This window comes from Pongo pygmaeus, chromosome 10 (assembly GCF_028885625.2).
Source record: "Pongo pygmaeus isolate AG05252 chromosome 10, NHGRI_mPonPyg2-v2.0_pri, whole genome shotgun sequence".
NCBI classification, from domain to species: domain Eukaryota; kingdom Metazoa; phylum Chordata; class Mammalia; order Primates; family Hominidae; genus Pongo; species Pongo pygmaeus.
In genome coordinates, this window is record NC_072383.2 from 35,094,785 (window position 1) to 35,238,963 (window position 144,179).

The following is a 144,179-nucleotide window of genomic DNA, read 5'->3' on the forward strand; positions in this document are numbered from 1 at the left end:
TGTGCCTTTTCTGTTTATGTACACAAATGCTGACCACTGTGTTACTATTGCCTGCAGTACTCAGCATGGTAACATGCAGTACTGGTTTGTAGTTTAGGAGCAATAGGCTATACTATATAGTCTAGGTCTGTGATAGGCTATACCACCTAGGTTTGTGTAAGCACATCCTATGAAGTTCACACAATAATCATATTACACAATGGTGCATTTCTCAAAGATATATCCCCATTATTAAAAATGCATGATTGTTTAAAAAATATAATGGATGTTGAAAGAGTAAAATTGCTATCTACTTTTTCATACCATGTAACCCCAAAACTTTGTGGCATGAAATCACAATATTTATTACCTAATTGAGTTTCTGTAAATGACAAATTGAAGAACAATTTAACATGGTGGTTGTGCCTCAGGACATCTCATGTGGTTACAGTCAGATTTCAACTGGGGATGTCATCCAAGGCTTGACCGAAACTAGAAGATCCACTTTCAAGTTTGCAAATATTCACAGCCTGCAAGTTTGTGGGGTTTGTAATTGAAGGCCTCGGTTTTCTCCACACAGATATTTTTGTAGGGCTGCTTGACTGTTCTCACCAAATAGCAGCTGCTTTCTTCCAGAGTGAGTTGCTTAGGAAAAAGCAACACATTAGTGGCAAAATCTTTTATGATCTAGACTCAGAAGTCACACTTGGTCACTTCCATTACATTCTATTCACCAGAAAGGATTTTTAAGCTTGACATACCTTCAAGAAGAAAAGAATTAGGGTCTATGAAAGGGCTTCAGTAAGTTTGTGAAAAAATGAAAGTAAAACACAAAAATAAAATATATAAACTTTATTTCTCAACATAAGCTTCATCAAGTTCAAGACACTTTTATAAGCAATAATACCAGCCTTTAGTCTATCCCTACAAAAAGTAAGGTCCTGGGAATTTAACCATGTCAAGAAAGTCTTTTCTACATTATTAACTGAAGAAAAATGGGTGTCCTTTAAAGTTTTTTAAATCTGAAAAGAAAAAGAAGTTAGAGGGAGCCAAATCAGGGCTAAGAGGTGGATGCTTAGTAATTTTCCATGGAAACTCAGGCAAAATTGTCTTTTTTTAAGTGAAAGGAATGATGAGGAACATTGTTGTGGTGGAGAAGAATTCTCTGGTGAAATTTTCTGGAAATTTTTCTTCTAAAGCTTTGGCTAACTTTCTCAAAATACTCCATAATAGCATGTGTTATTGGGGTTTTTGTTGGTTTGTTTTGGCCCTCTAGAAAGCCAACAGGAAAAACACCTTGAGCATCCTAAGACACTGTTGCTATGAGCTTTATTCTAGACCAGTCACCTTTTGCTGAGACTGGACCACTTTTACTTCTTGGTAGCCATTGCTTTGTGTTTTGTCTTGAAAATTTCACTGAACAGCTGTGTTTGACTTCCTCACACAATTATTTAAAAAATGCTTCAGGATTCTGATTACACTTATGTACAATTTCCGTTGAAAGCTCTGCTCTTGTCTGCAGCTGATCTAGGAACAAGAGTTTTCAAATCTATTGAGTAGAAAATTATTCAAAATTATGTAAATTTAACAAATTGAGATGGCTGTTGTATTGACTATTGTTTATACTGTTGTCATTCCTAAAGCAGGGCATGAACAAGATTATTTTCGGGTGAATTAATGTGAATTGTCTGCCACTGCAGGCTTTATCTTCAACACCTTAACATCCCCTCTTAAAATGTGTTTTTCATTTGTACACTTGTGAATGTTGGGGGGCATTGTCCTCATAAGTTGTTATAAAGAATCAGTGATTTTACTATTCTTTCACCCCAAATTGCCAAAAATTTGATGTTTATTCTTGCTTTAATTTTAGCAGAATTCATGTTGCTCTAATAGGAACTCTTTTCAAAGTGGTGTCTTAGTTTCCTTATTATAATTCCTCAAATTAGATCCTGTTCAGACATGTTATAACAAAGTTAGTACAAATTTGTTTAATTGCAAAATATTTTTGAAATCTATGCATAGTTTCTTCATAATATGCATTTCCCATGAACTTTTTGAAGATCTTTCATACTTTTTGAAGAGTTTCAAGTAATTTTTGAACATATTTTTAAACTATTACAAGAAAATTATCTATAGAACTGAATTTCAGATTTATCAAGTTTGTGATAGGTATAATAACCAATGGAAATACCAGATGGGCAGCTTAGCTATTGAAATAGAATTAGAGTTAAATGATTATAGAGGTATTCAGTAAAGACTTGCAGGCATTGAAAAAAAATTTAAAAATTGAGGAATAACAGGATTTATATGTACCATTCAAGAGGAGAGATATCAGAAAAAAAAAGAACAGAGAGAAGGACCAATAATAGCACGTTATGTAAAATTTAAGGATAGTGAAGCCATTGCTGTTCTAGCACTGACATTTCTTTGTCAACAGTATCACTGAAACTTCTGCTCCCATTTCCAAAATCCTGTCTTTGTGAAGCAGGGTTTTTTTGTTTTTTTGTTTTTTTGTTTTTTTTTTGCGCAGTGACAGCAATCAGAGCAAGATTATGAAGTAGACTGGACATAAGCACCACATCTTGGGTGTCACTGTTTCCCATTACCCCCTGATGGAACTGTCTAGTTGCAGGAAAACAAGCTCAGGGCTCCCACTGATTCTACATTATGGTGAGTTGTATAATTATTTCATTATATATTGCAATGCAATATAATAAAGTATGAAATAAATGTAATATACTTGAATCATCCTGAAACCATTCCCCTGCCCAGTCCATGGAGAAGTTGTCTTCCATGAAACTAGTCCCTGGTGCTGAAAAGATTGGGGACTGTTGCAATACAGAAAGAAAAATATAAAGAGAAGAAAACACAAAATCTATAACACCTTTAATAATATATGCACTGATGCTATAAAGAATACACTAATTACATTCATTTAAGTATCAACAAATACCTACAAACCAATGCAAATGCCTGGGATTGTTTTAGGAGAACAGTGAATGAAAGAGCAAGAGAGAAAGATAGCAAATTAAAAATACACATGTATGATTATCAAAGCAAGACCCCATCTCTGTAAAAAAAACTACACATGCATGTCAAGTTGTAATGAGTACTAAGAACAAAAATGAAGAATGAAAGAAAAAGAGACAGATAAGTTAATTCATGTAGAATGATCAAGGAAGTTTTTCTGCAATTACAATGGTTACCATCGCAGGTTTTAGAGTCAGCCAGATGCTAGTTTTAATCCTGGCGCTGCGTCTTATAGCTGGGTGTCCCGTGGACAATTTATTCCACTTTTAAATCTCAGTTTTCTAATTTCTAATTTCTAAATGTTTATTATTTGAAATAAAAGCACATGAAGAAACAAACATGCATAAAGAATCGAGCACAGAAAAATGAGACTGTATAATGAATCAAGAATAATTGTTATAAAAATGGAGACAATAAAACTGACAAACTTATTAGATGATTCTGAAGATTAGGAGATAAATGTACATAAAGAATTTAGCATGTCATGTGGCATATAGTTAGCTCATGGTAACTACAATTATTATCCTCATATTACTAAGGGAAAATATGTATCATACTTGGGCATTGAAAAAGCTGTGAGACATACTTTTTCAAATTATGCAAACACATAATTAAAGATTCAATTTTATGTTAAATAGTTCTACCTTTAATATTTTTAAAAGAGATTCCTTGAAAACATATGTCAAAAATCTGTGTAATGCTTTCTGCTTCTTCACCAAAATTTAGAGAAAATTAACAATCAAACTCTTAAAATGTAGTTATACTAAATAAACTACTTAAAGCAAGTATAAGCACAACAGCTTTAACTTCTTAAAAACTGCTTGAGCATTTCAACTAAAAAATCATTTGTCTTTCAAATACACAGGAATTTGTTTAGAAAATTTTTAACTAGAACAAGTTGGAATTCTAAAATAAAAAGTGCCTAAGGCCATAAAATTTTTTTTACAACTTTTAACTTAGATGTCAACTGGGGGAAAAAATCATTCTCTGAAGTTTGCTTTTATACCATTAAAGACTTATTTTTTATTACCAGCAATACAGAGTGACTCATCCAGGTTGAATCTTGAAGGTAAACTTTAACTTAAAGTTTTACTAATTTTTAAGGATTTCTCAGTCACCTACCATAATTTCATCTCAGAAACCAAGACCTCAATTTCATATAGACATTTGCAATATTAAAACAGAAGGTTAAATGCTTCAAAAATAATATTCATGTAGAGGCTTGCATATGTGGACCAGGAATCTCCATGTATTACAGAGTTTATGAGAACATAACAAATGTTGATACACACATTTAATTCTGAAATAAAAATTTACAACAAATAAAATTGTAACAAATCAAGAGAATTCTGTAGGTTACACCTTTTATGTCTAAAAATACAGGTATTAAACACTCAGGGATGGATAAAAGAAGAAATCACAAGAGAAAACAGAAAATATCTAGGGACAAATTAAAAATATGAAATACCAAAAGTTAAGAGATACATCAAAAAAGTATCATAAGAGAAAAATTTATAGCTACAAATGATTATAAAAAGATATCAAATCAACAACTTAACTTTATACCTAATGAACTAAAAACAGAGGCAAAAATAGGGAACAACTAAAAGCTAGCAAAATAAATGTTAAAGATAGCAGTGGAAATAAGTGAAATAGAGAATAGAAAAACAAGATCAAAAAATCAACAAAACCAAGTTTCTTCTCTGAAAAATTTCAACAAAACTGCCAAAACTTTAACTAGATTGACTAAGAAAAAAAAAGAATACTCAAATTACAAAACTCAAAAATAAAATGGGTACATTACTACCAAATTTTTGGAGTAAAAAAAGAATGTAAGAGACTACCATAAGAAACTGTACACTTAAAAAATTGAATAATCTAAATAAAATGAACAAATTCCTAGAAACAAAAAACCTACTAAGACTGAATCAGAAAAGTTGAATAAACCTATTCAGCAAGGAGATTCAGCAAGAAGATTGCATCGGTAATCAAAAACCCAGCAACAAAGAAAAGCCTGGACCAGATGGTTTCACTGTTGAATTCCACTCAACATTTAAAGCACAATTAACATCAGTTTTTCTCAAACTTTTTCAAAACGTTGAAGAGGGGGTAACATTTTCTAACTTACTCTATGAGGCTACTATTACCCTGACACCAAGCCAGACAAAGACAGCATAAGAAAACTACAAACAAACATTCCTTACAAATGCTGATACAAAAATCCTCAACAAAATATCAGCAACTCAAATTTAGCAATACATTAAAAGGATTGAATGAGTACACTATGAATGAGTATAATTGACTCCTGAAATAAAAGTGTGTTCCAAAACATGAAAATCAGTGTAATATCACATTAACATAAAGAAGGAAAAAACCCTCATGTAATCATTTTAATCGAAGCATTTGTCAAAATTTAACCCACATTCGTAACATAGAATCCGGCAATAATTTCTTGGATGTGACAGTGAAGGCACAGATAACAACCACCACAAAAATACATAAAAAGAACTTCATCAAAGTGAAAAGCTTTTATGTATCTGAAGATACAATCAATACATTGAAAATACAATTCATAGCGGGGGAGAAAATATTCACGTTATATATTTGATAAGTAATTAATATCCAGGCTATATAAAGACATCAGCACAACAACAAAACACTCAAATTTAAACATGAGCAAAGGTTTTAAAATACACATTTCTTTAAAGAAGATATACAAATGACCAGTAAGCACAGTATAAGGTGCTCAGCATCACTATCATGAGAAAAATGTAAATCCAAATCACAATGCAATACCAACTGACACATGTAAGTATAGCTACCATCAAAAAAAAACCACCACCAGCAAACCAAAACAAACAACAAGACCCCAGAAAACAGCAAATACTGGATGTGGAGAAGTCAGGACTCCTGAACACTGCTGGTGGGAAAGTAAGATGGCACAGCCACTGTGGAAAACAGTAATCAACATATGATCCAGTAAGTCCACATCTGGGTATATACCCAAAAAACTGAAAGTGGGAATTTGCACACCCATGTTTATAGCAGCATTCACAATAGCCAAAGGGTAGAAGAAGCCCAAAGGCCCATCTACAGATGAACGGATAAGCAAATATGATCTATACACACAATGATATATTATTCAGCCTTAAAAACAAATTCTAATACATGCTACAACATAAACCTTGAAAAGATTTAAAACAAAAAATTCAAATACTCTATGCTTTCCACTTTTATAACGTACCTAGAGCAGTTAAATTCATAGACACAAAGTAGGATGTGGATCCAGGGGATGGCGGGAAGGGAAATGGGGAGCTATTGTTCTGTGGATACAGAGTTTCACTTTGGAATGATACAACAGGTTTGGAATTGGATAGTGGTGATAGTTGCACAACAATGTATTTGTACTTAATGTACTTAAATTTTTTGTTACACATATTTTACCACCATAAAAAAATTAGCAAATATTTAAAAATCTATGTGTTTCTTTGAACTATTTACATCCCTTGTCCATTTTTCAATTTGGCTGCTTATCTTAATAATTTAGGATATATATATAAAATTATTATATATTTATAATATAAATGAGATATATATATATATATATTACCCAAATTAGCTTTTTGTCTGTCATATATGTTGCAGATCTATTTCCCCAATCTTTTGACTTTTGACTTTGAGACATTTTTCTCTCATAGAAAGTTAATTTTTATGGAGTCAAATTATCAGTCTTCTATTCAAAGACTTATTTGTGGGTATAGTGTTTCACTTTAGAATGATAAAGAAGTTGTAGATATGGATAAAGGAGATGGTTTTACAACACTGAATATACTGGATGCCACTGACCTGTACATTTAAACAGGGTTAAAATGGTAAGTTTTATGTTATATATATTTTACCACCAAAAAAGGGCCAGGCTTAGATGTTTATAAGTTAGGGGTTTGGAGTACCTTTAAAATTTGTTCCCCTCCAGGCCTCTAATTTATAAAACACCCACACAAGAAAAATACTGACTTCACAATTCTCCTTACAAGTCCCACAGCAGAGGCTATCTGGGAAAGCGGAGGTGGAAAAAGTCACATAAACTTGAGGTCAGTGTGAGACCTCCCATTGCCTACTCTGAAATCAGATGGAGGAAGGCATGCATGCTGGCTGAGCTGGAGAGATGAACTGGGGTGGGCAGAACAGTGCTCCCATGAGCCTAGACTTTAAGTGCTCTCACATGCTCTCAGGAATGTATCAAATCAAGAAAGCAGCTAGGAGGGCAACACTTCTACCTGTATACAGGGAGCTATGAAATATCTGAGCTGAGTAAGTGATGCAGAAGGAGACAGAAGCAGTGTGTGGCCTTTACACAGTGACCTGGCTCAAATAATTTCAGGTTCTCATTAACCAGGAGAGCTCCTCTTTCTCTCTGAGGTAGGTAAACTTGAGGTGGTAAAGTGGGAGTTGGGGATAATGGAAAAGAAATCCTGGTAGTATTTCCTCTAACTCTGTTATAAATAAAAAGTAAAACATAAATGCCCTTTCTCAGGGCCCAAATGTTAGGTGAAAAAAATGTCATCTCAGTCATGTGATATGGACTTTAGCAGAGCAGTACACACATGGTCATTTATTCCTTTCCCTCTGCATGTTGTGTTTTTTCAGTTTTATAATGTACCTGACCCACTTGTCTCATCATACTAGCTGCAAACAAGGCCACTGAATGTCACACCAGGTGGCCAGCATGTCTGTGAAGGGCAGAAACTGGGGCAGTGAAACAGCTGGCAGAGGCCAGCTAGTAAGTACCCGATGCCCACTCCATAAAGGACTCTACACTTAAAAGACAAGATAAGCAAGTGTCAGGCTGCCTCACTAGTTATCTCCCCAAATAAAAAAAAGAAGTAACCCCTCCAGGTAACATGTGTGTGTACACACCAAAGTACATGCACGCAGCTACATGCAAAGGGGAAAGGCTGGGAAGGAACCAAACCCACCTCTGAACACCAGTTACTTGTGGTGAAGGGGCAGGTGAAACTGACTGTCAGCATTACTCACCTTTTCAACTGATGAGCTTGCGTCAATTTTGGCAATTTCTCATAAAAAAAGAGGCAATTTTCACCCGTGCGTGATCACCCGGGTCCTGCAAAACTGAGCTACCAACAACCACCTGCACCACTTCCCATGAGGCCAAATAATGGCTTCCCTCAAAGCTCAGCCCTTCCACCCACCTCCCAGTCCTGTCCCATGCAGGGGGGTACTAGCCTCCTGGGGTAAAGGGATCCAGGCCAAATCCACCACAGAGATTGTTGGTGAAACCAGCATGTATCCAAGGGCCTTTCCCCAACCTGGGCCATGTGCCCACTGCATCGATATACCTGTGCTTGCTCCCCTAGGACAGAGACTCCCTTTTCTTACAGTTGGAATGAGGGATGAGGAGATTTAATGGTATCCTGTTCAGGTTGGATGTTAACCTGATGTGGTGCTCTTGGAGAAGCTTGCCTGAGTTAGGCACTTTCTCAGCATGTGGTGTGTGTGCTGCCCCTTCAAGCTGCAGAAGTCCCAGAAGGTAAGTGCTTCTGCAACCCCCATTTACTGGTGAGCAGAGGTCAGGTGACCTGCACCTGGCCAAACAGCTGCTAAGTGGCCAAGAGGCTAGATCTGCATCTGACTTGCAGAGGCCCTGCCTGGCTGCTGGGGCTGCCCTGAGACTCGTTCTGCCTCCTCCTTTTCCCTCCACAGCTCTCCCGGCTTCTATCCACAGCTGTGCTCCAGGTGGGGAACACCTACGGATGCACCAGGGTACAACTACTCAGACTGCAGCATGCAGAAGGGCCCCTGCTCTATGCTGTTTCCATATCCAAGCCCAAGCTCATTTAGAGCTTCTACAAATCCAAGCCTCTGTGAATTCCCTGCAAGACCAAACTGAGCCCTACAACCCCCAACTACACTGGTTAGCTGCCAGTCCCAGCCCCTGCTCCCTCCTGGGCCCCTGTCTGTACAGTTCTGAAGTCCTGCAAGAATGTTGAGGTCCTAAGCCAACTCTCACCCAAAGAGGTAAACAACCAGGGGCCTCCAGGTGTAGAGAACTTATTCAGACAGGTTCTGCTGCCTGTAGGCTTGATGTCCTTCCCCCACAACATGCCATACTTGCCAGGCTGGAAGGGGGGCTCCAGAAACTTTGGAAACCTGGGCCTGTAGCTGGTATATGGAAAAGAGGCCTGGAAAAGCACCACTCCTGTGCCCCAGATGGAACCAGGTAATTGGGAAATACATGGGTACCAAGCCTGACCCCCAACTCAGACCCAGGTGGGAACTGCAGCCATAACTTGCCCCCTCTGCCACTCTGGCTGTATCACTACAGGAGGGAGGAACATCTGACCCCACACGTGAGTGGAGACACTAGGTGTGGGCAGGTTCCAGTGGTTGCTGCAGCTGAACCTTCCCAAACAGGTCCATGGGAAGCCATCCTCAGATGGGTGCACACCTGGATTGGGCAAGGACACCCCCTCAGAGGGTGAGAACCATTGAGGAGGGTTATCACAGAGGCCCCTTTGCCTGCTCTGAGAATAGGCTGGGGGAGTATGGTGGACCTCTCCCTCCTCCCAGCTGCTTCCAGGAGCCACTTCTTTCGAGATGAGGCACTCTCCTGCCAGCCTGTTCCCAGTTGGCTGCACTAGGCCATTGCCAACACTCAGAGAAAAGAAATTGGCCTCACCTCTTTTCTCTGACACATCTTAGGCAGGTGGGTATGCCTGGGGGTCCTGGGGTAGAACCTGTACATCTGCCCACCCCCAGGCTATGCTGGCTTCATCTTTTCTGTGTGATGGGGGTGGGGTGGGAATTACCAGGAGGTCATCACACAGGCCGTGAACAAGTTCTACAAGAGCCAGGTAGAACAGCACTGTCCTGGCATGCTGCCCAGCACCCAGCTCACACACACATCTCTTATTTGAAGCTTCCCCAAAGAAGGCTTTGAAGTCCAGGCTCCCTGAGAAGCCTGGGGAAGAGACTCTGCCAGGCTAAAGGGCCTATCCCCAAAGGTACCAGCCTCACCAGTCTCATCCTGACAATCTTATTTTTGCCCTTAAGTTTTGGAGTAGGTGATAGGGAGAGAGCAGACACTGCACATTAGCCACCTTTCCAGAGAGCATCGGCCATTCAGACTGGGGCAGGTCAGACCTCCACTCAGACGTTTTTCTCACTGGTTGCCAATTGGGGGAGGCAGCGCTTGTGAGCACCTGCCTGTCTCCTCAGATCCTGTTCAGAAACCCCATCTGTGCCTTTGGAGAGACTGCCCCGAGCACACAGGCCCAGCAACCGCAATCTATGGCCCCCAGGACCTAATCCCCTTCTACATAGGTTTCAGTGCATGTGAGTATACACTGGGCTCGATTCCTGCCCACTAGTCCCTGGCAGATATCCCATGCCCACCTCATTAAGAGAATGAGGCCACACAAGCACACCCAGGCCTTCATGGTGATGGAGTGGCTGGGGTCCTACTTGCCCACCCCTCACTGCTGGTTCAGAACCAGCTGTCTGACCACATTCCTACCCTGAGGTGGGACTTTGGGGACATTGTCCACCAGGGTCACTGACCACTTTTAAAGTTCCAGAAACAGAGGGCCTGCTGTTCCCCTGGAAGTTTGGTACATGGGATAAGCCAAGGCTTGCCTTCAGGAACAGGATTTCTACCACATAGCTGCCCAAGGCCCAGGGCATCCCCAAGTTCATGTGAAGCCTGCTTGCCATGTCTACAGCCCATGCTGACCCCTCCTGGAGCCACTGGAATGCTTGTTCCTGGGCATGTGATAAGCCCAGACAGCTTCAGCCTTGCAGGACAACTATGCACATCTGGCAGCAGTAGCCACAGGGCCTATAGAAAGAAGTTGGAGGTGAAACCAGATGCTATGAGAATACTTTATTAGGCAAAACCACATACTATAAAAGTGCTTCAAAATGCAGCAGGAGGAGATGTGAAGACAAAAATGAACAAGTGCATAGTGACATATGGCTGTCAGAACACAGTAAAGAATCCACACTGCTTCTCCCCTTTACCCAGGAAAGGAAAGTTCTAGGCCACCGCCTCCTCAGTATACTCCTCAAACTTCTCGTTAGCTGTGGCATCCTGATATTGCTGATATTCCGACACAAGGTCGTTCACATTGCTCTCGGCCTCTATGAAATCTGTCTCATACATGTCCTCGCCCGTGTACCAGTGGAGGAAGGCCTTGTGCCTGAACATTGCTGTAAACTGCTCTGAGACACGCTTAAAGGGTTCTTGGATGGCTGTGTTGTTTCCAATGAAAGTGGACAATGTTTTTAGCCCCTGGGGTGGGATGTCACAGATGGCTGTTTTTATGTTATCGGGGAGCCAGTCAACAAAGCAGCTGTTCTTATTTTGAATGTTGAACATTTGTTCATCCACCTCCCTCCCTCATGGACATGCGACCCTGAAAATGGCAGCTGCCATTAGGTAGTGGCCATGGTGGGGGTCACAGGTGGCCGTCATATCCTTAGCATCCAACATCTGCTGGGTAAGGTAAGCTCAGCCACGGGCAGGGCCCTGAACTGCTGGCTGCCCCGGCTGGTCAGTGGGGCAAAGCCAGCCATGAAGAAATTCAGCTGGGGAAACGGGACCAAGTTCACCGCCAGCTTCCACAGGTCAGCATTCAGCTGGCCTGGGAAGCGCAGGCATGTGGTGACCCCACTCATGGTAGCAGACACCAGGTGGCTCAGGTCACCATAGGTGGGTGTGGGCAGTTTTAGGGTAGTGGAACATATGTTGTATAGAGCTTCATTATCTATGCAAAAGGTCTCATCAGCATTTTCTATGCGCTGGTGGACTGAGAGCATTGTAGGGCTCTGCAACGATCTCTGACACCTTGGGCGAGGGCAGGACGCTGAATTTGTTTATGATCCTATCTGGATACTCCTCCTGGATCTTACTACTGAGAAGGGTACCCATCCCAGACCCAGTCCCCCCACCCAGGAAGTGGGTCAGCTGGAAACTCTGCAGGCAGTCACAGCTCTCAGACTCCCTTCTGACAATGTCCATCACTGACTCCATCAGTTCTGCGCCTTCTGTGTAGTGCCCCCTGGCCCAGTTGTTTCTGGCCCCACACTGACCTGTAAGACAGTACAGCCAGTCACTCAATGGCCAGGTATACGGTCATCAGTGGTCACCACAATGCAAAATGCTCCAAGTGTCACCTGTGAGGTGAGAGCACCATTCACCCTGCAGGTGGAGCAAATGAAACCCCCTACCCCAGAGTTACAGGACAGCAGCCTCCCCTGTTAGAAATTAAATCAGGAGCCAAACCTGAGACAGGCTAACAGACCTCACTGCAAGTGGCTCCTGCCCATTTCCAGGGAAGGCAGTAGCCACCGCCCCAGCTCAGCTGCCTGCAGGGAGTTTACATCAGTAGCTCCTCACCTTGAGGAGACACCTGGGCGTTCCTCCCAAAGCCTGTTTAGGAGATGCAGATTGAGCTACTGGGAGGATAGGAGGGTGTTCAGTGGCCTTAGCTCCACAGTTCCCACAGCGATGACCTTGGGGCACTCCTAGATTTTGGGCTACCCTGGCTAAGGAGCCGCACCCCAGTCCTCACCCGCAGCTCAACAAAGATGAAGTTTTCTGGCCTGAAGATCTGCCCCAAGGGCCCCGAGCGCACAGAGTCCATGGTGCCTGGCTCCAGATCCACGAACACTGCGCGGGGCACATACCTGCCACCTGAGTGGGACCGGAGGGCATTAGCGAGGGGGGGGGTCGCTGTTCCCAGGAGAGTGGTTGGGGAAGGACTGGGGTCTCACAGCTGGCCTCATTGTAGTACACTTTGATACGCTCCAGCTGCAGGTCACTGATCCCGTGGTAGGTGCCAGCGGAGTCCATGGCATGTTCATCAGAGATCACCTCCCAGAACTGCAAGAGATGGGAGGGGCCAGACAAGCCAAGGCTGAGTCAGGAGGCCAGGACGCCGGAGGCGCCCCAGTCCCTCTCCCACCCCCACCCGCACCCCCATCCCTAGGCCGCAGTGTCCCTGGGGTCCACACTGGCCGCCTCACCAGCCAGCCAGTTCCACCGCGTCCCCAGCAGGGAACCCAGGGGCCGCAAATGCAGGGGCGCCACCCCCGCCACTGCCACTACCAACATCTTCCCTGGCCACCCGGCAGGCCCGAGCTGGACCCTCAGAGCCCCGGCTGCCAACCTTGGCGCCGATCTGGTTCCCGCACTGCTCGGTCTGCGTGAACACTATCTCCCTCATGTCCAAGGCGGGATTAGGACGGCAGGAGAAACGTGAGAAGGAGGAGCAGATGCGCAGTGACTCAGCCCGCCCTCCCCCAATGCTGAAATAGCCCCGCGCCCACCTCCCTCAACCTCGGATTGGGCTCCCAGAATAAGCAACAGCTTTACTTCCTCACAGGTGTACCCACCTCTGAATCCCTTGGAGTTGAACGTCTGTTGGAGAGCTCAGGTGGCCTTGCTGTGGTCCTTTCCACGTTGGGGAAAGCTGGTCAGCTGGAGAACTTCCTCCCATGTCTTTAGTAAGACTAAATCCCTAGCTGAGCTGAAACAGAATTTTCCTCTCATGGGGGAGGGGAAGACTCTTGTTTCCATATTCACAGAGTGCCTTTGCACCTGTCCTAGATTGGTGACATATTTTTGTAATTGATGAGTCTTTTCATCTATTAGGAGATCTGTGGTTAGGAAAGGCCTTCCATATGTTAACTCAACAGGACTTAATTATAAGTTTTACTTTGGAGCAGTTCAAACCCTCAGTAAGCTATGGGGGTCAGAGATAGTCAGGCCTTTGATTTAGCTAGTCTTCTTTACAGTAGGATTAGCCCTTTCACTTTTCCAGAGGACTGCAGTCTCCAGGTAGTGAAGGTAATATTGGGTTCTTAAAGCTGAGGATAGGTATTGGGATATGCCTGCTGTGAAAGATGGGCCATTGCCACTTTGCAGGTTTTTAGATTACCCAAACTGAGAAATCATTTCATGTGGTAAACATTTTTCAGATGAGGTGGCGAATGCCTCGATCTAACCGTGAAGGTATCAGTAAACATTAGCAAATATTTGAATCTCCTGCAGAAAGGCATCTGAGTAAATTAGAGTTGCCAGTTCTCACCTGGATAGGTTCCTTAGTGTTGGACAGGTTTAACTGCAGAAGGAGAAAATTGCTGGCCATTTGGGTCATGTCAGGCACAGAGCTCACAGGGCTGAGTCACCTGTTTTAGTGTCTTGAAAAGATTTACCCCCATAAACAAATGAGACATTAACAGAAACAAAAAATCCCTTCTAGGGTGAAAAGAATCATGAAAGTGCTGAATTATTTTCCTATGATTGGTACTTGGCATTAGTAATTTATTACCATCATTCAGCCAGCTACAGGGGTCCTGGACTGAACTGCAAACCCTGGCCCATTTTCGTTCTTCTTCAGTGTATTCTGGCCCAGTTCTCTGTATGCTGACCAGCATGCTCATAAGCTTCTTTGGCCCTTTCATTCAGTGCAGGGGCCTTGGCTGTGGCGTCTACAAGGGCATTTCCTTTTACGTGGTCAGTCTATCTTTTGAGGTCCTCTGCAATTAATTACAGTCATTTTTGGCAGCAAACCAGCATTCTAACAAGCTCAAAATCTGAATGATGTTGTATGGAAAAGCCCTTGGAGGTCAGGAGTCCCTACCCATTCCAAATTGCAGCATAAACATGAAGCACTAAAAAATCATACTTGGAATCAGTGTAAATATTAAATTTTAAATCTTTTCCCAACTGCAGGGGCCTAGTAAGTTCAATTAACTCAGCTTTTTGAGCTGAGGCAGAGGCCAGCAATGCTTGTGCCTTGATTCTCTTGTGCTGACTAATAATAGTATATGTAGTCCTTCTGTTTTCCTAATGCATAAAACAACTTGCATCTGTTAACCACTCTTCCTTGGGATGGTCAAGGGGCTCATCTCTCTTAAGTCTGGCCTCCTATAATAAATTTGTTTTATAACCTGTGACATGCTTTGGCTGTGTCCCCAGTCAAATCTTATCTTGAATTGTAGCTCCCATAATTCCCATATATCCTGGGAGGGACCCAGTGGGAGGTAATTGAATTGGAGGATGGGTCTTTCCCATGCTGTTCTCATGACAGTGAATAAGCCTTATGAGATCTGATGGTATTTATTTATTTATTTATTTATTTATTTTTGAGACATAGTCTTTCTCTGTTGCCCAGGCTAGAGTGCAGTAGCATGATCTCGGCTCACTGCAACCTCTGACTCCTGGGTTCAAGCGATTCTCCTGTCTCAGCCTCCTGAGTAGCTGGGATTACAGGCACCCACCACCACACCTGGCTAATTTTTGTACTTTTAGTATAGACGGGGTTTCACCATGTTGGCCAGTCTGGTCTCAAACTCCTGACTCAGGTGATCCACCACCTTGGCCTCCCAAAGTGATGGGATTACAGCTGATGGTTTTATAAAGAGGAATTTCCCTACACAAGCTCTTTTGCCTGCTGTCATGTAAGAGATGTGACTTTGCTCCTCATTTGCCTTCTGCCATGAATGTGAGGCCTCCCCAATCATATGGAACTGTGAGTCAATTAAACCTCTTTTCTTTATAAATTACCCAGCCTCAGATATGTCTTTATTAGCAGCATGAGAATAGACTAATACAACCTGTATGCCAGAAAGGCTGGGAGCACCTGTGGACCCTGGCAGATAAGTAGCTGGGTTTATGGTTTGGCAGGCTTTAAAGGTCATGTCCGGAGTGTCTAGCAATAAGGCCTGATACTTTCATAAATATTCTCCTATTATCCACTGGTGCCCTTTATCTTCCAGGACCACCTTCCCTTGGTGTGAGGTCAAAAACCTGTAGGCGCTGTCCTAATGTTAGTTTATTAGCTTTGCCTACTAGAAAAGTTGTAGCAGCAATAGCTCTAAGACATCAAGGCCACCCTGAGGCCACCTGGTCTATCTGCTTAGAAAATTAGGCTACTGGCCTTGGAATGTTCCCATTTTGGGACAAGATTACCCAAGGCCTGTGTCTTGCTTTTTGGCTACATAAAGCAAAAATGGTTCATCCAACTTGGGGACTCCCACAGCTGCAGCAAAGCCCAATTTCTGCTTGAGAGTATTGAAGGTTTGCTTGCAGTTCTAATTACATTCTAGGAGCTGTAAATGATTCCCTTTAGTATAGCATATAAAGGGTTGGCTACATGTCCAAATCTGGGCACCCATAGGCAGCAGTACCCAGACATCTCCTAAAAAAGCCCACAGTCATTTGTTGGACTGGGACCCTTGGATGACTAAAATAACTTTTTTATTTTCTAGGGATGTTGATCAGTTCCAGAGGTTAAGACAGATTCCAAATATTTAAGTCTTTTAGTCAAAATCTGAGCCCTGTATGGTGATACCTTATATCTGTAAGTTCCCAGGAAAGTTACCAATTTAACAGTATTATTATTTGAGTCTTCTTTAGTTGGGCTAGCAATGAGCAAGTCACCTACATACTGAATAATTTTGTCCCTTTCCAATTGTAGATTTCTTAAGTCCTTAGCTAGAGCATTTTCTAATAAGTGGGTACTATCCCAGAAGCCTTCAGAGATGACTGTCTAGGTTAGTTTTGAGGCTGAATGCGTACCTGGATCAGTCCATTCAAAGGCAAACGTATTGTGAATCTGGATGCATAGAGATGCAGAAAAATGAGTCTTTCAGGTTTAAGAATGTAAACCAGCTTGCATCCCCTGGGACTTGGGTAAGTATTGGGGACAATGAGGTGTACGGAGACAACTGCATTTATTAATGCTCTAAGGTTTCTGACAAATCTATAATTGCCATTAGGCTTTTCATCTGGTAACATGCGAGTATTGTAAGGAGATTCTCATGGCCTTAATAACTCATATGGCAAGAATTTGGCAATAAGGGTTTGAGGCTGGGCATGGTCGCTCACGCCTGTAATCCCAGCACTTTGGGAGGCCGAGGCAGGCAGATCACGAGGTCAGGTGATCAAGACCAACCTGGCTAACACGGTGAAACCCCTCTCTACTAAAAATACAAAAAAAAAAAAAAATTAGCCAGGCATTGTGGTGGGTGCCTGTAGTCTCAGCTACTCGGGAGGCTGAGGCCCAAGAATGGTGTGAACCTGGGAGGTGGAGCTTGCAGTGAGCCGAGATCGTGCCACTGCACTCCACCCTGGGTGACAGAGTGAGACTCCATCTCAAAAAAAAAAAAAAAAAAAGGATTTGAATTTCCTGGCATGCTTCTTGCCTTAAAATGTATTGTCTCTTCTGAGGGCGAGGAGCACTAGGCTGAAGTTGGATTTGGATGAGGGAGGTGTTTAGTGCATTTCCCAGAGCCTATGTGGCCCAAACCTCAGGATTTACTTGAGACAACACCTCAGGTGGTAAACGTGACAGCTCATTCTTAATTTCTTTTTTCTCCTGAGGGGTCAGGAACAAAGGTAACACTTTCTCTGCTTTATGATCTGTGAAGGTGACCATGACTTGGTCTCCTGAGTCAATAAACCTCTCCCCAGTAAGAGGTCAGGCATTCAGAAAGTACTAAAAAGGCAGGTGATAAAACCAGGGGCCCTGGAGGACAACTTAGAAGATAAGAAAAGCAGTGTTTTTGGGCTTGTCCATCATGAGAAGACAGGAGCCCATTGTATTGAATCAGAACAGGGTCATCTGCTTCCACACCTAATAAGAAGTTAATACTCCTACCTGCCACTCCAAGAGTCACCTGAGGCTCCTCCATCTCTTGACAGCTAATAGTCCAATGGGAGCGGAGGCAAGAAGTATCAGGCCCTATCACTTTGGGATCTGCTGGGCTCTGATGGTGGCTCCCTTGGAAGCACAGTGCATTTCTTTCAGCAGTGGCTGACCTTCTTACAGAAGGCACATTGATTTATATCCAAGGCATAGTGGCCCAGAGGCACAGACTGTGACTTTTACCCTCTCACTTGCTCTGTGAAGGCCAGGGGTTAAGGGGCTGCCTCTGAAGTGGTGGAGAGCACAAGGCTGCAGCTAGAAGCTGGGCCTCTTGTGAGATTTGCTTTATTTTATGTTTTCTCTGCCCTATTCCTGTGATGGAAAACTGCAAAAGCCAAGTCTAAAAGCTGATCCGTGGGAGTCTGGAAGCCTAAGGCTGCTTTTGGCAGCTTCCTGCAGATATCAGAAGCAGCCTGGGCTATAAAATAAACTAGCAATGCTGCAATGCCTGTCCCTTCTTGGAGTCAGGGGAGTGTTAGTGTATTTCCTCAAGGTCTAAATTATCCACCCTTATAATAAGGCTAGGATTTCTTCTTTTCCCTGAGTAATTTTCCAGACTTTATAAAAATTAAAAACCTTTATCACACTTTTTTTATTCCTTCAAGGAGTCAAATAATCATATTTTTTTCTCTATATATCCCACTTTCTTCCTAATTCATTTCTTTTTTCTAGATCCTAGTTGTCTTTTGGATCCTTGTCAGGCACTGCTGTGCCTCCTACTTTATAGGTGCCATGTCCCTGGTTGCAGGCTGCCACCCTATTAGCTCTAGCCACTCCCATAATACACTGCTTTTCTACCATGCAGCAGGTAAACATAAATATATGCAAATCTTGCCTGCTTAAATTTGTCTATGAATTTTCCTGGAACCTCTGAAAACTATTTTAGTCTTTCCTCGCATATGGCTAATTCAGACATAGAAAAGGGTACATATACCTATAGAGTGTCCCTATTATCATCTGTCACTTCCCAGAGAGGGCAAAAATTCAACTTTGTCAGCTAATAAGAGGCCCCACTGCAAGTTGTTCTTGTGAAGCTCGGGTGTTTCGAGAGTGGGGTATGTATGTAAGACACGACTCGAAGGGCAGGGAGAAGATGATGACTGGACACTAGATAACCCTGGAATACTAGAAGGAATTAATAACATGTTGCACACCTCACCAGAACTGGAAGGAGTCTGACTGTGTTCTTATGGGGTGCTTGGACTGGCAGGGGAGAGTTCAGCCCCAGCTAAGAAAAGCCTAATATTAAGAGGCACTTGCATTAAAAGGGTAATCAATTATGAGCCATCCCTATTTTGTCTTTTCCTCCATCGAACATATAGAAGCCCATTTTAATTTTTTATCCTGACCAAGCATCAGAGAAGCCTGTATATAATGTATTTCCTCCCACTTAGTTTCTCTTCTATAAAGCTAATTAAGCTGCAAAAAAAAAAGGGAGTCAGACCAAACAGGGGAAATGGGAAGACTGTAACTTGTGTATTGTAATGTATGAGTCCATTTTCACACTGCCATGGCAAAACTGACAAAAATCTTTCAGGGAAAAAGTGACATGCTGGGTTTAGAAAGTAGGGTCCAGCTGCACTATACCAGCTCATCAAAGATGACCTTATGATTAAGAAATGAGAAAAAAACTGTTAAGAAAAAGTCTCATGTTCTCCATCTTGAGGCTAATCGTTTGCAGAGGATTGTCATAAAAGAGGCTGTCACTAAACAGGCATATATGAACTTATCACGTAGGGCTGTTAAATATCACATTCCAACTTCTAGTCATAATGATGGAGAGGTTATTGCTGATTTTTTCTGATAATTAAGGTACAAAAATACTAGGTTCCAAGACATCTCTTTTTTTCAGTGTCACTTGGAGCAGTGGCAAATTAAACAAGCAATCAGCTAAAAGTCAGAGGATCATTGAGGAAAGTAAAAGCTAAACTGTTTGGGGCCTCTTTCCTGGGGCAGCCTATAGGCTACCACAAAACAGAGGCAGTGAGCAGAAAGGTGACAAGATGCAGAGCACTCAGGTGAGGGACAGAGAGCACAAGGTGGACAGTCCAGAAAGAGAAAGTGGCAAACATCTTGTTTAGCCAAATCCATTCTTCTCAATATACCCCAGGGACTCTAACCTTGTAAGCTTGGCCTCTAATCTGAGTATGACACCCCCAACTCTATAACTTTTTCGGCTGAGTCTCTCACCTGAACATTATACCCTAGGGCCTCTCACTTACGTAATGGTGGATAATCATTCTAGCCCACCTGAATGGCTTCACGACTCTAAAAGACGGCCCACTTGCAGCTGATTGATTCTGTGTGGATTGTTTTCCTTGGAGTAGGGTCTTGTCTTGGTGTCCCTTCATGGTGTTGCTGAAAAATGTTGCTGGAAGAGGGTCCTGATACAGAGCACAAAGTAGGATTCTTAGATCTTGTGCAGGAAAAAATTTGAGGTGAGTCAGAGAGCACAGTGAAAGAAGCAAGTTTATTAGAAATGACTCCACTACAGAGTTGGACACCCTCAGAAAACAAGAGCAGAAATGTGTTGTCTTTTGTTAGTGTCTCTACTTATAAGTAACTATAAAGAGAAAGAATTCTAATTAAACTTGGAAGGTGCAGATATACTCCCTAAAGTCAGGGGCTATTGGTTTTAACAATGACCATTAACCCGTTGACCTAAGCTAGCTCATTTGTATTATCTTTAAGAAAAAATGCTGCACTCCTAGGACATTTACACATTTTTCAGGCTTGGTGGAAGATGTCTTATATGGCCATAAATGTTCTGCAATTTTAATTTATGGCCAGCTAAAAAATGTGGCTATTTTCAGACCATAAGTATTAACCTTCTAGATGCCTTGTGAGTACCTAGGTACTCATATTAAGATAGAATATTCTAGTCATGTTTATTAAACTAGAAGCTTGGTAACCATGAGTTCCTCTAACACAGCAAGTCTACTTCTCAAGGATAAAATGTATTTCTCAGGAATTTTGTGCATTTTGTTTGATGGAATTTGGTATGTTTACCAAAATGGCAGAAAAGGGTGAAATTAGTCCTCAAAGATTTCTCAGGATTGGATTTAAAGTAAACAATATGATTATAGTTAATATGCAAGTTGATATATGCAAGTTGATACAGTTGATATTCAAAAGAAATTTTGTTTGAAACACGAGTTTTATTAATTAATTAATTATTATTATTACTATTTTGTGACAGAGTGTTTATCTGTTGCCCTGGCTGTAGTGCAGTGCACCATCTTGGCTCACTGAAACCTCTGCCTCCCAGGTTCAAGTGATTCTCCTGCCTCAGCCTCCCAAGTAGCTGCGATTACAGGCATGCATCACCACACCCAGCTAATTTTTGTATCTTTAGTAGAGATGGGGTTTCACTCTGTTGGCCGGGTTGGTCTCAAACCCCTGACAAAAAGTGATCTGCCCACCTTGGCCTCCCAAATTGCTAGGATTACAGGCATGAGCCACCGCTCCCAGCCACAATGAAGTTTTTAAATAATTCTAATTGATTTCCTGCTGTTGAGCAGGGAGCTGAGCAAATTCAACAGATCATGGGCCTAAAGTAGAAGACTGAGGACAAACTCTGGAACACATGTGATTAAATTAATTACAATTGAAACCAAATCAAATTTAATAAGGCTGTACTTCTTAGTTTCAAGATGTTTCCCATCATTTTGAAATGTGGTGTCATTCAGTGGAAAAGAAAAATAGTGTTTATCTCCAGAGTAAAGAAAGGGGTTCCCTGCAGGGATTGACTGACTGAGAGCTATGGCTTAGGATTAAAAATTCTTCTTTTTTCTACTTATAAACTAAAAATTAACCTCTAAGCCCCTATTGACTAAATGGACTTCTCTTCTTGGATAAGGAAATTTTAAAGTTAACCTGAAAACTAGTTCAAGCCATGGGTCACACATGCCTCATTATACTCCCCTCCTCTCTTTGGTTTTAATTTTAATTTTTAATTTATTTTTGTGGGTACATAGCCAGTGTATATATATATATATAGGGGTACATGGCATACTTTGATACAAGCATGCAATGAGTAATACATAATAAAAAATGGGGTATCCATCCCCTCAAGAATTTATAGCTTGTGTTATAAACAATCCAATTATACTCTTTTAGTTTTTATAAAATGTATAAATTATTTTTGACTATAATCACCCCGTTGTGCTATCAAATACTGTCTTATTCATTCTTTCTAACAATTTTTTCACACATTTAGCATCTCCACTATTCCTCTCTACCCCCACTGCCCTTCCCAGCCTCTGGTAACCACCTTTATACTCTCTATCTCTATGACACCAATTGTTTTGAATTTTAGCACCCACAAATAAGTGAGAACATGTGACGTTTGTCTTTCTGTGCCTGACTTATTTAACTTAACATAAAGACTTTCAGTTCCATTTATGTTATTGCAAATGACAGACTCTCATTCTTTCTTATAGCTGAATAGTACTCCATTGTGTATATGTACCACATTTTCTCTATCCAGTCATCTGTTTATGGAAATTTAGGTTTCTTCCAAATCTTGGCTATTTCTAGCATTTGCTTTTGACTGATTTCTGGATAAAATCCACCTTAACTGGAGTGAAATGATATTTCATTTTGGGTTTGATTTGCATTTCTATGATGATCAGTAATGTGGAGCACCTTTTCATTTGCCTGTTTACCATTTGTCTGTCTTGTTTCCATAAATGTCTATTTAAATGTTTTGTTCACTCTTTAATTAGATTACTATATTTTTTTCTGTAGAATTTTTTGAACTCAATATATTGCAGTGTATTAGTCTGTTTCTACACTGCTATTAAAAAAACAGAGACTGGGTTATTTATTTATCTATTTATTTATTCAGATGAAGCCTTGCTCTGTCGCCTAGGCTAGAGTGCAGTGGTGCGATCTTGGCTCCCCACAACCTCCGCCTCCCGGGTTCAAGCAATTCTGTGCCTCAGCCTCCTGAATAGCTGGGATTACATTACAGGCACCCCCCACCATGCCCAGCTAATTTTTGTATTTTTAGTAGAGACAGGGTTTCACCATCTTGGCCAGGCTGGTCTTGAACTCCTGACCTTGTGATCCACCTGCCTCGGCCTCCCAAAGTGCTGGGATTACAGGTGTGAGCCACTGTGCCTGGTGAAAAATTTTTAAGGAAATAGGTTTAATTGACTCATAGTTCCACGTGGCTTGGGAAGCCTCAGGAAACTTACAATCATGGTAGAAGGGGAAGCAGGCACCTCTTACATGACAGCAGGTGAGACAGCATGTATGTGAAGCAAAGGGGTAAGAGCCCCTTATAAAACCATCAGATCTCATGAGAACTCACTAATTATCAGAAGAACAGCATGGGGGAAACTACCTCCATGATCCAATCATCTTCTACCAGGTCTCTCCCTCAACACCTGGGGATTACAATTCAATATGAGATTTGGGTGGGGACACAAAGCCTAACCATATCATGTAGCTATTAATTGCTTTTCAGATGAGTAATTTACAAATATTTTCTCCCTTTCTGTGGATTTTCTCTTCACTTTGTTTATTGTTTCCTTCACTTTGAAAAAGCTTTCTGACTTGTTGTAACTCCATCTGTCCATGTTTGCTTTGGTGGTCTGTGCTTATGGGGCATTATTTAATAATTTTTTGCCCAAACCAATGCCCTAGAGAGTTTCTCCAATGTTTTCTTGTAGAAGTTTGATAGTATGAGGTATTAGGTTTAAGGCTTTAATTCACTTTAATTTGATTTTTGTATATGGCAAGAAATAGGGTTCTAGTTTCATTCTTCTGCCTATGGCTTGCCAGTTTTCCCAGCCCTATTTATTACAGAAACTGTCTTATTTTTTGTTGTATGTTCTTGGCAGTTTTGTTGAAAATAAGTTTAGTTTAGCTGTATGAGTTTGTTTCTAAGTTTTCCATTTCATTCCATTTGTCTTTATGTCTGTTTTTATTCTAGTGTCATGCTGTTTTAATTACTATAGCTTGATAGTATAACTTAAAACCAGGTAATGGGATTCCTCCAGTTCTGTTTTACATACTCAGCATAGCTTTGACTATTATGGTGTTTTGTGGTTCCATATATATTTCAGAATTTTTTTTCTATTTCCGTGAGGAATGTCATTGTTATTTTGATAGAGATGGCATGAAATGTATAGGTTGCTATGGATTGTACAGACATTTTTAAAAATACTGATTCTTCCAATCTGTGAACAAAGAAATATCTTTCCATTTTTTTTGTGCCCTCTTTCATTTCTTTTATCAGTGTTTTACAGTTTTAATTGTTAAGAACTTTTATTTCTTTGGTAAATTCCCACACATTGTGTTTTATTTGTGGCTATTGCAAATAGGAATACTTTTTTAAATTCTATTTCAGCTTGTTGACTGTTGGCATATAGAAATCCCACTGATTTTTATATGTTGATTTTGTATTCTGCAAATTTACTCAACTTATTTCTTCTAATAGTTTTTTGGTGGATATATTAGACCATTCTCACATTGCTATAAAAATAACTGGTGATTGGTTAATTTATAAAGAAAATAGGTTTAATTAGCTCATGTTCTACAGGCTGTATGGAAAGCATAGCACTGGCTTCTGCTTCTGGGGAAGCCTCTGACAACTGACAATCAAGGTGAAAAATAAATCTGGTGCTTGCACATCACATGGTAAGTGCGAGGGCAGGGGAAAAGTGCTACACACACTTGTAGATGACCAGCTCTCCTGAAAACTTACTATTGTGGGAATGGCACCAAAGAAAATGATGCCAAACTATTCATGGAAATCCTGCCCTCATGATTCAATCACCTCCCCACTAGGCCCACTTCCAACATTGAGGATTACATTTCAATATAAGATTTTGGTGGGAACACATACCCAAACTATATCTTTTTGCCACAGGCCATTCCAAATCTCATATCCTTCTCATATTTCAAAATACAGTCATGACTTCTCAATAATCCCCAAAGTCTTAACTCATTTCAGCCTTAACTCAAAAGTCAAAAGTCTCATCTAAGACAAAGCTAGTTTCTTACTCCTATAAGCCTATAAAATAAAAAACAAGTTAGGTATTTCCAAGATAAAAATGGGACATAGGCATTGGGTAAATACTCCTATTCTAAAAGGAAGAAATCAGCTAAAAGGAAGGGTCCACAGCACCCATGCAAGTCTGAAACCCAGAATGGGAGTTATTGAATTGTAAGGCTCCAAAATAATTATTTTTGACTCTATGTCCCATTTCCAGGGCACACTAATGTCTTGGGAAGTTTTGACCTTGTGCCTTTGCATGGTTCAGCCTGCACAGGTGCTCTCATGGGCAGGTATTGTGTGCCTCTGGCTGGTTTTGTTTGCCTCTGGATTTTCCAGGTGCAAGGTGCAAGCTGTAGCTAGATCTACCATTCTGGGGTCTGGAGGACAGTGATCCTCTCCTCACAGATCCTCTCCTCACTAGGCCATGCCCCAGTGGGGGACCTACATGGGGACTGTAACATCACATTTCTTCTCTGCATTGTTTCAGTAGAGGTTCTCCATGAGGGCTCCAACCCCTGCAGCATGCTTCTGCCTGCACGCTCTGGCTTTTTCATATATCCTTTGAAATAAAGGTGGAGGCTTCCAAGTCTCAACTTTTGCATTTTGTACACCCTCAGGCCTAACATCACATGAAAGCTACCAAGGCTTATGGCTTGCACCCTCTGAGGCAGTGACTATAGTTGTAACTGGGCCAATTTGCACTATACCTGGAGCTGGAGCAGTGGCCAGGATGCAGGGAGCCATGTTCCAAGGCTACCCAAGGCAGCAGGTCCCGGGCCTGATCCCAGAAACTATTCTTCTTTTCTTTTAGGCCTCAGGGCCTGTGACGGGGGGCTGCCTCTTAGATAGATAAAATGCCTTCAATTCCTCTTTCCCATTGTCTTGGCCATCAACAGTTGCTTTCTTTCTTTTTTTTTTTTTAGGTTATACAAATACCTCTAACAAGTGGTTGCTCCACAGCCTGCTTGAGTTCCTCTCTTATAAAAGCTTTTTATTTTTCTGCCACTTGACTAGGCTGCAAAGTTTTCAAGATTTTACACTATGCTTCCCTTGTAAGTATTAGTTCCAACATTTTTTTTTTTTCTCCAACATCTGAGCATAGATTGTTAGAAACAGCCAGGCCACATCTTGAATGCTTTGCTGATTAGACATTTTTCCAACAGAAACCCTAAATCATCACTTTCAAATTCAAACTTTTATATATCCCTAGGGCATGACAGAAATTCAGCCAACCAGTTTGCTAAGATGACATGCATGACTTTTGCTTTGGTCCTAATAAGTTTCTAATTTTCATCTGAGACCTCCTCAGCCCAGCCTTCACTGTCCAGATCACTATCAGCATTTTGGTCACAGCCATACAACCAGTCTCTAAGAAAATCTCAACTTTCCATCATTTTTCTGTCTTCTTCTGGGTCCTACAAACTCTTCCAACCTCTGCCTGTTTACTCAATTACAAAGCTGATTCCACATTTTCAGGTATTCTTATAACAATTTTCCACTCCTTGGTGCGAATTTTCTGTATTAATCTATTTTTGCATCACTATAAATACCTGAGACAGTGTAATTTATCTTTTAAAAAGGAGGTTTAAGTGGCCCATGATTCTACAGGCTATAGAGAAGACATAGCACTGGTACACACTTATGGAGAGGCCTCTGGGAGTTTACAGTCATGGCAGAAGTTGAAGCAGAATCTTGCACATCAAAGGGCAAAAATCAGGAACAAAAAACAGAGGGGCACGTTGTTACACACTTTTAAATAACCAGATCTTATGGGAATGCACTCACTATCATTGAAGGGGGTGGCCTGCCCCTCCACACCTGTGGGTATTTCTAATCAGATGGGATGAGAGACTGAGAAAAGAAAAAAGACACAAAGTATAGAGAAACAACAGTGGGCCCAGGGGACCAGCACTCAGCACACCAAGGACCTGCACTGGCACCGGCCTCTGAGTTCCCTCAGTTTTTACTGATTATTGTTTTCATTATTTCAGCAAAAAGGAATGTAGTAGGAGAGCAGGGTGATAATAAGGAGAAGGTCAACAAAAAACATGTGAGCAAAAGAATTCATATCATAATTAAGTTCAAGGGAAGGTACTATGCCTGGACGTGCACGTAGGCCAGATTTATGCTTCTGTCCACCCAAACATCTCAGTGGAGTAAAGAATAACAAGGCAGCATTACTGCAAACATGTCTTGCCTCCCACCACAGGGCAGCTTTTCTCCTATCTCAGAGTTGAACAAATGTACAACCGGGTTTTACACCGAGACATTCAGTTCCCAGGGGCAAGCAGGAGACAGTGGCCTTCCTCCATCTCAACTGCAAGAGGCTTTCCTCTTTTACTAATCCACCTCAGCACAGACCCTTTATGGGTGTCAGGCTAGGGGACAGTCAGGTCTTTCTCATCCCATGAGGCCATATTTCAGACTATCATATGCGGAGAAACCTTGGAGAATATCCTGCTTCCAAGGGCAGAGGACCCTGTGGCTTTCCACAGTGCATTGTGCCCCTGGTTTATTGAGACTAGAGAATGGCAATGATTTTTACCAAGTATACTGCTTGTAAATATTTTGTTAACAAGGCACATCCTGCAAGTCCTAGATCTCTTAAACCTTGATTTTATACAACACATGTTTTTGTGAGCTCCAGATTGGGTTAAAGTGGCTGGGGCAAAGTGGCTGGGGTGAAGCTACAAATTAACAACATCTCAGCCAAGCAATTGTTTAAAGTACAGGTCTTTTTCAAAATGGAGTCTCTTATGTCTTCTCTTTCTACATAGACACAGTGACAGTCTGATCTCTCTTTCTTTTCCCTACAATCATGAGGATAGTACCAAATGGGATGGTGCTAAGCCATCTATGAGTATTCTACCCCATTGGTTATATCACCTTTCACAAGGCCCACCTCCAACATTGAGAATTACATTTAAATATGAAGTGTGGGAGGGGACACACATTCAAACCCTATCAGGGGAGTCTTTATGTTTTTTTTCAAATAGAAGATTGTATCATTGGCAAAAAAGATAATTTGGCTTCTTTTCCAACTGGGATGGTTTTATTGCTTTCTCTTGTCTGATTGCTCCAGATAGGACTTTCAGAATTAAATTGAATAACAGTGGTAAAAGTGGATATTCTTGTCATCTTCCAGATTTTAGAGAAAAGGATTTTAGTTTTTCCCCACTTAGTATGATACTAGCTGTGGGTTTGCCATATATGACTTTTATTATGTTGAGGTATGTTCATTCCATACCCAGTTTTCAAAGGTTTTTATTATTAAAGAGTATTAAATTTTATCAAATTTTTAGCATAATTGAAATGATTATATGGATTTTGTCCTTCATTCTGTTTTATTTATTTATTTATTTATTTGTTTATTTATTTTTTAAGATGAAGACTCCTTTTGTCATGCAGGCTGGAGTGCAATGGCATGATCTCAGCTCACTATAACCTCCATCTCCAGGGTTCAAGTGATTCTCCTGTCTCAGCCTCCCAAGAAGTTGGTATTACAGGTGCCCACAATGTCGCCTGTCTAATTTTTGTATTTTTAGTAGAGATGGGGTTTCACCATGTTGGCCAGGCTGGTTTTGAACTCCTGACCTCAGATGACCTGCCCACCTCAGCTTCCCAAAGTGCTGGGATTACAGGCATGAGCCACTGCACCCAGCCCCTTCATTCTGTTTATATGATATATCACATTGATTGATTTGCATGTTGAACCATCCTTGCATCTCTGGGATAAATCCCACTTGGTCATTATGAATTACCTATTTATGTGTTGTTTAATGCAGTTTGCTAGGTTTTTTGCAAATTTTTGCATCAATATTCTCAGATATGGGCCTGTAGTTTGCTTTTTTAATGTGCCTTTGTCTGGTTTTGATATCAGTGTATTACTAACCTCAAAGAATGAGTTTGGAAATTTTCTTTCCTTCTCTATTTTTCAGTCTGGTCCTACAGACTTTTTATTATGGGTTTAGTTTTGTTACTTGTTGTGGGTCTGTTTAGGTTTTGGATTTTTTCCTAGTTCAATCTTGGTAAGTTGTGTGTGTCTAAGAATTAATTTCCTCTAGGTTTTCTAATTTGTTGGCATGATTGCTCATAGTAGCCACCAATGATCCTATGATTTTCTGAAGCATTACTTGTATTGTCTCCATTTTCACCTCTGATTTTATTAGTTTGTATCTTCTCTGTCTAAATATTTGTCAATTGTTTTACTTTTCAAAAAAATCAACTTTTTGTTTCATTGATCGTTTGTATTGTTGTCTTCATTCTAACTTTATTTCTGCTCTAATCTTTATTATTTATTTTCTTCTAATTTTGAGTTTGGTTTGGCCTTTTTATTCTAGTTAATTAAGGTGTATTGTTAGGTTATTTATTTGAGGCTTTTCTGTTTTTTATGTAGACATTTACAGTTATAAATTTTCCTTTTATAATAGTAGCTCTTTTACTATATTCCATAGGTTTTACTATGCTATGTTTTCATTATTATTTGTTTCAAGAAATTTTTCTATTTTGTTTTTAACTTTTTTATTGACCTACTGATTATTTGGGAACATATTATTTAATGTCCAGGTGTTTATATAGTTTCTGAAATTCATTGTTTAATTTGTTTCTAGTTTTATTCCATTGTGTTCAGAGAAAATGCTTGATATTACTTCAATTTTTTTGAATGATTTTAGACTTGTTACTTAACATATGGTCTATCCTTAAGAATATCCCATGTGCTGAGGATAAGAATGTGTATTCTGCAACTGTCAGATGAAATTTTCTGTAAATATATATTAGGTTCATTTGTTCTATAGGGCAGATTAAGTCTGATGTTTCTTTGTTGATTTTCTGTCTGGAAGGTCCATAAAATGACTAAAGTTGGGTGTTGATGTGACCAGCCATTATTGTATTGAGGTCTCTTTCTTTAGCTCTTATAATATTTGCTTCATTTATCTAAGTGCTTTAATGTTGGGTGCATATATATTTCCAGTTATTATGTCCTCTTGATGAACTGATCTCTTTATTATTATATAATGACCTTCTTAATCTCTTCCTACAGTCTTTTGTTGAAATCTATTTTTGTCTGGTATAAGTATAGCTATTTCTGCTCTTTTTTGGTTTCTATTGGCATAGAATAACTTTTTCCAGCCTTTTATTTTCAGTCTAAATGTATCTTTACAGGTAAAGTATATTTTATTTTTTTTGGTCACAAATTGTTGTCTTGCTCCTCTATCCATTCATTCACTATTCGTCTTTTGATTGGAGTATTTAGTTCATTTACATTCAATGTTATTATTCATAAGCACTTACTCCTGCCATTTTATTATTTGTTTTCTGATTGATTTTTGTCCTCTTGTCCTTCTTTTCTTTCTTCCTGTCTTCCTTTTAGTGAAGGTTATTTCTCTTGTAATATAATCTAATTTCTTGCTTTTTACTTTATGTACATTTGTAAATTATGTAATAATTTACATAATTAAAAATTATGCTTTTTGATTTGAAATTACCATAAGGCTTGAAAAAACACATCATTTAAACTGTGGACAATTTAATACTGATTGCATAAAACAAAGAAACAAGAAAAGCAACTAATAAAAACTCTACACTTTAATTTCATTGTCATTCTTTTAAACTTTTTGTTGTTTCTCTTCATTCCCTATTTTGCTGTCTATGTCTTGGAAATATGTTGTAGTGTTTTTATTGGTTTATTGTTTACTCTTTCTATTTGAGATTTTTGCACACCATAATTACCATGTTATAATATTCTGTGTTTTTCTGTGTGCTATGACTAGTGAGTTTTGTACCTTCAGATGATTTCTTATTGCTCACTCACTTTTTTTCTTTGAGGTTAAGAAATCCCTTTAGCATTTCTTGTAGGACAGGTCTGGTGTTAATGAAATCCCTCAGTTTTTGTTTGTCGGGAAAAGTTCTTATTTCTCCATCAAGTTTAAAGGACGTTTTTGCCAGATACATTATTATAAAGTAAAAGTCTTTTTTTCCTTCAGTTTTCTTTAATATGTCATGCCACTCTCTCAGCCTGTAAATTTTCCCCTGAAAAGTCTGCTGTCAAAGGTATTGGGTTCCACTGAATGTTATTTGTTTCTCTTTTCTCACTGCTTTTAAAATCGTTTCTTTATCCTTAACCTTTGGGAGTTCAGTTAAGTACCTTGAGGTGGTCTTCTTTGGGTTAAATCTGTTTGATGTTCTGTAACTTTCTTGTACTCGAATGTTGACATTGAATGTTGGGGAATTGTTTAATATTATTTAACACTATTTCTTTAAAGAAATGTTTAACTCTTATCTCTTTGTCTACCTCCTCTTTAAGGCTAATAACTCTTAGATTTGCTATTTTGAGGCTATTTTTTAAATTTTCTAGGCATGCTTTATATTTTATTCTTTTTTGTCTCCTCTGACTTTGTATTTTCAAATAATCTGACTTCAAGTTTACTAAATCTATCTTCTCCTTGATCAATGCTTTTAAGTAATTCTGATGCATTCTTCGCTATGACAATTGCATTTTAACTTTAAAATTTCTGGTTTATTCTTTTTATTTCAATCTCATTGTTAAATTTATCTGATAGAATTTTGAATTTTTTCTCTGTATTATATTGCATTTCTTTGAATTACCTCAACCAGCTATTTTGGATTTCCTGTATGAAAAAAATCCTGTTTCTCCAGGGTTTGTCCCTGGTGCCTTATTTAGCTTGTTTGGTGAGGTCATGTTTTCCTGGATGGTCTTGATACTTGTAGATGTTCATCTATATCTGAGCATTGAAGAGTTCAGTCTTTATTGTAGTCTTCACAGAGTCTGGGCTTGTTTGTGCCCATTATTTTTGGGAACACTTTCCAGGTATTCAAAGAGACTTGGGTCCCAACCCAATAACACAGTAGTTTATGCAAACACGTAGAGGTACTGACTTGGTGGCCTTGGATTAACATGATGACAAATTCTCTTGATTTATCAAGTAGAGACTCTTGTTCTCTTCCCTTACTTTCTCTCAAACCAGCAGAGTCTCTTTTCCTGTGCTGAGGCATGTGGAGCTGGAGTTGGGGTAACATAAGCACCCCTGTGGCCACTACCACTGAGACTGTGCTGATTCACACCTGAAGTAGGCACAGAACTTGGTCTCACCCAAGGCCCACTGTAACCACTGCTTCGCTACTCTATAAGTTTACTCAAAGCCCTAGGACTCTATGATTAATAGATGGCAAAGCCAGCCAGGTTTTTGTCTCTGCCTATAGGGTGGCAATTCCCCTAGCCATGAGTGGGTCCATAGATGCTATCTGGGAGCCAGAGATTAAAGTATAGAATCTTCACAATTTACCTGCTTTTCTATTTTACTGTAGCTAACCTGGCACTTAAGGCATAAGACAAAACATTTTCTAATCTTCTTTCCCCTGTCTGCAGGCAGAGGAGCCTCTTCTATGACTGCCAACACCACCAGGCCATGGAGGAGTTCTGACAAATCATCAATTTCTCACTTAAAGCCCAAGGACACTTTAGTTATCTTATGATAAATTCTGCAATGCCTGGGACTCGACCTTTGCCCCAGGGCAAGTGCAGAAATGCTAACCAAGACCCTAGACCTGGACTCAGGGACTCTAAGAATCTGCTTGGTGATCTATCTTGTGGCTGAGCTGGTATATGAGGTACAAAACAGAGTTCCTTTTACTTCCCCCCCTTCTTTTCTCAAACACAATTCTTTCACCATAGCTACCACAGCTGGAAATGTGCTGGGTCACACCTGATGTTAGCACTTCTCAGAGCCCAGTACCCATGATATATTACCTGGGCATCACTGTTTTTTATTCTGGGTATAGGGGTTCTTTAGTCAGCAGATGATGAATTTTGCCAGGTCTTTACTGACATGGCAACACTGAGTTTATGTAAAGTTCTCCAGTAACTGTGCTCTCCCTCTCCCAAATTCACAGGTTTCTCTGTGTTGTGTGGCTGCAGCTGGGTGGGGGGTGAGGGAGTGGGGTTGTGAGCACTCCCTTAGCTGCTCTGGCTGGTGTCTCAGTAGGCCACATTCTCCCTACCCTCCACATTCTACTGGCTCGGAGCCCAACTTGGCAGTATGACTTGCCTAATAATTGAAGTCCTTGTGGCCTAGACTGCCCCTTAAGTTCTCTTAGGGTCCAATAGCACTTCAACTCAGGATGGCAAGGCTTGTAAAGACTCAAAGTCCCAACACTGAGATGAGAGATTTTCCTCTTGCTGGGGCCAATCCAAATGCTCCCTCTATTGGCAGATGTCAGCTGAGTATTATTTGGTTCTGCTTTTTACTGTGACAGGGTAGTACTGAGTTTATTGCAAAGCCTCACAAACTGTGCTCTCCCTCTCCCAAACATACAATCTCTGCACCATGTGGCCACTACTGGTGGTTGAAAAAGAGGTGGCATTGGTGTTTCTAGACTGTCATTTTTTGTCTTCTCCAATGTCTCTTTCAGTGATACGAAGTTAATACCAGGTACTGTAAGTGTTCACCTAATTGTTGGTTCCTTTGACAGCGCTTCTTGAATGTAGTGAGTTGTGAAAATTTTGTGTTTTTGTATGGGGAGGAGTGGTGTAGGATTCTATTCCACCTTGTTATTCAGTCTCTGCCTTAAAATTTCAGATTCAAGGAGTACATTTGCAGGTTTTTTATGTGGATATATTGTGTGATGCTGAGCTATGTGGGATATTATTGATCCCATCACCACAGTAGTGAGCATATATTGTGGGATATAATTGATCCCATCACCAAGGTGGTGAGCATAGCACCAATAGTTTCTCATCCCCTGCCCTCCTCCTTCCCTCCTTCATCTAGTAGTTCTCTGTGTCTTCTGTTGATATCTTTATATTTATGAGTACCCCATGTTTAGATCCCACTTATAGGCAAGAGCATGTGGTATTTGGTTTTCTGTTCCTGTATTAATTTCCTTAGGATAATGGCCTCCAGATGCATCCATGTTGCTGCACAGGACATGATTATATCCTTTTTAATGTGTGCATAGTATCTTATGGTGTTTATGTGGCACATATTTCTATCCATTTTATTGATTCATACATAAGTTAATTCCATGCCTTCCTTAATGTGAATAGCAATATGATGAATATACAAGGTTTCTTTTTGTAGAATTTGTAATTTTCTTTTGGGTATATACTCAGTAATGGAATTGCTGGTTGAATGGCCCTTCTGTTTTAAATTCTTTGAAAAATCTCCAACCTGCTTTTCACAGTGGCTGAACTAATTTATGTTCTCACCACAGTGTATAAGCATTTTATTTTCTCTGAAGTCTAACCAGAATTTGTTATTTTTTTACTTTTTAATAGTAGCCATACTGAATAATGAGATGGTATCTTACATTGATTTGCATTTCTCTGATGATTAGTGATGTTGAACATTAAGAAAACCATGCCATTAAAACATTGACAAGGAACATAAGCAGACACTTCTCAAAAGAAGACATACAAGTGGGATTCTTATTCTGTCACAATAAGCTGCCTTTCGTTTGAAAAAATACAAAATGAAACCATTTGAAAAGTCACTTTAATTTTAGTGATTGACAGTATGTTTCCCCTTCTCTATCTCCTTTTCTCACTTGTGAATGTTTTTCTGATCATTATGGATCCACTCAGCAGAGTAACCTCCATTCTTAATCTGTGTGAATTGTGCTGATGAGCTAGTCAGCTCTCTTAAAATCACCAACAAAAGAGTTTAAATTTCCTAATTAGTAATACATTTTTAGCATGCCACAGGATACTCTTAGAACAATGACTTCTGGTCCAGGCATTATGGATTATGATGATTTGTTCTCTGGATTTCTATAAGCTTTGAAATTAAGAGGGATAAATCTAAACTAAATTGGACTTCATGCTCTTTACACATTTATTAGGTTTGTTAATTATTCCATAGGAAAACAGACAAAAGGCTTTTGTAGAATTCAATTCTGTTTCAACATATTTAGGGTTACTAGAGGGGAATTATATTGATGTAATTGAGAGACTGAATTAACCTCAGTCATCACATGTGATTTTTCTAGAGTTTTTTTAATGGTACTGACATTCTTTTCAGTATGTTAATGCCTAGCTTGGGTTTCTGGGAGAGACATGAGTAGCTAGTACTACCCATCTAAAAGATAATGTTCATTAGTTGGAATAAAGGTGTGATATGATAGTCTTCAAGATGATGCCCTCAATTTCTTTCCTCCCTGCATGCACAAGCTGCTCTTTACACTGACAGGTAGAGTCGAATCTCCCATTTCTTGAATCTGTGCTGGTCACAATGACTTGCTTTACCAATAGGATGCAGCAGAAGTCATATTCTAGAACCTTCAAGTGTAGGTCATAAGAAGCTTTATAGTATTTGCCTGTGTGTCTTGGGACCAACTACCACATTGTGAGGACTCCAGGTAATATAGAGAGGTCAGACAGGCATCACACACAGTAGCCAATATGCACTGCCAGTCTTCTGAGTAACCCGTCTAGGCTCTTTAGCTTAGTTGAGTTTTCAGGTGACTTCAGCAGCAGCCAACCAACTTCAACTGCAAGAAAGACTCCAAAAGAGAACTTTTGTAGCACCCATCAACCCACAAAACCATGAGAAATAATGTTAGTTAACATTACTAAACAAATAATAACTATAAACAATATTAAACAATAAATAATTCCTTAAGTTTTGGGATGGCTTACTATTCATCAAGAGATAGCTAGAATAACTACTAAATATTGCACAATACTAAATAAGTTTAGTTGTGTAATATACTTCTATATTTTAAAGCCATTGACATTTTTGGACAGAGTGTAAAAGTGAGCACTGATTAAATGGCTCCCAAGAGAAATTACCTGTTGTATCTCAACACCATCATTTACCAATGGGTATTTTGCTATTGGAAAATATACCCTTCAATGTTCATTTAAAAAAATATACTAACAATTTTTTAGAAAGGCATATGCTATTTTGAAAAAAAAAATTGAAACAACCAGAAAAATGTAAATTTTAAGCTTCTAATCATATTTATATGCTATTTAACCCATAAATCCAAAGTCTGATGGCAAATATGTTTATGTTACACTGATATTTGGATAAATAAGTTAAACAGTTTTCTTTTTAAATGATAGGCCTTATAATTGGTATGATGTTGAGATGGCTGCAGTGAATAGGCTTATCATCATAATATTTTCTCTTTAATACTTTTTTAGAACATTAAGTGACAACCAGAGTCTAAAACTGGGTTACTTAGCAGGAATAAAATCAGAGTGACACTTATTTTGCAGCAGCAGTATTGGAATTCTTGCTGTTGAGGTTGGTGGTAGCAAACTCAATTATAGGTGGATTCTGTTTCATGCTTAGATGGTGTGTTGGAACATTTCCTGTTTAGAACTTTCTATTTTAACACTTCCTGACTACAGCTGTTTAAAATAGAAACAAACCCCTCCGACTTTGAATTTAGCCAATTTATTGTTATAATTTGTTCATATATTTCTACTTTTTAGACTGTGGCTTTCATGTAGACAGAAATTGTATCTTATACCTCTTTTTCTTCAGCAGCAGTGTGCCTGGCACCTAGCTGAATTGCCAGGTTTGTTGAATAATTAAAGTAAAATTATACCAGAAGTAAACTATTAAATTTATCAGTTTTACTCAGAAAACTTACAGCTAAGTAAGATGTATGAATCAATGCACTCACTTATTCAACAAACATTTATTAAGTGACTACAGTAAGCTAGGAATATGGCAGTAAACAAATCTCACCTTGTCTCAAACTTCAGTGGATCCAGGAGTTTCTAGGTTTAATTTTTGCTCAGTCAGCAATTCCTTTTCACTGAAGACTTGGCAAGGTTTGAGAAGGTAAGAGTGTGTGAACTCAGCAGTTGTTTGTGATGCACCTACTGTGTGCCAGAAACTGTAGTGTCACAGGATCTGCCTGTCTCCTAGGAAAGGTGAACATTAAAACATTATTTTAAGCAAAAAAAAATGGCAAGTATGCCAAGTGATGGAGAGGGAAGCACTGGGTCCCAACAGCATAATGGGCACTGAGCCTAGCATGGGGTCCAGGCATCTCTGGCATGGTGCCCTCCTAGGTCATGGTTGTCCCTCCTTGTTGCTCCTGCTGTCTTCTTTGGTTACATCTGCTTCCCTGCATTTCCTCATTTTACAGTGTGTGGGATGCAGTTATCTCTGACCAGGAATAGGCAACTGCACACCTGTTATGCTGTGCTTGATGCTCTGCATTGATGTACACTGGGCCCAGGTTTCCCTGGTGGGCTGCTTCGGCTATTCTTGTCATCTGGCTCTGAAGTCTTTGTTCACAGAAGTGTACTTGTCAGATGGGGAAGCCAGAGATCTGGCGTCCTCTGTTGGGGCCACTCTCACCCTGCTTATCTTCCCTGACATACCTAACAGATGAAGCTCAGGTGAGCAGTGCATGTCAGGCCACACTGTGGACCATGTACAATTCTTCAAGCTTCAGCTTTAACTCTCTTTCTTATTGCTCTCTTAGGACAGTATACTTAGATGGAAGTAAAGGAAAATAATGTTATTAGGGGATAAGATTAAAGTCGATCTCATTTGTAAAAAAGGAAGTAGATTGTTTGCGAACTGTAATGCTTTATTTTTAGTGAGAAATTACCTTACAACTTGGAACCTGGATACAAGATAATTACTTCATTCTGCAAATGTTTAGTAGCAAACTATATGCCAGGACTGTACTAGGTACTAGGGATACATGGTTGAATATATAGTATAAGATGCCTTGGAGTTTCATATAAATGGTTCATGCAGTATATAGACAGTGTGGTAAAAAGAGACTTCTGAGATGCATAGATCACAGACTATAAAGGGTTTTTGATTGGCGGATAAATGTGTTTGGACGTTTCATTCAGGGATGTTGAAGTTTTTGAAGGTCAGTTGTCTCAGGGTTTTGGCGTTTTCAGGCCCTGCTGATCATCGATTGGCTCTGTCTGATTCAGCAATTACTCCACTGGGTATCTACACAAAGGAAAAGAAGTCAATGTATCAGAAAGATACCTGTACTCATATGTTTGTTGCAATACTATTCACAATAGCACAGATATAAAATCAACCAAAATGTCTATCAACAGATGATTGGAGAAAGAAAACATAGAAAATATACACAATGAAATAATATTCAAGCATACAAAAGAATAAAATCATAATTATTGCAGACACATGGATGGAACTGAACACCATTATTGTAAGTGAAACAAGCCAGACACAGAGTAAACATATTTTATCACTCATAAGTGGGTGCTAAAAGATATGTAGATATTGATATAGAGAGTGGAATGATAATGGAGACTCAGCAGGGTGAGGGGATGGAAGGGGTGAATAGTCAGAAATTACTTAATAGGTACAATGTGCATTATCCAGGTGATAGATACCCTAAAAGCCCTGACTTCACTACTATGCAATCCATGCTTACAGCAAAATTGGACTTGTAACCCATAAATTTATACACAAAAAGTCTCAGACATCTCTCTCTTCTCTCATAAGCATCAGAGCTCAGTGATCCCCTTGGATCTCCTCAGCCTGCTAAGTTTTGACTTTCCTACCTAGGTGATTTTGAGCACAGATAAGGGAATGTTTCAGGAAGATGCTCTCAGGCACACTGCTTCTGAAGAAACATTAGAGGCTCTTCTAGTGGCCTTTATCTAGTCACTGCTTTAAGCAAGGAATAAAACATCTGTGGCTAAAATTTTAAAAACTGTGTTTCCCACCCACCCTTCAAACCTGACAGAAGAGATTTTAGAATTTTAAGGGAACAGCTTTTTCCTGACCCAAAAGGGCACAGTAGTGCAAAGGCCAATGTCACGTAAGTACTTTTTCCCCATCTGTAACATAACTCTCAACTACTATTCCCACAGCTGGAATCAGTACAATGTTTTGACTGAGGTATTGGAAAAGCCTATGAGCTCATTATCATTTGAACATATGAGTAATGTAAAATTTAGACAGAATTTTATTTGAAAGGATTATTTATGCAATCTTTAGTTAACTGATTTATAATGTGGTTATTTTGAACAATAGAAATCAGGTTGTTATGTTGTAAGCTAGAAATATTTAAAACAACACATGGTCTTGATTATCTCACATGATGAATTGAAGATTAAAGCAAAATAATTTATCTTAGGGAACTTTGTGACAATTTCTCTTTAACTTTGCCTAATAATGACTCATAACTGTTGTGCATATATAGAGAACTCCTGACTAAAGGGACTTTTTTTGACTATAGTGCTATGTTTTTTATTGTAACTCTTTAAGATCTGGAGGAACATATATTTAGTCTCAGTTAGCCAACTAAATGTTATGGAGTTGGCTTCTGTGTTATATGCTGAGTATTGATGGAACAGTGGAGACAAGCCTGCTGCCCTTGCAGAGTCTGGGGGAGAAAACCTGATGGAGTGTGGCAGGGAACCTGCTGGGAGCATCCCAGGATGCCAAAAGTACACACAGATGGAACAACTGTCTTAGAACGGTGGAGGGTCAGACAAGGAGAGATGTCAGGAAAAACAAGGAAAGTTTAATCTGCAGGAATAGAAACACACTTGAGAAATCCATAGGGAATGAAAAGAGAATAGCTGAGCAGCAGCAGATTGTCAAGAAGGAAACCAAGAAGAAGCAGCCAAAGAAGTTGATGGAGAATGAGGAGAAAGAAGGTGACACTGAAGCCAAGGAAAGGAAAGTGTTTCAATATTTCCGGAAAAAAAAATCACATGCTCTGTCTTAACCTTGCTGTTTTGTGAGTCACATAGCCACATTCCAGGTTCTGAGAAGTCCAGCACTAAAGATGTTTCTTTCAGTTTGCTTAACCCAGCATTTGCCAGAATAATCTGGGCTCAGTGTGAGTGTGTGCATGTGTGTGTGTGTGCCTATGTGTTCCACTAATATCTCACTGGGGCTAGTGTTCTACACAACATAATTTTTAAAACACTGGTTTTATCCATCCTATGTTGAGCTGCAGCAATACTAACAAAGGTAAACTTTGATCATGTGTCTTAGTTACTAAAGAAAAGAAAACAAACTAACGAATAAAGCCCACCCTGCAGTGGCTCCTCGCTACCTGTACAATGGAGCCTGCCTGGCTTGGCCTGGGTGCCCTGTGCTGACCTGGCTGTGTTGCCATCTGCCTGCTCCTTTGCCTCCCCCTTTCCTCCTGGAGGAGGTAGGGATGCTCTGAGCTTTGGCCAGCATGGAACATGTGTCCTTCTCCTAAAGTGGACCGTGTTTTCCTGAGTCCACTTTAATCATTTTTCAGGATATAGATCAAACAATTTATATTTTCTGGCCTCTCCTGCTCTCCCCTTCCAGTCTCCATACAGAGATCTGACCTTTCCTTAAAGCTTTTGGCCAGGTCTCACTCTGTATGCAGTTTTCCTGCCACTTCTGCAATGTACATACTTTACTGGTACATTAATTATGCTATACCAGCCCAGGTTTTTCATTTACTTATCATTTTGTATCACCTTCTTTTTTTTTCCTTAGAGCTTAGTTCACTTATTTATTCAGTCTTTCCACAATGTAATTGTATGTCATATAATTTTATATTTATTTTCATTGGCATTTATATATCTTTTCTGTAAAAACGGAGACTTTCTAAATAGATCTTCATTAATGTTGAAAGAACAAAGTTTTAAGTCTTGGTCTCAGCCAAAAGCAGTTCCCCAGATATCCAGAAGTGAATGAAACACTTGCATTGCTGCATTAGATATTCTTACAGAGAAAGAGAACCATGTGTAATGGAAAATTGCTAACTTTGCCTCAGGGAGACCAGGTTGATTCACTGAGAAAGTCTGAATTGCTTTAGAAAGCATGGTTCTGAGTTTTCTAGGAGGAGAAAAGTTAGGATAGGGCATAAGAAGTAGTGCCCACATCAAAGTTAGAAAGATCTCAAATTGACAACCTAGCATCACAACTGAAAGAATTAGAAAAGCAAGAAGTCAACCACAAAGCTTGCAGAAGACAAGAAATAACTAAAATCAGAGCTGAACTGAAAGAAATTGAGACATAAAAAAACTGTTCAAAATATCACTTAAGGTTTTTTGAAAAAAATTAATGAGATAGATAGGCACTAGCTAGACTAATAAAGAAGAAAAGAGAGAAGATTCAAATAAACACAATTAGAAATGATGAAGGAAATGTTGCCACTGACCCCACAGAAATAAAAATAACAATCAGGAACTACTATGAACACCTCTACACACACAAACTAGAAACCCTAGAAGAGATGATTAAATTCCTGGACACATACCCCCCTCAAAACTGAACCAGGAAGAAATTCAGTCTCTGAACAGACCAATAATGAGCTCCAAAAATTGAATCAGTAATAAATAGTCTACCAACCAAAAAAAAAAAAAAAAGCCCAGGACCTGACAGATTAACAGTCAAATTTTAACAGATGTACAAAGAAGAGCCAGTACCATTCCTACTAAAACTATTTCAAGAAATAGAGGAGGAGGGACTCCTCCCAACTTGTTCTACGAGGCCAGCATCATCCTGATACCAAAGCCTGGCAGTGACACAACAAAAAGAGAAAGCTTCAGGCCAGTATCCTTGATGAACATCCATTCAATAATCCACAACAAAATCCTTGCAAACCAAATCCAGCAGCACATCAAAAGAGTAATTCACCACAGTGAAGTAGGCTTCTTCCCTGGAATGGAAGATTGGTCCATCATGAGCAAATCAATAAAATGTGATTCATAACATAAATAAAACTAAAGACAAGAACCACGTGATTGACTCAATAGATGCAGAAAAGGTTTTCAGTAAAATTCAACAACGCTTCATGTTAAAAATTCTCAATAAATGAGCTATTGAAGGAACATACCTCAAAATAATAAAAGCCATCTATGACAAACTCACAGCCAACATTATACTAAATGGGCAAAATCTGGCAGCATTCTCCTTGAAACCCACACAAGATAAGGGTGCCCTCTCTCACCACTCCTATTCAACATAGTATTAGAAGTTTTTGCTGCAGCAATCAGACAAGAGAAAGAAATGAAGGGTATCTAAATAGAAAGCGAAGTCCAACTACCTCTGTTTGCAGACAACATAATTCTCTAGCTAAACCATGTAGTTGTGACCCAAAAGGCTCCTTAAGCTGATAAACAACTTCCACATGGTTTCAGTATACAAAATCAATGTACAAAATTTGCTAGCATCCCTATACACCAAGAAAAGCCAAACTGAGAGACAAATCAGAAAGGCAATTTTATTCACAATTTCCACAAAAAGAATAAAATACCTAGGAATACAGCTAACCAGGGAGGTGAAAGATCTCTACAATAAAAATTACAAAACACTGCTCAAAGATGTGAGAGAAGACACAAACAAATGAAAAATCATTTCATGTTAATGGAGAGAAAGAATGAATATCATTTAGATGGCCATACTGCCCAAAGCTATTCCTATTAAACTACCAATGACTTGCTTCATGGAACTAGAAAAAGCTATTTAAAAATTCATATAGAACCAAGAAAAAACCTAATTAGCCAAGGCAATCCTAAGCAAAAGGAACAAAGCTTGAGGCATCACATTGCCCAACTTCAAACCATAGTACAGCACTACAGTAACCAAAACAGCATGGTATTGGTACAGAAAGACACACACACCAATGGAACAGAATAAAGAGCCAAGAAATAAGACCACACACCTACAACGATATAATCTTTGACAAATCTGGCAAAAACAAGCAATGGGAAAAAGACTTCCTATTCAATAAATTGTGCTGGGATAACTGGCTAGCCATAGGCAGAAGATTGAAGCTGGACTTCTTCCTTACACCATATACAAAGATCAACGCAAGATGGATTAAAGACTTCAATGTAAAACCCAAAACTATAAAGGCCCTGGAAGACAACCTAGACAATACCATCCTGGACTTAGAAACAGGCAAAGATTCCATGACAAAGACACCAAAAACAATTACAACCAATGCAAATATTGACAAGTGGGATCTAATTTAACTTAAAAGCTTCTGCTCAGCAAAAGAAATTATCGATAGAGTGAAGAGACAACCTACAAAATGAGAAAACATATTTACAAACTAGGTATCTGACAAAGGTCTAATATTCAACATAAGGAACTTAAATAAATTTACAAGAGAAAAAACAAACAGCCCTATGAAAAAGTGGCCAAAGAACTGTCTATTCATGTCCTTAGCCTACTTTTTGATGGGATTGTTTGTTTTATTTTCTTGCTAATTTGTTTGAGCTCATTGTAGATTCTAGGTATTAGTCCTTTGTCAGATATACAGATTGTGAAGATTTTCTCCCATTCTGTGGATTGTCTGTTTACTCTGCTGACTGTGCAGAGTAAACAGTGAAAAAGCTTTTGCAGTGAAAAAGCTCTTTAGTTTAACTAAATCCCACCTATTAATCTTTGTTTTTCTTGCATTTGCCTCTTTTTGGTTCTTGGTCATGAAATCCTTGCCTAAGCCAACGACTAGAAGGGTTTTTTCGATGTCATCTTCTAGAATTTTTACAGTTTCAGGTCTTAGATTTAAGTCCTTGATCCATCTCGTGTTGATTTTTGTGTAAGGTGAGAGATGAAGATCCAGTTTCATTCTCCTACATGTGGCTTGCCAATTATTCCAGCACCATTTGTTGAGTAGGGTGTTCTTTCCCCACTTAGTTTGTGTTTGCTTTGTCAAAGATCAGATGGCTGTAAATATTTGGGTTAATCTCTGGGTTCTCTATTATGTTCCATTTGTCTATGTGCCTATTTTTATACCAGAACCATGCTGTTTTGGTGATTATGGTCTTATGATATAGCTTGAAATCAGGTAATGTGATGCCTTCTGATTTGTTCTTTTCGCTTAGTATTGCTTTGGCTATGTGGGCAATTTTTTGGTTCCGTATGAATTTTAGAATTTTTTTTCTAGTTCTGTGAAGAATGATGGTGGTATTTTGATGGCAATTGCATTGAATTTGTAGATTGCTTTTGGCACTATGGTCATAGACAATTCTTAGAAGATACACAAATGGCCAAAAAACATATGAAAAAATGCTCACCATCACTAATAATCAGAGAAATGCAAATTACAACCACGATTCAATACCACCTTACTCCCACAAGAATGGTCATAATCAAAAAATAAAAAGATAGTAGATGTTGGTGTGAATGCGGTGAAAAAGGAACACTTCTACACTGCTGGTGGGAATATAAACTAATACAATCACTATGGACAACAGTGTGGAGATTCCTTAAAGGACTAAAAGTAGAAGTACCATTTGATCCTGCAATCCCACTACTGGCTATGTACACAGTGGGGAAAAAAGTCATTATACAAAAAAGATACTTGCACACACATATTTATAGCAGCACAATTTGCAATTGTAAAAATGTAGAACCAATCCAAATGCCTATCAATCAATGAGTGGATAAAGAAACTGTGGTGTATATGTACGATGGAATACTACTCAGCCATAAAAAGGAATGAATTAATATTCTCACTTATAAGTGGGAGCTAAGCTATAAGGATGCAAAGACACAATAGACTTTGGGGACTCGGGGGAAAGGAGTGAAGGGGGTGAGGGATACAATGCTACAAATTGGGTTCAGTGTATACTGATGAGGTGATGGATGTACCAAAATTTTACAATCACCAATAAAGAACTTATTTATGTAACCAAACACCACCTGTGGCCCCAAAACCTATGGAAATAAAAAGAAAAAAGTGGGCAAAGACATGAATACATACATGTGACCAACCACCATATAATACAAAGCTCAATATCACTGATCATTAGAGGAATGCAAATCAAAGGCACAGTGAGACACCATTCACACCAGTCAAAATGGCTATTACTAAAAAGTCAAAAAATGACAGATGCTGGCAAGGTTGTGGAGAAAGACAACACATACACTGTTGCTGAGAGTGTACATTGGTCCCCCTGTTGTGGAAAGCAGTATGGTAGTTCCTCGAAAGGGCTAAAAGCAGAACCATTACTTGACCCAGCAATATCATTACTGGGTATATACCCAGAGGTATATAAATTATTCTATCATAAAGACACAAGCACATAAATGTTTATTGCAGCACTATTCACAATAGTAAAGACATGGAATCAACCTAAATGTCCATCAATGACAGATGGGTTAAAGGTAATGTGGGAAGTTTTAGAGGAAAAGTTAAATATTAAATTCGAACTCAATCGAACATGGACACAAATAATGGTCACTAAGTCCAGGAATGAGTTGTGTGAGCCCCTTGAGGCATTAATTCAGCACTGTTTCAGAGAAATAGTTATTGAAAAACGGCAATTGCAAAAACAAGTTGACCTTTTTGTGTTCCTTGAGCCCAGTCAAGAAGGGCCCTCATAACTGGGCCTCATGTCGAACAACTTGTTACAAAAAGAGCTAGGTTCCCAGACGGTGCCGAAGCTTCATGGGACCTCTCCTTGTCTGTGCATGGACTATTGGTCAACTCTGGAGCACAGGCTGTTGCTTCCCAGTCTGGTGATGAATCCTCCATCATCTGGTGAGTGTAAATATATATGTATGTATATATGTACATGTATACATGTTATATATATGTCTTTTCCCTTCTCCCCTTCCCATTACAATTTATTATATTGTTTGCTTATTAGATAATTTGCTTATTATATCTGTATTGCCATATACTTTGGATAAAGTCTGTTTACCTTTAAAAGTATTGTGTGTTTCTTTTCTTCTCTCCTCACACATTTCTCTCGCAGAACACACATATGCAACATGGAATACTAAGCAGCTACATGTTCTCACTTATAAGTGAGAGCTAAATAATGAGAACTTATGAACACAAAGAAGGAAACAACAGACACTGGGGTCTACTTGAGGGGGGAGGGTGGGAGGAGGGAGAGGAACAGGAAAGATAACCATGGGGTACTGGGCTTAATACCTGGGTTACAAAATAATCTGTATAACAAGCCCATGTGATATGAGTTTATCTATGTAAGAAACCTTCACATGTACCCCTGAACCTAAAATAAAAAAAATTTTAAATACTTTATGAAAGCTATAAGATCTGCTCTTGTGTGTTTGTATGTCTGTATGTGTCACATGTATGTGATAATATTTTGTAAATAAAGCTCGTTCTTAAATTGTTACTAAAATAAAAATGGCTTTATAATTATCTGTTAAATATAATTAGATACTTGCTGGATTTAGCTGTAAGCTTATGTCTTTTGTTGAGGGTTTCTGGATTCAGGAGGTCTTGATAAGTGTCCATGATGAAGTCTGGAGACATGTTCTCAGTGTCTAGACCAGCAGCTACAAGCTAGAATCAAGCCCAATTGGCACTTTCTTTCTCTGCTTTTCCTATTTTGCCTCATTGCTGTTTTAGGAGGGGTTGGATCCTACAGGTATAGCCTTCACAGCTCTGTTTTTCATCCTAATGGACTCAGGCAGGCCCTGATCTTCATAGTTTGCCTGGGTGCCATGTGGCTACTTGGGATCCAGAATTACCAAGGGAAGACATTAGGAATGCTACCTGTGTCATGGTTTCAAAATTCTGTTCAGTAATTTAAAACCTTAAAGTCATGTTAAATTAAGTAATAGGTAATTATAAAATGTCTTGAGTCATTTGTAAGCTAAAATAATGAAATATTCACCAAAAAAAATTAGGTCTATATACCATGACATGTTACTTGTATATGGTATAGAAAACCTAAATATCTTTAGTTCTGTTAATAAACAATAATTTGAAGAATTATATTTCTTAAAAATTATAAAATGGTTTTTTATCTAAAAACAGATATAAGACAGTTGAAAATCACTCTTTAGGGTTTTCACTGAAAATTGGGGTTACTAAGACTTAATTAATTAACAATTCTGCATACGGAGTGTATAAAAAGCAAGACATGCTTTTCTTCTTTTTTTCTTTTTTTTTTTTTTTTTTTGAGATGGAGTCTCGCTCTGTCGCCCAGGCTGGAGCGCAGTGGCGCAATCTCGGCTCACGGCAAGCTGTGCCTCCCAGGTTCATGCCATTCTCCTGCCTCAGCCTCCCGAGTAGCTGGGACTACAGGCACCCACCACCATGCCTGGTTAATTTTTTGTATTTTTAGTAAAGATAGGGTTTCACCGTGTTAGCCAGGATGGTCTCGATCTCCTGACCTCGTGATCCGCCCACCTCGGCCTCCCAAAGTGCTGGGATTACAGGCGTGAGCCACTGCACCCAGCCTTTTTTTTTTTTTGACTGAGTCTTGTTCTGTTGCCCAGGCTGGCATACAGTAGCATGATCTCAGCTCACTGCAACCTCTGCCTCCCAGGTTCAAGTGATTCACCTGCCTTAGCCCCCCAAGTAGCTGGGATTACAGGTGCTCACCACCACGCTGGGCGTATTTTTAGTAGAGACAGGGTTTCACCATGTTGGCGAGGCTGGTCTCGAATCCCTGACCTCAAGTGATGCACCCGCCTTGGCTTTCCAAAGTGCTGGGATTACAGGCTTGTGAAGAAATGCTTTTGATGAGAAAGCTTATAAAGGTATAAAAATGTGTTTTGCCGGGCGCGGTGGCTCACGCCTGTAATCCCAGCACTTTGGGAGGCCGAGGCGGGTGGATCACCAGGTCAGGAGATCGAGACCATCCTGGTTAACACGGTGAAAACCCGTCTCTACTAAAAATACAAAAAAATTAGCCGGGTATAGTGGCGGGCTCCTGTAGTCCCAGCTACTCGGGAGGCTGAGACAGGAGAATGGTGTCAACCCAGGAGGCGGAGCTTGCAGTGAGCCGAGATCACACCATTACACTCCTGTTTGAAGTTACTTAAAGGTTTCAAATTGAAGAAGTAAAAAATAGATAAAACTAGATAAATATAGAAAGTTGGGGGAAAATGCAAGGCATAGATTCACAAAAATCTGGGATGAAAAGATGACACATTTGATACATTTATTTATGAAGTTTTATTAAATTAACTTCAGAGGCCAGTCGCAGTGGCTCACACCTGTAAATAAAATTTTCTTGTCAATTGTGTCTAACTATGACAATTTAAAGTCATGTCCACTGTAAATTGCTTAATTCTGAGTCAATTTCTAAAAATTTACAAGCTTGCAAAATCCTAGAATATTGTATCTTTAAGGAGTTTCATGAAAGGATGGAAAAGGTCCTGAGAAGCATTCTTGAATACAGATTTTTGAGAACTTTAGAATCATTATCATTTGAACTAGGTAAGAATTCCCAGAAATTTAATGAAGAGACTGACTGTTTTATAAAACTGCTAACCTAAGCAGAATAAAAATCAATTGAATACCAAGAAAATACTTTGCCAGATTTTCCTGCCAAATCAGCCAGCACTTAAATTGTCTAAAGTATTTGAATGAACTCCATAGTCCAAGTCAAATTATCTGTGATAATCCCTGATTAGTCAGTGCTATGCACCTAAGTTGAAGAAACAGTCCAATGTTAAGCATGGAGAACCAGAATATCTTCCTGGTCCTTCCTGAGTTCTGAAAGCTTTTCTTATTAAAAGTTCTGCATTCTGATTCTTGGGTGTGAGGGTAAAGCAAGATGGCAGAAAGAAGGCTCCACCAATCATCCATCCTGCAAGGGCACCAGATGAACAACTATTAATATCTACATAGAAAATACATTCATAAGAACCAAAAATCAGGTGAGTACTCAAAGTACCTGGTTTTAACTTCATATCACTGAAAGAGGCACTAAAGAGAGAGAAAAAAACAGTGCTGAGTCACTGGTGCCAGAATTTCCTCACCCCTGGCAGTGATGGCGTGGTGCAGAGATCAACTCTGGGTTCTGCAGGAGGGAGAACACAGCAATTGTGAGGCAAAGAACTCAGTGCTGTCCTGTTAGAGCAGAAAGGAAAACCAGACCAAAAGCTGTTAATGCCATCCACAGAGGGATCATTTAAAGCAGCACTAGCCAGAGGGGAATCAGATTCCAGTGGTTGGAACTTGAGTGTTTGGAAACCTGGCAACTGACGGTTCCAGCACTCTTTGTATCTAAGAAAGCTTGAAAGACAGCCGAGGCCATCAGGACTGCAACTCTCAGGTGAAGCCTAGGGCTGAACTAGGCCCAGGAACAGTGGACTGGGGTGGGGAGGGCATGCAACATACTGAGACACCAGCTGGGGCAGCCAAAGGAGTTCTGGCATTATCACTCCCCTAATACCAGGCTGCACATCTCATGGCTCCAAAAAGGACCCTATCCTTCTGCTTGAGGAGAGGAAGGAAAAGAGTAGGGAGGACTGGATACCAGCTCAGCCACAGCAAGATAGCACACTAGTCAGAGTTCTGAGGCCTCCTTTCCAGGCTCTGGCTCCTGTCTAGACATTCCTAGACACACTCTGGCCAAAAAGAAACCTGCTGCCTTGAAGGAAAGAACCCAGTGCTGGCAGCATTTACCACCTGCAAACTTAACAACCTTTGGGCCCTGAATAACGAGCAGCCATACCCAGATACTACTACATCAAGGGCCTTGGGTGAGCCTCATAGTCTTGCTAGATTTAGGTGAGACTCAGCACATTACAAGCTGTGGTGGCTAAAGGGCAAAACTCCTTTTGCTTGGGAAAAGCAGAGGGAAAAAGTAAAGGGGACTTTGTCTTGCCACTTAGGTACCAGCAAGGCCAGAGATGGGTAGAACACCAAGCAAGCTTTTGGAATCCCTGATTCTAGGACTTGATTCTTGGTTGGCATGTATGGACCTGCCCTGGGCCGGTGGGGAGCCCACTGCCCTGAAAATGGCAAGTCCTAGGCCAGGCAGTATTCATCACAAGCTGACAAGAGGCTTTGGGCCTTAAGGGAACATTGGTGGTAGCCTGGCAGTACTCCTTGTGGCCTGGAGTGCTGGTGGCTACTGTGCCTTTGGAAAAGGAAACGAGGGATAGGAAAGACTGTGTCTTGTGGTTTCAATGCCAACTCAGCTGCAATGCAATAGAATGTCCAGTTTACTTCTAAAATGTTTGACTCTACTCCCTGACTTCTGAATGGCACTTCTGGACCCAGCCAGGGACTGAGAGAACTCATTGCCCTGAAGGAAAGAACATAGACATGGCTGGCTTTGCCACCTGCTAATTGTAGAGACCAAAGGCCTTGAGTGGTTAGTACTTGGATAGGAGGATCCCTGGGAATGTTGGGTGCTTGCTGTAGGCTTTTGCCTTCCCCCTCCCTCCCTCTTTCCCTCTTTTGTCGTGCTTCACAACCTTCCCCTGACTCTGCTCCCACTTTTCCCCTCCCCTGCGGCCCAGCAGCAGCCCGGGACTTCCTCGTGGGGGTGCACCGCGGCAGCACCGCCAGGCAACAGCATCCTACCTCTTCCGCCTTGCTGCAGCCCCACCAGGAGCCTGGCTCCAGCCAGGGCGGCGTGGTATATGTTCCCTGAGGTGCCCGGTGTCTTCACGCTCCCGGGATGCCAAGGCAATTCAATTTACTCATCCGGCGCCATACAACAGTTCAAGCCCGGGACAAGTGGCGGCCAGGGGCAGAGGGTCACACAAATGCCAAGCAAAACCTCTGCTCCAGGACCCATGGGCTTCTTTCCCCAGGGGAAGGACATTGCCATCGCCAGTCACAAGGAAATCCGTCCCTGTGCACCCGGATTCTCATTGCCACCGACTTCAAGTAAACTCCAGTCCCGAGGACACGAGAGAGACCCAGGCCTCAGGCCCCATGGGCACGCTCCACGCCACGGCTCCCACCAAAGGGACAGATACGCTCTACAAATCTCGGGGCCCACCGCACCAAGAAGACAGGGAGGAGCCAACAAAAGAAGGACCCTACGAAATGCACCCCCAAAGCAACCAACCAATCCAAGAAAAAATACGTCTCAGGGTTCTGTTGGCCCTCTTGCATGGGCAGCCCTGCCCTCCTGTTCTGGCCTGGCTCAAGCACCCTACCCCAGCCTGCTCGAAGGAGCCCTGTCTACCAGAGCAGAGCACTGGCCTTTCCCAGGCTCTATCGCTCTGGCGCTCTAGCACTCTAGCTTTCTCACCCTCTATTTCTCTTCTTCCCCCTCCATCTCCTGCTCTTTCTGTCTCTGTCTCTGTCTCTCTCTCTATTGCTGTTTGTCTCTCTCCATCCCTCTTTCCCTTGCTCTCCTTCAAGCTGTCTGTATCTTTGTGTGTGTGTGTGTGTCTGTGTGCCCGCACGCGTGCACCCATGTGTGTCTGTGGGGGTGGGGTGGTTTTGCACGTGGTAGGGGTGGGGTGTGTCTGGCTGACAGCCTCTCTCCCCAGGGATTAGGCTGCCGGCTCTAGTGGCAGGGCGGGGCAAAGCAACACCCCCCACCCCACTCACTTGGCCACGGGCCACGTCCTTGTCGGGACAAGCGACCCTTTAGGGACATTGTGAGAGAAAAGGCCCGCGGGGGTAGGCCGGCTGTTCACCCCTGGGCAGCCCTGGCAGCTCTGGGTGGGTGGGGCAAGAGGGGGCCTTGCAGGAGGGGCAGCGAGGAACCAAAACAATCCCTCCGAGGCCAGGAAGAGGACAGGAGGGGATCCCAGGACCATGGGCCCAGGACTCTCACGCCTGGGAGCACAACCCGTCCTGAGCGGGCCCGATGTGGTGGAAGCTTGGGAGCTCAGGAGCCTGGGGAAGGACTGGAGCGTCGGAGGCAGGCGGGCCTCCCGGAGAGCTCGAAGTCTGAGCAGGGGATGGAAACCTCTGGCGTCCCCACTCAACAGCAGGGCGGTGCCGCGGCGATCTAGTGCATGCCCTTGCCGCCGGCGACGGCGGGAGGCTCTTGGAGGCCGGCGGAAAGCGCAGCGGCCCACAGTGCTCCGGTATGGAGGGGGAGCGCAGCCCGGCAGAGGGGGAGTGGCTGAGGGGTCCCTGATCGGAGCCTAGCGGCCTCGTAGTGGGGATGAAGCCTGGAGTCAGGCAGGCGTGGCTGGGCCAGGCTCTTGTGTCATTCAGGCATTACTGCCGGTGTCTATGGCCATACCACCCTGAAGGCTCCTGATCTTCTCTGGTCTGTGAAACTAAGCAGAGTGGGGCCTGGTTAGTACTTGGAAGGGAGACTGACTGGGAATACCGGGTGCTGTAGGCTTTTGGCTTCCCGCTCCCTACCTCTTTCCCTTTTTTGTCGCCGTGCTTCCCAACAACCCCCTGACTCTGCTACCCCTTTTCCACCTGCCTGCGCCCCCACCACACCCGGAGACCTCCTCCTGGGGCTCTGCCACTGCAGCACCGCCAGGCAGCAGCATCCTACCTCTTCCACCTCGCTGCAGCTCCACCAGATCCCTGACTCTAGCCAGAGCAGGGCGGGCCAGGACCAGACCCCGAAGGCGCAGGCCCAGGTTCCCTGCCATCCTGGTTGCCTTCCTGCTCCACGAACGCCCAGGCAATTCAATTCACTCATCTGGCACCACCACAAACGTCCAAGCCTGGGGAAGGGGTGGGCAGGGGCAGAGGGTCCCACAGACACCAGCCAAGACCTCCTCCAGAATGCATGGGCTGCATTTTCCAGGGAAGGACATTGCCTTCGCCAGCCGCAAGGAAAACGTCCCTGTGCACCCGGATTCCCATTGCCACCGACTTCGTGTAAACTCCAATCCCGAGGACATGAGAGAGACACAGGCCTCAGGCACCATCGGAACGTTTGGCGCCAGAAGGACTGGCACACTCTAAAACTCTGGGGTCCCACTGCACCAAGAGGACAGAGAGGAGACAATAAACGAGCACCCTACGAAAAGCACCCCCAAAGCAACCAACAAATCCAAGAAAAAACATGTCTCAGGGTTCCGTTGATCCTCCCACATGGGCAGACTTGAACCCCTGTTCTGGCAGGGCCCAAGAACACTCCACACTACCTTGGTCTGCTCAAAGGGGCCCTGTCTACCAGAGCACAGTGCTCCCACTCAAAGGCTCTCTCGCTCTCTAGCTCTCTGACCAGCTCTCTCTTCTTCTCCTTCCAACTCCTGCTCTTTCTGTTGCCTTCTCTCTCTCTCCCCTCCCTGCTCTCTATTGCTGTTTCTTTCTCTCTCTATGTTTCTGTCTCCATCCCTCTCTTCTTCGCTCTCCTTCAAAATGTCTGTGTCTTTGTGTGTCTCTGTGTGTGTGTGTGTGTGCCTGCACCCGTCGGCCCATGTGTGTCTGTGTGTAGGGGGAGGGTTTGCTCGTGGTGATGGTGGGGTGTGTCTGGATGTCCATCAGTCTATTTTTCCTGGGGTCAGGCTGCCCACTCTATTGCCAGCGAGTGGGTGTTGCAGTTGCAGTGATAGCCTCCACATGCAGTTGTGTGGATCTCGTTAATTTTCATGTAGAAAATGAGAGCGAAGCCACACAGAAAACAAACTACTGTGCATCATGGCCTGACAATGGATTCTTTCCTGCAACATGGGGAGCCTCCAACCAATATGGCCTGTTTGGAGACTGGAAAAAACTGCATCGACACGACACTGGTTTTCCATGCTTCCCTGGAAGTGTCTAGGTCCCCACAGAGCTCAGGAAACAAAGAGACAGCATGATGACGATTTCAGGGGCCAGAGAGAAGTGAGCAACAGGCACATTTGCAGAGGGCAAAGAAATGTGTAATCCAAAAATCACGCTTCAGTCTCCCTGACTGTGACTCTGTGTGCATGGGGGCATCCACGTCCGGCTCTGTTGCATGGCTCAATGTGGGGATATGTCATCTGTGAACCATGGGGATGAATAACGGACTACCACCTGAGTCTCAGCTCATTGCTCTTTGGGTAAGTAGCTCATTCTTTGGAAGACAGAATTCGTCTGAATTGCTCCAGGATGAAGAAACCCAGGCTGGTGATCTGGAGGGCCCCACCGGCAGACGTGGCTGTGGGCCCAGCCATCAGCCCACAGTGGGTGCCAAACATATTCACAAAGTGCGGGGTCCTGTTGGTCCTGGAGGCACAAGAATGCTTTTCTCTCTGCCTTCCTTTCTCTTTTTCCTGGTTCTTTTCTCCCTCTGTCCCTCCTTCCCTCTGTCCATCTCTCCCTCCCTCCCTTTTAAGTTGCTCCCTTTCATCCGTTTTTTCCTCCGTCCATCCGTTCTATCTTCCCTCGGTCTCTCCCTCCCACTGTCTCCCTTCCTTTCCCCATTCATGCCTGCCAACACTCCTGCCTGGAAAGAAGAGCAACCCGGTTTGTGAAAGATCTCAGGGTCTACATTTAGTTGGAGCCGCCCGACGGTGAAGTCTAGGAGGCTGGTGGGGCAACGGTGGACGAAAGACGGTGGAGCTGGGAGGCAGAGGAGGCAAGACGCAGAAAAGAGAGCAGGTCTGGCTGCAGCCACGGCTGGTGTTTCATGGGTAGAAGGTCTCCACCCACACCACTAAAGAACGCCTGGACAAATAGGAATGTGACCTCTGCCTGGTCTAGTCCCAAAGCCTGGCCGGCTGCCTGCGGACCCTCACATGTGAAGGAGACCGCCCACCACCTGGTACCTGGGAGGACTCTGAAATCCCTGGAATACTCAGGAAAGAATGACACCCCTCATCTGTGTGTAGTCTCTCGAGGAACCAAGAACTCAGGGATCAAGCCAGCCTGAAAAGAAGACACGCCTCTCCATACCAAGCCAGATATTCACTGCGAAAGAGAGGACACAGACCTGACCCCAATCCACCCAAACCCCGGGTCGTAAATGCCTCCAGCAGAGCCCGGCATACTTTCTCGATAAAAAGTGGCTCCAGCGACGCGGGATCTTCCAAGTCCTTCAACTCCCCCAGCGGCTCCGTTTCTAGGAAAGGTTGTGCCTTTTGTTGAAACTCTGGGGTCGACAGAAGCTCATCTAACAGGCTAGAAGTGAGTGCAGACAAGCACTCCGGCTCCTGGAGCGGTTGGGAGGGCGCCTGGATGGCTTGCATCTGCTTCTGCGACGCGGAGGCTTCCGGGGACGCGGACTCTGGAGGTGGAGGTGCGCCAGCTTCAGGTTCCCACGCGGCCCTGGCTACATGGGGCCCCTGGCCCCAGCTCCACCACGGACTCGGGTGGGATGTGTGTGGCGCAAGCACACCTCGCCCTTTTGACTCAGCTTGAGCAGGCCTAAGCTGTCCCACTGAGCAAGCGCCCAGCAGGCCGCCGTTCTGTGGGTCCTGGTCCTCCTGGCATTTGTTCGGGTGCGAAGGCCACCGAGGAGCCTGAAGGTTGGAGGGCGCCGCTTCTGGATGAGCCAGGGCGGCGTAGGCAAAATCCCGGAGCGCTAGGACCGGTTGGGAGATTCCTTCTGCCTGCGCAGCCTGGCTGGGCTGGAGCAGGGCGATGGCCCTTGCTGCCTGGCTCACGAGAGCACCCTGTGGGGGAGCCCGGGTGCGCAGGGCATGCGGGGTGCGGAAAGTGCTGTTGTCCAAGCCCGGGTGTGGGTGAAGGCGACCGACGAGGAAGGAGGGTGACACCCGCCGGGGGCCACGTTGCACAGGCCGCCAGTGTGCGTGGGTGCCCTGCCACCCTGGCCTGGATGCCTGGCCCTGATGCTGAAACCAAATCTGATTCCTGGACTCCGGGAGGCCTGTCTCTCTGGCCAGTTCTTCCTGGGTGGCGATACCTGGAAAGCGATCTTTCTCAAAGTCTCGGAGGAGCAGGGTGGTCTGGGATCCGGTGACGGCGGTCTGCTTTCACTGCCTTCTTGCTGGCTGCGTTTCCTAGGCCAGGGCCAAGATTCCCGTCGGTGCTGCCTCAGCTGGCGTGATCTCCCATTCTGAAACCAAATCTGGCCCCTGGGCTCCGGAATGCCAATGGCTTGCGCCAGCTGTCCTCTGGAGGCGATGCCTGGGTACAGGTTCCACTAAAAGCACGCTCACAGGGCCTCCCTTTCACTCGGGGTCCAAACGAGTCTCCTTCGCCGTCCTCGTCCTCGGGCTTCCGCGGGGAGAGGGCTGTCGGAAGGCGTGGGGAGAGCCATCGTGGTGAGACCTGGCCAGAATTTCCTGGACAGACACGGGCAGAGAGAGGCCGGCGGGCTCCCGTGCACCTCAGTCGGCCTCTGAACTGCATGCAGGTCCAGCCAGGAGACCAGCCCCGCCAGCGGCTCTTATAAAGACCCACAGGTTCCACCCCTTCATGAATGCGCGTGAGCTCCGGGGTAGCAAGAGCTCCGGGGTAGCAGCCCTCTTGAAGCCGGAAACCACAGGGACCAGGGCACTGTGGTGTGGGTGGGGGTGGGGCCGGAGCCGAGAAGGAAGTGGGACTTCGGCGGCTGACTCTCTGGGGTTCTCCAGGAATTCTATGGAAACTGGAAGCCGCTCTCTTGGCTTGCATGTGTCTTCAGGGAGAAACCTCCCTGGAAGGGTGGAGTGTGGAACAGAACCTCCACGAGAGTCTTGAGTTTTTCAGGTCCTCTCTCTGTGAAGGCGGCAATGCCTGTGGGTGTCGCCGTTGCTGTGATACCCTCACAGACGCAGGTATGTGGATCTCGTTCATTTTCATGTAGAAAACGAGAGCGAAACCACAGAGAAAAGAAACGTCCCCAGCATGACGGCCCCACGAAGGATTCCTGTTTCCTGCAACATGGGGAGTCTCCAATATGGCCGTTTTGGAAACTGGAAAGCAGAGCACCAACACGATGCTGGTCTTCCACGCTTCTCTGGAAGTTTTTTTGTCCCCGCAGAGCTCGGGAAACAGTCAACATGATCACGCTTTCGGGGGCCGGAAAGAGGTGAGCAACAGTCCCCCTTGCAGAGGGCAAAGTAACGTGGAATCCGAAATCACGCTTCAGTCGTCCTGAGTGTGACTCCTGTGTGGATGGGACTATCCGCCTCGTGCTCCGTTGCAGTACTCAGTGTGGGGATGTGTAGTCTGTAAACCATGTGGGTGAAAAACGGGCTGCTACCCGAGTCTTGGCTCTTTGGTCTTGGAAGAAATCGCCCATTCCTTGGGCGATGGAATTCATACGAATCGCTCCGCGATGAAGTAACCCAGGCTGGCGATCCGGAGAGCCAGTGAGTGCCCCGCCGGCCTACACGGCTGTGGGCCCAGCCCTTAGCTCCCACTGGGCGCTTAACATTTTCCAGGAGCCCGGGGGTCCTGTAGCTTCTGGAGGCAGAGGAACGCTTTTTCTGTCTGCTTTCCTCCCTCTGTCCCTTGCTCCCTCCCTCCCTCCCTCTCAGTGTTCCTCCACTGCCCTGCCTGTCCCTCACTTCCTGTCTCTGTCCCTCCCTCCCACCCTAACAACGTCCATCACTCCCTCCCTGCGTGTCTCCATTCCTCTGTCCATCTCTGCCTGTCCTCCCCCGTGGGCGAGACATGCACCCTGGGTGCAAACCAGGGACTCCACGACCTACCTGGGTCCGGGGCAGAGGCTGCTGGGAAGGCACTGTTCTCCGTGGGAATTTTTTCCCCGGATTGCCTCAACGTCCCCTTTGGAGCCTGGCGTCCTGTTCCCTTCCACTAGAGGACTTCTTGCCGCTTTTGGGTGCCCCCCATGGGCTAGACACGCACCCTGGGTGCAAGCCAGGGACTCCACGACACCCCCGGGCCCAGCGCAGGGGCTGCCGGAAGGCACTGTCCTCCATGGAAGGACCCTAGCCTCGCCGCTTTTATCCCTTGCTGCCCACCCACTCAGTCTCGGCGCAGAGGCTGCCGGGAAGGCACTGTGGTCCGTGGGAGTACCCCGGCCCGCCGCTTTTTCCCCTTGCAGCCTCAACGTCCCCTTTCAAGCCTGGCGTCATGTTTCCTTCCCCCGGAGGCCTTCTTGACGCTTTGGGGTGCCCCCCCGTGGGCGCGACACGCACCCTGGGAGGAAGCCAGGGACTCCACGACACTCCCAGGCCAGCGCAGGCGCTGCGGGGAAGGCACTGTCGTCCGTGGGAGGACTCCGACTGACCGCGTTTTGCCCCGTGCCGCCTCAAGGTCTTCTTTCAAATCTGGCATCCTGTTCCCTTCTCACAAAGGCTTTCTTGCCGCTTTGGGGTGCCCCGCGTGGGCGCAACACGCACCCTGGGAGGAAGCCAGCGACTCCACGACCCTCTTGGGGCCGGTGGAGATGCTGCCGGGAAGGCACTGTCGTCTGTGGGAGGACTCCGGCCAGCCACGTTTTTCCCCGAGATCTCACCACTGCACTCCAGCCTGGGCAACAGAGGAAGACTGTCTCAAAAAAAAAAAAAAAAAAAAGTCAATCGCTTCCATCTTTAGATGTCTCTTACACTTAGACAGATAGTTTAGAAGGTATATATGCTCTATAAACCTTTGTAATTTTGAGTCAGTCTGGCGAAATTTTTAGGCTTTCTCCCTGTAAGTGATCACAGAAATAAAAACTGCCTCCTTTTTTAGTTCATCTGCATCTCGTTATCAGGCCGCAAGAATAAGCAGCCCGATCCTCAGTTTGGTCCGGGAACAATTACACTCCAGCCCGGGTGACAGAGGGAGATCTTGTCTCAGACAAGAAACAAGAAAACATTAAAAAAGAAGGAAGATAATTAACCCGGTGTTGTGCTGTGTTGTGGTTCACCCCCGCGCCTGTATGCCCAGCTACTCGGGAGGCTAAGGCAGAGGAAGATCGCTTTAAGCCCAGCAGTTCAAGGTGGCAGTGAGCTATGATCCTATCACTACACTCCAGCCTGGGTGACACAGGGAGACCCCATCTCTAAAAAATACATGAATAAATGAATAAATGAATGTAAAAAAATGCAAGAAGGTGGTGGAGCATGGGAAGGCTCCACTCGTTCCTAAAGACTAGAGCAGAAAAACAGGACCATCCTTTTGAGATATAGGCTATTCCGAATCACAGTGGAGGCCCTGAGGATTTCAGAGCAAGGCCCTGCCGTTATCTGCAGATAACCATTCTTCTTTGGAGCAATAGGCTCTCTCAACTAGCCTCTGGCTGTTAGTAGAAACCAAATGCCCAACCGTGGGGCCACGAAGTTACCGTGTGAGCTGAGCCTCTCATCACACACTGGATGTTAAGTGGGTGTGCACAGCAACACTCCAGCATGTCATGGAAGTGCTGTGGACCTGATTGGGTCCGAACAGATCCTGAAGCACAAGTAAGTTCCATGAGAAAGTGGCCCAAATGCCCATGGTCCCCAGTCAAGAAATGAGGTGAGTTAAGAAATTACATATAACCGGGCGCAGTGGCTCATGCCTGTAATCTCAGCACTTTGGGAGGCTGAGACGGGTGGATCACTTGAGGGCAGGAGTTCAAGACCAGCCTGGTGACCATGGTGAAACCCTGTCTCTACTAAAAATACAAAAATTAGCCAGGTGCAGTGGCGCGTGCCAATAGTCTCAGCTATTCGGGAGGCTAAGGCAGGAAAATCACTTGAACCTGGGAAGTGGAGGTTGCAGTGAGCTGTAAGCGCACCACTGTGCTCCAGCCTGGCTGACACAGCGACAGTCTGTCTCAAAACATACAAAAATTAAATTAAAATAAAAAAGTACACATAGATATGACACATAGCCAGGCACAGTGGCTCACGCCTGTAATCTCAGCACCTTGGGAGGCTGAGACAGGTGGATCACTTTGTAGCATCATTGCTGCCTCAAAAGGACAGAGGTGTATGTTTATGTCACTGTGGGTTTTTTTTTCTTTTTTTCCTGGAAACTCATTTATTTGTGTTATTATTATTACTATTATTATTATTATTTATTTATTTTTTTTTTGGATACGGAGTTTTGCTCTTGTTGCCCAGGCTGGAGTGCAATGGTACAATCTCGGCTCACCACAACCTCTGTCTCCTGGGTTCGAATAATTTTCCTTTCTTGGTCTCCTGAGTAGCTGGGATTACAGGCAAGTGCCACCAAGCCCAGCTAACTTGGTATTTTTAGTAGAGACAGGGTTTCTCCATGTTGGTCAGGCTGGTCTCAAACTCCCAACCTCAGGTGATTTACCCGCATCGGCCTCCGTAAGTGCTAGGATTACAGGCTTACAGGTGTGAGCCATGGCACCTGGCTTTTTTTTTTTTTTTTGAGACGGAGTCTCACTCTGTCATCCAGGCTGGAGTGCAATGGCGCAATCTCAGCTCACTGCAACTTTCACCTCCCGGGTTCAAGCAATTCTCCTGCCTCAGCCTCCCGAGTAGCTGGAATTACAGGCGCGTACCACCATGCCTGGCTAATTTTTTGTATTTTTATTAGAGATGGGTTTTCACCATACTGGCCAGGCTGGACTTGAACTCCTGACCTCATGATCTGCCCGCCTCTGCCTCCCAAAGTGCTGGGATTACAGGTGTAAACCACCGTGTCCAGCATATTTATTTTTTGTTTAAGTGATCAAAGAACAACCAGACCCAGTCATCAGGGTGGCAATTCCCTAGGCAACAAGGAGAGAGGAACTTGGAGGTGTGGGCGGGTGGTGGGCGCGATGGAGAAGACACAGTTGCCCTGGGCAGTGCGCAGGAGCCATGAGCTTCCTTCCCCTTGAGGCCTCGGTTTTCAGAGTAACATCTGCCGCTAGGTGATGCCCGACGTCTGTCAATGAGAGTGTCATCCCGGAATTAATTGGGATCGCCCGGAGGGGGAGTGGGAAGGGGAAGGATGGTGGCCCCCAAATCACAGTGGGTCGCTGCACCCTCCCAGGTGGTCCCCACAACTAATCGACCAAGGTCCCTGGAAGACACAGCCTAAGTCCTCACCCATCGGATCATCTGGAAATTCCATCCAGAGACCGACTGGAAATTCTCTCAATCAAACTCCAAACCTAAAAGAATCACTGGCACACCCACCAGGACTAAGATAACTTTTTAAAAAATCGTTTCTGTGTTTTGAGTGTATCCGTTTATTTCTGTACAACAAAATTATTTATTTTAAACGTTATGACTTTTTTACTTCTTACGTACACAGTCCTGTGATAGACAGATGAGGGGACTCGTCAGCTCAGAGTCCATGAGGCCAGAAGTTGACATCTTCAATTTCTATTCAGAATGAATTTAAACAAGCAAGCCAAACACTCTGCCGTGAAACTCCTGGAAAGACAAGTGATTAAAAAATGAAGAAAAAACAACGCTGTCAGGAGCAGTGGCTCATGCCTGTCATCCTCGCACTTCGGGAGCCCAGTGGGTGTATCCCTCGATCCCAGGCAGTTGAGACCAGGCTTGGCAACATGGTGAAACCTTGTCTCTACAAAAATACAAAAATTAGCTGATTTCATAATCTGGACTCAAAATTAATAAATAAATAGATTGAAATTTAAAATTAAAAAAATCTTAAATGGTGTATTCTGTTATTTTTGCTTCCTACCCTGAGAACGACATAATATAGCTGTTGTCTGTCTGTCCGTCTGTTTGTGACAGTGTCTCACTCTGTCTGTCACCCAGGCTGGAGTGCAGTGACACCATCACAGCTCACTGCAGCCTCAACCACCCCAGGGTTAGGTGATTCTCCCACTTCAGCCTCCTGAGTAGCTGAGACCACAGGCAAGCAACTTGGGTTTTAGCCATGTTGTCCAAGGCTGATCTGAGCTCCCCGGCTCAAGCGATCCTACCACCTCAGCCTCCCTAACGGTTGGGGTTGCAGGCGTGAGCCATCGAACCCGGCCTGACTTAATACCTCTGGTCTCACTAGGTCCTGACCACACGCCCTTGAAGAACTAGAGTCAAGAGAGAATCAGCAAGAGACTTTCAGCATTCTCTCCCGAAAGCAGTGAGGTGGATGGCGGCTGAGTGTCGTGCACTCCAGTGGTTTTAGGTGACCACGCGTAGAGGATAGATTTCAAATGTTTCCGGAGAGGCGCGGGCCACAGTCATTCCGGACATCCGAGATCGGGATGGGGTTTCTGACAGCACCTTAATGGCCAGGAAGGGCCAGGATCTGCCAAGGCCCATGTTCCCAAGTGGGAACAATAGAACCCAAGGTAGAGGGAGCCATCAATCCGCACTGAGCTCCAGTCCTAGGCCCCACCATGCAGGCCAAATCAGAAGGAACAGTCCCTCGTCCTACATGCCACATCCCTCCACTGAACTTGGGAGCGGATCTGTTTTCCAAACATGAGGTGATTCTCGGTTTGAAATGAATCACAAGGAGCCCGGCTTTCCTGAGTCGGCAGGATAAAGAAGACATTCTGTGGCATAGAATGAGGTATGCCTCAAATCTAGAATCTCCAGTTAAAACCAATGATGGTGGCCCAGCGTGGTGGCTCACCACTGTCATCCCAGCACTTTGGGAGGCTGAGGCTGGTGGATCACGAAGTCAGGGGTTTGAGATAAGCCTGGCCGCCAACATGGTGAAGCCCTGTCTCTACTAAAAAAACAAAAGTTAGCTGGGTAGGGTGGCACACACCTGTAATTTCAGCTACTTGGGAGGCTGAGGCAGGAGAATCGCTGGAACCAGAGAGGCGGAGATTGCAGCCAGCCAAGACCATGCCACAGCCTGGGCGACAGAACGAGACACCATTTTCCCAGGGGTATGAAAGAACAACAGGTGCCCCGCCAGAGTGGAAGTTCCCTAGGCAGCGAGGGAGAGAGGGAGGGTCCTCCAGGAGGGAAAAAGAGAAAGCAGTTGCCCCAGGCTCTGTGAAGTTGGCCAGACTTCCCCTCAGTGCCACCTCGACTTTCAATAACACTGGCCACTAGGTGATGTCCTATTTACTTTTTAAAAACTTATTTATTTTGAAAAATTGTAATTTAGGCTGGGCGCGGTGACTCACGCCTGTTATCCCAGCACTTTGGGAGGCTGGGGGTGGGAGGGGCAGATCCCTGAAGGTCAGGAGTTCAAGACTAGCCTGGGCAACATGGTGAAACACTGTCTTTACTGAAAAAACAAAAGTTAGCAGAGTAGGGTGGCATGCGCCTGTAATCCCAGCTACTCGGGAGGCTGAGGCAGAAGAATCGCTGGAACCAGGGTGGCAGAGATTGCAGCCAGCTGATACCACCCCACAGCCTGGGCTACAGAATGAGACTCTATTTATAATAAATTAATTAATAAATAAGTGAATGAATGTATGTAAAAAGAAAAATGCAAGAAAATGGTGGAGCACGGGAAGTCTCCACTCGTTCCTAAAGACCAGAGCAGAAAAACAGGACCTTCAACTTGAGACATAGGCCATTTTGAATCTGTTGTCACCATGTTCAATTGGCACCAAAGAAGGGCAAGTTTCTGTGCCGCCGGTCTGTCATCACCGCTCTCATCAAGTATAATTACAGGGTCACGACTACATAGAGATCTCTCAACCCACCGAATGCATCCGTACTTTTATGAGCCCGGTTGGGAGAATAAACAGGGCATTTAGCAAAGTACTCATCATACGTTCTTTGGTCTGCCATATCTCTTGTGAAACCAATCAAATTCATGTTTCCGTTTTTTGTTTTTTTTTCCAGCCCTCGACTGTCCACAGAATACTGAAATAAAAGAAGAGTGAATACATTTTATGCAACAAGGAGGAAAAACAACAAAGCAAAAGTCTTAGAGGCTTGTGATACACAGGGGATACAGAATAAGGAGACTCTTCCAGAATCCACACAAAGACGGACAGATGAGGGATGGGAGGAAGCAAATTGAGAAAAGAGAGAGAGCAAAAAAGATCAAGAGAGACAGAGATGTAAAGGGAAGAAAGATGAAAAAGAAAATAGAAAGACAGATAAATAGAAAAAGAGAATGAGAAATGAGAAAAAAGGGAGGAAGAAAAAGAGAAGAAAAAGAAAAGAAAGAAAAGGAAAGAAAGAAAGTGAAAGAAAAAAAGAAAAGTGAAGGAAATAAAAAACAAGGCAGCACAACGTGGCTCGTGCCTATAATCCCAACACTTTGGGAGGTTGAGGTGGAAGAATCGCTTGAGTCCAGCAGTTTGAGACCAGCCCTGGCAACACAGTGAGACCACGTCTCTACTTAAAAAAAAAAAAGTTAAAAAGTTAGCCGGGCATGATGGCAGGCGCCTGTAGTCCCAGCTCCTTTGGAGCCTGAGGTGGGAGCATCTCTTGGGCTGGGGAGGTGGAGGCTACGGTGGGCCTTGGTCAGGCAAATGTACTGCGGCCTGTTGCCCAGGCTGGTCTCGAACTCCCAAACTCTAGCGAACTGCCTGCCTCAGCCTCCGAACTTGCACCTGCCATATCCAACGGCCCTGGGGATATCAGTTTCAGATTTTAGTAGACATGGCGTTTCGCCATATTGCCCAGGTTGGTCTCGAACTTGAACCCGGGAATTTGAGGCTACAGTGAGCCATGGTCGTGCCACTGCACTGCAGTCTGGGTGATGGAGCAAGACTCCATCTCTAAATAACTAAATAATAAAAACAATAAAAATAATAACAAACAATAATACAAAGAAATACTAACAACAACAATAATAATAAAATAGTAGGAGTGAAAAATATAAAAATATAAAAGATAATTTAGATCACAATTAATAGCAATAATTTCAAGGAGTTATTTCTTTAACCTGTCTCTCTTACTTTCTGAAACAGGGTCTTTCTCAGTCACTCAGGCTGGAGGCCAATGGCGTGATCATGGCTCACTGCAGCTTTGACATTCCAGAATCAAGCAATTCCTGCAGTCTCAGCCACTTGGAAGGTTGAGATAGCAAGATCACCTAAGGGAGCCCAGGAAGGTCGAGGCTGCGGTGAGCCGAGAATGCATTCTCATACTCCAACCTTTCTCAAAAAAGAAAAATAAAGGTAAAACAACAGCAACTTCAGTGTGTAGAAAGAGGAATAGGAAACATAAAAGAAAAAAGAAAAACAAAATGAAGGGCAACTGAAAGTACTGTGGAAACAATTGGAGAGGAAGAAACGACGTAGTGAAAGAACGACATCTAGTGGATGCAGGTGGTAGTGCTGCTGACCAGAGTGATCTGTTCTACCTTAGAAATCCCAAGTTGACCGTCAAGTCCAACGCTGGCCGCCTACATCTGGTGGACCCGGCGCTCGCGGACAGAAGCGATCAGACCCAGTTGGAACCTTATCACACCGAGCCGGCCCACCTTTGCCGCCATCTAACTCCGTCGACCTGCCCGCCGTTCCGCCACTGTCGGCTGGTTGACCCGGGCAGCGGAGAGAGGAGGAAAGGCACAAGGGCAGTGACTAGCTCATGTCCCATTCCCGCGTGCCTGGGGCGGGTAGAGGGGCCGTGACCCCAACGGCCACCACCGGGCATGCGTGAACACTACTCGGACAGGAACCGCAGGGGCACACCCTCTGACAGCCACACCTCAGCCATTCTCACCAGGCTCGATAAATCCGATCCCAGCCCATGAAGGAGTTCAAAGCGGGGTGCAGGGAGGAGGCGGAATTGGAGAGGGAACGACGAGCACGGGCGACACCCCTACCTCGGCAAACCCCGGCACAGCACCTTGGAAAGCCCGCGGATGGGGACGGGTGCCTCCCGAAGCCACAGCGGGCACCGATGGTCTCTCGCGAGAGACACCCGCTGCGTGCTCCAGGGCTCCGGGGCTCCGGGGCTCCGGGACCGGTGGGCATGAGCGGGCGAGGGAACTAGGTTCCGGGTATAACAGGAGAAAGGAAGGAAGGTAGATGTCAAGGGCTGAATTACACAGGACACGCCACATCACCAGGTCGCCCGCACACGGGTGCAGAGAACCTTGTGTGGAGGTCTGACTTTCAATAGATCGCAGCGAGGGAGCTGCTCTGCTCCATAGAAAACCCTGACCCAGAAGCAGGATGTCTACAAATAGTTTAGCATCCGGTTCCCCAAAAACACGTTATGTGATGGATCAGGGGGTGACCGCCTTTCTGGCAGCAGCCTGTTTCCTAGGATGAGGGGCTCTCTGCACCGAATCCTGGTTCCCGGCGCATGGCGGGACATGCCCCTCGTGGGGCGGAGCGGCCCGCCGGAGGGGACTGCAGAGGACCGCCTATCCAAGGCCAACAAAGCCAAGCACATACACAAAATGTCTGAACCTGCGGTTCCTCTCGTACTGAGCAGGATTACCATGGTACCAACACATGGGCAACAACACATGGGGAACGCAAACAGTAAAACTAACCTGTCTCACGTGGATCTAACCATAATGCTTTTAGGGCATGCGCACCGCACTTGGGTGAATCCATTCCAGTCAGCCTTGCCCTTCTCAAAGAAAAGAGAACTCTCCAGGCGAGGTGGATCACGCCTGTAATCCCGGCACTTTGGGAGGCTGAGGAGGGAGGATCACCTGAGATCAGGAGTTCAAGATCAGCTTGGCCAACATGGTAAAACCCTGTCTCTACAAAAATACAAAAATTAGCCAGGCATGATGGCGGGGCCCGTAATCCCAGCTACCCAGGAGGCTGAGGTGGGAGAATCGCTTGAACCCGAGAGGCGGAGGTTGCAGCCAGCCGAGATCGCGCCATTGCACTCCAGCCTGGACGACAAGAGTGAAAGTACCTCTCAAAAAAAAAAAAAAAAAAGAAAGAAAAGATACAAATAATTATATGGGCTCTGTTGCCCAGGCTGGAGTGCAGTGGCTTGATATCAGCTCTCTGCGGCAACCTCCATCCCCTGGGTTCAAGTGATTCTCCTGCCTCTGCCTCTGGAGTAGCTGGGACTAAAGGCGAGCGTGCCACCACGCCCAGCTAATTTTTGTATTTTTAGTAGAAACGGGGTTTCACCATGTTGGCCAGGCTGGTCTTGATATCCTGACCTCAAGGGATCCACCCGCCTTAGCCTCCCAAAGTGCTGGGATTACAGCTGTGAGCCACCACACTCGTGCTATGTGTTTTTTAAATCTCTCTTTCTAGGGTCGTGAGAATTCTCATTAATTTCACTTAGAGCTCCTGGAGAGAAAAGCCTCTATTATTGTCATTGTAACAGTAAAAAAAGGAGAGATTTTTTTTCTTTTGAGACAGAGTTTCGCTCTTGTTGCCTAGGCTGTAGTGCAATGGCCGGATCTCAGCTCACTGCAACCTCCACCTCCCAGGTTCAAGTGGTTCTCCTGCCTCAGCCTCCCAAGTAGCTGGGATTACAGGCATGTGCCACCATGCCTGGCTAATTTTGTATTTTTACTAGAGACAGGGTTTCACCATGTTGGTCAGGCTGTTCTCGAACTCCTGACCTCAGGTGATCCACCTGCCTTGGCCTCCTAAAGTGCTGGGATCACAGATGTGAGCCAGTGTGTCCAGCTTTTTTTTTTTAAACAGGGTATCCTTCTATTGCCCAGGCTGGAACATAGTGGCACAATCATAGCTCACTGCAGCATCAAACTCCTGGAGTTCAAGCAACCCTCCAGGCTCAGCCTCCCAAGTAGCTAGGATTACAGGTGCACACCACCATGCCCAGGTATTTTTTTCTATTTTTACAGAAAATGTCTCAACATGAATTTTTTTTCTTTTTTGGCAGAGATGATGTCTCACTATGTTGCCCAGGCTGGTCTCAAACTCCCTGCCTCAAACCATCCTTCCACCTTAGCCTCCCAAAGTGTTAGGATTACAGGCATGAGCCGCTGCACCCAGCCCCAATAACTTTTTTTTTTTTTTTGGCAGTCTCGCTCTGTCAACCAGGCTGCTGGAGTGCAGTGGCGTGATCTCAGCTCACTGCAACCTCTGCCTCCCAGAGTCAAACAATCCTCCTGCCTCAGCCTCCTGAGTAACTAGAATTACAGGCTCATGGCAGCAAGCCATGCTAATTTTTGTATTTTTAGTAGAGATAGGGTTTCACCATGTTGGCCAGGCTGGTCTCGAACTCCTGACCTCAAGTGATCCACCTGCTGTGCGTGGCCTCCCAAAGTGCTGGGATTATGGGCGTGAGCCACCGCATGTGGCTCCCAAGAACTCTTTAAATGAACCTAGTGTCACAAGAACAGATAGCTAAACTGTATCTGAAAAGGTGGCTCATGCAGGGAAATTTTTGGTGGATTTGGGGAAGCTTAGGGCAAATTTTAAACATGAGGCCTTTTGTCAGATCACCTACATTCCTTGGATTCTACGTGGGTTTGTCGCAGATGCTTAATGTGACAAATTACACTACTTCTATCACTTCATTTGATCAGCCTCCCATTGACTTTCAGCCAAGTCCTGCAGAATTGCTTCTCAGATTGTATGTTTCCTCAAGACTAAGATGTTTTCATAGTCTCTCTCTAACTTCCCCCTTTTGTGGCTAATAATTTATACTTATATGTTTTTCAACTCCTAATTTTTGTTTTCTCTTTATGAAAGCTTTAACCTGTGCTATTCTTGAGGGAAATACTGATGCATATCTAAACTTTAAGGGTGTTTTTCATCCTGGCTACAGACACTCCGTGAATAATTTTTCAGGTTATGGGAAAACCCATCATTATGAGAATGTAGCAACTTTTATTTTGCAGTAACTGTTAAAATTGTAGCCACGGTGCTCAGTAAAAGGGGACCTTCCCCCATAGGTGTTTGGAGAGGAGTTTTTTGTTAGTAACCTGCTTATGGATGGGGCATTATCACCTAGAAAGGAAAGAGGTACCATGGTATGCAGTTAAAGGGAGCCAGGACAAGAGCAAGACAAAGAAATTCCCTCATGTCTTCAATGCAGAGCCAGCATTTAGACCTCTACTCCAGGCAGTGCCCACAAATCTCTGGCAGCCATGAGCACCTGTTTTGCTTCTGCCTTCTTCCTGTTGGCAATTTTGGGTTTTGGGGTTTTTTTTTTTAGACAGAGTCTCACTCCATCACCGGGCTGGAGTGCAGTGGTGCGATCTTGGCTCACTGCAGCCTCTGCCTCCCAGGTTCAAGTGATCCTCTTGTCTCAGCCTCCCAATTACCTGGGACTACAGGTGCGCACCACCAAGGACAGCTAATTTTTGTATTTTTAGTAGAGATGGGGTTTCGCCATGCTGCCCAGGCTGATCTCGAACTCCTCATCTCAAGTGATCCATCCACCTCAGCCTTTCAATGTGCTGGGATTACAGGTGTCATTCACCGTGCCTGGCCTGTTGACAATTTGAGGGGCATGTAAAATATCTGCAGCCCTTTCAGCCAGTAAAACATGGAAGAATGTTATGTGGCTTCTCCATTCTCCCTCTTTCTCTGCTCTCCTAAATATTAAAGGGTTCTCCTTTTCCCAAGCCCAGTGGAAAAGCCTCAGGAAGCATGGAGGTATCAGAAGCATCCAAAGGGATCACATCAAGTAATTCCAAGTCACTCTCATTCACCCCATTGGAAGTTCCTGCCATCCTGTGTACCCTGGGGGCTTCCTAATGCAGGCAGATAATATCCTTGGTGTGCTGTTAGGCTGGAAGACTCCCTCATCTTTGCTCTTCTGTTTGAGAAAAGAAATGGCTGGGCACGGTGGCTCACCCCTGTAATCCCAACACTTTGGGAAGCAAAGGCAGGTGGATCACTTGATGTCAAGAGTTCAAGACCAGCCTGGCGAACATGGTGAAACCCCATCTCTACTAAAAACACAAAGGTTAGCCGGGTGTGGTGGTGGATGACTGTAATCACAGCTACTCAAGAAGCTGAGGCAGAAGAATCGCTCGAACCCAGGAGGCGGAAGTTACCATGAGCCAAGATCACACCACTGCACTCCAGCCTAGGCAACAGAACAAGACTCTGCCTAAAAAATATATATATATACACAACATATACATTTATATATAATATATATATACACAACATATACATTTATATATAATATATATATTATATTTATATTTATATTTTAATAAATGAATAGAATTCATCACCTAACTTCTAAAGCTACTTCTCTAGATGAAATTCTGGGCACTTAGGAGTCAGCAGTGGTATATTGAGTGCATTGCTCTTGCTCACAGGTGCTTCTTTTCTGTCCCGTGGCAGGTGGCACCAACATAAGGCTTCTGCAAAGCTGAGAGCTCCTTTTACCCATGGATCAGGAGCAAAGTTTGCAGCTACACTGTCAGGCTGTGTTTGGATGTTAACAGTTAGTTTAGCTTTGCGTCTTCAGAGCTACTTAAGAAAAAAAAAAAGACCCAATAAAGCATTTGCTGCTCCATAGGATGGGAGCACACTCTGTTTTCAGGGCATTTGAGGCCCTCTGGCAAGTGTTTTTGATGTTTATTATTGTCAGGGCTGTCCCTGTAATTTCCCAGAAATAGAACTCCTGAAAGCTGTTTCCCAGAAAGGACAGCAATAGAGATAATGAATGCCAGAGACAGAGAACACTCTGGTGCCAGATCCTTGGGCTGCTATATCAGACATTTGCTTATTTATTATTATTTTTTTTTTTTTTGAGATGGGGACTCATTGTGTTGCCTAGGCAGTTCTTCAACTCCTGAGCTCGAGCAATCCTCCCACCTTGGTCTCCTAAAGTGCTGGAATTACAGGCATGAGCCACTGTGTCCAGCTGTTGTTGTTATTATTATTGTTGTTATTATTATTTTGAGATGGAGTTTTGCTCTCGTTGCCTAGGCTGGAGTGCAATGGCACAACCTCAGCTTACTGCAAACTCCGCCTCCTAGGTTCAAGCAATTCTACTGCCTTAGCCTCCCGAGTAGCTGGGATTACAGATGCCTGCCACCATGCCCAGCTAATTTTTGTATTTTTAGTAGAGATGAGGTTTCACCATGTTGGCCAGGCTGGTTTCGAACTTCTGACTTTAGGTGATCCTCCCACTTTGGCCTCCTAAAGTGCTGGGATTACAAGCATGAGCCACCGTACCTGGCCTCAGCTGTTATTATTTTTAATTGATACCTAATACTTGATACCTAATACATATTTAATTGATACCTAATACATATTTACAGGGTACATTTTGATATTTTGATACATGTTTACAATGTATAAGGATCAAATCAGGGTGATTAGTATATCCATCACCTCAAACATTTATTATTTCTTTGTGTTGGGATGTTCAAAATCTGCTGTTCTAGCTATTTGAAAATATACAATAAATTATTGTTAATTACAGTCACCCTATAGTGCTTTAGAGCACTACAACTTATTCTCCATATCTAGCTGTACTTTGGTATCCATTAAACAACCTTTAGACTGTGTGCAGTGGCTCACGTCTGTAATCCCAGCACTTTGGGAGGCCAAGGCAGGAGGATCACCTGAGGTCAGGAATTCAAGACCAGCTGGGGCAACATAGCAAGATCCGTCTTAGAAAAAAAAAAAAAAAAGAGAGAAAAAAATAAAAGAAAAGGAAAGAAAATAAAATTTAAAATTTTCTTCATTGATCATTCAGGAACATATTGTTTAATTTCCATGTATTTGTAAAATTTCAAAAGTTCACCTTGTTGTTGACTTCTAGTTTTATTCCATTTTGGTCAGGAAAGATACTCAATATAATTTCAATTATTTTAAATTTGTTGAGACTTGTTTTGTGGCGTAACATATGGTCTATTCTGGAGAATGTTTCTTGTGCTGATGAAAGAATATGTTTTCTGCATCTGTTGGATGAAATGTTCTGTAAATGTCTCCTTGTTAGTCTAAAATGCAGTTGGTTTTTTGTTTTTTTTAGACAGAGTCTCACTCTGTTTCCCAGGCTGGAGTGCAGTAGCATGATCTTGACTCACTGCAACCTCCACCTCCCAGGTTTAAGCAATTCTCATGCCTCAGACTCCCAAGTAGCTGGATTACAGATGCCTGCCACCACACTCAGCTAATTTTTGTATTTTTAGTAGAAACAGGGTTTTACCATGTTGGCCAGGCTGGTCTCAAACTCCTGACCTCAAGGGATCTGCCTGCCTCAGCCTCCCAAGGTGCTGGGACTACAGGTGTGTGCCACTGCATCCAGCCTAAAGTGCAGTATAAATCTAGTGATTTGTTGTTGATTTTCTATCGCTGAGAATGGGGTGTTGAATTCCCCAGCTATTGTATTGGAGTCTATGTCTCCATTTAGATCTAATAATATTTGGTTTATATTATATATCTCGGTGCTCCAGTGTTGGGTGCATAGATATTTAGAATTGTTACGTACTCTTGCTGAATTGATCCTTTTATTATTATATAACCACCTTTGTCTCTTTTTAATCATTTTTGACTTAAAGTCTGTTTCATCTGATATGAGTACAGCTACCCTGCTTGCTTTCGGTTTCTGTTTGCATGGAATATCTTTTTCCACCTTTTCAGTCTATGTGTGTCTTTACAGATGAAGTGAGTTTCTTGTAGGTAACCTATAGTTGGGCCATGTTTTTTAATCCATTCAGCCAGTCTATATATTTTAAAGGGGGAAATTTAATCAGTTTACATTCAAGATTATTATTGATAGGTGAGGACTTGTCATGTTGTTAATTTTTTTTTAATATATCCTTTGTTCCTTTCTTCCCCTCTTATTGTTCATCCTTGTAATTTGGTCATTTTCTATAGTGATAAAGTTTGATTCTTTTCTCTTTCTCCTTTGTGTATGTGCTCTACCAGTGAGTTTTATACTTTTTTGTGTTTTCTTGATAGTAATCATCATTTCACTTCCAGATGTGGGACTCCCTTTAGCATTTCTTGTAAGGCTGGTCTAGTAGTGAATTCTGTCAGTTTTTGCTTGTCTGAGACATGTCAGGCATTTAGCTTCAGGACCTGATTCTAGTTCCCTGCCCTGTAGAAACAGTAGAAACAGATCCCTGGTACCCTGCTTAGGTACTAAGCCAGCTAGATGTGAGCAGATGAGAGAAGCAAATCCTTCTACTTTGCCAGGAATTAATTCATTCCCAGGATTGTAAATATTACATTTCACTTTTCATCTCACAGAACTGTGAGATTAGAAGATGAGATGGGCAGCCTGCCCAGCAAGACTTTATGATGTATACAACACAGTGAACTACTAAGAAAGTGTCTTTAAAGGCATTTACGGCACATAGCTTTTTTTTCCCCCTTTTAATTTTGCTGCTCTTTATTTGTAGTAGTAGATAAGGAATTAAAAAAGCAAATATAAGTGATTTGACTAGGTCTTTTGCCTTTGAAAGTAGCATTAGTAAAATCCCCTCTTCTTTTTTCTTATAAACTTTACCCAATTCACTCTGCCCCCCAGCCCATCTGTGTTCACTTGCTGTTCTTGCTGCTGTCAGTTTTTAAAAGCTTATTCTAAAATTGCATGAAAGCAATGCCATTTTGACAAAATTAGAATTCTGGTAGGAATGGCTTACCGTGAGGCCTTTGAGAGAGGCCCAGCAAGACTTTTGTACTTTTTATGTCAGCCTCTCTCGGTTAAACCTACAATTTGGTAGATGATATAATTACCTCCATTGGGTAGGTCTGTATCTCTGCCTTGGAGAAATAACAAAGTCCAAAGTAGTCTCTTCATTCAAAGATGTTGGAAATGAAGGCTTTTTTGATCTTTATTAGCATTTGGGTTTTAATCTTTCTGGGCCTCCTGACAGAAAATTCCTTTAAATTTATTATATAATTATAAAATATTGGACATATTTGTTTCAAGCATCTGTCAATATCCTTACTCTTTTCATTCCACTCCCCATTGCCCTCATTGCTCATCAGGTCCTACTGATTTTTAACTCCTAAGTATTTCTCAAATCTGTCTCCTCAGCATGTACTGTTGGTTATATAACTCGAACTCCATTGTCACTGTGCTGCTTTAGACTATTTTTTCTTGTCTAGATCAGTGCCTGTCTTATATTATGAGCTTCATAAAGTTGGATCAATGAATGAATGATTCATAATCTGGACAACTACACTTTAACACTTAACTGAAAAAAAAGTCTAAAGATCTATATTCCATGCAAAAGCATCTATCTGAAATGCAAATCTTACTTTGATAATCTCCAGATTACTAAACCTCTTAGATGGCTCCCAGGCATCCCCAAAACCATCTCTCATTTCACTGATCAAAAAAGTAAAATTTAAACATTTTAAACCTAAAAAAAATTGAACATTTCTTTGGTCGAAAAACAAAAACAAAAATGATCTCTGAGCATGCCTCACTCACACCCCACTCTGCTGTGCACCCCTCTCCCACCCCTAGCCTACAAAGAACACCCAATAACCTCTTCTTTACTATGTAACCCTTATCTTCCTTCTTCAAGACTCATACTTTCTCCTTAGAAACTTTCCCCCCCACTTCCTGGAAACAGTAGATTCTTTTTTGCTTATGGTTTTTGTAATGATATCAGCCATTTAGAACTCATGGTGTGCCCAAGCCCCACTATCTGCCTCTCCACAGATCTTGCTCAGACAATCCATCAGGAGTTAGTCACAGATCTAAAGTAAGGAGCTAGAAGGGAGCTTCAGGCTTGGTCTCTTTGGGTTGAAGCTAGAAAACCAATCTATGCTGAACACAAAAAAGAAGCTGAGTAATAGCCAACCTATACATCCCAGGAATAACTATTGCTTTTTTGGCCCCAGCCAGTCTCTCTGTTGAGCAAGCCCCCCAAAATCTGGCCATAAACTTGCCCCAAAACTGGCCATAAACAAAATCTCTGCAGCACTGTGACATGTTCATAATGGCCCTAATGCCCAAGCTGGAAGGTTGTGGGTTTACAGGAATGAGGGCAATGAACACCTGGCATGCCCAGGGTGGAAAACTGCTTAAAGGCATTCTTAAACCACAAACAATAGCATGAGTGATGTATGCCTTAAGGGCATGTTCCTGCTGCAGTTCACTAGCCCAACATATTTCTTTAATTTGGCCCATCCCTTCATTTCCCATAAGGGATACTTTTAGTTAATTTATTATCTATATAAACAATGCTAATGACTGGTTTGCTGTTAATTAATATGTGGGAAAATCTCTGTTCGGGGCTTTCAGCTCTGAAGGCTGTGAGACCCCTGATTTCCCACTTCACACCCCTATATTTCTGTGTGTATGTCTTTAATTCCTCTAGCACCACTGGGTTAGGGTCTCCCCAAATGAGCTGGTCTTGGCAAGTGGTGTCCATTTGTTGGGGCTCAACTCCAGGTTGAAAGGTCACCAGAGCGATGGTTGGAATGGAAAACTAGCTGGAGGACACCCGAGTACTCTTAAAGCAATCCCCGTAGTAAGAAGGGGAGCCCAGAAGCATCAGGGTAACAACGGGACAGGTATGGGGTCTGGCTCCTTTCACCTTGGAACTTTCTCACACTGATAAGGAGGAGGAAGGAGAGTATAATGAAGTAGCAGAAGACGTTACAGACCAGGTTTATTTGCCAGTTAAAGTGAAAGTGGCAAAGGAGGGAGAGGCTCATCCCTACCCTTCTGCACCCCCTCATTATTATTTTGAAGAAACTGACCCCCCAACTCTTTCTTTTCCAGAGGACACTGGGCAAAAAGTAGTTGCCCCAGTGACTGTTCAAGCAATGCCTCGAGTGACCACTCTTAGTTCTATTCAGGCAGGAATTCAGCAAGCTAGACGAGAGGGTGATTTAGATGCTTTGCAGTTTCCTGTTAGAATACCCCCCCCCCCAGATCAACAGGGAAATATTACAGCTACATTTGAGCCTTTTTCTTTTAAATTACTCAAATAATTAAAACAAGCAATAAGTCACTATGGACTAGGTTCTCCTTTTGTAATGGGATGGTTAAAGAATGTTACTGTTTCCAGTTTGATGATTCCTACTGACTGGAACTCTCTTACTCGAGCTTGTCTAAATCCTCAGTTCTTACAATTTAAAACTTGGTGGGCAGATGAAGCTTCCATTCAGGCTGCTCACAATGCCCAGGCCCAACCTCAAATTAATATAACTGCAGACCAACTTTTGGGGGTTGGTGGCTGGGCTGGTTTAGATGCACAACTGGTCATGCAGGATGATTCCATAGAACAGCTTAGAGGAGTGTGCATTAGAGCTTGGGAAAAAAAATCACTTCAGGTGGAGAAAAATACCCTTCCTTTAGTGCTATAAAACAGGGACCCAGAGAACTATACATTGATTTTATAGCTCAATTACAGTTGACTCTTAAAAAGATGACTGCAGATTCGACTGCTCAGGATATAGTACTGCAGTTATTAGCTTTCGGCAATGCTAATCCTGATTGTCAGGCTGCTCTGTGATCTATTAGAGGGAAAGCACATTTCATTGATTATATCAAGGCCTGTGATGGTATCAGAGGAAATCTGTGTAAAGCTACTTTGTTGGCACAGGCAATGGCAGGACTGAGAGTGGAGAAAGGAAATACTCCATTTCCTGAAGCTTGTTTTAACTGTGGGAAGCATGGTCATACTAAAAAAAGAATACATAAAAAATGAGCAAGTGAGGCTACCAGATAGGGAAAAAAAGAAAACTGATGAGGTTGAAATATGTCCAAAATGTAAAAAAGGAAAACACTGGGCTAGTCAGTGTCACTCTAAGTTTGATAAAGAAGGGAACCCGATTTTGGGAAATGCCATGAAGAGCCCATCCTGGGCCCCATTCTAAACTGGGGCATTTCCAGCTCAGGCCATTCCCTCACCCCAGTACAATGTCTGTCCTCCACCACAGTCGGTAGTGCCACAGTAGATTTATGATGCACAAAACCTGTGAGCCCTCTGCCTGGGGAACCCCTGCAAAAGGTCCCAACAGGAGTCTGTGGACCCTTGCCAGCAGGGACAATAGGATTACTTTTAGGAAGATCTAGTTTAAGTTTAAATGGCATACAAATACATACAGGAGACATTGATTCAGATTACAATGGGGAAATTCAAATTGTTATATCTACTTCTGTTCCCTGGAAAGCAGAGCCAGGAGAGCTTATAGCACAGCCCCTGATTGTGCCTTATGTGGGAATGGGAAAAAGTGAAATTAAATTAACAGGAGGATTTGGAAGCACAAATAAACAAGGCAAAGCAGCTTACTGGGTAAATCAAGTAAATCAAATTACTGACAAATGTCCTACCTGTAAAATAACTACTCAAGGAAAGAAATTTAAAGGTTTGGTAGATACAGGAGCAGACATTTCAATCATTTCTCTACAGCACTGGCCATCCACATGGCCAATTCAACCCACTCAATTTAACATAGTTGGAGTTGGTAAAGCTGCTGAAGAATATCAAAGTAGTTATAGTTTGCATTGTGAGGGGCCTGATGGACAACCTGGGACTATTCAACCAGTTATAACTTCTGTACCTATAAATTTATAGGGAAGAGATTTATTACAACAATGGGGAGCACAAGTTCTAATTCCAGAACAATTATATAGTCCTCAAAGTCAACATACAATGCATGAAATGGGGTATGTTCCTGGTATGGGACTAGAAAAAAAAATTGCAAGGTTTGAAAGAACCACTTCAAGCAGAAAATCAAAATTCCCGCCAAAGATTAGGAAATAATTTTTGGTGGCAGCCATTGTTAAGCCTCCAGAACCTATACCTTTAAAATGGTTAACAGATAAGCCAATTTGGATAGAACCATGGCTGCTAAGTAAAGAGAAATTGGAGGCTTTAGAGAAATTAGTTGCTGAACAGTTAGAAAATGGGCACATAGCTCCAACATTTTCTCCTTGGAATTCTCCAGTTTTCATAATTAAGAAAAAAATCAGGTAAATGGAGAATGTTAACTGACTTAAGAGCCATCAATTCAGTTATACAACCTATGGGAGCATTACAGCCAGGATTGCCTTCTCCTGCTATAATTCCAAAAAATTGGCCTTTAATGGTCATAGATTTAAAAGACTGTTTCTCTACTATCCCTTTAGCTGAGCAAGACTGAATGGTTTGCATTTACAATTTCTGCAGTAAACAACCTGCAGCCTACTAAGCATTATCATTGGAAAGTGTTGCCACAGGGCATGTCAAACAGCCCAACTATTTGCCAGACATATGTGAGGCAAGCAATTGAACCTACTCTTAAAAAATTTTCACAGTGTTACATTATTCACTATATGGATGATATACTTTGTGCTGCCCCCACTCGAGAAATATTACTCCAATGTTATGATCACTTGCAAAATTCGATTTCTCTTGCTGGTTTAATTATAGCTTCTGACAAAACTCAGACTACTACACCTTACTCCTACTTGGGGACCTTAATAAATGACACTACCATTGTGCCACAGAAAGTAACCATACCTAGGGATCAACTAAAAACATTAAATGACTTTCAAAAATGACTAGGGGATATTATTGGATATGACCTGCTCTAGACATTCCTACCTATGTCATGAGTAATCTGTTTTCTATCCTTAGAGGCAATCCTAGTCTCATTAACCCTCAGCAATTAACAAAGGAGGCAGAGGCAGAGTTACAGCTGATTGAGAAGCAAGTCCATAAAGCTCAGATAAATAGAATAGATCCAGAAGACTCTAGATTAGCTAATTTTTTCAATTCAGCATTCACCTACTGGTGTTATTGTCCAAGAACAGGATTTAGTACAGTGGCTTTTTCTTCCACATACTAATTCACAGACTCTAACTCCTTATTTAGATCAATTTGCTACTATGATAGGGATTGGGAGAACTCAGATTGTTAAATTACATGGATATGATCCCAGAAAAATTATTGTCCCCTCACAAAGGCACAAATAAAGCAAGCTTTTATAAATAGTCTTGTTTGGCAAACCCATTTAGCTGACTTTGTGGGTATTCCCAATAATTATTTTCCTAAAATGAAGCTGTTTCAGTTTTTGAAATTAACTAATTGGATTCTCCTTAAAATAACTAAATTTAAAACAATTGAAGGTGCTGAGAATGTTTTTAAAGATAGGTCTAGTAATGGTAAAGCTTCTTATTCTGGCTCAAAAAGTAAAGTTTTTCAAATGTCCTATACTTTAGCTCAAAAAGCAGAGCTTGCAGCTGTAATTGGGGCATTGACTGCTTTTGATATGCCTATTAATGTGATTTCTGATTCTTCATATGTGGTTCACTCCACACAGTTAATTGAAAATGCTCAGTTATGATTTCATACAGAAGAACAACTGATGACAAAAACAAAAAAGGAGGAGAAATAGGGATTACAGGACAGCCCATACACAATTGAATCTAGTATTATTTGGTGAAAAGATCCAATAACAAAAAGTTGTGAAATAGGTAAAATAATAACTTGGGATAGAGGTTATGCTTGTATTTCTCCAGGCCAAAATCAACAGCCAATTTGGATACCATCAAGACACCTGAAACCTTATCATGAGCCAGATGCCAAGGAAGAGACTCCAGGAGGATCCTGAGGATCCCCGGTTGCAGCCATGTCGAGACTGATGCTGAGGAGGACCCCGACTGTCATGAACAACACCCGCCAAACACAGCCACCCACCGAACACAGCCACTCACTTGGGGACAGATCAAGAAGCTGTCACAGATGGCAGAAGAAAACCTGAGGAAGGAGGGACAACCAGTCACAATGAATAATTTAATGGTAGCTATGATAATGGTTATCACCACCGCCGTGAGTATTCCTTCAATAACGGCTGGTAATAATGCCTCGATGCAATCACTCTGACACAGTTACACATGCTTTCTGATCTCAGGATTTACCATAATAATCTGCTCCTATACTTGAGGCATACCGCCCTCAAAAACCTATTTGTAAACAGGATTGGACCCAGTTAGAAAAAATGAACGTACTTGTTTAGGAAGATTGCTTTGCAGAACAGGCAGAAGTGCTGCACAATGATTCCTATGGAATCATTATTAATTGGTCCCCTAAGGGGATGTTTAGCTTGAATTGCACCTCCCAGTCTGCGTGCCACCATCACACTATGTTCAGATGATCTGAACAAAATGGTCAGATGGTAGAAATCATAAAAAGTACGGCAAAAGTTCCTATTATCTGGAACCATGGCGGTATAGTGGCACCTCAACTTCAAATGATATGGCCCACACTAGGAGCTTAACATAAGGATTTAAAATTAAAAGAACAAATTTTTAAAGCATCTCAGGCATACCTGACTTTAATGCCAGGAACTGGAGAGGAACTGGAGTGCTTAAAGGAGCTGCAGAGAAATTAGAAGCTAGTAACCCATTAAAATAGATAAAAACACTTGGAAGTTCTTTGCTTTTAATCTATGTTGTTTGTCTTGTATAGTCTGCAGATGTGGATCCTGACTCCTGCGAGAAGTAGCTCACCATGACAAAGCTGTCATTTCTTTTATCTCTTTGCTAATCAAAGAAGGCAGACATGTTTGGAGCAAGCCTCCCAAAATCTGGCCATAAACTGACCCCAAAACTGGCCATAAACAAAATCTCTGCAGCACTATGACATGTTCATAGTGGCCCTAACACCCAAGCTGGAAGGTTGTGTGTTTACAGGAACGAGGGCAGAGAACACCTGGCCCACCCAGGGTGGAAAACTGCTTAAAGGCATTCTTAAGCCACAAGCAATAGCATGAGTGATTTATGCCTTAAGGGCATATTCCTGCTGCAGTTAACTAGTCCAACCTATTCCTTTAATTCAGCCCTTCCCTTCGTTTCCCATAAGGGACGCTTTTAGTTAGTTTAATATCTATAGAAACAATGCCAATGACTGGTTTGCTGTTAATAAATATGTGGGTAAGTCTCTGTTCGGGGCTCTCAGCTCTGAAGGCTGTGAGACCCCTGATTTCCCACTTCACACCTCTATATTTCTGTGTGTGTCTTTAATTCCTCTGGCTCCGCTGGGTTAGGGCCTCCCCAACTGAGCTGGTCTTGGCATCTCTCCACAGTTCCTCTCTCCTTCTTTACATTTCTTTTAAACACAGTATATTAACACAACACTGTGTGAGAACTGGGATTCAGAAAACCAAGGTATAGGTCTCCAACAGCTATGCTATGAGTCAGCCATGAAAACTCTCTGGGCCTCATTGACTGAGTCTGTAAAATCTGACTTGATGAGGATTATATTCATTGAACTCTGAGATCCTGTCCATTTCTTACACCCTGATTCAAGGACCACACAGAACCTCTAACCCAGATGTTCTTAAATAGGCTTCTTGTATGTCTGGGAAGATGATGAAAGAACTTCAAGGGGATCATGAGCTCTTTAAATTCTGTGTAAAATCCAAGGCCGGGTGCAGTGTCTCATGCCTGTAATCCTAGCAGTTTGGGAGGCCAAGATGGGCAGATTGCCTGAGCTCAGGAGTTCAAGACCAGCCTGGGCAACATGGTAAAACCCCATCTCTATTAAAATACAAAATAATCAGCCTGGTGTGGTAATGCATGCCTGTAGTCCCAGCTACTCAGGAGGTTGAGACACAAGAATTGCTTGAACCCTGCAGGCAGAGGTTGCAGTGAGCTGAGATCATGCCACTGCACTCCAGCCTGGGAGACAGAGAAGCTCTGTCCCCAAAAATAAATAAATAAATAAATAAATAAATAAATAAATAAATAAATAAAATTCTATGTAAAATCCTGTGTCAACTGGCTGCATCACCTTGGCCCACAGAGGGGGTTTTCTTATCTTTTTTTCTCTTTCAAGGTAATGGCAGTCTATGGTTGCCCTACTATGTACTCTCTTTTTATTATTTTATTTATTTATTTTTTTAGAGACATGGTCTTACTCCTCAGGTCATCCCACCTCAGCCTCCTGAGTAGCTAGGATCACAGGCATGCCCCACCATGAGTGGGTGACACAGCAAGACCCTATCAAAAAAAAAAAAAGTAAGGCTACAGGTAAGAAAGCACTTGGATAACAGTAAAAAAGTTAAACTCATGACATTGGACTTTATGAAATGTGTTTACCCCAGAGCTGTTTATTGTATGATAGGTCCCTCCTAGATAGTATCAAGGTTTAATGCAAAAACTCCAAGGACTTCTCTTGGTAGCAATGGTATTCTTTAAGAGGGCACATTACTGAATCCTTCCTATAAAATGGTCACAAGATCCGCTTCATGAATCTCCAGAATAACTCCTGAAGCTACTCATGTTCCCCACTGGAAAACACATTACCACTACAAGATTGGCAAACATGAACCAGCATGGTAGAAACTTGGCAGGAAGAAAGCTCAAAATTTAGCACTTGGCCCGGCAATGTGTAATTTCTGTGAAAATTGCAGGCTAACAGTCAGTGAATTTGTCAGAAGGTGAGTTATTTGCTAGAGTTCTAGCCACCACCCTTGGAGAGCTGATGGTTCAATCTGCCCTTCCTCCAGCCTGGGTCTGGACAGGGGTTGGCTCTAGTTCATTCCTGGTGCATAGCCATCCTTAGTGGTCACTGCATTCTGAAGGGGCTTAGTGGGAATGTGGGCCTTGGGCAACGGACCTGAAGTTAACTCATGTGAGTTCCCAGAGCAGATTTGTGTTCAGTTCAGCTAACATTTATAGAGCACCTAATGATTGTTACATACTACCTGAGAGAGAGAGAGGATGGAACATTGTCTGCCCTTAAGAAGTTCAGAGGGATGGAGAGAACCTAATGTGGTCAGAGCAGTTGTAGAGATAATGCCCATGAGACTGAAGGAGCATAGAGGCCAAGGCAGAACAAGGCTTCTAAAGATAATCCTGAACTGTGAGAAGCTTCTCAGTGTCTGTGAGGAACTAGCCACAAGGAGAGTGAGAGTACCAAAGCACAGAATGCAGGAGTTGGGATGACTGTTAAACCAAGAAGCAGTTGGGCAGGGTGAGGACTAGTGTGCAAAATGTAAGGCAACACTCAGTCTCAGGGTCGTGCACATGCAGGGTCAGCAACTGAGAGTGTGTGTCTCCTTAATTTTGCATCCTAGGCACCTCATCTGCCCAGCCCTGCAGTTGGGTACAGTCGTGATTGGCTTTCTGGGCCATGCTGAAGAGCTGGGATTTTTTTATTTTTTATTTTTGATGGAGTCTCACTCTGTTGCCCAAGCTGGAGTACAGTGTGGTGATCTGGTGATCTCGGCTGACTGCAACCTCACCCTCCCAGGTTCAAGCTATTCTCCTGCCTCAGCCTCCTGAGTAGCTGGGATTACACGCACATGCCACCATGCCTGGCTAATTTTTCTATTTTTAGTAGATTCAGGGTTTCACTATGTTGGTCAGGCTGGTTTCGAACTCCTGACCTCAGTTGATCCACCCGCCTCGGCCTCCCAAAGTGCTGGCATTACAGATGTGAGCCACCGTCTCTGGCTGGAATTTTAACTTTAGATCAAGGAGGGCCTTCAAGCATTTGAAGCTGGGGACTGATGTGGCAAGATTGGCATTTTAGAAATATCACCCCAGATTGGGCATGGTGGCTCACACCTGTAATCCCAGAACTTTGGGAGGTCGAGGCAGGCAGATTGCTTGAGCCCAGGAGTTTAATGCCAGCCTAGGCAACATACCAAGACCTCATCTCTACAAAAAAAAAAAAAAAAAAAATTACCCAGGTGTGGTGGCCTGCACCTGTAGTCTCAGCTACTCTGGAGGAGTCTGAGGTGGGAGGATCCTTTGACCAGGGAGGTGGAGTTTGTAGTGAACTTTGATCCAGCTTGGGTGACAGAGGGAGATCGTGTTTCAAAAACAAATATCACCCCAACAATTGTTGTAGTGAGACTTGAATGGAGACAGAGACCATTTTGGAAGCTGTTGTTGGAGCCAGGCACAATGGTGTGTACCTGTAGCCCAGCTACTCGGGAGACAGAGGTGGGAGGATCACTTTAATCTAGGAATTCAAGTACAGTCTGGGCAACATAGTGAGACTCCATCTCTTTAAAAAAAAAAGTGGGGGGGGTTTGCTATTTTAATAGTCCAAGCAAGAGATGAGACCCAAACTAAGGGTCAGGTGGAAGAAGGCAGTTTAATCATATTTAGGAGGTAAAAAACAGGAGGCCTGAATTGAATGCATTGATGAGGAAGCAGAAGGCTGTGAGATGACCCCGGGACTCTAGGGCAGCTGCTGGGCAGTAGAGATGGGGATGTTCAGTGAGTCTTGAGTAGGGGAGGAGGGGGAGCTGGCATGGGGCTGGGGGCTGGGAGAACTGTGGATTTGATCTTGAAATATTTGAGGTTAGGGTGCCTGTGGGGTGAACAGAGGAGATGTACACCCCACAGGCACCTTACACCTCCAGCAGTTGGACCCATGAATGTGACATTAGAGAAATGAGAGCTGGGAGACATGCTTCAGCATGTACTTTGTAGATTAAGCCACGTGGATTTTCCAGGGAAGAATTGTAGTTTCAGGAGAAAAGTGGTCTGAGGATTCAACCCTGGAAAACTCTAGTAACCAATTACCAATATTGAAGGTCCAAGAAGGGTCTAACTTAAAGTGCCAAGGGAGATGGCCAGGGATAGAAGGCAAAGAAAGAGAAGAGGTGTCTGGAAGTCTTGGAGTGACCAACAGTGTCAATATTTCAGGGAGGTCAAGTGGCAGGAGACCTGGGAACCTTCATGGCTGTGGTGGTTGTTGTCCTGAACCTGATTAAGTATTCAACAGAGTGGTCAAGGCAGAAGCCAGACTGTAACCATTTGAGAAGACAAAAGGTGAGGAAAAACTCAGGGATATAGACGAATAACTGGTTCCTAACTACACAGCTTCTTGAATATGAAACCCTGCCAGGCACAGTGCCTTGTGCCTAGAATCCCAGTCCTTTGGGAATCTGAGTCGGAAGGATCTCTTGAGGCCGGGAGTTCAGGACACAGCAAGACCCCATCTCTACAAAAAATATATAAAATAAAAAATTAGCGGCCGGGTGCAGTGGCTCATGCCTATAATCCCAGCAATTTGGGAGGCCAAGGCATGTGGATCACTTGAAGTCAGGAGTTCGAGACCAGCCTGGCCAAAATGGTGAAACCCCATTTCTACTAAAAATAAAAAAAAAAATAGCCAGCTGTAGTAGCACACGCCTCCCAGCTGTTCAGTAGGCTAAGGCAGGATAATCCCTTGAACCTGGGAGGCGGAGGTTGCAGTGAGCCTAGATCGTATCACTGCACTCCAGCATGGACAACAGAGCGAGGCTCTGTATCAAAAATAAAATAAAATAAAGTAGCCTGGCATGGTGGCTTGCACCTGTAGTACCAGCTGCTCAGGAGGCTGAGGCAGCAGGATCTCTTGAGCCCAGAGAGTGAGGGGCTACAGTGAGCTATGATCATGCCACTGAACTCCAGCCTGGGTGACAGAGCAAGACCCTGTCTCTAAAAAAAAAATAATAACAGTACATAAAAAAGAACCCTGGGCCCCACCTGACAGATTCAAATTCATTTGCTTTAGCACAGGGCCATGGAATCTGTCCTAGCATCCTAAAAGCTGCCTCAATGAGTTAACAAAAAGGACTGGTATTGAAAGAGCTGTCAACACGTTGTGACAAAGAGAAGGCTCCTCTGTGAGGCAGGGAAGTGGGGTCAAATAACAGGTGTTTTTTTTTGTTTTTGTTTTTTGTTTTTTTTTTTGAGGAGAGGTGCTGATTTAGGACAAGTAAAATTGTTGTCAGAGAGCACAAGAATCTAGGAAAGGCTTGAGACTGTGAAACTGTGGTGGCCTCAGTGGGTGCTTCTGTGGGCTTTCTCCTCTCTCAGCAGGGTGGAGTCAGGAGCAGAGAAGGCAAATAGTGGGATGACACCAAGTTAGCGTTTTATCAGAGAGGAGGAGCAGGAGGACAGGGTGTAAGGCAGATCAAGGAGCGTTACTAAGGGGCTCAGGTCCTAGACAGTGGGCCTTGCAGGTAGGCAATGAGGATCGTGAGGGACAGGGAAGACGCATGGCAAGGGGCCCTGAAAACCAGGGGAATATGGCAACACCAGGGCCCTGGCAGTCCCAGGAGGGGAGCAGGTCTAACAGGAGTGCCCTTGTGCATGTGCAGGAGAGCAGCAAGGCTAGGAGGCTGCAGACAGGCAGTGGGTAACTGAAAGGTGAACTTTCTACTGGACAGCAAATTCCCGGATGCCATCCTGATGGAGATCTAAGATGAAAAATACCACGCCATAAAAATGCCTTACATGGTCCTAACCATGAAGCGTAAAATTGCCTATTCAACTGAAAACCACCTTCAGCTTCATTTACCATTTTATGCTTCGGATGTCATGTAACATCCAGAAGCAATACCCTCCCCTGTTGCAAGTCAAAGTAAAATCAGAAAATGCTTAGTGCAAAGGAAAACAAACTAACAACAACAACAACAACAACAACAAAAAACAGAAGACAAAAAACCAGCAATAGAATAAAGCTGCAAACCCAAATCACTAGCACAGGAAAGAGAAAAAAACCTGCAGCATAGACACGCTTTGATATTGTGTGATCTGTGAAAATGTATAGAAATGTTACCTTACCCAAAAATTCCCAAGGTGCTTTACTTGCCAACCACTGGAAGGAAGTAGAAATTCCCACTCAGGGTACTTTTAATTGTCATCCTCTTTATGTTGTTTCCTAAAATAACAACAGGCATTCTAGAGATGATTTACCAAGATGGCTTAATGAGGTGTCAGATGAATACCTGTGCCCATGAGCCCCTTTACATCAGGCCTCCTTGTGCAAATTTGAATGACTCTTCTGAACCTGACTAGATAAAAAAAAACAGAGATAATTCGAGCAGCTGGGCTGGAAGCACAGCTGGGCCATCCCCATAGAGACCAGAGTCTAGCACCACGTGCTCTTCCTTGCCCCAGCATTCCTTCCCACGCTTGCTTTTCAGAGCAGCAGCCCACCTGAACCTGGGTCTTCCTCAGATTATCTCCACATCATTGCTTGTCAGCATTCATGTACACACAGATCACCTGGGCAACTTGTGAAAATGCAGATTCAGACTCAGTTGTTGATGTGGAGTCTCTGGATGTATGTATCTAACAAGCCCCCAGGTGATGCATGTGGTCATTAGATGGTCCTAGTTCCACACTTGGAGGAGCTATTTAGAGCCTGTAAAATAGCTACTCCCCTATGCAGTGTTTGAGTCCCAGACTTCTGGATTCTGCCAACACCCAGATGCTTCTGGGACATGATGCTTCCTGTTCATCTTGGATCAACACATCAGGAAGGCCTTCCTTTATTGAGCTGAGATCTGTCTACCTAGGGCCCACCTTCACCTGACCTACTTCTGGGCCTTGGATCCTATGAAGCAGGTTTAAGGCCTTAGAAAGTGGCTGGCATGTCCCCCAAGTATCTTCTTCAGGCAAAATGTGCCAGGTCCTCTGGCTATTGTTTTTTCAGTTTTTTTAGACACAGGGTCTCACCATGTTGCCAGGCTGGTCTCAAACTCCTGGGCTTAAGTGATCCTCCTGCCTCAGGCTCCCAAAGTGCTGAGATTACAGGCATAAGCCACAATACCTGGTCTTGGCTATTCTTCTTATTCTATGGTTTGGTCATTCTGGTCATTTCCTTCTTTTTTATTTTAATTTTTTTTTTGAGACGGAGTTTCACTCTTGTTGCTCAGGCTGGAGTGCAATGGTGTGATCTCGGCTCACTGCAACCTCTGCTTCCCAGGTTCAAGTAACTCCCCTGCCTCAGCCTCCCAAGTAGCTGGGATTACAGGTACACACCACCACACCCAGATAAGTTTTGTATTTTTGGTAGAGATGGGGATTCACCATGTTCATCAGGCTGGGCTCGAACTTTTGACTTCAGGCAATCCACCTGCCTCAGCCTCCCAAAGTGCTGGGATTACAGTCATGAGCCACTGCACCCAGCCATAGTCATTTCCTTCTGATTCCGCTCTGTGTGTCTTTAGGCCTCTCCTCTTGTGATACCCATGCTGCAAAAAGTAGCTTGGGACTGTCACCACCTCATTACAGATAGCCTTTATGTGACTCGTGTTGAGCTTGCTGTCAGCCATCATCCTTAAAGTCATTTTTACACATGCTGTGGATCAACCACATTTCTTCCTAGTCAGTAATAATTATAATAATTATACTTAACAATTATGAGAATTAGTATAGCAAGATGGTTAAGAACATAGGCTCTGGAATGAGACTGCCTAGTGGGAAGCACTATGATTGGCACCATGTGTTATCTATCACCATCGTCACCACCATCATCATCACCTTCATAACCATTGCTATCACCATCACCATCATCACCACTACCATTATTACCATCACCATCACTACCATCACTATCATCATCATACCACCATCACCATCATCACCATCAGTATCACCACCATCATCACCATCACCAGTCATCACCATCACCATCACCACCATCATAACCATCACCATCACCACCATCATCACCATCACCATCATCATCATCATCATCACCATCACCACCATCATCACCATCACCATCATCATCATCATCATCACCATCACCATCATCATCATCACCATCATCACCATCACTGTCGCCACATCATCATATCATCACCATCATCTACATAACCACCATCATCACCATCACCATAATCATCAGCACCATCACCATCATCCATCACCATCACCACCATCACTATCACCACCACCACCATCATCACCATCACCATCATCATCATTATACCATGTTAAGTAAGCACTTTGCCTACATTAACTGATTTATTTCTCTCAACAACTTTATAATGTAGGGGCTATTATTATCCCAGTTTTACAAGTGAGATGTGGGACCTCACAAGATAGTGTTTTGTGCTGAGGGTAACAGTGACAAGAAACTAAACCTGGGGAGGGTCCTTTGTTTGGTTTTGTTTGTTATGTTGTTGACCAAAGTGCAAGACCATGTCTGTTCCTGTTATTCATAAATTTCATCTTTTAGTCAGCACTTTACCCTTATTTTACACTATCTTTTGGATGCCTGGTTCTGTCATCCCAAGTGTATCTGCCTCCTAGCTTCATGCGTTTTGTCATATTGTGAGAAAAATATGTATCTTCACCTAGATCATACACAAGATCAGAGGCCATGTGGCAATTCCCTACAGATTCTGCTCACTGAAGCCTGATGGTGCACATCTCCTGAAGCTCCCAGAGCCTATAGTCTTGTAACAACTCAGAGGAGCCTAGGGAGTGGTCAGACATGATTTGTATTTGAACATATTTGTATTTGGTTCCTGGAAAACAGGTTTCCTCCTCACTTTCAGATCTGCATTCCAGAACCTTTTCCAAGATGGACAGCTCCCTCCAAATTAATAGTTGCTGAAATCAATCCTCTGGGCAGGGCCAAATAGAAAGCAGAGTCTGCAGAACACACATCCCAGAGGGGATAATGACCAGTTAATCCCTGCAGATAGTTAGATCTAGGAGACTGTCCCTGGGCTTCAGGGCTCTCTGCCTCTGAATCAGTGCATTTGCAGTGCAAATGCAAGCCTCTATGTTCTCCCTAAACCATAGGTGGCTGAGCAGCCATGGTGTTGCCAGCATTTCTATAAAGGAGGAGCTCAAGGCAGCAATCTCATCAGATGTGAGGCTGGGACTGGCCTTGAATTTAGATTGTTTATTTGGGGCAGATTGCAAGGAGGGGTGCCATGATAGAGATTATGTGAGCTAAATCCCCCACATAAAACCATTTTGTGCTACTACTCCTGTGCCAACTGACCAGAAAGGCTAGAGTGATTTCTCCCCTCTCTCCTTTCCTGGTTCTGTTCTCTGACCCTGGGTGATTAATGTAACCTAGCTATGTTCAATTACCCATTCTTTTCACGATGTCAGCATGTCTGCCACCTGTCCCTCGTGGTCTTCTTGGTTTCCTGTGGCCATGACAATGGGAGCCTTGTGACTTTTGGAGGAGAGCAGGAGACCCTGGGTCTGCCATCACTCTGGGCTCCCTAATCACACCATTGTCACTGGAGCCTGCACGAGTTGGGAGGTTGCAAAACAAGCCTGCAAGGAACAATCTTCCACCCCAATAAGTTCCCCTCATGAAATCAAGCAAACCCTGAATGTTTTCTCTTGGTGTGGTCAGGCAGAAGGGCTGTCTCTCTCATACTAGAGCAGTCAGTGGCCATTGGCTGACTGAGACTAATGGCACATCTAGAAGAATTTGGTTCCCTTAGAACAGAATGTGGCCCTAGCAGTGCCCCTGTTTTTGGATAGTGGTGCCCCCGCAAGCCATGAAAGCTGATGGGGCAGGGAGGGGAGCTCCAGCCAAAAATGGGAAGTCTCTCAAACCTTAGTGAAGTGATCTTGAATCTCTGATTTACAGGGCTGATTTTGACACATTATTCTCAGGAAAACAGTGGTTTAGGACATGGTCTCAAGCTCTATCTAGGTTGAAATTTTGTCAGGCATGTTGGCTCACATTTGTAGTCCCAGCACTTTACGAGGTCAAGGTGGGAGGATCGCTTGAGCTCAGAAGTTTGAGACCAGTCTGAGCAACATAGCAAGACACCATCTCACAAAAAAAAAATCTAAAAATTAGCTGGGCATGGTGGCACACACCTGTAGTACCAGCTACTGAGGAGGCTGAGGCAGAAGGATCACTTGATCCCAGGAGGTTGAGGTTGTGATGAGCTGTGATCATGCCACTGCACTCCAGCCTGGGCAACAGAACAAGACCCTACCAAAAAAAAAAAAAAAATCTTTACCAGCTCTGTGATCTAGGACAATTTATTTGAGTTTTGCAGACCTCATCCAAAGATAATAATTGGACTTACCTTATTGGTTATGACAACTAAATAAAAAATAATACATGTAAAGTGCTTAGAACAGTTCCTGGCATTTAGTAAGAGCTTTATAAGTATTAACTATTATTAGCACCACCATCTTCTTTATTGTCACTATTTACTGAGTGTTTAATATGTGCCAGGCATGTCTAAGCACATATATTACATGCATTATTAGCTCATTGAACTTTACTTTGGTTATTGGAGAGGTGTTCCTAGAGATGGAGTCTCACTGTGTCACCTGGGTGGTAGTGCAGCAGTGCTGTCTTGGCTCACTGCAACCTCTGCCTCCCAGGTTCAAGCAATTCTCCTGCTTCAGCCTCCCAAGTAGCTGGGACTACAGGCATGCACCACCACACCTGGCTAATTTTTGTATTTTTAGTAGAGACAGGGTTTCACCATGTTGGCCAGGCTGGTCTTGAACTCCTGACCTCAAGTGATCCACTCACCTCGGCCTCCAAAAGCGCCGGGATTATGGGAAGGAGCCACTGCGCCTGGCTGAACTACACTTTGAAGTAAGGATTAACTCTGTGCTTCAGCTGAGGAAACTAAAAATGTGAGAGTTCAGTAACCTGCACAAAGTTAAACCGGCAAGTAATTGGTGAAGTCAAAATCTAGAATCAAGGGTTTTTTGTTGTTTATTTTTTGTTTTGGGGACAGGGCCTTGCCATATCACCCAGGCTGGAGCACAATGGTGCAATCACAGCTCACTTTAGCTTCAACACCCTGGGCTCAAGCAATCCTCCCACCTCAGCCTCCTGAGTAGCTAGAACCACAGGCATGCACCACCACACCTGGCTAATTTTTGTATTTTTTGTAGACACAGGGTTTCACTATGTTGTCCTAGCTGGTCTTGAACTCCTGGGTTCAAGTGATCCACCTGCCTTGGCCTCCCAAAGTTCTGGGATTACGGGTGTGAGTCACCACATCTGACCTAGGAGTTTTCCTAACTCCGGAGTTATGCTGTTATTGCCCTCTGCTACTGTCAATAGTAACAGCCATATTACTGAGTACTTCCCCCTTGCTGAGTAGGGTGCTGAGCACTTTACATGCCTTATTTCATTTAATGTTCACAATAATCCTATGAGGTAGCTTCTCTTGTTATTCTGATTTTACAGATGAGGTAACCAAGGTTCAGAGAAGCTAAGCAGCCTCAGCAAATTTATACAGCAAAGAAAGCCAGCACTTAAATCCAGGCCTGCCTCACTCTAAAATCTGTTCTATTGAGTTTGACTGCCAAACAGGAGGGCAGAATGCTCCTAGGAGGTCGGTAACAGTGATTGGTGATCCATGACATCTGGGATCCACTGAAACTCAGGGATACACAGTTTGCCTAATCAGCCCTATTTTTTGAGCTATCGTTAGGGACAATTTTTCACTTTCTCTGATGCTTCATTTCCCTGTAGCTTCTGAAAGCCGTTGACTTGCTCAGATTAAGACCAGCTTCTGTGCCTTTCAGTTCTCAGATTGTTGTGTACATGCTCAAGAGTATGGAGAAATCATAAACAGTCCAGAAGGAAGCCTCGACATAGTATCCAAAGTTTTTGCCACATTGCTGTGGGAGGAATCTGTGTTTCTTGACCAAACATTTGAGGTTATGTGACTGCAAGATTCCAAATGTGCATTTCAACATCAAGTTGTGATGGGGCAACTTGTTTTGTGATGAATAGCACTATAAGTAGAACATATTCTATAGACCAGGGATTCTCAGCCAGGGATGCATGGTGGGGCTTCAGAGGCTCTGGGAACATTCTGTATGTGTGTGTGCATTTTACTCAAGAGAGAGATCCTAACATTTATAATATTCTCAAGGAGTTCATGACTCAAAAAAATCATTTAAAAATTATTGTTCTCTGGCCAGGCGCAGTGGCTCATGCCTGTAATTCCAGCACTTTGGGAGACCGAGATGGGCGGATCACCTGAAACCAGCCTGGCCAAAATGGTGAAACCGTGTCTGTACTAAAAATACAACAATTAGCTGGGTGTCGTGGTGCATTCCTGTAATCCCAGATACTTGGTGGACTGAGGCAGAAGAATAGCTGGAACCTGGGAGGTGGAGGTTGCAGTGAGCAGAGATCGCACCATTGCATTCCAGCCTGGGTGACTGAGCAAGACTCCATCTCAAAAAAAGAAAGAAAGAAAAAGAAAAAGAAAAAAATAACTCTCTTCAGGGCTTCCACCTGCTTTTGCAGAATCAGAGAATGTGATCCATGTAAGGGTTGAGTGGAGGCACAGAGGAAAGAATTGAGAGGGCCAAAGGCTGGAGGGACAATAGCTCACTCTGGAATGTTTTCAAGTTTAGTGGGGATGACTCAGGAAACAAGCTGACTCTGGAAATGACACAGAATTCACAGTGTTATTGTTTCTTTGAAAGGTGGGTGGTTAGTGCTTTTTCCTTAACATTTATTCATATACTTCTAGGAAGTGCCATTAAGTTTCATACAGTTTACATATACCTGGTTTCACTGCATCTAGACAGATTCCAGATAGTTCTTGTTAATGAGAAGTCCTGGGGTGGAGCTACAATGCACCATCCATTGTGAACCCTGATAACTTGGGACAGGTCTCAGTGAATTTAGAAAATTTATTTGGCCAAGGTTGAGGACACACACCCATGACACAGCCTCAGGAGGTTCTGAGGATGTGTGCCTAAGGTCATCAGAGCACAGTTTGGTTTTATACATTCTAGGAACACAGGATACATCAATCATTGTGTGCAAGATGAACATTGGTTCAGTCTGCAAAGGCGGGAATTCTCAAAGCAAGGAGGGGACTTCCAGCTCATAGGTAGTTGAGAGACAAATGGTTGCATTCTTTTGAGTTTCTGATTAGCCTCTCCAAAATTAAATATGCATTTATCTTGGTGATCAGAGGAGTGACTTTGAATAGAATGGGAGGCAGAATGGCCCTAAGCAGTTCCCAGCTTGACTTTTCCCTTTAGCTTAGTGTTTTGGAAGCCCCAAAATTTATTTTTCTTTTACACAATTTTTAAAACTCAGATAGAAGTGTCCATTCTTGTTAAAGAAACAAATGAAGAAAGAAAAGCAAATAATAGGCTGGGCACGGTGGCTCACACCTGTAATCTCAGCACTTTGGGAGGCTGAGATGGGTGGATCACCAGAGGTCAGGAGTTTGAAAACAGCGTGGTCAACATGATGAAACCCCATCTCTATTACAAACACAAAATTAGGAAGGTGTGGTGGAGGGCACCTGTAATCCCAGCTACTCTGGAGGATGAGGCAGGAGAATTACTGGAAGTCATGAGGTGGAGGTTGCAGTGAGCTGAGATCGCGCCACTGCACTCCAGCCTGGGCAAAAAGAATGAAACTCTGTCTAAATAAATAAAGAGGTAAATAAATAAATACAATTATTTTAATCTGCTTGTTAAAGGTATCTGATAGAATTTTGAGTTTCTTTTTGTTATTTTGAATTTCTGTTTCCCCAATACAGCTATTTAGAATTCTCTTTCAGAAAAATGACACATTTCCGTTTCTCCAGGATTGGTCCCTGGTTCCTTTTTTAGTTCATTTGGTTAAGTATTTCTTTTAATGATTTGCTGATGCCAGTAGATCTTTGTGGGTGTCTCACCATTGAAGATTTTGATATTTATTGTAGTCAACAGTGCCTGGACTTGTTTGTAGCCATTGTTCCTGAGAAGGCTCTAGAGATATTTGAAAGGACTTGGGTGTTGTGATCTAAGCTCTTTCTACTTTAGGGGACATCTCAAGCCAGTAACACAGTGGTTCTTGCAGGCTCACAGAGGTACTACCTTGATGGTCTTCGACAACATGGTCTTGGAGAATTTTCTGAATTATCTAGCAGAGACTCTTCTTTTCTTCTTTTACTTTCTCCCAAACAAATGGAGTCTGTGTGTGTGTGTGTGCGTGTGCATGTGTGTGTGTATCCTGAGACACATGAAAGTGAAGTGGAGTGACACAAACATCTCTGGCCATGACCACTATGACTGCACTGGGTCAGACCTGAATCCAGCAAAGTGCTTGATCTCACCCAAGGCCTGACATCACAGCTTCCTGGTTACTGTCTATGTTCACTCAAGATGCTGTGGATCTACAATCAGCAGGTGAAAGTCAGCCAGGCCTCAATTACTCCCATCAGTTTAGCAAGTTTCTTTAGGCCCTAGGTTCGTTCAGAGGTACTATTCGGGAGTCAAGGCTAAAATAAAAAACTGCAGAAAGCTAAGGTTTTGGCAGTGAGAGTTTGGGTGAAGAGTATGGAACAGATCTTTAAAAAGGCAAAAGTTTCTAAATAAAGATTGAAACCTGATGGGAAAAAAATAGAGAAATATACAAAAAATAAATTATGTTTATGGTAATTTTACTTATTTATTTATTTATTTTTTGAGATAGGATCTTGCTCTATCACTCTGGCTGGAGTGCAGTGGCATGAGCTCAGCTCACTGCAAGCTCTGCCTCCCGGGTTCTAATGATTCTCCAACCACAGCCTCCCTAGTAGTTGGAACTACAGGTACATGCCACTATGTCAGCTTAATTCTTTGTATTTTTAGTAGAGATGAGGTTTTGCCATGTTGGCCAGGCTGGTCTTGAACTCTTGACCTCAAGTGGTCCACCCACCTTGGCTGGCCTCCCAAAGTGCTTGGGTGACAGGCATGAGCCACCACACCCGGACCAATCTTACTTGTTATTTAATTATACCAGCCCTCATTCTGAATAAAGATTAGATGCAGGAATTAATAACTAGTGCTTTGATTTTACCTGTAAAATATATTGTATTACTTTCCTGTGGACACCAGTAAATTAAACACTAATAAAAATAGAATACAAGCCAGGCGCAGTGGCTCACACTTGTAATCCCAGCACTTTGGGAGGCCGAGGCAGGTGGATCACAAGGTCATGTGTTCGAGACCAGCCTGGCCAACATAGTGAAACTCCGTCTCCACTAAAAATACAAAAAAATTTAGCCAGACATGGTGGTGGGTGCCAGTAATCCCAGCTACTCGGGAGGCTGAGGCAGGAGAATTGCTTCAACCTGGGAGGCAGAGGTAGCAGTGAGCTGAGATCACACCACTGCACTCCAGCCCGGGCCACAGTGTGAGACTCCTCTCAAAAAAAAAAATTAATTAAAAAAAATATATATACACATAAAATACATGTTTTCAGTCGTGTAGTGTATGTGCATTATCTTTATATATGCCATATGTTATATGTATATTATTTATAATATATAGATAAAATATACATTATATATAGAAACAGACAAAATATACATTACACACTCACACACACACTCACACACGTGTTATGTGGTCTAAGGTGTATTCAACCAGTTCTTAGTGATCACTGAAGAGTAATGATTGAACTTATTTATAAATTTATTTAAATTGTATCGATTTATAAATAAATATAAGTTATTAAACACATAATTAGCAATCTCATTATTAGCTGAAACACCTAATTTGTGTAACAATTATATATTATTTGATAGACATAGAGTTACTAGTGGCTGAATACATGTTTCTTAACATAAATGTATATTCTATGTAAATCCCTCCCAAATGTTGATACCCAAAGCATGTGCAACTTTGGTAAACACTTTTATGCACTGCATTAAGTTAAAAATGGATGTCAAGTGTTGCGATAATCGAATACCTTTTTTCTGAACATCAACACCAGGTTTTTACCTGTTTTTCAAATACACAGTTGCCACCCTCTCTTTCCCTGGTATTTTTTAGACCACTGGCAAGGGGTTGCTCAGCTAGCCAAATTGATAGGATTAAATGGCTGGTTTTGAGATTCCAGTTTACCACTTACCAGCCATGTGGCTTTGGTTATTTATTTATTCTTTCTAGGCAGCTGCTCACAATGAGACAACACTTTATCCTCTTGTGTAAAATTGGAATAATGAGTCCCTTGATCCTTGAGCTTTCCTAAAGATTAAGTCAACTCACACCTGTAAACTCGTGCTTAGCACAGTGCTTGGCAGAGAATGTGCCCTTAAGTAGCTGCATGTATTTTCTTCTGTAGATAACAGATAGTAAAGTATTCCAAAGGCATAGCTCAACTGGAACCTAATAACATTTCTGGATACTTCAGACACAGCCTGTAAGAAATCACAACTTGTTGAACTTTGTGGAGAGACAGAATAGTGTCAATCACAGGAGAAATAGGTCAGTGAACTACAGTCCAATCTTTTTTCTCTGCTCCCCGCAGCCTGGTGACTCATACTCTGTCCCTTTTTATCATCAGTCGAAGCTGAAGGAATTGACTTGCCTAATTCACAGAAGAAATCAGAGAATTTTTAAAAAGAGCCTTGGGGTTGTACTTAGTATCAATTACATATTTATTTCTGTAAATCTAAGAACATCTATTACCACATAATGCTCATTAAATGTATATTTACAGAACTGTGCCAGGCGCGATGTCTCACTCCTGTAATCCTAGAACTTTTGGAGGATGAGGAGGGAGATCAGTTGTGCTCAGGAGCTCAAGACTAGCCTGGGAAGCATGGGGAAACCCCGTCTCTACACAAAATAAAAAATTAGGCGAGTGTGGTGGTGCGCATCCGTAGTCACAGCTACTTCGGAAGATCACTTGATCCCAGGAGATGGAAGTTGCAATGAGTTAAGATGACACCACTGCCCTTCAACCTGGGTGTTAGTGAGATCCTGTCTCAAAAATCAAATCAAATCTATATTTATAGAACTCTTATTGTTATTATGTTCACCCTACAGTTTGTAATTTATGAAAGTTCTGAAGCATGTGTAGAATTTACCCAAAATTTTTTCTCTACTCAGCTTCTTCTGTTTAAACACAGACCATTGTGTTAAGTATTTGTTTGAGGCAAAGGCTAAAGTAGGATGACACTATCCCCTAGGCAGGAGTATGAGGGCACAAAGGGCCAGAAGTGGTTCACATGAAAAAGAGGATTTGAGTGGTTGGGAGATTTTTTTCTCTCTTGGCTTGTTATACTAAGGTCTGTGATGCCTTACATTTCAAGAGTACCCAGGATTAAGAACTTTTTCCTTTCTACCACTTTGTAATCACTCTTGACCGTATATTTGTCAGCACTTCCAGCCACCCTTACACCTGTATCTCCCCATGAACCCTAGGAGACTACACAGAATAGTGAATTAGATACCTGTATCCAACAGAACTATAAAAGCTTGACTTCCCCCCTCCAAATCTCCAATCTTACGTAGTTTAATACTTAAAGTTGCTGAAGTTGGCTATAGATGAAGGAAAAAATTTTGGAGTGCAGCAGGAGTGGGCACTTTCACGTGGGTAAAGAAGAGACTAACAAGACCCATTTAATGTACCTTTCAGCAGCCTTTTGGCTACTCACACCTCAACCACATGAACTTCTATTGGTTTGGACTCACCCAAGCCTCAACATTAGCTTTAAGAACTCCTTGATCCTTTCAGCAGGAGAAAAATGAACATGTGAAGCACTCAGGCTCTTGGTTTTAATCCTTTCATGGATCAGCCTTGTTAGTAGACTGCAAGTGTAGAGCCCTTGTTTCACCACACTAACCACTTGGATGAGAGAATTTGCTGTTAGTCCTAGGGGAAATTCACATATCCCTTGCAAGCTCTTCAAGTATTTGTATCTTTCCCCCTTTCAGAAAGTTGTGTTTATCACAGCATCGCACTCTCATCACCAAAACTAAATCACTGTGAAGGATCTTAGATTTTATCCTATTTGTAAACTAACCTATTAATCTTCCAGTGTCATGGATGCTGGTAGAAGGCAGACACCAAAGTATGACAAAAACACTTATGATTGACTGCAGAACTGGAGGCAAAAGCTTTATATTTGTATTAGTTCTCCTTGTCCACACTACATTTTTTAGAGGGATTTCAAAAGGCTCAGATGGACATTGCACATGGGGAAGATCTGTGTCACAGCTGAGCAACTTCAAGATTAAGAAACCTCAATCTTTTTAAAGTAGGTTACATGCAAACCTGTCCAGCATTTGCCTCACAGAGAAAAATTGTCTTTTTTATATTGATTGAGTAATTTATCTGCCATTCATCTGAAGAGAAAAATTACTGCCCTTTCCCCAGGCTATTTCTATACAAAAATCTTTGAAAAATCCTTATGCAGAGTAGGGGGAGATGGAAGAACTAAGGGAGAGAAAATGGCAGCTTTGTCTCCTCCCTTGCCCAGTGCTAAGGTCCCCAGGGCAAGCAGCTTTTGCCTTCAACTTCAAGTTAACAGCATACAAAATATATTCACTTTTACTTCCCCCACTTTCTTATTAATGTTACAAATTATATCTCTCTATATTGTGTGTATTTTCACAGAGATTTAAGAATTTTATGCACCATTATTATTACAATAGCAAATTTTATATCTGTGTATATATTTACATTTAACAGACAGCTTTATATTTTCATACGGTTTTATGATGCTCTCCAGCATCATTTAATGTTTCAACATAGTTGACTCACTTTAGCATTTTTTTCTAATGTTATTCTAGTAGTAAATAACCTTAGATTTTTTATTTTAATCTTTGAAAGTCTTTATTTTTTCTAATTTTTGTAGTACAGTTTTTCCCAGATCAATTATTCTGGGTTGCTAGTATGTTTTGTTTCATCACTGAAGCATGTAAAGTTCTCAGCATCCCCCCTTTTTCCCCCAAATAACATTTATGCCATTTTCTTCCTATATTCTTTTTATAAGACTCTTTCTCTGAATATATTGGTCTACTTGATGGTGTCCAGCAAGTCTCATATTTCACCCTTATTTTTCCCATTCTTTTCATAAATTAGTTTCCAGGCCTAAATATTTGTGAATAATATATGCTTAATTTGCTGACTCTTTTTTTGCTCCATTGTTTGCTGTTGTGGCTCCGTAGTGAATTTTTAAACCTCAGTTATTGTATCCTTCAATGCCACAATTTCTGTTGGGTTTTTAGAAAACGGTTTCATCTCTTTGTTGATATCACATTTTGGTCATTTATTATTTTAAATGTTATTCAATTGTCTATTTTTGTTTTATTTTTGTTCACTGAGAATGCTTAAGTTAATTATTTTGAATTCTTCATCAGATATGCAAAAATATTCATTTCTTAAGACTCAATTTCTGGATATTTATTCTGTTTCTTCCAGTGAAGCATATTTTCCACCTTCTCCGTATGCCTTGTAATTTTTTTATAAGACCTGGAAATTTATACAACATCCATCAAATCTAGCATTTAAAGACTGGCACGGCTGGGTGCGGTAACTCATGCCTGTAATTCCAGTATTTTGGGAGGCCGAGACAGGCAGATTACTGGAGGCCAGGTGTTTGAGATCAGCCTGGCTAACATGGCGAAAACCCGTCTCTACTGAAAATACAAAAAATTAGCCTGGCGTTATAGTGCGCGCCTGTCGTCCCAGCCACTCAGGAGACTGAGGCGAGAGAATCGCTTGAATCCGGGAGATAGAGGTTGCAGTGAGCTAAGATTGTGCTACTGCACTCCAACGTGGGTGACAGAGCAAAACTCTATCTCAAAAAAAAAAAACAAAAAAAAACAAAAACAAAAACTGGCTTAGTAAAGGGGGATACTGACAGCAATCAGCAAGGCTATGGATTCTGGGTGCTTCACAGATGCATTCTCAGATATGTCTTCTCTGGATTTGTGTGTATTTCTAAGATAAAGAGATTTAGTTTCATTGTTTTTAGATTGATTACCTATTTTCTTCCTCAGTTGACTGTCTGTGGTATTGCAGTTTCTCTAGTGCTGTAACTAGCATTCATCTTTTTTCTCATCAGACACAAATGTCATCCGTATGACCCCATCATGTCCTTCAGCACTCCATGTCAGGAGAGAGAGAATCTAGTCATAAGGCAATCTGTCAAAAAGACAAACATTCCAACACATACTCTACAGTTTTAATTTTTTCCTGAGGAAGATGCTGGGAGTTGGGCATTTTCTGGTGAGCCCAATTACTGTTGGGGGGAAGGAAAAAAAAACTGTGGTGGACAGTCTGTAGCAAAGAAAAAATTCCTGGAGTGTGAAAAGAGGAGGCAACAGCCATATACAAAGCAAGGTGAAAATAAATGAGCAGGTAACACATGGCAGAGGTCCAAAGGTCACAGAGAAGGCCAGAGTTTAAATGTGGTTTGGTCATCTCTGCTCCAATGGAAAATGTTTTGGAAAAGACTAGTTTTATTTTTCTTGCTGTCACAGAGAAACATATTCCTGTCCCATGCTTACTATGCTCTTCAATCTTCTACGGCTTCTTTTCTCCCTCCCAGAATCTTCCAGTGCATTCACACTGAAAACCAAAGTCCTACCAGAATCTTTAAGAACATATAGGATCTGACTAGTTTTCATTACTTTTGGGAATATGGTGAAATCTGTGCAAATTTCTGGAGACCTCTATGTTATGCCATTTCTTTTTTTTTCTTTCTTTTTTCTTTTTTGAGACGGAGTCTCACACTGTCACCCAGGCTGGAGTGCAGTGGTGTGATCTCGGCTCACTGCAAGTTCCGCCTCTGGGGTTCATGCCATTCTCCTACCTCAGCCTCCCAAGTAGCTGGGACTACAGGTGCCCACCACCAACCCCGGCTAATTTTTTTTTTTTTTTTTTTTGTATTTTTAGTAGAGACGGCGTTTCACTGCGTTAGCCAGGATGGTCTTGATCTCCTGACCTCGTGATCCACCCACCTCAGCCTCTCAAAGTGCTGGGATTACAGGCGTGAGCCACCACACCCGGCCTGTTATGCCATTTTTAAAAATAAATCTACAGTGCTTCAAGTCAGAAGTGTGCGAGGGGAGTTGTGGAGGGATTGGGAGACATTGGGATTTGGTTTAGAAATTTCAGGCAGAGTAGTGCAAAGGGCTTGTGAGCAAGGCGCTCAGAGACGTCGCGTCAAGCCATCCTTGCTTCCGAACATCCTGCTTACCGGTACGCCAGGGGTTGGAAAAACCACACTAGGCAAAGAACTTGCATCAATATCAGGACTGAAATACATTAATGTGGGTGATTTATCTTGAGAAGAGAAATTGTATGATGGCTATGATGAAGAGTATGATTGCCCCATTTTAGAAGAAGACAGAGTAGTTGATGAGTTAGATAACAAATGAGAGAAGGTGGAGTTACTGTTGATTACCACGGTTGTGATTTCTTCCCTAAACGCTTTTCTCATATAGTTTTTATGCTGAGAACAGATACCACTGTATTGTACAAAAGACTTGAAACAAGGGGTTATAATGGGAAGACTCTAACAGACAATATTCAGGGTGAGATTTTTCAAGTTCTCTGTGAAGAAGCCACAACATCCCACAAGGAAGAAATCGTGCATCAGCTGCCCAGCAATAAACCAGAAGAGCTAGAAAATAATGTAGATCAGACTGGCTGGGCACGATGGCTCACGCCTGTAATCCTAGCACTTTGGGAGGCCAAGGCGGGTGGATCACCAGGTCAAGAGATCAAGACCATCCTGGCTAACACTGTGAAACCCCATCTCTACTAAAAATACAAAAAAAAAAAAAAAATTTGCCGGGGCTTGGTGATGGTCTCCTGTAGTCCCAGCTACTCAAGAGGCTGAGGCAGTAGAACGGCGTGAAACCAGGAGGCGGAGCTTGCAGTGAGCCGAGATCGAGCCACTGCGCTCCAGCCTGGGCGACAGAGTGAGACTCTTTCTCAAAAAAAAAAAAAGAAAGAAAGAAAAGAATGTAGATCAGATCTTGAAATGGATTGAGCAGTGGATCAAAGATCATAACTCTTGACCTATAAGGCCAGCTACTTTATAATCACTCTTGATATCACTCTGCCGACATCATAGAAATTGTTCAAGTGTATCAGTAACACTTTATTAAAATCATGTTGCAGGACTAGCAGGTGGATAGTATATAGGTTTATGCCTGTGTTTCTTTTTCTCCATGAGAAACCTAAACATCTGAAATATAATGAGTATAATATTATTAAGGATTGAGACAAAAACTGTAATTTTAATACTTAAATTGCTAAAGAATAAATAAATCTGACAAAATGGGTGGGTATCTTTTAAGTTTATTACAGAAAAAAATGTAGGTGATCTCTTAAAATAAAACTAAAGACTAAAGAGAAAGCATCAGAGTATTCTTTTTTTCTTTCTTTAAATTAGGAAATACGAGAAGTGTTGTACTCTATACAAAATTCAAAAGGTACAAAACAGCATGTTGAAAAGTTAGATCTCCCTTCCATACCACCATATCCCCAGGCACTCCAGGATCCTTCACTTTAGGAAATAATGGAATTTGCTTCCCATATGTCTTTTCAGAGGTTTTATGCCTGGACAGTGTATATGTGTGTGTGTACATTTTTTTAAGAACATAGTAGTATATTGCACACACTATTCTGTACCTTTCTTTTTTTACTTAATATAATTGGAGATTATATCATCTCAGTACAGACCTCCCTGTTCTTTTATTTTTTAGCTGAGATATACGTATCTACAATAAAAGTTACAATTTTGAAGTGTATAGTCAGAACTGGGTATGGTGGCTTAAGCCTGTAATCCCAGGAGCTGGGGAGGCTGAGGTGGAGAATTGCTTGAGGCAGGAATTCAAGAACAGCCTGGGCAACATTGTGAGATCTTAGACTCTAAAAATAAACATAAATAAAATTTATAATCCATTGGTTTTTAGCTTATTAACAAGGTATGACTGTCACCACTGTGGGGGAAGCAGTGATGATAAAGGGAAATCCTATACCTTTTAGCAGTCACTCTCTATTCTTTCCTCCTCCTCCCTTTGCAGTCACTAGTCTACTTTCTGTCTCTATGGATTTGCATATTCTGAATATTTCATATAAATGGGATTATACAATGAAAAAGAAAGAAATTCCAGGAACACTAGAGACAGATGACACGTTTTCTGCTTTATAATTTCACATCCTATGAAGGATAATTCTACAACATAATTCTACAAAAAAATTTGACTGAAATCTTTATGCCTAATCTTAAACATTTAAACTCTATATGCCAACAGTCTCTACTGTAGGGTGATTTATTGTATGTACTCATTTGGCATGAAGGCTCAAGCCTGTAATCCCAGCTCTTTGAGAGGCTGAGGTGGGCACATCACCTGAGGTTGGAAGTCTGAGCCCAGCCTGATCAACATGAAGAAACCCTATCTCTACTAAAAATACAAAATTAGCTGGGTATGGTGGCTCATGCCTGTGATCCCAGCTACTCAGGGGGCTGAGACAGGAGAATAGCTTGAACCCAAGAGGCAGAAGTTGCAGTGAACCAAGATTGCACCATTGCACTCCAGCCTGGGCAACAAGAGTGAAACTCCGTCTGAAAAAAAAAAATAGAAAAAAAAAAAAAGAAAAAAAGAAAAGCAGAAATGTTTCAATGTATCAGTAGCATAATTTAAAAGTTTCTTTAGTATTACTGAAATGCTTTTTTTAAAAACTTTCTCATCAAAGATCTTTATGAATAATTATAATGTGTTTTCTTTGAAATGTTTCCCTAATTGTATCCAAACGATTCACAATTCATGCTTTTCGTGGATGCACAGTTACAGTTGAAAATTGTAGTTATCTAGAATTCTTTTCTATGTTTATTCAGGATTTTATGGGTTAAAGTTTCTCTTCCTTATGTTTTGTATTTTATATTTCTGTGTTTTCTTAGAGTAGGCTGCCTCACATCAGTTGTGTTTCTAGTTTCTACCTATTTATTATGGTTTTGAATTACATTATTCAAATCAGAATTTTGGGAGTTAATGTTAATTTTAACTTTGCAATTTTGCATTTCTGTGTTTCATTATTTTAGAGTAGGCCACCTTACATTAGTTTACTGTTTTTAGTTTTAATTTGTATATTATAATTTTGTATGACAGTATTCAACTCTGTATACCTTAAGACAGTGTGGGGCAAAAGTCAACTATGAATCAGCCCTACATCCTTTGTCAATATAATTATCTAAGTGTTTGCTTGTATAAATATTACCCCATTTTGTTTATTATTTGTATGTTTTTCTTCTTGGTTCGAGGCCAATAATTGATTCTGTCTACGTGAGTAGTCATGGAAATTGTCCTAATTTCAACATCTTTATCTTATATTATCTTAGTGTGAAAGAAAGCATTTTGTGGTTTGAAGGTAATTTTTCATAAAGTTTATAACTCTATCTCTGTTAGGCATCTTATTTTATTATTATTTTTTAAGACAGAGTCTTGCTCTGTCGCCCAAAGGGCAGTGGCACAATCTCAACTCACGGCAACCTCCACCTCCCAGGTTAAAGCAATTCTCCTGCTTCAGCCTCCTGAGTAGCTGGGATTAAAGACATGTACCACCAGGCCTGGCTAATTTTTGTATTTTTAGTAGCGATGGGGACAGGCTGGTCTTGAATTCTTAACCTCAAGTGATCTGCACACCTCGGCCTCCCAGAGTACCGGGATTACAGGCCTGAGCCACCGCGCCGTGCCCTCAGATGTCATTTTTAATTTTAATTGTGGTAAAAGTACTTAACATAAAGTGAGACTCTTAAACATTTTTTCTTATACAGTTTAGTCATATTAAGTGTATTTACATTGTTATGCAACATATCTGTAAAACTTTTTTCTGTTGCAAAACTAAAACTCAATACACATGAAATAAATTAATAATATCCATGTTTTTTTTTTACCACCTGGCTCCTGATAAAAACCATTCCATTTTCTTTTTCTAAGAGTTCCAATACTGCAGATATTATCTATAAGTGGAATCATAGAGTATCTGTTTTATTGTGGCTAAGTTTACTTAGCATCAGGTGCTCAAGGTTTATCTTTATTGTGGATGTTACAAGATTTTCTGCTTTTAAAAGCTGAGTAGTTTTCCATTACTTTAACATTACAAATTGTATTTATTCATTCATTCAGTGAGGAAAGTTGGTTTTGCTTTCAAATATTGGCCTTTGTGAATAATGCTTCAGTGAATATAGGTGTTCCAATAACTATTTGCCCATATGTGCAAGGTTTGCATCTGTGCTACATTGTGTTTTATTGGAAAACTTGTCTGTCTTTATGCCAGAACCAAATGATTTTATTTTTTATTACTGTAGCTTTGTAATGTGCTTTGAAATCAGAAAAGTTGAGGTCACTAACATTATTTCTTTTGTTAAACATTTTTTGGCTCTTTATTGCCCCTTGAGATTCCATATAATTTGTTGGTTGCTTTTTTTATTTCTAAAAAAAAAAAAAAAAAAAAAATTGTTAATTGAAAAGGGATTCCATTGAATCTGTAGCTCACTAGGAAGTATGAACATCTTCACAATATTAAGTCTTACAGCCCTTGAACATGAGCATGCTCAATTATATACACATACACATATATATAATAAAATTATATAAGTTCTCAGTGAATGAGCCCTTTTATTATTATTTAATGTCCTTCTGTGTCTCCTGTGACAGTTTAGACTTAAAGTTTATTTATTTTTATTTATTTATTTATTTATTTATTTAATTTATTTTTTTTTTTGAGAAGGAGTCTCACTCTGTCGCCCAGGCTGGAGTGCAGTGGCGCGATCTTGGCTCACTGCAAGCCCCACCTCCCGGGTTCACGCCATTCTCCTGCCTCAGCCTCCTGAGTAGCTGGGACTACAGGCGCCCACCACCATGCCCGACTAACTTTTTGTATTTTTAGTAGAGACGGGGTTTCACCGTGTTAGCCAGGATGGTCCCTATCTCCTGACCTCATGATCTGCCCGCCTCGGCCTCCCAAGTGCTGGGATTACAGGTGTAAGCCACTGTGCCTGGCTGACTTAAAGTTTATTTTATGAAATATGACTAAAATGTATTTTCCCTAACAAAGTTGTGACCTGCACTGCTCCATTCGATTTCTATTTACATCAAAAGTCTATTTTTATCTTGCTACTTTCAGTCTAGTTTTGACATTAGATCTAAAGTGAGTCACCTATGGAGAGGATAAAGTTGGGTTTTGTTTTATTAATCCCTGTATTCAATTAACATGTTTTGATTGAAAAGTTTAGTTCATACACATTAAAATATGTTTTTGAAAGTGAAGAGCTTACTTTTGTCATTGTCATTCTCTGATTTTTATAGCTATGTTGTCCCTTTTACCCACTCCTTTTACTCTTCCCTTTTGTCTTGATTTTTTTTTTTTTTTTTTTTGAGACGGAGTCTTGCTCTGTTGTCCAGGCTGGAGTACAGTGGCATGACCTTGGCCCACTGCAAGCTCCAACTCCCAGGTTCATGCCATTCTCCTGTCTCAGCCTCCCGAGTAGCTGGGACTACAGGTGCTTGCCACCATGCCCGGATAATTTTTTTGTATTTTTAGTAGAGATGAGGTTTCACCGTGTTAGCCAGGATGGTCTTGATTTCCTGACCTTGTGATCCACCCACCTCGGCCTCCCAAAGTGCTGGTATTATAGGCGTGAGCCATGGCGCTTGGTCTTGATTTTTGTAGTGACATACTTTAATGTATGTGTGTGTGTGTGTGTGTGTCTAAATATTTTCCTTGTGGTTACCATGGGGATTACATAAAACCTTTTTTTTTTTTTGAGACAGAGTCTGACATTGTCACTCAGGCTGGAGTGCAGTGGTGCGATCTCAGCTCTCTGCAACTTCTGCCCCCTGAGTTCAAATGATTATTCTGCCTCAGCCTCCCCAGGAGCTGGGATTACAAGTGCCCACCACCAAACCCGTCTGATTTTTGGTATTTTTAGTAGAGATGGGCAAGGTGTTCACCATTTTGGCCAGGCTGGTCTCAAACTCCTGATGTCATGATTCACCCACCTCGGCCTCCCAAAGTGCTGGAATTATAGGCGTGAGCCACCGTGCCTGGCCCATAAAACCTCTTAAAGTTACAATATATTTTAAATTGCTAACAACTTAACTTTCTTTTTTTTTTATTGGAGTCTCTGTTGCCCAGGCTGAGTGCAATGACATGATCTCGGCTCACTGCAACCTCCGCCTCCAAGGTTCAAGTGATTCCCTTGTCTCAGTTTCCCGAGTAGCTGGGATTACAGTCGCCTGCCACCAGGCCCAGCTAATTTTTTGTATTTTTAATAGAGAAGGGGTTTCAATATGTTGGCCAGGCTGGTCTCGAACTCCTGACCTCAGGTGATCCACCTGCCTCGGCCTCTCAAAATGCTGTGATTACAGGCATGAGCCACCATGCCTGGCCAGTAAAACTTAACTTTAGTGGCATACAAACATTCTTTCTCTTTCCATCTGCCTCAACTTTATATTATTGATGTCACTAATGTCTTTTTATATTATATATCATTAACAAATATTTTTGAATATTTTTCAGTTTTTATTTTTTAATTATATAACATAATTACATATGTTTTATAAAAAATCATTTGAATTTATCAGAATTTTATTTTTGTGCCTGTATATGTCTTTTCCAGAGAGTTACATACTTTCATGTAATTTTGCGATGCTGTTTAGCATCACTATTTTTCATGAAAAAAACTCCCTTTAGCATTTCTTGTAGTGCAGGCCTAGTGGTGATAAGCTGTTGTAGTATGTGGTCATCATGAAAGAACTTTAGTTTTTCTTCCTCTTGATAAATAGTTTATCTGGATATGGTATTCTTGCTTAAAAGTTTCTGTTCTTTCAGCATGTTGACTGTATTACCCATGTCCCTTCTGGCCAGCAAGATTCCTGCAGCTAGATGCACTGGTTATCTCATAGAAGCACCCTTATAAATGACACATAGCTTTTCTTTTTTGGCTTTCAAGATTATCTACTAGTCTGTGACTTTCAAAATTTTGCTTATAATTTTTCTTATTATGAATCTTTTTCTGTTTATCCTGGTTAAAATTTGTGGAACATTTTAATTTTTATGGTTTTTTCTTAAGCTTGATAATTTCTCAGGCATTGTTTCTTTTTATATTCATCAACTCCATAATTTGCTTTTCAATATTTTTTATCTTATTTTGTATGTTCTCATTTTCCTGATTTTATTTAGTTGTCTGTGCTCATATTTTACTCACTGAGCACCATTTAGATAATGATTTTAAAAATTTTTAGGTAATTTATACATCTCTATTTCTTTAGGGTAGATTTCTGGATATTTATCTTGTTTTTCTTATTGGGCCATATTACCCTAATACTTTGTATATATTGTATTTTTTGGCTGATTATATTATATTACATTATATATGTCCATTAAACTTGGGCATTTAAAAAAATCACTGGTCACAGTTTTCACATAGTGGCTTTTTCCAGAGAGAGTCTGACACAAACTGGTTGGCCTACAAATTCTGAACGTTTCTCAAACCTTTTCTCAAGATTCATTTTCTTTTATTACCTTTGGTATCAGCCAAACCAATCTGTCATTCAAAGTACACCACCATGTCTTTGAGCATTCTGAAGCCAGGAGTTGGGAGTCCTCTCCCAGATGCACCATGCTGTATTGGGAAGGAGAAAGAACTGTGGTGTGTAAATGTAACAAACATTCCTTTTTTTTTTTTTCCTGAGACACAGTTTCATTCTTGTTGCCCAGGCTGGAGTGCAATGGCACGATCTCGGCTCACTGCAACCTCTGCTTCCAAGGTTCAGGTGATTTTCCTGCCTCAGCCTCCCGAGTAGCTGGGATTGCAGGCATGCACCACCATGCCCAACTAATTTTGCATCTTTAGTAGAAACGGGGTTTCTCCGTGTTGTTCAGGCTGGGCTCGAACTCCCGACCTCAAGGGATCTGCCCTCCTTGGCCTCCCAAAATGCTGGGATGACAAGCATGAGCCACTGTGCCTGGCCACAAACATTCCTTCCTGTGAATGTGGAGGACATGCATGTCCCTGACAAAAAAAGTTTTAGACTTAAAAAAAAAAATTTGATATGGTGTTGAGGGTACTCTAACCACTAATACCTATAAGAAATCCTCATGGAATTTTGTCATCTGTGAAGCAACAGCACCCTCCCATATTAATAGCCTGTATAAAGTATATTTTCCCACTGAGTTCTCCAAAAAAGTCCTCAGTGTAGAGATGAGTAAACAGAAGCTTCGCAATTTCAAATGGCTGCTGAATAGCACATGGGTCAGAACTAAAAACCTTTCACAGAGAGGACTGCATGAAATTCCCTCTAAATTACCTGAAACACAGCGGCTTCTGACATTGAGTGCAAAAACCTGGAGAAGCCTTATTTCCTCTCCATTTTGGAGACAGTGAACAGGGCAAGACAGCTTAGAAGAACCGTTTTGAATTAAAGCAATATATTGTTTTTCTTTCTTTAATGTTAAGGAAAGTCTTAATAAACAGACACAACATTTTCAGACCTGGTAAGAAGACAAATGCTGGGAGACTCCATGATTAATGACAGAGCCAAAGGTCTGAGGAGGTAAGTTGAGGAACAGAAAACCCAAATCCATATTTAAAATAACAACTAAAAAGTGACTCAAACATATCAGTTGGAAAACAGGAAATAAAAGGACCAGTGTGTTTTTATTGGTCCCACAGACATGAGATTGTCAAAAAACTAAAAGAATGTTAACATCCAGGAAAGGCTGGGTCCAGAGAAGCAGCTATATTCAGGGACTGTTGATGACAGTGTACTTGCAACAGACCTTGTGGGAAGTCACCTGGCTGTAGCTATAAAAATTTTACATATGTATATCCTTTCACCCAGTAATCACTTTTCTGGCAATCTACCATTAATACATATTATGTTCTAAATTGTGTCACTTCTCCCAAATTTATATGTTGATATTCTAATATTTATATGTTGACATTCTAAGGCATATATAATGTAATCAGCCTCAAAATGTGAGTGAGTGTTTGGACTAGGGTTTGTAAAGAGGTGACTGTGATTAAGTAAGTTCAGTAAAGTGGACCCTAATCTAATATGACTGGAGTCCTTTTAAAAAGAGTAAAGACACAGAGGCTCAAGGGAAGACCCTGTGAAAACAGAAATAGAAGGTGGTCAACTAATCTGAAGTAATAAGAGGCATTAGAGAAACAGCTTCAGCCAATAGCTTGATGTTCAATTTCTAGCCTCCAGAATTATGAGAAACTCAGTTTCCATTGAGACCTTCAGTCCATGGAACTGGGTTATGGAAGCCCATGCAAACTGTTACAGCCAATCATGACACACAGATAATGTTTTCTGCATTACAGCTAAAATGAAAATAGAATTTTATCATGGCAGGCTCCACCAGCATTGAAAGGCTAAACCACTCTGGGAATTGGTCTCCTTTTATAGAATATTACAAAGACGTATGAAGGCAGAGCTTCTGCCCTGATGGGCTATATGGATGAGTTCTCTGAGATGACACATTGCAGACAAATGCAGGGAACAATGTAACCTTTTTTATGTAACCTCTTTCCTATTTTTGTATAAAGACCTCCCTAGTAATAGTGGTGGCTTTTAAGTCTCAGAGAAGTTCTGGCAGTACAGTGAAGCTGCCTACTACAGAAGATACCTTGGGTAAATAGTTAAAACAATATAAACTGTAGTAACCTGAATAAATACAGCCTACTGTAAAGTAAAAACAACACAAAGGCCTTCCCTGGTATTTCTACAAGTATGTAAACAATGACTTTACACCTAAACAAGTTGCCATTGGGATTAACAAAGGCCAGATTTTTGGCGGCAGAACTTTGGGTCACTCAGAGACAAAGGCTCTAAGACAGAGCCCAGAGAGAGTCCATATTTGGGTCTGGGTTTTGGGCCTATCCTGGCCTTGTCAGGCCCCTGTCTGTAGAGACTCGCATGTGCCTGCTGTCACCATAGCTCACTGTGGGCCATGCTTGGTGGTATAGTTATCCTACCCCTTGTCCAAGGAGATGGGGAGTTGAACCCATCAAACAGCTGCTCATTGATTTTAATGCAGCTCTGTAAAGAGAATGCTCAGTACCCAAGCCAAGCCCCCGCAAAAAAATAGTTAATCATCTCCCTTGTTTTTACCACAAGGTGACATCCCCATTAGAAATTCTGCTCCCCAGATAAGACATGTAGGAGCATCTTCATAGACCCCCAGCTCATGAGGAAAGCAGAGGACAGCCTTGGGATTTACATCTGAGTAGACACACTTGGTCCCCAACACTCAACTTTTTATTCAACCAGCCATGACCTGGGTGTGAACATGACAGGCCCACCAGAGTTCCAGCACCTGACAACCTGCCCCTGTCAGGAATAGCCCCCTCCTTTCCTGCTTCCCCTGCAACAAATGGTTATGGTGGGCCAGGTGGGGTTTCCCAGATTAGATGACAAGAGAGACCTGGCATGGTCAGACCTGCCCTGGGCTATGCTGTGTTACCTGTGGGTGCCTCTTGCCAAATGGACAGAGGCATCAATGATGAGGGCTGAGTCAATGTCTATATTATTAGAAAAGGCTCTCACTTTGGACCTTTCTAAGGCAAAAGCTTAGGAATGTCACCATACAATAAGAACATAGTGTTCTCTTAAGCATCTCCCATGAAATGAGCCAGGTACAGGGCTGTCTCTAGAATGTGGGTGTCTGGTTTTCAAAGTCCTAAATTTTTTCAGGTTCTGTCACAAGAGAAGTGTGTTAATTCTTCAAGGTTCCATCATCCTCTGATCCCTTTTCTTCCATAAATGTATGCAAAGGCCTGGCACAGCTGCTGATTACTCATCCTCCTCTCCCATGTCAACTCTTCACCTGTAAACAATTATACAAACACAAGCCCCTTACCCCTTGAAAACATCTAAATGCAGCCAGGGCCCCAGGTTTGAGGGAACAGAGCTGGATTAAAACATTCTTTTTCTTCTCATTTCTGTGATGATATAAAAGTCATTGTGTGTTTCAGGTCTCCCCAGCCCTGACATATGCACAATGGGGATTATGCTAGCATCGACTTCCAAAAAAAATTCTTTGAGTATATATGAGATAGAGTCAATAAAATTCAGTCAGGTGCAGTGGCTCATGCCTGTAATCCCAGCACATTAGGAGGCCAAGGTGGGTGGACCAACTTAAGGCCAGGAGTTCGAGACCAACCATGGCCAACATGGCAAAAAGTCAGGTGGCTGGGGGTGGTGAGTCGCTTGAACTTGGGAGGTGGGGGTTTCAGTGAGCTGAGATTGTGTCATGGCACTCCAGCCTAGGTGGCAGAATGAGACCCTGTCTCAAAATAATAATAATAAAAATAATTAAAAGATTACCTAGGCATGGTGGTGCATGCCAGTAGTCCCAGCTACACGGGAGGCTGAGATAAGGAGATCACTTGACGCCTGAATGGTTGAAGCTGCAGTCAGCCATGACCCACTCTAACCTGGGCAATACTGTGGGAAAGAAAGAAAAGAAAGAAAGAAAAGGAAGAAAGAGAGAGAGAAAGAGAAAAGAAAAGAAAAGAAAGAACCAAAGGCGGGCAGATCACGAGGTCAGGAGATCAAGACCATCCTGGCCAACATGGTGAAACTCTGTCTCTAATAAAAATACAAAAATCAGCCAGGAGTGGTGGCTCACGCCTGTAATCCCAGCACTTTGGGAGGCTGAGGTGGGAGGATCAGGAGGTCAGGAGTTCGAGACCAGCCTGGCCAACATAGTGAAGCCCCGTTTCTACTAAAAAATACAAAAACTACCCGGGTGTGGTGGCATGCGCCTGTAGTCCAAGCTAACAGAGAGGCTGAAGTGGGAGAATTGCTTGAACCTGGGAGGTGGAGGTTGCAGTGAGCTGAGACTGTGTCATTTGCACTCCGCCCTGGGTGACAGAGTGAGACTCTTAAAATAAATAAATAAATAAATAAAAATACAAAAATTAGCTGGGCGTGGTGGCGAGTGCCTGTAATTTCATCTACTCTGGGGGCTGAGGCAGGAGAATCTCTTGAACCAGGCAGCTGAAGATTGCCGTGAGCTGGGATCCCGCCACAGCACTCCAGCCTGGCGACAGAGCTAAAAAAGAAAAGAAAAGAAAACTGCAAATTCAAGCTTGGCCACCACCCATGTGCATCTCACATTGGATCTATCCATTTACCAACTCTGAGACATATATTTTCCATCTTTCTTTTTTCTTTTTTGAGACACAGTCTCCCTCTGTCACCCAGGCTGGAGTGCAGTAGCCTGAACTCAGCTAAATGCAACCTCTGCCTCCCGAATTCAAGCAATTCTCCTGCCTCAGACACCCAAGCAGCTGGGACTACAGGAGTGCACCAACAAGCCTAGCTACTTTTTGTATTTTTGGAAGAGACAATGTTTCACCATATTGGTCAGGGCAGTCTCGAACTCCTGACCTTGAGATCCACTTGCCTCAGCCTCTGAAATTGCTGGGATTACAGGTATGAGCCACCGTGCCCGGCCTCATCTTTCTTTTTTTGAGACGGGGTCTCACTCTGTCACCCAGGCCGGAGTGCCATGGCTCTAATTAGGCTCGCTGCTACCTCTGCCTCCCAGACTCAAGTGATTCTCATGACTCAGCTTCCATAAGTGTCCTTCCCAGGTGCATGCCACCACGCCTGGCTGATATTTGCATTTTTAGTAGAGAAGAAGGGGGTTTCACCATGTTGGCCAGGCTGGTCCACTCCTCCTTTTTTTTTTTTTGAAAAACAAATTCATTTTTTTGGAGATGGAGTCTTGTTCTTTCATCCAGGCTAGAGTGCAGTGTCATGATCTTGGCACACTGCAACCTCCACCTTCCGGGTTCAAGTGATTCTCCTGCCTCAGCCTCTCCAGTAGCAGGGATTACAGTCTCCCGCCGCCGTGCCCGGCTAATTTTTGTATTTTTAGTAGAGACTTGGTTTCACCATCTTGGCCAGGCTGGTCTTGATCTCTTGGCCTCACGATCCACCGGCTTCAGCCTCCCAAAGTTCTGGCATTACAGGCGTGAGCCACCTCCCACCACCCCGGCCCCACTCATCTTTAACATGACGATTCTGTACGGTAATTTAAGAAAACAAGATGCGTTTACTGAATTGTTCCTTCCTTGTTGGGTTTGTGTACTTTTAGTCACCAGTGAAGGAGATACGCCTCCCTCCACCTTTTTCTTTTTCTTTCTTTTTTAATCCTCCCGACTGGGCCTCCCAAAGTGCTAGGATTACTGGGGTGAGCCACCATGCCCACCTGGCCTAAAGAGACATCCGTTGAAAGTAAGAAAAAGAGAGCTCTTTTCAGTGATTTGATTGATTGATTGATTTAGAGACAGCGTCTCACTCTGTCACCCTGGCTGGAGTGCAGTGGTGCCATCATAGATCACTCACTGCAGCCTGGATACATCTTAGCTCAAGCGATCATTCCACCTCAGCCTCCAGAGTAGAGTACCTGGGATCACAGGCACGCGCCACTATGCCCAGATCATTTTTAAATTTTTTCTACAGACAGAGTCTCATCACTTCGTTGCAATCCTCCTGACCCAACGTCTCAAAGTCCTGGAATGACGGGCGTGAGCCACTTAGACTGGCCTCCGGGGAATGATTCACAACAACGACCAGTGTACTCATTTTTTTTCCTTTTTTTTTTTCAGATGGAGTCTTGCTCTGTGCGAGGTGAGATGCATCACTTTGGAAGCCGCAGCACCGCGTTCCAAAGCCCCATTCAAATGCACAAAGCTTTGTTCCCTTCCTGGAGTCCGAGCTGGTGACTTCCACAGCCTCAGGCTTCTCTCCATTCAGAAGCTTTTGCAGGCGCTACCCCACCCAAAGCCTGGATGCGGCTGGGGATTAGGGGGTGGGGTGTGGCTAGAAAGTCATTCCCCCACCTTTGCTAGCTTGGCCAGAACATACCCCGCCCCCCACCGCTTGCTCACCATTTGAGATCCCCCACCTCCACCGCCTTGGAGGCTGACCTCTTACTTTACTTTCTGTCTTTCTTCCTTTCTTGGGCTTGAGTACAGGGTGCAGGGGTGAGGGTGTGTGTGGAGAGGGGGAAGTGGGGTGAAGACGGAGGGGAGTGTCCTAAGGTTCAGTTTAGTGTCATGCCTCTTTTATCACCATCACCGAAGATGAAACCAACAATAAACTAAATACCACGTGTTCTCATCTATAAGTGAGAACTAAATAATGAGAACACTCGGGCAGAAAGAGGGGGACGACAGACACGGGGCCTTACTTGAGGGAACAGGAGTGGGAGGAGAGACAGGTTCAGAAAAAAACACGAAAATTGTCAGGTATTGCGCTGAGTACCTGGGTGATGAAATAATCTGCACACCGAACCCCCCAGTCAGAAGTTACCTATATAACAATCTTGAACATGTGTGCTTGAACAAGAAATAAAAGTTGAGAAAGATAGAGAGCAATAAAACCAAATACTACCTCCTCAACCTGAGTCAGGGGGTATCCGGCCTTGTGGGGGACGTTCAGTGCAATGGAAGAAAGCCACAGTAAGCCCCATGGAATATATTCTGCCTCTTCAGGGATCAGAAACTGCAAACCACCGTAGGTTCTGAAGGGGAAAAGGGAAGGAAGGTGGAGGAATATTTCAGTCTTTCTTTCTTTTTTTTTTTTTTTCAGATGGAGTCCCTTGCTCTGCTGCCCAGGCTGGGGTTCAATGGTGCTATCTTGGCTCACTGCAACCTCTGCCTCCCGGGTGCCAGTGATTCTCCTGCTTCAGCCTTCAGTAGCTGGGATTACAGGCACACACAGCCACACCCAGCTAATTTTTGTATTTTTAGTAGAGACAGGGTTTTGCCATATTGGCCAGGCTGGTCTCGAACTCCTGGCTTCAAGTGATCCACTCTCCTAGGCCTCCCAAAGAGCTGGCATGACAGGCATGAGCCACCGAGATTTCAGCCTTTAAAAGCACATGCTCTACCATCTTTCACTGTGGCCTTATGCTCTGAATGATGTATCATTTCTGCTATAGGTTGACTCCCTGAGTCCCCTCTCCCTGTTACGCAGTTGAGTAAGTTAGTTTTGTTTTCTATCTTCTTGGCTTTTAGATGGTGTGATCGCCACAACTATTGTCAGTGGCTAGCAGACTGTGTGTTACCCCAAGACGGATGTACAAAATCCCACTGGGAGGGGAGAAACAGATCAGGGTATCTGGTGACCTTGGCCTAGGGAGACCATCATTTTTCACTGCTCACAAAAAGGTCACATGGGGCAGAGGGAGCGCTTTGCCTTTGGCCCTCTGAAGGTTCACTTGAAACCTCAACTCCTCAGAGGCAAATGAATAAAAGAATAGGCAGACATGTTTATGTGACCTGTTATCAAGGGAGTCTGCAGAACAAAGGCCCCGAGATGATGGGGAAATTGTCCGTGTATATGCATGGGTTCCACAGGGTGTGTCTTGTTTGACTGTAGGTCCTGACACCCCCATTCCAGGGAGGGCCCTGCTTAGAAAGGATGAGAAGAATCTAGACAGAGGGGCCTTGCTGGGCTTCCCTATTTGGTGTATGATTTCGGGAGGTCGAGGCCGGGTCCCCACTTGGATGGAAGGGGCATTTTCAGACTTTCCCCCCCTGTACTTGTGGCGTCCATACTTTTCGTATTTCCCCGACAAACACCTCAACTTAAAAATACAGTTAAAGAAAATCTTACCTAGTTAAACCAATTGTGAAGGCGCCAAGGAAGAAAGCTCATTATCATGGCATAAAATTCTATACACATGGTTGGGCACGTTGGCTGATGCCTGTAATCCCAGTACTTTGGGAGGCCGAGGGGCCAAGGTGGGTGGATCACCTGAGGTCTGGAGTTCGAGACCAGTCAGACTCACATGGAGAAACCCCTCCTCTACTAAAAATACAAAATTAACCACGCGTGGTGGCGCATGCCTGTAATCCCAGGTACTCGGGAGGCTGAGGCAGGAAAATTGCTTGAACCTGGGGGGCAGAGGTTGCAGTGAGCCGAGATCATACCACTGCACTCCAGCCTGGGCAACAAGAGTGAAACTCTGTCCAGTGATTTCTAATAAATGGCACTGTATCGTTACGAGGCTAGGACCGCGGTGATGTTCTCATGGCGAGACACTGTGTGGAGCGATGTGTAGTGTGCGGAATCCGATCTTAGAGGTCGGATGTGGATGCTCCGGGATTCACCAAACTAGAGTCCTGACTGATTCACGGCAAGGTGGACTTTGGGGAACACGATTGAGAAATGGGTACTTCGGGAGTGAAAACTGGCCCCAGGACAGGAGGCAGTGTGGTGCGAGCTGTCCTCTCCGGGAAATCCATGCTGTGTCCAGGAACGTGGATTTCATGGACTTCGTCCCATTGTGACGTGTGTGTACAGTGTACAGGTACATTGTGTGTGTACAGGTATTGCCACTCTGAGGTCGTGGATCTGGAGTATACTCTGAAACGCTATGGACTGTACTTCTGCCTTAGATAGGTCCCACCTCCAGCCCTAGCCTCCGTCCGCACGCCCGGGCCCCCAGTGGTCCTCTTTTCTCTCTGGAGGAATGGAAGTTCCAGACGATCCCATGGGCAGAAACGTAGGCTGTGTCCCCCAGGGGCTCTTGTCGACTAGTCGGGGACATCGCCTGAGGGGACTCCCTGGGCCCAGAAACGGCCTGGTTTGAGAGGGATCCGGTAGAGGCCCCGACGCGGTGTGCCTCCGCCGCCCGCCCCCCAACCTCCACCCCAACCCAGAGCGACGCACGTCGTTCGCTTCTTTTCCCTGCTGACTGACACTTGCAAGCATGGGTTGTCTTCGGGCATCATCTAGCGGCCACTGTTATTGAAAGTCGAAGTGGCACGGAGGGAGGTCTGGCCGACTTCACTTAGCCTGGGGCAACTGGTTTCTCTCCTTCCCTTCTGGAGGTCCCTCTCTCTTTCCCTCGTTGCCTAGGGAACCTCTGCCCTGGTGGGGGGCCCCCATTGTTTTTTCTTATCAGCAGTTTATTTTTCTTCCTGTGTTGGTTTCTTTAATGCACATAGGCTCTTCCACTTTGGCTTTACGAGGGGTCACTTTAATTTTTAAGTCGTCCCTCGGCCCCCCATGCTCCTTTACCTTAATTTAGATGGGTTTCCCCCAACCACCCTGCCTCCTAGCACCCTGCTTGGAAAGGTTCCAGAGCCACCCAGGTGTGCCTCCATCTTCTCTCCCCTTCACCCACCCCTCACCAGTGATCTCAGTCTCTCCAGGCTGACATTTGCATTGGTGGTCGTCAGGCCCTCACTCACTGGCCACCGTTTTTGAAGTTGGAGGTGGCAGTGTCCCACTTCCCCAGAGGCAGCTTGGGCCGATGGCCTAGACCTTGACCCACCTAGGCAAGCGGGCAGGCTGGCCGGACTGCAGTTTGAGTCTTTTCCCCTTTCGCTCCTCAGGCCTCCCTCCCTAGGAAAGCATCATCCTGGCTGGGTCTCAATCACCTTTTATCAAGTTGTTTTATTTTCTCCTCCCACAGGCCAGGATATTTTCAAAATGGAAAGGCCGTCACAGCTCTACCCTGGGCCTTATTAGTATTTGCCCAAAATAGAAACGCTTTCTAAAAAGCGTTTTGCTCATTTAAGATTTTCAGAGACGATGCTTTGGCCCGTGTTTATTTGCTTGTTTTATTTTGTTTTGTTTGTGTCTTTCTTTTTTCTTATTTATTATTTTCAGGAGAAGTAGAAATCACCAATTTTTAGGAAGACTTATACTTTCCCCAGAACATGTTAGCTGCTGTTTTCTTCCATTGTTAACTAGCGCTTTTGTGAATCCCTGAACATTTAGTGAGAGCAGGTTGATGTAAACCATAGTTCATAACATCTTATTTTCTAGAAATCCGTGAGTGCTGCTGCTGCCGCTGTTGTTTTTGATGTTGTTGTTTTCAAAGCATACTCCGGCCACCATTTATGACATCGAAGCATCATAAAATATGTGTAATTATTTTTTGAGTACCCCCTTCCTCTTTCTCTTCCTCTTCCTCTCTCTGTCTCTGTCTCTCTCTCTCTGTCTCTATCTCTCTCTGTCTGTCTCACTCTGTTTCTTTCTGTCAGGCCTCTGAGCCCAAGCCAAGCCATTGCATCCCCTGTGACTTGCATGTATACACCCAGATGGCCTGAAGTAACTGAAGAATCACAAAAGAAGTGAATATGCCCTGCCCTGCCTTAACTGATGACATTCTACCACAAAAGAAGTGTAAATGGCCGGTCCTTGCCTTAAGTGATGACATTACCTTATGAAAGTCCTTTTCCTGGCTCATCCTGGCTCAAAATCTCCCCCACTGAGCACCTTGCAGCCCCCACTCTGCCTGCCAGAGAACAACTCCCCCTTGACAGTAATTTTCCTTTACCTACCCAAATCTTATAAAATGGCCCCACCCCATCTCCCTTCACTGACTCTCTTTTCAGACTCAGCCCACCTGCACCCAAGTGAAATAAACAGCCATGTTGCTCAAACAAAGCCTGTTTGGTGGTCTCTTCACAAGGAAGCGAATGAAATTTGGTGCCCTAACTTGGACTGGGGGACCTCCCTTGGGAGATCAATCCCCTGTCCTCCTGCTCTTTGCTCTGTGAAAAAGATCCACCTATGACCTCTGGCCCTCAGACCCACCAGCCCAAGGAACATCTCACCAATTTCAAATCTGGTAAGCAGCCTCTTTTTACTCTCTTCTCCAACCTCCCTCATATCCTTTAACCTCTTTCTCCTTTCAGTCTTGGCACCACACTTCCATCTCTCCCTTCTCTTAATTTCAATTCCTTTCATTTTCTGGTAGAGACAAAGGAGACACATCTTATCCGTGGACCCAAAACTCCGGCGCCAGTCGGAGTTCATGGCTCCAGCCCAGTTCATGGCTCATTGGGCAGTAAACCTGAGACACTTTACAGCCTTAGACCCTAAAATGTCAAACCTGATTATTCACCTAGGTTTCAGAAGTGTCAGACCATGCAGGGATGCCTGCCTTGTTCCTTCACCCTTAGCAGCAAGTCTCGCTTTTCTGGGGGAGGGGCAAGTACCCCAACCCCTTCTCTCTGTGTCTTTACCCCTTATCTGCTTCTCTGGGGCAGGGGCAAGGACCCCTCAACCCCTTCTCTTTCACCCTTAGCGGCAAGTCCTGCTTTTCTAGGTGGCAAGAACCCCCAATCCCTTATTTCTGTGCCCCAATCTCTTATCTCTGCACCCCAATCCCTTATTTCTGTGCCCTGACCTCTTATCTCTGCACCCCAGCCCTTTATTTCCATGTCCTGACCCCTTTCCCACTTTTCTGGAGGGTAAGAACCCCCAAACCCCCTCCCTCCGTGTGTCTACTCTCTCTTTTCTCTGGGATTGCTTCCTTCACTATGGGCAACCTTCCATCCTCCATTCCTCCTTCTTCTCCCTTAGCCTGTGTTCTCAAAAACTTAAAACCTCTTCAACTCACACCTGACCTAAAACCTAAATGCCTTATTTTCTTCTGCAATGCAGCTTAACCCCAATACAAACTCGACAGTAGTTCCAAATAGCCAGAAAATGGGACTTTCAATTTTTCCATCCTGCAAGATCTAAATAATTCTTGTCATAAAATAGGCAAACGGTCTGTGGTGCCTGACATCCAGGCATTCTTTTACACATCAGTCCTCTCCTAGTCTCTGTGCCCAATGCAACTCCTCCCAAATCTTCCTTCTTTCCCTCCCGCCTGCCCCCTCAGTCCCAACCCCAAGCGTTGCTGAGTCTTTCTAATCTTCCTTTCTACAGACCCATCTGATCTCTCCCCTCCTAGTCAGGCTGAGCTAGGTCCCAATTCTTCCTCAGCCTCCTCTCCTCCACCCTATAATCCTTGTATCACCTCCCCTCCTCACACCCGGTCTGGCTTACAGTTTCGTTCCATGTCTAGCCCTCCCCCACCTGCGCAGCAATTTCCTCTTAAAAAAGTGGCTGGAGATAAAGGCATAGTCAAGGTTAATGCTCCTTTTTCTTTATCCGACCTCTCCCAAATCAGTTAGCGTTTAGACTCTTTTTCATCAAATATAAAAAACCCAGCCCAGTTCATGGCTCATTTGGCAGCAAACCTGAGACGATTTACAGCCTTAGACCCTAAAATGTCAAAAGGCTGTCTTATTCTCAATATACATTTTATTACCCAATCTGCTCCTGACATTAAATAAAACTCCAAAAATTCAATTCCAGCCCTCAAACCCCACAACAGGATTTAATTAACCTCGCCTTCAAGGTGTACAATAATAGAAAAAAGTTGCAATTCCTTGCCTCCACTGTAAGACAAACCCCATCCACATCTCCAGCACACAAGAACTTCCAAACACCTCAACTGCAGGTGCCAGGGGTTCCTCCAGAACCTCCTCCCCCAGGAGCTTGCTACAAGTGCCAGAAATCTGGCCACTGGAAAAGGAATGCCCACAGCCCAGGATTCCTCCTAAGCCATATCCCATCTGTGTGGGACCCCACTGAAAATCAGACTGTTCAATTCACCTGGCAGCCACTCCCAGAGCCCCTGGAACTCTAGCCCAAGGCTCTCTGACTGACTCCTTCTCAGATCTTCTTGGCTTAGCAGCTGAAGACTGACACTGCCTGATCACCTTGGAAGCCTACAGGACCATCACAGATGCTCCAGGTAACTCTCACAGTGGAGGGTAAGTCTGTCCCCTTCTTAATCAATACAGAGGCTACCCACTCCACATTACCTTCTTTTCAAGGGCCTGTTTCCTTTGCCTCCATAACTGTTGTGGGTATTGACGGCCAGGCTTCTAAACCTCTTAAAACTCCCCAACTCTAGTGCCAACTTAGACAATACTCTTTTAAGCACTCCTTTTTAGTTATCCCCACCTGCCCAGATCCCTTATGAGGCTGAGACACTTTAACTAAATTATCTGCTTCCCTGACTATTCCTGGACTACAGCTACATCTCATTTCTGCGCTTCTTCCCAATCCAAAGCCTCCTTTGCATCCTCTTCTTGTATCCCCCCACCTAAACCCACAAGTATAAGATACCTCTACTCCCTCCTTGGTGACTGATCATGCACCCCTTACCATCTCATTAAAACCTAATCACTCTTACCCTGCTCAATACCAAGATCCCATCCCACAGCACACTTTAAAAGGATTAAAGCCTGTTATCACTTGCCTGCTAAAGCTTAGCCTTTAAAAGCCTATAAATTCTCCTTACAGTTCCCCCATTTTACCTGTCCTAGAACCAGACTAGCCTTACAGGTTCAGGATCTGCGCCTTATCAATGAAATTGTTTTGCCTATCCACCTGTGATGCCGAACCCATATACTCTCCTATCCTCAATACCTCCCTCTACAACCCATTATTCTGTTCTAGATCTCAAACATGCTTTCTTTACTATCCCTTTGCACCCTTCAACCCAGCCTCTCATCGCTTTCACCTGGACTCACCCTGACACCCATCAGTCCCAGCAGCTTACCTGGGCTGTACTGCTGCAGGGTTTCAGGGACAGCCCTCATTACTTCAGCCAAGCTCTTTCTCATGATCTACTTTCTTTCCACCCCTCTGCTTCTCACCTTATTCAATATATTGATGACCTTCTTCTTTGTAGCCCCTCCTTTGAATCTTCTCAACAAGACACACTTCTGCTTCTTCAGCATTTATTCTCCAAAGGATATCCCCCGCCAAAACTCAAATTTCTTCTCCATCCGTTACTTACCTCAGCATAATTCTTCATAAAAACACACATGCTCTCCCTGCCGATTGTGTCTGACTGATCTCTCAAACCCCAACCCCTTCTACAAAACAGCAACTCCTTTCCTTCCTAGGCATGTTTGGATACTTTCACCTTTGGATACCTGGTTTTGCCATCCTAGCAAAACCATTATATAAACTCACAAAAGGAAACCTAGTTGACCCCACGGATCTTAAATCATTTCCCCACTCCTCTTTCTGTTCCTTGAAGACAGCTTTAGAGACTGTCCCCACTCAAGCTCTCCCCAACTTATCCCAACCCTTTTCATTACACACAGCCAAAGTGTAGGGCTGTGCAGTTGGAATTCTTACACAAGGACCGGGATCGCGTCCTGTAGCCTTTTTGTCCAAACAACTTGACCTTATTGTTTTAGGCTGGCCATCATGTCTCCATGCAGTGTCTGCTGTCACCCTAATACTTTTAGAGGCTCTCAAAACCACAAGCTATGCTCAACTCACTCTCTACAGCTCTCCTAATTTCCAAAATCTCTTTTCTTCCTCACACCTGACACATATACTTTCTGCTCCCTGGCTCCCTCAGGTGTACTCACTCTTTGTTGATTCTCCCACAATTACCACTCTTCCTGGCCTGGACTTCAATCCAGCCTCCCACATTATTCTGGATACCACACCTGACCCTCATGACTGCATCTCTCTGATCCACCTGACATTCACCCCATTTCCTCACATTTCCTTCTGCCCTGTTTCTCACCCTGATCACACTTGGTTTATTGATGGCAGTTCCACCAGGCCTAATCACCACTCACCAGCAAAGGCAGGCTATGCTATAGTATCTTCCACATCTATCATTGAGGCTACTGCTCTTTCCCCCTCCACCACCTCTCAGCAAGCCGAACTAGTTGCCTTAACTCAAGCCCTCACTCTTGCAAAAGGACTATGCATCAATATCAATACTGATTCTAAATATGCCTTTCATATTCTGCACCAGCGTGTGGTCATATGGGCTGAAAGAAGTTTCCTCACTACACAAGGGTCCTCCATCATTAATGCCTCTTTAATAAAAACTCTGCTCAAGGCCGCTTTACTTCCAAAGGAAGCTGGGGTCATTCACTGCAAGGGGCACCAAAAGTCTTCAGATTCCATTGCTCTAGGCAATGCCTATGCTGATAAGGTGGCTAGACAAGCAGCTAGCTCTCCAACTTTTGTCTCTCATGGCCAGTTTTTCTCCTTCACATCTGTCACTCCGCTGCTGAAACTTCCACCTATCAAGCTCTTCCCCCACAAGGCAAATGGTTCTCAGACCAAGGAAAATATCTCTTTCCAGCCTCACAGGCCCATTCTATTCTGTCATCATTTCATAATCTTTTCCATGTAGGTTACAAGCCACTAGCCCATCTCTTAGGACCTCTCATTTCCTTTCCATCATGGAAATCTATCCTCAAGGAGATAACTTCTCAGTGTTCCATTTGCTATTCTGCTACCCCTCAGGGATTGTTCAGGCCTCCTCCCTCTCCTACACATCAAGCTCTGGGATTTGCCCCTGCCCAGGACTGGCAAATTGACTTTACTCACATGCCTCAAGTCAGAAAACTAAAATATCTCTTAGTCTGGGTAGACACTTTCACTGGATGGGTAGAGGCCTTTCCCACAGGGTCTGAGATGGCCACAGCGGTCATTTCTTCCCTTCTGTCAGATGTAATTCCTCAGTTTGGCCTTCCCACCTCTATACAGTCTGATAACGGACCAGCCTTTACTAGTCAAATCACCCAAGCAGTTTCTCAGGCTCTTGGTATTCAGTGGAACCTTCATATCCCTTACCATCCTCAATCTTCAGGAAAGGTAGAACGGACTAATAGTCTTTTAAAGGCACACCTCACCAAGCTCAGCCTCCAACTTAAAAAAAGATCGGACAGTACTTTTACCTCTTGCCCTTCTCAGAATTAGAGCCTGTCCTCGAGATGCTACAGGGTACAGTCCATTTGAAATTTTATATGGCCATACTTTCTTGCTTGGCCCCAACCTCATCCCAGACACCAGCCCTCTAGGTGACTATCTTCCAGTCCTCCAATAGGCTAGACAGGAAATTCACCAGGCTGCTAATCTTCTCTTGCCTACTCCAGATCCCCAGCCATATGAAGACACCCTAGCTGGACGATCAGTTCTTGTTAAGAATCTGACCCCTCAAACTCTACAACCTCGATGGACTGGACCCTACTTAGTCATCTATAGTACCCTGACTGCCATCTGCCTGCAGGATCCTCCCCACTGGGTTCACTGTTCCAGAATAAAGCTGTGTCCATTGGACAGCCAGCCTAATCCCTCCTCTTCCTCCTGGAAGTCGCAAGTATTCTCCCCTACTTCCCTTAAACTCACTCGTATTTCTGAAGAACAGTAATAACCCTTATGAGCCTAATACATCCCTTCATTCTATTAGGTCTGTTCATCCTTACCCTACTTTTTGCAACAGGGCTTTACGAAGTCACCCCCACCACTTAGGCTGAGCCCCAAAATACTTGTCATCACTACTATTTTCTTTCTAGTCATACTCCTATTCTCCACTCTCAACTACTTATAAATGCCCTACTCTTGTTTACACTGCCGGTTTACACTGTTTCTTCAAGCCATCACAGCTGATATCTCTTGGTGCTATCCCCAAACTGCCACTCTCAATTCCCTCTTAGAGTGGGTAGATGATCTTTGCTGGCAGGGTATCCTCCAATGCTTCCACCCTGATGAAGTTCTATTTTTTACTTTTATACTCTCTCTTATTCTCATTCCCATTCTTATGCCACCATTTACCTCTCCCCAGCTATCTCCACCACACTATCAACCTTACCCCTTCTCTCCTAGCTAATTCTAATCCTCTTTAGTGAACAACTGCTGGCTTTGCATTTCCCTTTCTTCCAGTGCCTACATAGCTGTCCCCACCTTACAGACAGACTGGGCAACATCTCCTGTCTCCTTACACCTCCGAACTTGCTTTAACAGCCCTCATCTTTACCCTCCTAAGGAACTCATTTACTTTCTAGACAGGTCCAGCAAGACTTCCCCAGACATTTCACATCAGCAAGCTGCCGCCCTCCTTCGCACTTATTTAAGAAACCTTTCTCCTTATATTAACTCTACTTCCCCCATATTTGGACCTCTCAGAACACAAACTACCATTCCTGTGGCCGCTCCTTTATGTATCTCTTGGCAAAGACCCACTGGAATTCCCCTAGGTAACATTTCACCTTCTCGATGTTCCTTTACTCTTCATCTCTGAAGCCCAACTACACACATCACTGAAACAATTGGAGCCTTCCAGCTCCATATTACAGACAAGCCCTCTATCAATACTGACAAACTCAAAAATGTTAGCAGTAATTATTGCTTAGGAAGACACTTACCCTGTATTTCACTCCATCCTTGGCTACCTTCCCCTTGCTCATCAGACTCTCCTCCTAGGCCCTCTTCTTGTTTACTTATACCCAGCCCCCAAAATAACAGTGAAAGTTTGCTCATAGATACTCAACGTTTTCTCATACACCATGAAAACCGAACATCCTCCTCTACGCAGTTACTTCATCAGTCCCCATTGCAACCTCTGACAGCTGCTGCCCTAGCTGGATCCCTAGGAGTCTGGGTACAAGACACCCCTTTCAGCACTCCTTCTCACCTTTTTACTTTACATCTCCAGTTATGCCTCGCACAAGGTCTCTTCTTCCTCTGTGGATCCTCTACCTACATGTGTCTATCTGCTAATTGGACAGGCACATGCACACTTGTTTTCCTTACCCCCAAAATTCAATTTGCAAATGGGACCGAAGAGCTCCCTGTTCCCCTCGTGACACCGACATGACAAAAAAGAGTTATTCCACTAATTCCCTTGATGGTTGTTCTCTGTCACGACCTTCCATAGCCTGTCTAATGACTTCTCTGCTAACATCACAAACATGCCACAAACTTTATCAGTCCTACAGGCTAAAGTTGACTCTTTAGCTGCAGTTGTCCTCCAAAACCGCTGAGGCCTTGACTTACTCACTGCTGAAAAAGGAGGACTCTGTATATTCTTAAATGAAGACTGTTGTTTTTACCTAAATCAATCTGGCCTGGTGTATGACAACATAAAAAAACTCAAGGATAGAGTCCAAAAACTTGCCAACCAAGCAAGTAATTATGCTGAATCCCCTTGGGCACTCTCTAATTGGATGTCCTGGGTCCTCCCAATTCTTAGTCCTTTAATACCCATTTTTCTCCTTCTTTTATTCGGACCTTGTATCTTCCGTTTAGTTTCTCAATTCATCCAAAACTGTATCCAGGCCATCACCAATCATTCTGTATGACAAATGTTTCTTCTAACAACCCCACAATATCACACCTTCAGCTTAATCTCTCCCACTCTAGGTTCCCATGCCGCCCCTAATCCCGTTTGAAGCAGCCCTGAGAAACATCACCCATTCTGTCTCTCCATACCACCCCCAAAAAATTTTCACCACCCCTACACTTCAACATTATTTTGTTTTATTTTTCTTATTAATATAAGAAGGCAGGAATGTCAGGCCTTTGAGCCCAAGCCAAGCCATCGCATCCCCTGTGACTTGCATGTATACACCCAGATGGCCTGAAGTAACTGAAGAATCACAAAAGAAGTGAATATGCCCTGTCCTGCCTTAACTGATGACATTCCACCACAAAAGAAGTGTAAATGGCCGGTCCTTGCCTTAACTGATGATATTCCACCACAAAAGAAGTGAAAATGGCCGGTCCTTGCCTTAAGTGCTGACATTACCATGTGAAAGTCCTTTTCCTGGCTCATCCTGGCTCAAAAACTCCCCCACTGAGCACCTTGCGGCCCCCACTCTGCCCACCAGAGAACAACTCCCCTTTGACTGTAATTTTCCTTTACCTACCCAAATCTTATAAAACAGCCCCACCCCTATCTCCCTTCACTGACTCTCTTTTCAGACTCAGCCCACCTGCACCCAAGTGAAATAAACAGACATGTTGCTCACACAAAGCCTGTTTGGTGGTCTCTTCACACGGAAGAGCACGAAACTTTCTTTGTCTATCTCTTTGTCCATCTGTCTATCTCTCTCTTTGTCTGTCTCTCTCCCTCTGTTTCTCTCTCTCTCTCTCTTCCTGTCTCTGTTTCTCTCAGTCTGTGTCTCGCTGTCTTCTGTCGTTCTCTCTCTCTTTCTTTATCTGTGTGTCTCTCTCCTCTGTCTCTCGTTCTGTCTCTGTCTGTCTCTGTCAGTCTCTTTGTCCATCTGTCTCTCTGTCTCTTGCGTTTTCTGTGTTTCTCTCTTTTTCTCTGTCTTTCTTTTTTGTGTCTTTGTCTCTCTCTGCCTCTCTCTCTCTCTGTATCTTTCTCTCTCTGTCTTATTCTCTCCCTCTGTCTCTTTTTTCTAAAATAGACTCAGGTAGACCTAATTTAATATAATCTATTACCAAGGCTGAATTCTTAACTTTAGAAACCCCAGATTTGATTTCCATGCAGAATCCTGTATAGAACTGGAGTGTTATTTCTGGGCTCGGATACCTCATAGATATTGCATGTTAATAAAGATCCAACCCTAAAATCTGGATTTGCTTCCCCTCTCCTCAGCTGTGACCTAGAATTACTGACTCGATAAATCATAAGTCTGTTCACCTATGATGCCAGGAGGGTTCTCTCTATCTGTATCTCCCCGTGTCCTAAATGACTCGTGACCGAGCCCTGTCCGTTCTGTCTTAAATATGGATCTCCAAACACTTCTCTCCATTTCCAAAACTACCCACGTGCCCTTGTGGAACCACTGGCTCTTTGAAAAACCTTCTAGTAGTGGTTTCAGCTGTTCGGCTAGGAGGCTGAAGCCTGCTGATAACTTTCCTTCCCAGGATTCTTTGTGAACAAAAGTGCCTCTGCTGGGAAATATGATCCTGGAGACAGTACTTGCTAGCTTCCTCTGAAGGACGCATGGGACTCCACAAAGCTGACCACCCCCAACGAGGTAAAATGCATACCTCTACATTGGCCTGGGGTCTCCACCATACATCATTGTCACCATCACCATCAGCATCCTTGTGAGCCTACCCAAGGCACCCACTCCAGGGACACCCTTGGGAGGGCAGCCTTCCTCTACTTAAGTCCAACGCTACGGCAACCTCCACCCCCATGGTCTCCACTGCACTGAGAAGATGTGGAGAGTAGGGCAGATAGGAGAGCAGGAGTGGAGGACGTCCTGAAAGGTGATGAGTTCCCTAGACTCTGAGCAACCCAACCACGTCCCATGTCTCCAGCACCCGCCGGACACCACCACTCTCTCCCCTCCTCTGTCCACAGCGCCCCCCACCAGCACACACTCTGGAGGTTACAAAACCACACTGTGTGAGTAGAGCCTGACGCTCTCTTTCTGCGAGTGTATGGAGAGCATAGACTGGAGGTTTCTTTAATCTTGGCATCATCGTTCGTCTGCGGCTGCATGCCAGGAAACAGATTCTCCCATTTTCATTGAATGGAGCAGAGAGCCCATTTCACGACGGGTTCTGTAGAGAGCCTGATTCTCCCGCATGGGTGGCATGGCTAGAAGTGAATATCGCTTCTTGAGCGGAGGGGATTCCTTAGGCCGTCGCGTTTGTGGGACTACTTCTTAAACCTTCCCTTAAGGCCACAAAATAGTTTCCACCCCACCCCCCGACATTTCCCTGGGTGCTGGATGTATCCTGTCAGGAGACCTGGGCATGACACTTTGAGTTAAACACCTTCGTTGGCTTTGTTTGTTTGTTTCTGAGACGGAGTCTCACTCTGTCCCCTAGGTTGGAGTTACAGTGGCTCCGCCTTTCAGGTTCAAGCGAATCTCCTGCCTCAGCCCCCTGAGTAGGTAGGATTACAGGCATGTACCACCACACCAGGCTAATTTTTGTATTTTTAGTAGATATGGGGTTTCACCATGTTGGCCAGGATGGTCTCACAATCCTGACCTCGTGATCTGCCTGCCTCATCCTCACAAAGTGCTGGGATGACAGGCATGAGCCACTGCGCCCGGCCACCTTCATTAGTTTTAACTGGAGATTCTAGATTCAAGGCACACCTCATTCTATGCCACAGAATGACTTCTTCATCCTGCCTACTCAGGAAAGTCCAGCCCCTTGATATCCATTTCAAACCAATAGTCACCTCATGTTTGGAAAACGTATCCACTGTCAAGTTCAGTGGAGGGATGTGGCATGCAGGACGAGGGACTGTTCCTTCTAACTAGGTCTGCACAGTGGGGCCTAGGGCTAGAACTCACTGAGGACTGATGGCTCTCTCTGTGCTGGATTCCATCAACCCCACCCTGGAATACGGGCCTTGGCAGATCCTGGCCCTTCCTGGCCCTTAAGGCATTGTCAGAAACCCCATCCATTGCTAGGATGCCCCAAATGACTGTGGTTTGCACCTCTACAGAAACATTTGAAATCTATCCTGTACATGTGGCCACCTAAAACCACAGGAGTACAGGACACTCGGCCGCCATCCACCTCCCCACTTTCTGGAGAGAATGCTGAAAGTCTCTCCCTTGACTTGAGTTCTTCTTAGGCACGTGTCAAGATGTAATGAGACCAGATGTATTAAGTCAGGCTGGGTGCGGTGGCTCAAACCTGCAACCCCAACACTTAGGGAGGCTGAGGCTGTAGGAACGCTTGAGCCCAGGAGCTCTAGTCAAGTCTTGGACAACACAGCCAAAACCCGAGGTATAGGCCTGTGGTCCCGGCTACTCAGGCGGCCGAAGTGGGAGAATCACCTAACCATGGGGAGGTTGATGCTGCAGTCAGCCATAACGGTGTCAATGCATCACAGCCTGGGTGACAGACAGGGTGAGACCCTGTCACAAACAGATGGACAGACAAACAGACAGACAACAGCTATATTATGTTCTTTTCAGGGTAGGAAGCAAAAATAATAGAAAACAGCATTTAAGATATTTATTTTAAATTTTTATTTATTAATTTTGAGTCCAGGCCATGAAACCAGCTAATTTTTGTATTTTTGTAGAGAGGAGGTTTCACCATGTTGCCAAGGCTATTCTGGATTGCCTGGGATCAAGGGATCCACGTGCTCTCAGGCCCCCAAAGTGCGGGGATGACAGACATGAGCCTCTGCCCCGACAGCATTGTTTTATTTTGTTTGTTTGTTGTTTTTTCCTTTTTCAATTGCTTGTCTTTATGAGAGTTCACTGCAGAGTGTTTGGCTGGCTTGTTTAAATTCAATCTAAATAGAAATTGAGGATGTCAGCTTCTGGCCTTATGGACTCTGAGCTGCCAAGTCCCCTGGTCTGTCTATCACAGGACCATACATGTAATGAGTAAAAAAAAGTAACATTTACAATAAGTAATTTTGTTATACAGAAATACACAGATGCACCCAAAACACAGAAAGGATTCTTTTAAAATTTGTCTTAGTCCTAGTGGGTGTGCCAGTGACTCTTTTAAGCTCGGACATTGACTGAGAGAATTTCCAGTCAGTCTCTCATCTCTGAATGGAAGTTCCAGATGATCTGATGTGTGGGGACTTAGGCTGTGTTTTTCAGGGATCCTGGTCCATTCATTGTGGGGACCATCTGGGAGAGTACGGCCACTCACTGTGCTGTGGGGGCCTCCATCCTTCTCCTCTTCCCTCACTCTGGGTGACATCAATTCACTCCAGGTTGACACTCTCATTGGCAGACATCAGGCATCACCTAGTGGACACTGCTACTCTGAAAATTGAGGCCTCAAGGAGCAAGGCAGCTCAGGCCACCTACGTACACCCCAGAGCAACTGTGTCTTCTCCACTGCCACTGCCACAACTTCCAAGTTCCTCCCTCCCTTGTTGCCTAGAAAATTGCCACACTGACGACTGGGTCTGATTGTTCCTTGCTCATATATAACAAATATAGGCCAGGGGCAGTGGTCCAGGCCTGTGATCCCAGCACTTTGGGTGGCTAATGTGAGTGGGACACGAGGTCAGGTGTTTGAGACCAGCCTGGCCAGAATGGAGAAACCCAGTTTCTACTAAAAATACAATAAATTACATGGGCATGGCGGCATGAACCTGTAATCCCAGTTACTTGGGAAGCTGAGGTAGGAGAATTGCTTGAACCTGGGTAGCAGAGGTTGCAGTGAGCCAAGATTACACCACTGCACTACAGCCTATGTGACACAGAGAGATTCAATTTCAGAAAAAAAAAAATCACAACTCACCAGAAAGGGAACAAAACTGGATGGAGAATGAGTTTGATGAATTGACAGAAGTAGGCTTCAGAAGGTGGGTAATAACAAACTCCTCTGAGCTAAAAAAGCATGTTCTAACCCAATGCAAGGAATCTAAGAACCATGAAAAAAGGTTAGGCAAATTGATAACTAGAATAACCAGTTTAGATGAGAATATAAATGACCTGATGGAGCTGAAAAACAAAGCATGAGAATTTTGTGAAGCATACACAAGTATCAATAGCTGAGTAAATCAATTGGAAAAAAATCAGAGATTGAAAATCAACTTAATGAATAAAGCAAGAAGACAAGATTATAGCAAGAAAACTTAAAAGGAAAGAACAAAGCCACCAGGAAATATGGGACTATGTGAAAACACCAAATCAACATTTGATTCGTTACCTAAAAGTGACAGGGAGAATGGAACCAAGCTGGAAAACACTGTTCAGTATATTACCCAGGAGAACTTCCCCAACCTAGCAAGGCAGGCCAACCTTCAAATTCAGGAAATACAGAGAACACCAAAGAGATACTCCTCGAGAAGAGCAATCCTGAGAAATATACATAATCGTCAGAGTCACCAAGGTTAAAATTAAGAAAAAAATGTTAAAGACAGCCAGAGAGAAAAGTCGGGTCACCCACAAAGGGAAGCCCATCAGACTAATATGTGAGATATTTGGTTTTTCACTAAAGCCCTCGATGGGTTCCGAAATGTCCCCTCATAGATTCTACAAAAAGAGTGTTTCCAAGCTGCCGAATCAAAAGAAAGGTTTAACTCTGTGAGATGAATCCACACATAACAAAGTGGTCTCACAGATACTTTGTTTATATTTTTTAATCATGGGAAATTCTGTTTTTCCCTATAGGCCTCAATGGGCTCTGAAATTTCACTTTGTAGATTCTACAAAAATAATTTTTCCAACCTACTGAATCAAAGGAAAGGTTTACTTCTGTGAGATGAATCGACCCATCATTAGGTGGTTTCGCAGATACCTTGTTTGTTGTTTTTATTGCAGGATACTGGGTTTTTCCCTATCAGCCTTAATGGGCTCCATAATGTCCCTTCGTGGATTCTACATAAATACTGGTTCCAACCTGCTGAATCAAAAGGAAGGTTTACATCTGTGAGATGAATGAACATGCCACAAAGCGATTTCACAGACAGCTTGTTTCTAGTTACTGTCATGGAATATTTGGTTTTTCACTATAGGCCTCAATGGGTTCCAAAACGTCTGTTTGTAGATTTAAAAGATCGAATTTCTAACCTGCTGAATCAAAAGAAAGGTTCAACTCTGTGAAATGAATCCACATATCCCAAACCGGCTTCACAGATAGTTTGTTTCTGTTTTTTTTTTTTAATCTCCAGATATTCGGTTTTTCACAATAAGCCTTAGTGGGCTCTGAAATGTCCCTTTGTATATTCTACAAAAAGAGTGTTTCTAACCTGCTAAATCAGAAGAAAGGTTTATCTCTGTGGATTCAATGTGTGAATCCACACATTGCAATGAGGTTTCACAGGTAGATTGTTTCTCATTATTATCACGGGATATTCATTTTTTTTCCAATAGACTTCATGGGCTCTGAAATGTCCCTTCTTAGGCTCTACTAAAAGAGGTTTCCAACCTGCTGAATCAAAAGAAAGGTCCACCTCTGTGAGATGAATCCGCACATCGCATAAAAGTTTCACAGACAGCTTGCTTCTAGATTTCTTTTTTTTTTTTTGAGATGGAGTTTTGCCCTTATTGACCAGGTTGGAATGCAATGGTGCGATCTCTGCTCACCGAAAGCTCTGCCTCCTGGGTTTAAGCAATTCTCCTGCCTCAGCCTCCTGAATAGCTGGGATTAGAAACATGCACCACAATGCCCAGAGCAATTTGTATTTTTAGTAGAGACAGGGTTTCTCCCTGTTGGTCAGGCTGGTCTCAAACTCCCGACCTCAGGTGATCGGCCTGCCTTATCCTTGTAAAGTGCTGGGATTAGAGGTGTGAGCCACAGTGCCTGCCCTTGTTTCTAGTTTTTATTGTGCAATATTCAGTTTTTCAAAATAGGCCTCAATGGGCTTCGATATATCCCTTCAGAGATTCTACTTAAAAAGTGTTTTCAACCTGCCAAATCAAAAAAGAGGTTTAACTCTGTGAAATAAAACCAAATATGACATAGTGGTTTCACAGATAGCTTGTTCTAGTTTGTATAGTGGGATATTCGGTTTTTCACTATAGGCCTCAGTTGGCTCCGAAATGTCCCTTCACAGATTCTACAAAAAGAGTGTTTTGAACTGGCTGAATCAAAAAAAGGTTTAGCTCTGTGAGATGAATCCACACATCACAAAGTGGTTTCACAGATAGCTGCTTGCTAGTCCTTATTGCGGGACATTCAATTTTTCACTATAGACTTCAATGGACTACAAAATGTCCCTTAGTACTTTGTTTTTTTTGAGATGGAGTCTCACTCTGTCACCCAGGTTGGAGTACGGTGGGTGATCTTGGCTCACTGCACATTCTGCCACCTGGGTTCATGCCATTCTCCTGCCTCAGCCTCCAGAGTAGCTGGAACTAGAGGGGCCCACCACCAAGTCCGGCTATTTTTTTTTTTTTTGTATTTTTAGTAGAGACGGGGTTTCACCATGTTAGCCAGGGTGGTCTTGATCTCTTGACCTCGTGATCTGCCCACCTCAGCATCCCAAAGTGCTGGAATTACAGGCATGAGCCACTGCGCCCAGCCGTCCCTTAGTAGATTCTAAAAAAAGAGGATTTCCAACTTGCTGAATCAAAGAAAAGTTTAACTCTGTTAGATGAGCTCACTCATTGCCAAGCAGTTCCCCAGAGAGCTTGTTTCTAGTTTTTATCATGTGATATTCTGTTTTTCACTATAGTTCTTGATGGGCTCAGAAATATCCTTTGTACATTCCACAAGAAGAGTGTTTGCAGAATCAAAAGAATTTTTTAACTCTGTAAGGTGAATACACACATAGCAAAGCGGTTTTACAGATATCTTGTTCCTAATTTTTATCCTGGAATATTCAGTTTTTCACTATAGGCCTCAATGGGCTCCAAATATCCCACTGTAGATTCTAAAAAGAGAATGTTTTCAACCTGTTGAATCAAAAGTAAGTTTTAACTCTGTGCAATAACTACACACATCATAAGACAATTCAACAGAAACTTTTTTCTAGTTTTTGTCACGGAATATTTGGTTTTTCACTATAGGCCTCACTGGGCCTTGTAATGTCCCTTCACTGATTCTACAAAATGAGGGTTTCCAACCAGCTGAATTGAAAGACAGGTTTAACTCTATGAGCTGAATCCACACACCACATAGCAGTTTCACAGATAGCTTCTTTCTAGTTTTTATCATGGGATATTCGGTTTTTCACTATAGGCCTCAGGGGACTCCAATGTATTCTTCCACTGATCCTACAAAAAGAGTGTTTCCACGCTGCTGAATCAAAAGAAAGGTTCAACTCTGTGAGCTAAATCCACACATGCAATGCAGTTTCACAAATAGCTTCCTTATGGGTTTTATCACGGGATATTCCGTATTTCACTGTAGGCCTCATAAAGCTCTGAAATGTCCATTTGTAAATTCTATACATAGAGTGGTTTCAATCTGCTGGAAAAAAAGAAATGTTTATCTCAATGAAATGAATCTGCACATCCCAAAGCGGTTTTACAGTTAGATTCTTTATAGCTTTTTTCACAGGATATTCCATTTTTCACTATAGGCCTCAATGGGATCTGAACTGTCCCTTCACAGATTCTTCACAAAGAGGGTTTCCAACATGTTGAATCAAAGGAAAGGTTTAGCTCTTTAAGATGAATTCACACTTTGCAAAGTGGTTTCTCAGATAGCTTCTTTCTAGTTTTTATCATGGGATATTCTGTATTTCAATATAGGCATCAGTGGGCTCTGAAATGTTCCTTCAAAGATTCTAGAAAAAGAGTGTTTTCAACGTGCTGAATCAAAAGAAAAGTTCAACTTTTTGAATCCACACATTGCAAAGTGGTTTAACAGATAACAACTTTCTAGTTTTCATTATGGCATATTCATTTTTTTAATATAGGCCTCATGGGCAGCAAAATGGCTCCTCGTAAACTCTACAAAAAGAGTGTTACTGATCTGCTGAATCAAAAGCAAGGTTTCACTCTTGGAGATGAACTTACACATTGCAAAGCAGTTTCACAGCTTCTTTCTAGTTTGTATTGCGGGGTATTCAGTTTTTCACTATAGGCCTTACTGCTCTTTGAAATATCTCTTTGCAGATTCTACAGAAAGAGTGTTTACAAACTGCTGATTCAAAAGAAAGGTTTAACTCTGAACTGAAACCAAACATTACAAAGCCGTTTCGCAGATAGCTTTTTTCTAGTTTTTATTGCATCATATTTTGTTTTTCACTATAAGTCTCAAGGCCCACCAAAATGTCCCTTTGCAGTTTGTACAAAAAGAGTGTTTCAAAACTGCTGAACCAAAGTAAGGTTTAAGTCTGTGAGCAGAATACACACATCAGAAAGCAGTATCACAGGTAGCTTCTTTTTAGGTTTTACGGTGGGATATTTGACATTTTACTATAGGCCTCAGTGAGGTGTGAAATGTCACTTCACAGATTCTACAAAAAAAGCGTTTCTAACCTGCTGAATCAAAAGATAGGTTTAACTTTGTCAGCTGAAGCCACACCTCACAAAGCGGATTCACAGATAGCACCTTTCCTGTTATTATGGCTGGACATTTGATATTTTACTGTAAGTCTCAGTGGAATGAAAAATGTCCCTTTGCAGATTCTACAAAAAAAGTGTTTCCAACCGGCTGAATCAAAAGAAAGGTTTAATTCTGTGAGATGAATCCACAAATTACAAAACCATTTCACATATAGCTTCTTTCTAGTTTTTGTGACTGAATATTCAGTTTTCCACTATAAGCCTCAGTGGGCTTCAAAATTTCCCTTCACAGATTCTACAAACCAAGTGATTCCAACATGCTTAATAAAAAGTAAATTTTAATTCTGAGTGGAATTGACAAATAGGAAAGCAGTTTGACAGAGAGCTTCTTTCTAGTTTTTATTGCTGGATATTTGGCTTTTCACTGTAAGCCTCACTGTGCTCAAAATGTCCCTTCACAGATTCTACAAAAGGAGTGTTTCCAAACTGCTGATTCAAAAGTAAAGTTTAACTCTGTGAGCTGCTTTCACATATCACAAAGCAGTTTTACAGATAGCTTCTTTCTAGTTTTTATCTAGGAATATTCAGTGTTTCAGTATAGGCCTTACTGTGCTAGGAAATGTCTCTTCACAGACCCTACATAAAGAGTGTTTCCAAACTAGTGAACCAAAAGAAATGTTTAAATCTGTGAGGTGAATCCACACATCACAAAGCAGTTTCAGATATTCCTTATTTCCAGTTGGTATCAAGAAATATTCAGTTTTTCACTATAGGTCAAAATGACCTCCAAAATGTAGCTTCGCAGATCCTACAAAAAAGAGTGTTTTCAAACTCCCAGATCAAAAGAAAAGTTTAACCCTGTGAGCTGAATGCACACATCACAAGGCAGTTTCACAGATGCTTCTTGCTAGTTTTTATCAAGGGATATTCAGATTTTCACTATGAGTCTCAATGACTTTTGATATGTTGCTTTGCCAATTCTACAAAAAGAATGTTTCCAATCTTCTTAATCAAAAGAAAGGTTTCATTCCATGAGGTGAATTGACACATAACAAAGCAGTTTTACAGATACCTTTCTTCCGGTTTTTATTGTGGAATATTCGGGATTTCCCTATAGGCCTCAGTGGGCTTTGTAATGCCCCTTTACAGATTCTACAAAAAGACTGTTTCCAACCTGTGGAATCAAAAGAAAGTTTCAACTCTGTGAGCTGAATGCAGCCATCACAAAGCAATTTCACAGATAGATTTTTCTAGTTTTTATCACGGGATATTCATTTTTTCACTATAGGCCTCACTGCACTCCTAAATCTCCCTTTGCTGATTGTACAAAAAGAGTGTTTCCAAACTGCTTAATCAAAAGAAAAGTTTAATTGTGTGAGCTGACTGTACACATCATAAAGCAGTTTCTCGGATAGCTTTTTTCTAGTTTTTATCACGGGATATTTGGTTATTCACTAAAGGCCTCAGGAGGCTCTGAAATGTTTCTTCATAGATTCTACAAAAAGAGTGCTTCGAAAGTACTGAATCAAATAAAAGGGTTAACTGTGTGAGGTGGATCCACAAATCACAAAGCAGTTTCACAGATAGCTTCTTTCTAAATTTTCTGGTGAGATATCCGATATTTTACTATAGGTTTCAGTGAGGTGTGAAATGTCCCTTGATTGATTCCACAAAAAATTGTTTCTAACCTGCTGAATCAAAGGTAGGTTTAACTTTCTCAGCTGAATTCACATTTCAAAAAGCAGATTCACAAATAGCACATTTTCTGTTTTTATGACTTGATATTCAGTGTTTTACTATAGGCCTCAGTGGGCTGAGAAAAGTTTTTTAGCAGATTCTACAAAAATAGTGTTTCTAACCTGCCTAATCAAAAGAAAGATTTCACTCTGTGAGCTGAATCCACACTTCACAAAGCAGTTTCTCATATAGCTTCTTTCTAGTTTTTATCAAGGGATATTCAGTTTTTCACTATAGGCCTCAATGCCCTTTGAAATGTTCTGATGCACCATCTACAAAAAGAATGTTTCCAAACTGCTGAATTAAAAGGAAGATTCAACTGTGTAAGCTGAATGCACACATCACAAAACAGTTTCACAGATAGCTTTTTTCTAGTTTTTATTTCAGGATGTTCAGTTTTTCACTGTAGGCCTCAGTGAGCTCAGAAATGTCCCTTTGCAGATTCTACAAAAAGAGTGTTTCCAAACTACTGAATCAAAAGTAGGGTTTAACTCTGTGAAATGCATACAGAAGTCACAGAACAGGTTCACAAATAGCTTCTTTCTTTTTTTTATTTTGGGATATTCAATTTTTCACTACAGGCATCAGTGGGCTCTAAATTGTCCCTTTGGAGATTCTGCAAAAAGAGTGTTTTTAAACTGCTGAATCAAAAGAAAGGATTAACTCTGTGAGCTGAATGCAGACATCACAAAGCAATTTCAGAGATAGCTTCTTTCTAGTTTTTATCATAGGATATTTCCAAACTGCTGAATCAAAAGAAACGTTTCACTCTGTGAGCTGAATCCACACATCATGAAGCAGTTTCATGGATAGCTTCTTTCTAGTTTTTATCGTGGGATATTCAGTTTTTAACTATATGCCTCAATGCCCTCCAAAATTTCCATTTGCACATTCTACAAAAAGAGACTTTCCAATCTGCTGAATCAACAGTAAGGTTTAACTCTGTGAGCTGAATGTACACATCACAATGCAGTTTCACAGGTAGATTCTTAATAGTTTTTATAACAGGATATTCGGTTTTTCACTATAGGTCTCAGTGGACTCTGAAATGTCCCCTGGCTGATTCTACAAAAAGCCTGTTACCAAACTGCTTAATCAAAAGAAAGTTTAACCCTGAAAGCAGAATCCACACATCAGAAAGCAGTTTCACAGATAGATTCTTTCTCGTTTTCATTTCAGGATATTTGTTTTTTCACTGTAGTCCTCAGTAGGCACCAAAATGTTTCTTTGTAGATACTACAAGAGGAGTATCTTCAAACTGTTGAATCAAATGTTACATTGAACACTGAAAGGAAGGCATATATCACCAGAGCATATGTCTCACCCATGGGGGGCTCCCGAAAGTGGCAAGAAGGTCCATAGGGGAAGATAAGGCTTGAAAGGGGAGGTAGAGGCACCTGCGGAAGGAAAAAAAATGGCATGGAAGAGAAGGGGAGCCTGGGTCCTCCACAGAGGAAAGTGGCTTCCCAGCAGCCCCTGCCCTGGTCCCGGGGTATACTGGTGTCTCTGGTTCACACCCACACTATGTGTCTCACCCACAGAAGGCACCCCAAAGCTGCAAGAAGGCCCATAAGGGAAGACAAGTCTTGAAAGGGAGATGGAGGCACCTGTGGAAGGAAAAAAAGACGGCGTGGCAGACAAGGGTGACCTGGGTCTGCCCACGGATGAAAGTGCCTTCCCAGCAGCCACTGCGTGGGGCCCCAGGGGTCGTGGCATCCCTGGTTTGCACCCACAGTGCATGTCTCACCCACAGCAGGCACCCCAAAGTGGCAAGAAAGCCCAAAAGGGAAGATAATGCTTGAAATGGGAGGTGTAGACACCTGTGGAAGGAAAAAAAATGGTGCCATAGGGAAGGGGGTCTGGGTCCTCCCACAGATGAATGTGCCTTCCCAGCAGCCACTGCACGAGGCCCAGGGGATAGTGACATCAGTGGTTGGCACACACTGTGTGTGTCTCGCCCCTGAAGTTCACCTCAAAGTGGGAAGAAGGCCGAGAAGGGAAGATAAGACCTGCAAGGGGAGGTAGAGGCACTTGTGGAAGGAAAAAATACAGCGTGGCAGAGAAGGTGGGCCTGGGTCCTCCCACGGACAAAAGTACCTTCCCAGCAGACCATGACTGCAGTCCGTGGGGGTCATGGCATCCCCTACTTGCCCCCGGGGTGCGTGTCTCACCCATGGGGGGCACCCCAAAGTGGCAAGAAGGCCCATAAGGAAGATAAGGCTTGAAAGGGGAGGTAGAGGGACCTGTGGAAGGAAAAAATATGGCATGGCAGAGAAGGGTGACCTGGGACCTCCCACGGATGAAAGTGCCTTCCCAGCAGCCCTGCGTGGGGACCAGGGGATCGTGGCATCCCTGGCTCACACCTGGGGTGGGTGTTTCACCCATGGAGGGGCATCCCAAAGGGTCAAGGAAACCCATAAGGGAAGATAAGGCTTGAAAGGAGAGGGAGAGACACCTTTGGAAAGAAAAAAAAAAAAAACGGCACAGCAGAGAATGGGGTCCTGGGTCCTCCCATGGGAAAAAAATGCCTTTGCAGAGCCCCTGCATGGGGTCCGTGGGGGTCGTTGGATCCCTGGCTCGCCCACAGGGCACGTGTCTCACCCACAGGGGGCACCTCAAATCTGCAAGGAGGCCCATAAGGGAAGACAAGGCTTGAAAGGGAGGTAGATGTACCTGTGGAAGGAAATAAAACGGCACAGCAGAGAACAGGGGACAGGGTCCTCCCATGGACAAAAGTGTCTTTCCAGCAGATGCTGTATGGGGTATGCAGGGATCATGGCATCCCTTCCTCGCCCCTGGGGCAGGTCTCACCCATGGGGGGCACCACAAAGTGGCAAGAAGGCCCATAAGGGAAGATAAGGCTGGAAAGGGGAGAGAGAGTCACCTGTAGAAGGAAAAAAATGGCATGGCAGAGAAGGGGTCCTGGGTCTTTCCACGGACGAAAATGCCTTCCCAGGAGCCCCTGCATAGGGCCCAGGGGATCGTGGCATCTCTGATTTGCAAACACGGTGAGTGTCTCACCCGCAGGGGGCACCCCAAAGTGGCAAGAAGGCCCATAAGGGAAGATAAGGCTTAAAAGGGGAGGTAGAGGCACCTGTGGAAGGAAAAAAAATTGGCGCATCAGAGAAGGGAGGTCTGGGTCCTCCCACGGACGAAACTGCCTTCCCAGCAGCCACTACTTGGGGACCGCGGGGGTCGTGGGGTGCCTGTCTCAGCCACTGGGGCACCCCAAAGCGGCAAGAAGGCCCATAAGGGAAGATACTGCTTGAAAGTGGAGGTCGAGGCACCTGTTGAAGGAAAAAAACAACGTGGCCGGGAAAGGGGGCCTGGGTCCTCCCACAGATGGAAGTGCCTACCCAGCTGTCCTGAGTGGGGTCTGCGGGGGTCATGGCGTCCCTGACTCGCCCCGGGGTGCCTGCCTCACCAAAAGGGGGTCCCCAAAGCAGCAAAAAGACCCATAAGAGAAAATAAGGCTTGAAAGGGGAGGCTGAGGCACCTGTGGAAGGAAAAGAAATGGCGCGACCAAGAAGGGGGTCCTGGGTCCTCCCATGGATGAAAGTTCCTTCCCAACTGACCCAGCGTGTGGGCTGTGGGGGTCATGGCATCAGTGACTTGCCCCCGGGATGCATGTCTCACCCTCAGGGGGCACCCCAAAGCGGCAAGAAGGCCCATAATTTAAGATAAGACTTGAAAGGGGAGGTCGAGGCATCTGCGGAAGGAAAAGAAATGGCGTGGCCGAGAAAGTGGGCCTGAGTCTTCCTACGGAAGAAAGTACCTTCCCATTAGCCCCTGCGTGGGGACCTCGAGGGTCATTCGGTGTTTGTCTCACCTACGGGGAGCACCTCATAGAGGCAAGAAGTCCCGTAAGGGAAGATAAGCCTTGATAGGGGAGGTCGAGGCACCTGTGGAAGGAGAAAACACTGCATGGCCGAGAAAGGGGGCTGGATTCCTCCCATGGATGAAAATTCCTTCCCAGCAGCCCCTGCGTGGGATCCCCAGGGTTCATGTCTCACCCACAGGGGGCATCCCAAATTGGCAAGAAGGGCCATAAGGGAAGATAAGGCTTGAAAGGAGAAGTCGACGCACGTGGGGAAGGAAAAAAAGAGGACGCGGCTGAGAAAGATGGCCTGTGTCGTCCCACGGATGGGAGTGCCTTCCCAGCAGCCCCTGCTTGGGGTCGGCGGGGGTCGTGGGGTGCTTGTCTCACCCACGGGGGCACCCCCAAAGCAGCAAGATGGCCCATAAGGGACGATAAGGATTGAAAGGGGCGGTTGCGGCACCTGTGGAAGGAAAAAAAATGATGCGGTCAAGAAAGGGGTCCTGGGTCCTCCCACGGACGAAAGTTAATTCCCAACAGCCCTTGTGTAGGGTTCGGAGATGTCGTGGCATCCCTGGCTCACCCCAGGGGGGGAGTGTCTCACCACAGGGGGTACCCCAAAGCGGCAAGAAGGCCCATAAGATAAGGCTTCAAAAGGGAGGTTGAGGCACCTGTGGAAGGAAAAAAAAATGGCACAACCGAGAAAGGGGGCCTGGGTCCTCCCACGGACGGAAGTTCCTTTCCAGAAGCCCCTGCGTGGGATCCCCGGGGGTCGTGCGGTGCGTGTTTCACCCACGGGGGGCACCCCAAATCGTCAAGAAAGCGATAAGTGAACATAAGGCTTGAAAGGGGATGTTGAGGCACCTGTGGAAGGAAAAAAATGGCACGGCCGAGAAAGGGGTCCTGGATCCTCCCATGGACGAAAATGCCTTCCCAGCAGTCCACAGGTGACTTGACCTCCCCTTTCAAGCCTTATCTTCCATTACGGGCCTTCTTGCCACGTTGGGGAGCCCCCGTGTGTGAGACACCACCCAACGACCCCTGCGGACCCCACACAGGGGCTGCTGGGATAGGACTTTTGTCCGTGAGAGTACCCAGGCCCTCCCTTTCCACCGCGCTGTTTTTCTTCCTTCCACAGCTGCCTCCACCTCCCCTTTCAATTCTGATCTTCACTTCGGGGACTTTTATCACTTTGGGGTGCCCCCCATGGCCTTATCGCGCACCGCTGGTGTGGGCCAGGGATGCCACGGTCCCCCGGGCCCCATGCAGGGGCTGCTTTGAAGGCTCTTTAGTCGAGGACCCAGGCCCGCCTTTTTGGCAGCGCCATTTTTTTTCCTTCCACAGGTGCGTCCCCTTTCAAGCCTTATCTTCCCTACGGTCCTTCTTGCCACACTGGGGTGCCTCCTGTGGGTGAGACATGCACCCCACGACCGCTGCGGATCCCACGCAGGGACTGCTGGGTAGGCACTTCCGTTTGTGGAAGGACCAGGCCCCCAGTCTCGACTGAGCCGTTTTTTTTCCTTCCACAGGTGCCTCGACCTCCCCTTTCAAGCCTTAGCTTACGGGCTTTTTGCTGCTTTGGGGTTCCCCTGTGCGTGAGACACGCACCCCACGACCCGCGCGGACCCCACGCAGGGGGTTCTGAGAAGGCACTTTCGTCCGTAGGACGACCCAGGCCCCCCTTCACTGCCGCGCTGTTTTTCTTCCTTAGACAACTGCCTGCACCTACCCTTTCAATCCTTTCACTTCAGGGCCTTTTGTCACTTTGGGGTGCCCCCTGGGGGCTTTTTGTTCACCGCGGGTGTGGGTCAGGGATGCCACGATCCTCCGTTCCCCTCGCAGAGGCTGCTGGGAAGGCACCTTCGTTCGTGGGAGGATCCAGGACCACTTTCTCAACCGCATCATTTTTTTTTCCTCCCACAGGTGCCTCGATCTCCCTTTCAAGATTTATTTTCCCTTATGGGCCTTCTTGCCGCCTTGGGGTGCCCCCCATGGTTGATACACGCACCCCACTACCCACATGGACCCCACGCAGGCGCTGCTGGGTAGGCACTTCCGTCCCTGGAAGGACCCAGGCCCCCTGTCTCAGCTTCGCCATTTTTTTTCCTTCAACAGTTGCCTGGACCTACCCTTTCAATCCTTATCTTCCCCTACGAGCCTTCTTGCTGCTTTGGGATGACCCCCGTGGGTGAGACAAGCATCGTATTACCCTCGCGGACATCAGGTAGGGGCTGCTGGGATGGCATTTCCGTACGTGGAAGGACCGAGGCCCTCTTTCTTGGCCCCTCCATCTTTTTTCCTTCCACAGGTGCCTCGACCTCCCCTTTCAAGCCTTATCTTCCCTTATGGGTCTTCTTGCCGCTTTGGGGTCCCCCATTTTGGTGAGACACACACCCTAGGGGCGAGCCAAGGATGCCACGATCCCCGTGGACTCAACGCAGCAGCTGCTGGGAAGGCACTTCTGTCCATGGGAGGACCCAGGCTCCCCTTCTCGGCCGCGCTGTTTTTTTTTTTTCCTTCCACAGGTGCCTCAACCTCCCCTTTCAAGACTTGTCTTCCCTTATCGGCTTTCTCTCCACTTTGGGGTCCCACCTTTTGGTGAGACACACACCCTGGGGGCCAGCCAAGGATGCCACGAGCACTGTGGACCCCACCAAGGGGCTGATGGGAAGACACTTTATTCCGTGGGAGGACCAAGGCCCTTCTAGGCCGCGGTGCTTTTCTTTCTTCCACAGCTGCCTCCACCTCCCCTTTCAATCCTGACCTTCACTTTGGGGTCTTTTGTCCCTTTGGGGTTCCCCCGTGGGATTACCGGGCACCGTGGGTGCGGGCCAG

General features: G+C 43.5%; 4 pseudogenes; 2 read left to right on the forward strand and 2 right to left on the reverse strand.

Moving 5' to 3' along the window:
• Positions 1-11,062: 11,062 nt before the first annotated feature.
• On the reverse strand, positions 11,063-13,253 carry LOC129010485 (tubulin beta-8 chain-like; annotated as a pseudogene).
• A 24,097-nt stretch (positions 13,254-37,350) lies between these two features.
• On the reverse strand, positions 37,351-55,640 carry LOC129010802 (double homeobox protein 4C-like; annotated as a pseudogene).
• Positions 51,600-51,718, forward strand: LOC129010965 (5S ribosomal RNA; annotated as a pseudogene).
• A 9,208-nt stretch (positions 55,641-64,848) lies between the features above and the next one.
• On the forward strand, positions 64,849-101,330 carry LOC129010687 (adenylate kinase isoenzyme 6-like; annotated as a pseudogene).
• The last annotated feature ends 42,849 nt before the right edge of the window (positions 101,331-144,179 follow it).